Genomic DNA, 111,840 nt, shown 5'->3' with positions numbered 1-111,840 from the left:
TCTAAAGAGAATACAGTTTCAAACACACAAAATACAAACATAGAAAACCTACAGCACAATACAGGCCCTTCGACCCACAAAGCTGTGCCGAACATGTCCTTACCTTAGAGATTACCTAGGGTTACCCATAGCCCTCTATTTTTCTGGGCTCCATGTACCTGTCCAGGAGTCTCTTAAAAGACTCTATCGATTCCGCCTCCACCACCATCGCCGGCAGCCCATTCCACGCACTCACCACTCTCTGTGTAAAAAAACTTACCCCTGATATCTCCTCTGTACCTACTTCCAAGCACCTTAAAACTGTGCCCTTTCGTGCAAGCCATTTCAGCCCTGGGAAAAAGCCTCTGACTATCCACACGATCATCATCTTATACACCTCTATCTGGCCACCTCTCATCCGCTGTCGCTCCAAGGAAAAAAGACCGAGTTCACTCAACCTATTCTCATAAGGCATGCTCCCCAATCCAGGCAACATCCTTGTAAATTTCCTCTGCACCTTTCGATAGTTTCCACATCCTTCTTATAGCGAGGAGACCAGAACTGAGCAGAGTACTCCAAGTGGGGTCTGACCAGGGTCCTATATAGCTGCAACATTACCTCTTGGCTCCTGAACTCAATCCCACAATTGATGAAGGCCAATGCACCATATGTTTTTTTTAACCACAGAGTCAACCTGTGCAGCAGTTTTGAGTGTCCTATGGACTCGATCCCCAAGATCCCCCTGATCCTCCACACTGCCAAGAATCTTACCATTAATACTATATTCTGCCATCAAATTCGACCTACCAAAATGAACCACCTCATACTTATCTGGGTTGAACTCCATCTGCCACTTCCCAGCCCAGTTTTGCATCCTATCAATGTCCTGCTGTAAACTCTGACAGCCCTCCACATTATCCACAACACCCCTAACTTTTGTGTCATCAGCAAATTTACTAACCCATCCCTCCACTCCCTCATCCAGGTCATTTATAAATATCACAAAGAGTAGGGGGTCCAAGAACAGATCCCTGAGACACACCACTGGTAACTGACCTCCATGCAGAATATGACCCATCTACAATGGACCATAGGCTTCTTAGACTTTGGATTAAAAGAAATTGACAGTGAAATTAAATTAGATTAGATTATGAGGACACGCAGTCCTCTTTTATTGTCATTTAGTAATGCATGCATTAAGAAATGATACAATATTTCCTCCGGTGTGATATCACAGAAACACAGGACAGACCAAGACTGAAGAAACTAACAAAACCACATAATTATAACATATAGTTACAACAGTGCAACAATACCATAATTTGATGAAGAACAGTCCATAGCACAGTAAAAGAGTTCAAAGTTTCTCGAAAGTCCCACATCTCACACAGACAGGAGAAAGAAGAGAAACTCTCCCTGCCATTCCCGACCACAGTCCGACTCTGAGTCGTCCGAAAACTTCGATCAGCCCTCCAACACCGAGTACCGAGCACCATCTCTATCTGAACGATTCGACTTCAGTCTCGGTCGCCAGCAGCAGGCAAAGCCGGGGATTTTGAGGCCTTTCCTCCGGAAGATTCTCACTCACGCAGTAACAACGGCAGCGAACTGGCGTTTCAAAAATTTCTCCAGATGTTTCTCTATGCTTTCATGTCTGTCTCCATCAAATCAGAATTGTCCATGGCCCCTACTTAACAGATAGATATCATTTTCACCGGAGAGCTGCGCGCGCCTGCGCGCTGCTATCGCCTCCTCCCGCCATTACATAAATTTATATGTAATTGTTTAAAGACTAGAAAGCAAAGAGGTTCTGAATTACCCTTTCCCATACCTGGATTAGTATTGAACTATTACACATTCATACAATTTGCATTAGGAAGTAAGTTTGGAGATTATGGGGCACTTAAAAATGTGATAACTGGTGGGATGGAGAATTGCAAACAGTTTGATAAAATAGATAGACACATATCAGGAAAATTAGAGAGGTACAATGTAATGTGCTTTTCTAATACATCTGGAGGCAGATGAGGAGAGGTGACATAAAATATAATGTGAAAGGCAGAGAGAGCTGTGAGAGGGAGGTGTATGTGCACACAGCAATTTGAAGTCAGTTAAGGAAGGCTCCATGTAAACTTTGTTTTCATAAATCTTTATAATCGCTGGATGAATCTCAGTTGCGCAAGAGCATTTAATGTTATGCTTGGAAAAGAATGTCAAGGCCTTAGAGAGAGCACAAAGGGAGTTTACTCAATGGTCATCAGAGATAAGGAACTAAAATAATTTTGGGCAATTACAGAGGCTGGGATTAGTCATTTCATAAAAGGAAGAAAGGGGAAGGAAAGGAAGGGCAGATGTAAAAGTGGTAGTGGAGAACTACCAGGGCACATTGGAAGAAACTGCATCCTTTGACAGGTGGCAACTAGAGAAAGAGCCAGTGTAGGAATGAGGAGGAATTTCTAAATGCATTTCTGATAGTGTGGAGGAAGTATTCAATGATATTTTTCAAAAGGGAATCTGACAGTTACTTGCAAGATAAAAACTTAGTTATTGAAGAGTGAGGAAGAGACACCATTTAGCCAAATAGCAAGCCTGTGTATAATGAAGCCAATTCATCTCCTTCTAAGCTGTATCACTCAATGGCTTTCTGTAACCAGACGGTCTCAGAAAAAGAGGAATATTATTGTAAAACTGAATTAAAATACGTTTCTGTTTAGAAATACAACTAGGATTTTCCCAAGAACTTGTATATAAAAGAATTGGCATGGATTTCAAACAGAATTAATATCATTCATTTGTTATTGTTATTTGGATCTTGTACAGAAAAAAAACCTAGTAATTTGGCTTGGAAGAATGTCTTTGCTTTTGAAAAAGTTACTCATTCTATGACTTCTGATGTGTCTGAATGTTAAAGATGCTTATCATTCTAGCATACCTGAACTTTGACTTTAAACTTGGACTAGCAGGCAAAGCAGCTACATCACACCTCCAGTGTCCCAGGTTCAATTTGCTTTCCGTGTGGAGTTTGCACACTCTACCTTTGGCAAAGAAGTCTTCCCCCAGGTGAGAGAGAATAGGTGGCAGGAAGTCAGTGGAGGAATGGAATTGATGGAGTTGCTCTCAAATCTGGTAGAGACTTGAGAGGCTAAGTGGCCTCCAATATCATAAAGAAATAAGAACATTCTAATATATGACCATCAGCTTTAAACTATATTAACTGTTTCAAATGAAGAGGTGCAGTAAGTAGTATAGTAAAAAAAAGTGAAAATTCAATTCAACCGATGTCAGAAAACAAAATGCTCAATTCACCTGAATGGCTGAACCTGCAGCAATAATCTATTTTCCTTTCTCAGATGCAAGTAGACCCACTCTGCATCTCAAGTATGCTCCGTTAATATTACGCTTTGTACTTGAGGAATGTTTAAGGACAAGATTTGCACAAACAAGTAACAGTTTGCTCCCAGCTTCAGAGCGCAATCCTCTCTGAAGTTATACCATCTATGGAAGAAGTTAGGGCTCAAAGTATGGCTTGTTAAATATCATGACTGTTCACAGCTGCAGATGTTTAAAATAGTAGCACCAGAGCTGACTTTCAGTTCACAGCTCTTTGATAGGAACCAGAGTGGTTATCTCTAACGCAAAGAGAAGGTGTTGCAACAAATAAAGTATAACTAAAGGTGACGGAGAGTTTCAGGGAAGATGAATGGCGAGGGTTGGTGTGAGGTGGAGTTACTTGGTAACTTTAATCTAAATTGTCTATGGGAAAGGAGAGTGTTTGTATTTTACCTGAAATTACTTCAGGCTCCACCGACCCATCTCAGTTCCATCAAGTGATAGGTTAAAGTTCTCATATGACAGTGACCTCTAAATGAGCAGAATACAACTGTCCATCAGAAAGGCCATAGCCAAAATACTTGCTTAACTAGAGAGCTCATCACTTCGGCTAATGGCCAAAATTTGCTTGTACTATTATGTCACTATTCTGCCACTGCCATCCACTAACAACTCCAACTCTATATGTTTTATCATAAATCATTATCCTCTCAGTTAAGGTTTGTGTGTATTTAATACCTCAGTAATATTTGAGTAATCTGGTAAATCTATTGTTTGATTAAGCATTTTTTTATGTTCATACAATTTATTATGGCTACAGTATATGTAAAAATACATGAATTGCATACGTCATGACATTACCACATTGTTTGTGTGTGTCTCGCTGTAAGTAAAAATAAACATACACCAGTTATCTCCTGGCTCCCTAGTTTTCCTTTCAATTAGTTTTAATGTTACAAAACAAAACAGTGGCAAGGAGAAAGTTTTAATGAGAATCCGCCTGTTGAAGCACAGCAAGATGTTCGAGTTTTTTTTTAGAAGTGCAGCGAGAAATGGTTGAGTAAAAATAAAACAGGGTAACACATACATTTTAGAAAAGGAGTCACACATAGTCAAGTTCTTAAAAAAGGCGGAAAACAGACAAATTTACAGGACTATAAACAATGGTGACACTAATCATAAATTTCAAAAAGCAGAAATGGATGGGTATATCGGGAATTTTGATGTGTTCGATTACACAACAGATAACTGGATTTTGTATACTGAATGGATTGAGCAGAATTTTAAAGCCAATGGAATAGCCAATGAGAAACAAGTGCTAGTTTTGCTGAATGCATTGGATTTAAAGGTATTCGAAATGTAACTGCTCCAACCAAACCAGCTAAAATGAACTTTGCTGATACCATGAAAGTAATGCAGTGACATTTAGAACAAAACCATTGTTGACTGCAGAATGCTTTAGATTTCATAAGCAGAATCACAAGGAAGGAAAGTCCGTTTCAGCGTAAGTGGACAAATTGAAGAGATTGTCTAAGCATTGTTACTTCAATAATGGGCTTAATGATGCACTACAAGATCATTTAATTTGTGGAATCTTACAAGAAATCATTCAAAAAATAGCTCTTAACTGAAGTACAGCTTACGTTTAAAAGAGCAGTTGAAATTGCTGTATCCATGGAAACCGCAGACAGAGATGCAATTGAGTTGCAGTCAGGAATGAAATGTGCGTGAACAAAATTGCAACGTCTAAGCAAAAGCTGGCCTGGCTGAACAAATTGTGTTACCGTTGTGGCAGGGGTTCACATACACCAGACCAATGCAGGTTTAAAAGTGAAACTTCCAAAAAATGCCACAATGTAGGGCACATTAAAAGAGCATGTCGGGCGGGTCCAAAATAAATGGACTGCACATGGAAGAGATAAAGATGAAAGTCAAGTTGCTGTTTCAAAAAGAGCACTAATCTGCATGTTGTTGATGAAAAATCTGATATCGGTGAGAGTGAGACAGGATTGAAATTTACGATGTGAAAACTAATAATCAATAAGCAATGTGGACAGTAGTGAACAGCAAATTAATTAAAGTGGAATTTGCCACCAGCTCACCTGTTTCAGTTATTCCACAAGATTATTTTGAATGGCATTTCAAAGATAATGAACCAAAGCCTGTAGATGTCCAACTGTGAACTTATACTGGAGAAAAGGTCATTCCTGTGGGAATGACATTTGGAACAGTGAAATAGAAGAATCGATAGCCACATTGGACTTGTACATGGTAAAAACAGGAGGGCCAGCATTGTGGGGGCAGGAGTAGCTGAGACAACTGCAATTTGATTGCAGACTCATCCACTATTTACATGCCACATCCCCTGTAATAGACTCAATGGAAAATTAATTAAGAAAGGTACTGGATGATGCAAAACTGTCTCTATGCTGTACACCGTGAACCGTGGCCTAACAACGGGCAAACAATTGTTGCTTTCAACTTCTGTGCCTCTGGTTGGGAAGCACAGCAGACTAAGGAAGGGCCATGCTGCTCAGAGGAAGTGTTAAAGTGATGAAAGCCGTGGTCTGACTATAACAGTTTTTATAGGGAACATATCTAAGAAAGCTTCTAAAATGTTAATCAGGCAGTTACTTGCAAAACGTGATTTGGTTTTAAGTTGGAAGAGAGTTCAAAAAGCTTCAGGAAAGTTGCAAGCATTTGGCATTTGTGAGTATAAAGAGTCAGAATCTACTCTGTGTGCATTAAGGTTATTGCATGAACTTCAACTGGGAGACAAAAAGCTGCTTGTAAAAGTAGATGCAAAGACCAAAGCCCAGCTGGATCAAAAAGAAAGGAGTCAATGGAGACACAAAAACAGAGGATTCATTAGATGAGGCTGTGGATGCAGAAATCAAGAGAAAATATCCTAAGGTGGGAAGGTGAACAGCCAGAGGTCATGGTACATATTGGTACCAATGACATAGGTAGGAAAAGGGAGGAGGTCATGAAAACAGGCTACAGGGAGTTAGGAAGGAAGTTGAGAAGCAGGAATCTCGGAATTACTGCCTGTGCCACGTGACAGTCAGTATAGGAATAGAGTGAGGTGGAGGATAAATGAGTGGCTGAGGGATTGGAGCAGGGGGCAGGGATTCAGATTTCTGGATCATTGAGATCTCATTTGGGACAGGCTTGACCTGTACAAAAAGGATAGGTTGCACTTGAATCCACTGGGGACCAATATCCTGGCGGGGAGGTTGGCTAAGGCTATTGGGGAGAGCTTAAACTAGAATTGCTGGGGAGGTTGAGAACCGAACTGAAGAGATGGAGGAAGGGGCAGTTGGCTCACAAATAGAGAAAGCTCGTAGATGGAGGATAGGCAGGTGATAGAGTAGGGACGTGCTCAGACCGATGGTTTGAGATGAGTCTATTTTAATGCAAGGAGTATCATGAACAAAGCAGATAAACTTAAAGTGTGGATCAGTACTTGGAGCTATGATGTCGTGGCTATTACAGAGACTTGGATGGCTCGGGGGCAGGAATGGTTACTTCCAGTCCCAGGCTTCAGAAAGGGCAGAGAGGGAGGCAAAAGAGGTGGGGGTGTGGCACTGCTGATCAGAGATAGTGTCACGGCTGCAGAAAAGGAGGATGTAATGGAGGGATTGCCTACTGAGTCTCTGTGGGTGGACGATAGGAACAGGAAGGGGTTAATAACTCTACGTGGTGTTTTTTATAGACCACCCAATAGTAACAGGGACATCAAGGAGCAGATAGGGAGACAGATTCTGGAAAGTTGAAAGGGTTGTTATGGTGAGAGATTTTAATTTCCCAAATATTGATTGGCATCTCCCTAGAGCAAGGGGTTTAGATGGAGTGGAGTGTGTTAGGTGTGTTCAGGAAGGTTTCTTGACACAATATGTAGATAAGCCTACAAGAGGAGAGGCTGTTCTTGATCTGGTATTGGGAAATGAACCTGGTCAGGTGTCAGATCTCTCAATGGGAGAGCATTTTGGAGACAGTGAACACAATTCTATCTCATTTATCATAGCATTGGAGAGGGACAGGAACATACAAGTTAGGAAAGCTTTTAATTAGAGTAAGGGGAAATATGAAGCTATCAGTCAGGAACTTGGAAGCATAAATTGGGAACAGATGTTCTCAGGGAAATGTATGGCAGCAATGTGGCAAATGTTCAGGGGATATTTGCGTGGCATTCTGCATAGATACATTCCAATGAGACAGGGAAAGGGTGGTAGGGTACAGGAATCGTGGTGTACAAAAGCTGTTGAAAAATCTAGTGAAGAAGTAAAGAAAAGCTTACGAAAGGTTCAAAAAACTAGGTAATGATAGGAATCTAGAAGATTATAAAGCTAGCTGGAAGGAGCTTAAGAATGAAATTAGGAGAGCCAGAAGGGGCCATGAGACAGCCTTGGCGAGCAGGATTAAAGAAAACTCCAAGGCATTCTACAAGTATGTGAAGAGCCAAAGGATAGGACGTGAGAGAATAGGACCAATCAAGTGTGACAGTGGAAAAGTGTGTATGGAACCGGAGGAGATAACAGAGGTACTTAATGAGTACTTCTCTGCAGTATTCACTACGGAAAAGGATCTTGGTGCTTGTAGGGATGAATAGCGGATTGAAAAGCTTGAGCAAATAGACATTAAAAAAGAGGATGTGTTGGAGCTTTTGGAAAGCATCAAGTTGGATAAGACTCTGGGACCGGACGCGATGTACCCCAGGGTACTCTGGGAGGCGAGGGAGGAGATTGCTCAGCCTCTAGCAATGATCCTTGCATCATTAATGGGGACAAGAGAAGTTCCAGAGGATTGGAGGGTTGCAGATAGAAACATAGAAACCCTACAGCACAATACAGGCCCTTCAGCCCACAAGGCTGTGCAGAACATATTCTCACCTGAGAAATTACCCAGGGTTATCCATAGCCCTCTATTTTTCTGAGCTCCATATACCTGTCCAGGAGTCTCTTAAAACTGCCCTGTCATATGTGCCTCCACCATCGTCGCTGGCAGCCCATTCCATGCACTCACCACTCTCTGCATAAAAAACTTAGTCCTGATATCTCTTCTGTACCTTTTTCCAAGCACCTTAAAACTCTTGTGCTAGCCATTTCAGCCCTGGAAAAATCCTCTGACTATCCACGCGATCAATGCCTCTCATCATCTTATACACCTCTATCAGGTCACCTCTCATCCTCCGTCGCTCCAAGGAGAAAATGTCGGGTTCACTCAACCTATTCTCATAAGGCATGCTCCCCAATCCAGGCAACATCCTTGTATATCTCCTCTTCACCCTTTCTATGGTTTCCACATCCTTCCTATAGTGAGGTGACCAGAACTGAGCACAGTACTCCAAATGGGGCCTGACCAGGGTCCTGGTTCTTCCCTTATTCAAGAAAGGGAGTAGAGATAGCCCAAGAAATTATAGAACAATGAGTCTAACTTCAGTGGTTGGTAAGTTGATAGATAAGATCCTGAGAGGCAGGATTTATGAACATTTGCAGAGGCATAATATGTTCAGGAATAGTCAGCATGGCTTTGTCAAAGGCAAGGTCATGCCTTATGAGCCTGATTTAATTTTTTGAGGTTGTGACTAAACGCATTGATGAAGGTAGAGCCATAGATGTCGTGTATATGGATTTCAGCAAGGCATTTGATAAGGTAACCCATGCAAGGCTTATTGAGAAAGTAAGGTGGCATGGGATCCAAGGTGACATTGTTTTGTGGATCCAGAACTGGCTTTCACACAGAAGGCAGAGTGGTTGTAGACGGGTCATATTCTGCATGGAGGCTGGCGACCAGTGGTGTGCCTCAGGGATCTGTTCTGGGACCCCTTCTCGTCATGTTTTTTATAAAAGACCTGGATGAAGGAGTGGAGGGATGAGTTACTAAATTCACTGATAACACAAAGGTTGGGGGTGTTGTAGATAGTGTGGAGGGCTGTCAGAGGTTACAGTGGGACATCCATAAGATGCAAAACTGGGCTGAGAAGTAGCAGATGGAGTTTAACCCAGATAAATGTGAAGTGGTTCATTTTGGCAAACCATATATGATGGCAGAATACAGTATTAATGGTAAGACTCTTGGTAGTGTGGAGGATCAGAGGGAACTTGGGGTCTGAGTCCATAGGACACTCAAAGTTGCTGCACAAGTTGACTCTGTGGTTAAGAAGGCATACGGTGCATTGGCCTTCATCAACCGTGAGATTGAGTTCAAGAGCCGAGAGGTAATGTTGCAGCTATATAGGACCCTGGTCAGACCTCATTTGGAGTACTCTGCTCAATTCTGGCCAACTCACTACAGGACGGATGTAGAAACTATAGAAAGGGTGCAGAGGAGATTTACAAGGACGTTGCCTGGGTTAGGGAGCATGCCTTTTGAAAACAGGTTGAGTGAACTTGGTCTTTTTTCCTTGCAGTGACGGAGGATGAGAGGTGACCTGATAGAGGTGTATAAGATGATGAGAGGCATTGATCATGTGGATAGTCAGAGGCTTTTTCCCAGGGCTGAAGTGGCTAACACGAGAGGGGACAGTTTTAAGGCTGCTTGGAATTAGGTACCGAGAAGATGTCAGGGGTAAGTTTTTTTACGCAGAGAGTGGTGAGTGCGTAGAATGGGCTGCTGGCAACTGTGGTGGAGGTGGATACGATAGGGTCTTTTAAGAGACTCCTGGGCAGGTACATGGAGCTCAGAAAAATAGAGGGCTGTGGGTAACCCTAGGTCATTTCTAAAGTAAGTACATATTCAGCACAGCATTGTGGGCCAAAGGGCCTGTATTGTGCTGTAGGTTTTCTATGTTTCAATGTTTCTTAAGAGAACAGATCATAAAGGGAGCAAGAAAAAGATAAATAAGAGAATACTCCAGTGAACTAAGTGAACCTTTCCAAGTTCATGATACACATCCTATAAAGAAAAAAAAAAGAGAGAGAGGAGGATAACATAAGTTCTGTGGAAATGGAAGACAATAAACGAGACCTAATTTCTCAAGAAATTAGCAAATTGAGAGATACTCACAGGAAACTAGAAGAAGCAAAAAAGGAAGGTGAGAAAAAGTAAGATCGGAGTAGAAAAGGAGAAAAAAGATGGCCAGAACCTCTTTCTGCAGTCTCAGAGTCAACTCCTACAACCACTATTGAGGAGGCTCCAGGACCTGAGGTTGTCCTCTCAGCCACAAGTTTCACCTGCCAAACAGAGTGATTCCCCTTGTCAAGAAAGACATTATCCCATAAGAGTAAGAAATCCCCCACAGTGATTAAATCTTCAGGCCTGAATGGGACAATTTAAAATTTACTATGCTGTGGATGTCTATATAGTAGTTGTATTATATCATATCCAATGTATACATATGAGATGCACTCTATATTGAGTTGGAGTTTATAGCTAAGCAGGGAGGAGTTCTGTGAATTTAATATTTCAGTACTATTTGAGTAATCTTGTAACTGTATTGCTTGATTCATCATTCTTCATTGCTTATTTAATTCATTATGGTTATATGCAAAAATACATGAATTGCATACGTCTTGACTCTACCATGTTATACGTGTGCCCCTCGCTTAAAGTAAAAACAAACATACCCAAGTTATGTCCTTGTTTTCCTTTCAATTAGATTTTATGTTTTGGTGTTACAAAACATAATAAAAGATTTCACTATACCATATGTCTAAATTTAAGGACAGCTTCAACAAAACACTATGGTGTCTGACTTGGTCAGACAAATTAAGACAAGTCAAAACCTATGATCCAATTTTATTATTGATAATTTTTCCCTTCATGCTAAGAATGTTGTCAATAGATTACAGTTCTATCTAACCAAGGATGTGTAACAGAAATTAAGTGGGAAGCCATTCAATATCATTTAGAAACTTATCTGAAACATCCTTCTCCATTTCCATTGTTTGGAATTTTAGGTTGTTTATTGCAGCAGACAGCAAGAGCACTCACCTGAAGCAGCTGTATCCTTCTAGTTGGAGTCCAATCACACATTGATCCAGGATTGCAATTTTAACTGCTAGGTTGGTACAATAGCAGTAACTTCCTCATCAGCATGAGGAGAATGCAACACAAGAATAATTATCGTGATGTGAAGTCATTACATAAACATGTCTGAGATTCCTTTTCTGTTCCAGTACAATTTACAATGAAGGTCAATACCGGATGCTTTGAGTCTTCTGATTAGAATGAAAACTGCAGACAATTAGTGTTTAGAAGACATTTGGACTGGCTCATGTATAGAGGTTTAGAGAGACCTGGGTCAAATGCAGGCAAATAGGACTAGCAACACACATAAAAGTTGCTGGTGAACGCAGCAGGCCAGGCAGCATCTATAGGTAGAGGTACAGTTGACGTCTCGGGCCGAAACCCTTCTTCAGGACTAACTGAAAGAAGAGACAGTAAGAGATTTAAAAGTGTGAGGGGGAGGGGGAGATCAAAAATGATAGGAGAAGACAGGAGGAGGAGGGATGGAGCCAAGAGCTGGACAGTTGATTGGCAAAAGGGATATGAGAGGATCATGGGATGGGAGGCCTAGGGAGAGGGGGGAAGCCCAGAGGATGGGAAATAATTCATGGGGTACGATGGGGAGGTGGGGCATTAACGGAAGTTAGAAAAGTCAATGTTCATGCCATCAGGTTGGAGGCTACCCAGATGGAATATAAGGTGTTGTTCCTCCAACCTGAGTGTGGCTTCATCTTTACAGTAGAGGAGGCCATGGATAGACATATCAGAATGGGAATGGGATGTGGAATTAAAATGTGTGGCCAAAAGGACTAGCCCAGTAGGCACCTTGATGGGCATAGAAGAGCTGGCCAAGAGGCCTGCTTCCATGCCATTTAACTCTATGACTTTATTGGCAAGTTGGATAGCATAGGTGAAATATACTTCTTTTACTTAATTCCAGAATGAAAAGAAAATTATCATTTTTCTCTTCAAGCATTGTTCCAATTATTCTGACATTGACTACGCCTGGGTGACCATACAAACTCTCACCAGAAACTCAGATCTCTTAATATACTTAGCTATCACCTTTTTCTGCCAATAATTTCTGAAGTGTTTAATCCACATAAATGTCAAATCCATTCACTATTTTCCAAGTTACTGCACCTCTCAAAGTCTTGAGCTGCACTGAACATTGCTGTATTATACTTTTCAATCCCATCCCTCTCCACCCCACTTTCCCCAACTCCCTGCATACTGGCCCCTCAGTTTTCTGTCATCTTATTGTGAAGGTCCAAATTATTACTGGGAATAGGTTCCATTGAGCAATGATACATTGTAGGTTGCCATTCTTTATCTGCAGGTTGAGACAATGAATTCTTGCTCACTATTAGCTATGGGCTATCAAATTAAAACCCAGTGTTATCTTCAATTAACATCCAAACAAACATGTGCTCCAACAATTGGCACCCAGTAATGTGAGTCTGTTTATTTTTCCTCTCCCTTGCCCACTCTGATTGAGATCAGCTTGTATTATTCTACTGAGAGTTTGACCTTGTCTCCTTTAACTACTATAGTCAGGTTCCAATGACACATAGAATTAACTAATTTTTAATAAAGCTTTATATAATTATAAAAAGAACTTTAGTGTTCATTAGTTATAATAAATATGGTGATCTAAAATATTCCTCAAAATGTGTAACATTCAAGGTAGTTAATAGCTCAGATTAAAATAAATGCAATAGTTTAACATTTGCTTCAGCTCTATACACTATACAATTAATATTGTTCATGCAGGAACAAAGGGACAGCAATTTTTTTTCAAAATAAAAATTATCCACACCTTCTATGCCACTGAGAAATGGGTACCATTGTTAAAATGAAATCCAAATGGAAAACATGTAAAAGGAATGTACCAAAGTTTCGGGTTTGAGAGCCATACCCTCTCAGTCTCACTGCATAATCCGTATAAAGTCAGGCAAGAAACCAGAGAGGTAAGCAAATAAATATCCAATCTAATGGCATTCTCTGTTGTGTTTACAAGGACAACCAACTAGAATCATTAAACAGGCTTGTTTTTGCTCTTGCCTAATAGTCACGTGCACATACTGGATAAACAAGCCTTTAACACTGGCACATCTTAATCTCATGAGGAACCAATTATAATAGCCTCCCCCTCCCTCCTCTCGATTGAGGTCATCTGTAACAGACAGTGAATGGCACATCCTGGTGATTAGAGATTATGACTGTATTTATCAAACCCAGCAATCCGGTGAAGGCAATTGGTGGAATGGTCAATCAAACATTCCAGTAATCAAGAAAATCTATACATGTAGAATTTGTTTCCCCTTTAAATAGTGCAGATTTCTTCCCTGCAGGTAGATATCTGTTGGGTGACATGCTGGTACAGCACATAAACCTGCTGCCTCACAGACCCGGCTAGTAGCATTCAATTCTGACATCTGGTGCTATAGAATTTGCACCTTTTCTCTGTGACTGTGTGGCTTACTCCAGGTGCTACTGTTTCCTCTGCATTCCCTAAGATCTGGAGGTTAGTGAGTTAGTGGGCCACTGTAAATTGTTTTCAATGTGTGGGTGAGTGGGAGAAATTAAGGGGAAGTTAATGGAATGTGGGGAAACGAAACACGGTTGTGGAAAATGGATGCTTGACTTGATGGATATGGATTTGATGGGCAAATGTGTCTGTTTCTGGGCTGTGTGACTCTACGACCTCAATCACCAATATGCGCAGCACCTGATTTATAGGTGCCAATGTGCTTAGGGCTCTAACTGGACTTCAATCACATGCCTGAAACTTCATGGTAATCTTCCCAATGCCTGTTCAGTTAGTGCAATACTCTTTGTAACACAAAGGCAAATGGATTGCTCAATCACAAAGTTTGGATCAGACATCTTAGAGGAAAGCCATCAACATCAGCCAGACATCAAAGAAAAAATTCCCAAGGAAAAACTGGGTGTGCTTAAGCCAGAGGGAAACAAAATGAGAAAGGGGTTGTGAGAAACATTGTCATGATATAAATACAGAAAATGATTTCAATATTAGAAATATAAAAGTAAAAATTGTCCCTCTGTCCAGTACTTCAATAGGCTTTAAGCAGTTAGCTTTTCCATTAAAATAATGGATGGAGAACATCCTACAAACATGTAGAAGATTGCTAATGACTGAAACAAAATCCTCTAGGCCATGTTAATGCTGCCAGTGCTCAATATACATAAGTACCACCCATGTCGTCTTTTATGTAGGAACTGGTATATCAGTAACAAAATATGAAGAGCTGACCAGGTGTAATGAAAACATCTGATAGAATTTTTAGACATAAGATTCATCTGTGTAAACAATATTTTCGAAGTCTTCTAAATATGTCTTGGTGCACTGTCTCCTTTGCCATTCTTGCCTGCCGCTAACTAGCTCGCTCGCAACTGTTGTCGTGTCTCTGAAGCGGAGTTTAGCCTCATTATGGAGGAAGTAGTCCTTGACAGTACTTTTTACAGAGGGAGGCATGACAATGCGAAGGGCATGCCTTTTGTTACTTGTGCTATTGCTGCATTGCTGAGGACGGTGGGAAGGACTTGAGCAGTCCTTGTCGCTCTGTGAAAGAGAGTCTCTGGAAGGACTTCTGGGTAAAAAGTCCTTGGGTGTAATACCCTGCTCAGATGGTTTCGACCTTTCAACGATTTGCCTTCGGCCCACTGACTGAAGAACTAAAGGTGAATTCTGTCCATAAAACACAGATTGTGGGATGTGGAGCTTTATAGTCTGTGCCGACCGTCTTTGAGTTTCTTTTCTGGGTGATGAAACGGCATAGTGGCTGTTGTCATCTTGTTCAGCATCAGTAACTTCAGGGTTCTGCACATCTTGATCACCACGGTGCTGTATAGATAAGATCTTTCCTGGAGTCATGTAGAAGGTTATTTTTGTGCGTTTAATAGTACTACTAGTTGGGTCCTCTGGTGATTGTGTTGCATTAAGAACAGTCAAACTGTTTATTTCCTGGTGACTTTCTCCATTTAACATCTCTGTGTTATTTGGGACAATATTTTTCTCCGTGTGATCTTGTCCAATGCATGTTGCATTTGTAAAACATTCAACATCTTTCTCAGAATTTCCAATGTCCAAAGATGCTTGATTTTTGTGCCTCATTGATATTTGGGCAGAATCCTCTCCCTCATTTTCGTAATCCATGTTCCTTTCTTTCTCCATGCCATTGTACCAATGCACATCGTCAAGGCAGGAAGCCATTGAAGATGGCGATGCCCCAACTAATTTACCAGAAAGCCTATTGGAGGTATAAGATGAGGATACCTGGTTTCTTCCAGAATTCCCCAACATTGAGAGGAAAGAGTCATTATGACCAAACATTGAAGATTCAGAATAAGAGAAGGCACTATCTATTGAACTAAGTGATGATTCTGATGGGGAGGTTGTAGGAGAAGACAGACTAGATAAACTTGACCTTGTTGAGAAATTCAGTCTATGGGGGTTAGGCTGCTTCATTTTGGCATTTATCTGAGGAGATCTCCAAAATGCATATTTCATTTTATTAGAAACAAGTCCTCTCCCATCATCTAATAGCTTCTGGCTTTCAATCTGAAGCATTTTCAACTGCTGTAAGTAATCAATGTGGCCATGAGTCATGGTTGCATCACAGCTGGATTGGCGGGCCACTGGCTCATGCGACAAAGCAAGATGGTGCGACAGGCAAACGCTGGGCTCTGACGAACAGCGGTCTCGAGCAGACTCAATGCTTTGAATAGCTGCAAGCGAAGAGACAGAGGAACAAGAATACAAGGACTCATTTTCAGATTGCTCACAGAGGTCTCTGCTGTCACTTTTCTCTAGTAATGTCCTGGATGACACTCCTTCACTGAAGAATCTCTGCTGACTCCATATGTCCTTGGTTTGTTCAGTAGCATACTGCTTGGAATCATTCGAGGCGATGAAGACGGAGTTCCTTTGCTGCTCCTTTTGAAGATTTTGTTTATTTTGATCAGACGACACTGATTCTGTATCATCAGAAGAATAGTGTGGCTGTATCGAGTCCACATCTGTAAAAATGACATTGAAAGAAATATATTAAGTTCAAAGTTCAATGTACATTTATTATCAAACTACTATATGTATACTGTATATAACCTTAAAATTCAACTTCTTGCAGACAGCCACAAAACACACAATAGAACCCATTAAAAAAATTCACACAACAAAGTCCATCAAACATCCAATGTGTAAAAAAAAGACCAAATTGTGCAAATGATAAGAAAGTAAACAAATAACACTCAGAACGTTAACCATAGAGTCCCAGAAAGTGAATCCACAGCCATAGAGCCAGTTCAATGTTGCAGCTGGTCCAGGAGCTTCATGGTTACAGGCCATAGCTGCAGAGTCAGTTCAACGCTGAGGCGAGTGAACCTCACAGAGTAGTGAGTTGAACAGTGAGTCTGTCGGGATTCTGACCAGGATTTCAGCCCAGAATGCCGTCTGTACAATTTACCATAGATGCTGCCTGGCCTGCTGAGTTCCTCTGGCACTTTGTGTGTTGCTCGGATTTCCAGCATCTGCAGATTTCCTCTTGTTTGTGATTGGATTGCTACTCTGCCAAGTCTTGTCCGGGGATGCCTACCCTGAAGGAGTTTAAATCTTCCCTTCATTGGGACTTCAGTGAAACTATCTCTCACTGCCCCCCTGCTGTGATTCCTGCTGCTTTCCAACTCTTTGACCACAGTCATGCCGAAGGGTTTCAGCCCAAAACGTCAACTGTACTCTTTTCCTAGATGCTGCCTGACCTGCTGAGTTCCTCTAGCATTTTGTGTGTGTGGCGCAGATTTCCAGCATCTGCAGATTTTCTCTCGTTAGTGGTTCATCCTTGATGCCTTGATCTATTTAAGCTGGCTCAGCACTTAAACCAGCCAAATATCAGTTCGTTTTTTGCTCTCAGGGCCAGGCACCACTGCTCCGATCCAGCTCCAAGTGGCTGCTGTGGCTGTCTGCATTCTCGAAAGTCCAGTTCACTGAATCCATCAGGATACCATAAAAATGCCAGTTTGTACTGACGATTCAAAAGCACACTCCCAAGGTGAAATTACAGTCTGTGGATTGCAGTGATCATAGTCCAGAAAGAGTCTATTAATAGAATAATTAATACTTTGCTTGTTGCCTGTGTGGTGTCGCCGTGTCACACCTGAACCATCTTTCACAAGTTATATTGTTTCCACATGGATTTCGTGATCTTGTCTGAACATGCTGAACCTTGTTGCAGTGTTTTTCTATAAATGATCAAAGCTACTGTACATATTCATGTAGACACGATGGAAACTCTGTTCCAAGGGACGGTGTTCAATTAGTTATCATAGCCAACCCAAACCTAACTGCTATTGTGCACTGTGAGAAAAGCTGCTTATTAGATTATAAAACAGAAACTCTCGCAGATTTTGTCCCGTCTATATTAGAAGAGCATTCTAACTTTCTATCTGACATCAGCACATTTTGTCATAGATTAGTCTCTGTACTTCAGTTCTACACCAGGCAGTATATAATTAAATTCCTTAATCTAACTACGTGGATGTAATTAATGGAATAAACTGGTTTAAGTTATGTTTTAATGTAAAACGGAAGATAATTGGGTAAATTTAAGGCTGGCAGGGTGTAACTATTAGAGTAAGAAAAAGTTCAATGATCTGACAAGGTATGCCAGTGATTTAGACAAAGAGCTTAAGAGTTTCATAGCCAAATTTGCTAACAATATAAACATGGGTGAAACAACATGTTGTAACAAGGACAGAATGAGTCTACAAATGAACGTAAGCAGGTTAACTGTGGATAAAAATTTGAAAAGTGCATTATAATGTGGAGATTATTCTCTTTGGTAAAAGAGAGAGCACTTTTTAAATTGAAATAGACTTCAAAAAGCTGCTGTGCTCCATGCACTTGAAACTCAGAAAGTCAGCATGTAATAAGGAAAACCTTTATCACTGGGTGGGGTTTTGGGGGGTGGGGGTGGAAGGAGGGTATTAGTTTAGATGTTTCCCAGTATGGGGGAATCTAGAAATATGGAGCATGGTTTCAGAATAATGACTTGCTCATTTAAGACCAGACTCAGGAAGAATTTCTTCCCTGCAAGGGCCATGAATCCTTGGAATTCTCTGAGAGTCTTGGAGACTGAGTCACTGAATGTGTTCAATGCTAAGATAGCAGATTTTTGCACCATAGGGAAATAAGGTTTATTGGAAACAATGAGAAGTTGAGGCCAAGGTCAGTGGAAAAATGGAGCCAGCTTGAGGGGGTGTATGGCTTATTCCTGCTCCTATTTTTTTAAATTTTCTAATAACCTTAAAAATTTGCAGTTGCAGTATATCAAAACTAGAGAAAACATTCAATTTGGCACCACAACTAACTAAAAGGCAAATGTACCCCTACTATAGGCAATAAAGACTATAACACTATAATGTAGCATTAAATCAGAATGAATCCCAGGCAAGAGATTCCTCCATAACTTCAGGAAGTCCGAAATACCTTGTAGCTGGTAAAGTACTTTTTAAAGTTCATTCACCAATGCAATTTGATTAAAGATGACAGTCAGTTTGCATTCAACAAGTTTATATAAATAATAATGATCAAATAATCTGCTTAAGTGATGTAGGTTGGAACGTTTGATTTTGAAGTATTTGGGTTTAAACTGAATTCCCTTGTTCTTCTTCAAAATTTCCATCACTTCCTTCCATCCAGTTTAGTTTGACAGTCACTACCTCATAAATGTTACCCGTCCAGGATACCCGTCACCCTAGCCATTCCCTTTTCTCTCCTCTTAACTTCTGTGATACAGGAATCTGAAAGTCTGGCTGTCCAGACTCAAGAACAGCTTCTTTTCCACTACTATCACACTTCTGAACCAATCAGCTTTTTCACAACCCCTTCCTTGTTATGCAACCATGCATAATTCTACATTTCATAGCTAGTCTGCTATTGTCACTTCAGCATTTCTTTCTACACTACTCAGATTGCTCTAGTACCTTTGCACCATTCTGTTTCACTCTGCACCTTTTTGCTTGTTTTGAGTTTGTTGCTGTTTTTATTTAGAATAGAAAATGCTTCAGTTTAACACCACTTCTAAACAATTCATGGCTAGCTCAACCTGGACATTGCTTTCAAACCACGACAAAGAATCTTGACTGTGTGACCTGGCTGAAGAGATTTATACACTGAGTGAAGACTGATAAGAGCAGGCAATACACTGGTAGAAATTAATTCGCATTGTCACTGTGTCCACATTCCAGCCTTTGTAACCCGTAATCACCCAAAGCAGGATACTCAAGGACCGTATGAATCAGAACCTAGACCACACTAGAATATTCTTGTAACAATCATGTACCTAGAAAATTGGCATCTTGCTCCCCATTTTCCAACCTGCTACTTTAACTTGTGTCAGTGTTCAGTAGGAATGATGGCGACAGGTTAACACTTGCACAGAGATTTAATATCAGTGAGTATTACAGGTCTAAAATTCCACCTTGAAAGTTAAACATACGACTTACATGGTGAAATCAGCTAAATCACAACAGAGCTAATATGGGAACCCAGCACACGTCTAACTTTTTGTAAAAGGGCTCTTGACTAATAGATGTTCAGTCATGAAATAGTGACGATAAATCTGTTAAGATTTAAACACATATTTAGAAAACGCCTGCAGAGCTTCAGAGAAAGTTAAGAGAAACTGACAGAACGATTTAGACTGAGTACTGTACATGATCAACATACACAGCTCTGCGCACCTCTTTACCAAGTACGAACTATAATTTTAACTACTGAGCTTTAATAATCACTGCTCGTCCCAAGCAGATGTCAGATTTCTGTCACTTGGGCTTTTACGACTTACTATTTGTAGATATTTTATGGATAAGAATTCCATCTGCTAAAAGATTGTTTTAAATCTTGAGAAACAGTCAAACAAAGTCCATGGAAAAGCAATGAGCAAAACACCACAAACCTAACGAGTCCTCAGAATTGCCCCGCTGGACGGTCCGTGATCCCACAAAGAGAGTATTCAGTCCACTGCCAAAGATTTGGGAAGACTTTTCAATCATGAACTGTACAAGAATGGCCACCTGGAAGAAAGAAAACAGAATTTAATTCATCACTACATGCAATGTACACTCAGTGGCCACTTGATTAGGTGCAGAAGGTACCAAGTAAAGTAGCCACTGAGTATATCTTTCTGTAATAACCTTTGATGTAACAAAATGCTTTATTTTCTTTCCCATAGGTGTAATGTTTTAGGAATGAAGCAGAAGAACAAATAGATACTGATTAATTTGTGGAAGGCAATGATTACTTTACAATGAGAGACGGTATTTAAGTATACTGTTTTGATAAATGTATTATAGAAAACATTAAAAAGTCTGACTATGTTAGCAAACAGCAGCTATCACACAATATCAATGTTATAGTTGTGATTAAGTTGTTCCTTAACTAGTGAAATTATAACATTGTTTGCAACTTCTGTGTTAATGTCTGAAGCAAATAGTATTATTACAAAATACTGATTTCTCTTTCTTCGCCATCCATGGAAGTTTCCTGGACAGCTATCTCTTCTTGAAAGCCATAGGCAAACTGTCTGATATGAAATAGACAGCTTATAACTATTATCAGAAACTCTAGGAAAATTAATCAACTTAAATAACCATTTAAATTAAAATTGATGAATCAGTTCAAACGAAGGACAGTGAAAATCCTGCAGAAAATTTAAAATTCTACTTCAATTTTCAATCCAATTAATGTTTTTTGAAAGGAATGGCTGACAATATCTCTGCTGGGTTTGCAAGTTCAGGTCCTGTGACATAAATTTGAGTCTGCTGACTAACAACTGATGCATGCTTTGTGCACATTTACTGAGCAACACCACCAAGACGGATTAAAAATGGCAAGAGGGTGAAGAGTTAATGGGGGGGACAAGAGTGAATGTGGACAGCAGGGTAAAGAAACCAAGGAGGATATGGAAGGTGAGGTAGTTGTAGGAATGGGGAATGAGGCAGAAGAGAAGAAAAAAGTGCGTCATGATAATGCTGCAGCGCTTGGCAGTGTAGTATCTGAAGATAACCTTCAGTGACAGAAATGAAGTAATCAAAGTGCCAAGAATGGAAAGAGGCTGAAAGATCCAGTGGTAAGAATGGTGACACTGACAGAGCCTGTGTGGGTGAGAAAAGGTTTGTGTAACCTGAAATCTTTTGTTGAAAGGATAAATAATCAACAGCCCTAACCTGGATCTTTGTCTGTTTCAATGGGGAAACCATTGTTCATTAATCAATTTTTTGAAGATGCTAAGTGATGTAGGAGTTTCTGTGATGTTGAGTGTGCAAGAACTTTCTAGATTTGACAGTTGACCTTTCTCACGTGTCTACCTTGAGCCTAAAGGTAGGATGATGTCCCATTGAGAGGAAGCAGTGGGAATGCATGATCATATGTGTGCCAGAATTACTGAGTTATATTAAGGAGTTAAAGATGGATGGGTAGAGAAAGAATGCTTTGGCATTCACACTGAGCCACAGGGTAATTTTCTCCCATTTGAGTGTCAGGTTCTCTTAATGGCAATGTTCAAGTCCCACTATTGATCTGAAAATGTCATCCAAGCTGACGTTATGCATTGATACTTAATGCTAGCAGAGTATGAAGTTCTTATTGGCCGCATATGCCAAACGCATAACTGTGTCTGAAAATTACTGAAATTCCGTTCCATTGTAGTCACCAGAATTATATTTCAGAAGTAGGATACAATGCACAACAGCTGCTATCGCAAAAGCAACAAAGATGAATTTCAAGTGCAGATACTCATCACTACCTTGGCTGAATTTGATTGACGTTCAACAACAGAATTAGTAAGTAGTGACTCAGTGACACTAGTTTTCAAGGGTAACATTGACAGGAATTTATTCAATCTGTTTTCTCATCTGTACCCCAGGAACTATAGGAATGTGGAATCATACTACAGATCCAAGCAGTCCTCCGATTCAGAGTTCAGTCTGTGTCCAATAACATGAACTAACTTGTATTGAACTTTTATCAGACAGTTGAAAGAAAATCCGATTCTAATTATGATAAATGTTATCAAATAATAAATTACAAATTACAAACTAAATTGCAAATTATAAATTAATAAATTACAATTTACTCATGATTAGAGTCTGCAATTGTGTTTAAGGGTCAAAGATTACAGATGAGTGGACAGAGCAAATATAAACTAAATATTTGATTTAAGAATGACATTAATAAATGATCATTTCTTTTCAACTATTTGGCAAGAACCTGATTTAGAACAAGTTCATAATTTTCCTCTCTTCCTTCCCTTCTTTTTTTCATCTTACTCCTCTTTACTGACAGGGGAAGATAACAGTGATCGGTGAGATAGAGCTGACAAGTCGTAACAGTCCACTACTGCAGCTGATGCACCAAGCAATGAGCTTGAAGTCAATGCATTGTGTAATAGTATTGTACAGATTCTCCAATAGATATGGTAAACTTGTTGAAAGCTGAAACAAATCTTTGTGACAGATGCCCACGGATGCCCATAGCTACAAGGAATCCCAAGTATACGCACCACCCACAAAATAACTGTCATTGTGTCCTCAGCTGTCTCCACATTGGACCTTCCACACGTGTTATTATTGTGGCCTTTAATGAGATTTGAGAACATTGATATATACAGTATCTCCCTATTAACTTTACCAAATAATAGGTTATTGTAAATTCTGAACTGCTTGCAGAAGTAATTTTTTTTACCTTTCGTGTACATTTGCTCTCTTCCTCTGGGCTCATGGGACTCGGAAGCCACAGCATGTTTGGGGCAATGCAAAGAGCCAGGTTGAAAGCTGTCATCTGGTTCTCCTCTGAGTTTTTTTCGATGCGATTTAAAACACAAAATAGGTGACGAAGAAGAAGGACATTTGCTTCGGGAAGCTGCTCAATCAGACTGAAACACATCAAAATTATTGATGAGTTAGACCTAAAAGTCCATGGAGAAGATGCTGGCTCTCATAATGTGCTGAGCTATGTCCACCACGCAACACACTTTTTTTTTAACCATCACGTGCAGAGCAATCACCATTCCAAGCAAGGGCACATCGAGACAGAATGTTTTCTATGGCGCATCAATAAAATTAGGGAGTCTCAGAGGGGTCATGTTAGATTTTTTTTAGCCTCCTGACAAAGTAGAGGGGTTGGTGAGCTGGGTCCAGGACTGGCTATTGGTGATGCCCACTTGAAGTTCTCAACACCCTTGACCTCAGCATCACTGATGCAAACATGAGTATGTGCACTGCCCACCCCCACCCACCCACATGCCCACTCCTACAATCAATGACCAGCTCTTTCATTTGCTGACGTTGAGGGAAAGATTACCGTCATGACAACATGTCACTAGGCCTTCTCCCTCCCATACTCCGACATCGTTATTCGAAATACAGCCCACTATAGTGGTATCATCTGCAAATTTATGGATGGAGTTAGAGATGAATTTGACTCTGCAGCCATGAGTGTACAGGGAGTAAAGTAAGAATCTGAAGATGCAGTTTCGTGGTGCACTGGTGCTGAGAATAATCATGGTGGATTTGTTGCTGCTTATCCTTACTGATTACGGTCTGTTGTCAGGAAAACCAGTTCCAAATGGAGGTGTTGAATCACAGCTCTAGGAGTTTAGAGATAGTTTGCTTGGAATTATAGTATAGAAGGCAGAGCAGTAGTCAATAAACAATTGTCTACCATAGGAGCCTTTACTGTCCAGATGTTCCAGACATGAGCAATGGGTCAGAGACATGGCATCTGCCATTGCCCTGTTTCAGCGGTAACTGGGTCGAGATTGTCTGGGAGGCAAGACTTAATGCGTGCCATAACCAGCGTCTTGAACCACTTCATGATGGAAGATGTTATGTGCCCCTGGGCAATAGCAATTAAGGTACATTACCTTGTTTTTCTTAGGCACCAGTATGATAGTGGTCTTCTAAAAGTAAATGGGAACCTCAAATTGAGGCAAGGAGAATATCTGCTAATACCTCAAAATAACTAGACCCTTATATCCCCATAAAACAGTATACATTAAAGATGTTTTATCATCAGGTAATATAGTTATACTGATTTTCAAATCAGATCACATTTCCAAAATAGCTGATAAAAGTATCGAATCTATCCTAAAAACTCCAGGTTTGATTCCAATAAAAAAATTCTAGGCTGAGGTATTTATGTGTCTGGACCATTTAGCTTTGAAGTAATTTTCCATGCTTCCTTGTGACAAAGGTACATCGGCTAAGATCTCCACAGGCAGCTGAACCTGGGAACCACCCAGCTCATGTTTTAATGTGGCAATCAGACTGAAAACCACCCTAATGATAATTCACGATTTTTAAATTCACAGTCTTTTGAAAGAATCTTGATTAGGTTTTAGCTTAATGGGGACTCTGTGTACTGTATTGGATGAAATTTCTGACTTCTAGATACTTGGCTGGAAAGTAAGTCTTAATTTCCCCAAGGTCATTCATCAGCTAAAAGGCACAAGGTACAATTGTGTTGAAATTTCTCTGTTCGTCTGGATGAGCTTTTTCATTGAATGGATATACCACTGACAAAGTCAGGATTCAACTCTAAAGGGCCTCCAAAAAGAGGTCACTGTATTGCTGTACAAGGAGTCATAATAGGCCAAACTGGCCAAGGATGGCATACTTCCATTCTGTGGGATATTCATGAATCAGGTGGGTTGATACAGCCCACCTTTATAGCTCATGGCTGCCATTTACCAATAAACTATTGTATTGCCAGCACAGCTCTAGCAGCACTCAAGCAGCTCATCATCATCACCAGTAATGGTCTTCATCGCCAAGGCTGTATTATGAACCATCTCCTAAATGCTTTGCAGCAACTCACCAACGCTCCTTGTTTTCACAGCAACACCTCTAAAATCACTTCCCTCCATCAGCTAGAAAGACAAGGACAGCAGGTGCACGGGAATACTTCCTGCAAGTTTCTATCTAAGTCCCGCATTATCATCAGGTGACTATATCACCATTCTTCTTCATCACAGGAACTCCCTATGTGAGGAACCTTCACCGCAAGGACCGCCTCATAATCAGAGCAACTAAAGATGGCTAATAAAATCTGCAATCTGCAGCCCCTAAGTGAGCTATGATTTGCAAAGTGATTCTTCTGCTGAGATGGGTTCGTTCAATTTGAGTTAATTCACCAAAGACTGAACAATAAAATGATAATTGTGGAAAAAAAAGTTTCACTCACTTCCTTATGGACAGTATCTTTCCCTCTTCATTCTTAATTTCTATTCCTTCCATCCACTTTTCATACAATTCAGATGACAGAACACTGCCCGGGATATTGCGTAGAAAATCCTACACAAAAAAAAAAGTTTTCAAGTTCTTCTCAGTCTTTTGATCACTATTGTTAAAAGTTAAAATAAAGCATTTTTTTTACGCAAACACGGGGAAATCTGCAGATGCTGGAATTTCAAGCAACACACATAAAAGTTGCTGGTGAACACAGCAGGCCAGGCAGCATCTCTAGGAAGAGGTACAGTCGACGTTTCAAGCTGAGACCCTTCGTCAGGACTAACTGAAAGAAGAGCTGGTAAGAGATTTGAAAGAGAATTTTTTTAAAAATCTGATTTTGATTATCTTAAAGAGGGTGAAAAACTACAATACAATTGTCGGAATGAAACAGCTCTTACAAGCACAGAGTGGTACAAATATTTTTTAAAAATGTCAAAGCTATTCTCTAGACAGCTCCCATTACTTATGACTAGGTAATCACTGAAGTTTGATACAGTGCAGTTAGTTAGCAGTAATCCAGCAATAGTGCCTATGTTCCTCTTTAGGGTAGATGTTTGAAATCCTACCTCATGGGAACATCAGGTAAAGATGTGAAAAAACTATACTTTTGTTCCTTTTAAGAAATTTTCCTTAATTTTAATTTTCTTGCAAGTATGTCTATTGTTTCTGAAATATTTCATTCATATTTAATTCTCTTTCTTAAAGTCTTAGTTGCTGCTAAGGAAACAGACATGAGCTCTCACAAGTCAATATTTATTCTAAAATATTTTCTTCCACTGCGTATATTACTTGTAATCCTTAAGACACTTTTAATGAAAAGCTCTTCAGTAAGCATCATGCACAAGTGTGATTTGGTCTTCACACATTGTGTGCTAATAGAATGCCCTCAGCCCTTTCCTTTCGAATCCTTATGAAGGATCCGGCCCTGAAACACTGACTGTATATTTCCCTCCATGGCTGACCCGCCGAGTTCCTCCAGCATTTTGTGTGTGTTGCTCAAGATATGCTCAAGAGTGAGTTTTGGAGTGTTCCCATAAAACTTTGTGACACATAATATTTAGTATGCGATGGATACATGTTACATGTAAAGATTTAACTGGTGAGTGGCTTTGGTATTACCCACACTCTGTGTGCAATAATAAGGAGTTTTTATGTAGTGGATAGCAAAAAAGTTGATAATGAGGCCCCTTAGAGGTATTTCACAGCTAAGCTACATCTATACAGTCACGGATGACAAGGTAAAATTCAACTGGAGCTATTGAGCCATTATGAAAATATTAAAAACAGGAAGTTATTTTTGTGTCAAGGAACCAGTGCATGCTCACATAAAATTGTGGATAGATAATCTTCAAATAATTATTATGTTATTGCACAAAAGTATTTAAGAGCTATTCTACAAAAATAGCACAATGCTTGAAAATAATAGGAATAATTTATGTATTTGTACTTCTGCTTTTTTTTAAAATTTGGATGGGAGCTCTCTGAAATCCATGCTTGTTTCTGATCTGTGTTCCAAGAAGACAAAGTTCCATGTTGTAAACAGAAGTCTGTTAGATTTCCTCTAATAAAAGAATGCAATACAGCTAGCAAGATTCTATTGTAGTCTGTGCCAGCTTCTCCTTATCCTCTGTGCTCTCAAGACTAAAATCCAAGACAATATATTTCCATCTTTAAGGCCGAATGAAAATCTTTGTACTTTTGACTGGAAAGATATAAAAGCTCATACCGTGATGACAGCAGCTGCCACAAACACAGATTCACTATCCATATGCACCTCATTTCCAGAATTCAGTTTCTCCTTTAGTTCCTTGCAGGTCTTGGCATTTGCCGAACGTCTGAAAATACCTTTGGTGGAGGGGCCTTCATGGTACAACAGAACAAGCATATCCTGTAGGGGAAAAAAGCACCAGACTCTAACAAAACATCATTTGAAAATTAATTTGATTGATTGTTTACACAGACTGCAAGTTATGTCAATTTATTTTGGGGTTTAAACAGATTTGTAAAATCTATGAACTAAACTTAATTGCAACACTACCTATAACAAAAAGAAAATGAGTTACTTTAATGAAGATATTGTCATTAATTCTACCTTTAAAGTAAAGCATTAACTAAACCCAAGGAGAAGGTTAACCTTAGCCTTAATATTAAGAACACAAGAAGCAGAATGTTTGGCCCCTCACCTCTTCTCCACCTGTTTTTATTTGTGTATCATTTCCCTTATCCCATGATATACAATAATCTATTGATCTTAATGTTAAACATTGGCTTGGAACCCCAACAACAAAGAAAGGCATAAAACATGTTTCTATGAAGCTCTGTGGTACATAGGAATAAAAAAAAAGTTAAAAGAAAAGGATAGGAAAGAAGGAGAAAAACTAACAGAATGAAAAAGAAAAAAATATTATTTGATATTCTATCTCCATTACCATAGTATTGGAGAGGGATAGGAACAGACAAGTTAGGGAAACATTTAATTGAAGTAAGGGGAAATATGAGGCTATCAGGCAGTACTTGGAAGCATAAATTGAAAACAGATGTTCTCAGGGAAACGTATGGAAGAAATGTGGCAAATGTTCAGGGGATATTTGCATGGGGTTCTGAGTAGGTACGTTCCAATGAGACAGGGAAAGGATGGTAGGGTACAGGATCCATGGTGTACAAAGGCAGTTGTAAATCTAGTCAAGAAGAAAAGAAGAGCTTACAAAAGGTTCAAAAAACTAGGTAATGATAGGGATCTAGAAGATTATAAGGCTAGCAGGACAGAGCTTAAGAATGAAATTAGAAGAGCCAGAAGGGGCCATGAGAAGGCCTCGGCGGATAGGATTAAGGAAAACCCCAAGGCATTCTACAAGTATGTGAAGAGCAAGAGGATAAGACGTGAGAGAATAGGACCAATCAAGTGTGACAGTGGAAAAGTGTGTACGGAACCAGAGGAGATGGCAGAGGTACTTAATGAATACTTTGCTTCAGTATTCACTATGGAAAAGGATCCTGGCGATTGTAGGGATGACGTGCAGCGGACTGAAAAGCTTGAGAATGTAGATATTAAGAAAGAGGGTGTGCTGGAGCTTTTGGAAAGCATCAAGTTGGATAAGTCACCAGGACCAGACGGGATGTACCCCAGGCTACTGTGGGAAGCAAGGGAGGAGATTGCTGAGTCTCTGGCAATGATCTTTGCATCATCAATGAGGACGAGAGAGGTTCTGGAGGATTGGAGGGTTGCAGCTGTTGTTCCCTTATTCAAGAGAGGGAGTAGGGATAGCCCAGGAAATTATAGGCCAGTGAGTCTTACTTCAGTGGTTGGTAAGTTCATGGAGAAGATCCTGAGAGGCAGGATTTATGAACATTTGGAGAGACATAATATGATTAGGAATAGTCAGCATGGCTTTGTCAAAGGCAGGTCGTGTCTTACGAGCCTGATTGAATTTTTTGAGGATGTGACTAAACACATTGATGAAGGTAGAGTCGTAGATGTAGTGTATATGGATTTTAGCAAGGCATTTGATAAGGTACCCCATGCCAAGCTTATTGAGAAAGTAAGGAGGCATGGGATCCAAGGGGACATTGCTTTGTGGATCCAGAATTGGCTTGCCCACAGAAGTCAATGAGTGGTTGTAGATGGGTCATATTCTGCATGGAGGCCAGTGACCAGTGGTGTGCCTCAGGGATCTGTTCTGGGACCCCCTACTCTTTGTGATTTTTATAAATGACCTGGATGAGGAAGTGAAGGGATGGGTTAGTAAATTTGCTGATGACACAAAGGTTGGTGTTGTGGATAGTGTGGAAGGCTGTCAGAGGTTACAGCGGGACATTGATATAGGATGCAAAACTGGGCTGAGAAGTGGCAGATGGAGTTCAACCCAGATAAGTGTGAGGTGGTTCATTTTGGTAGGTCAAATATGATGGCAGAATATAGCATTAATGGTAAGACTCTTGGCAGTGTGGAGGATCAGAAGGATCTTGGGGTCTGAGTCCATAGGACACTCAAAATTGCTACGCAGGTTGACTCTGTGGTTAAGAAGGCATACGGTGCATTGGCCTTCATCAATCGTGGGATTGAGTTTAGGAGCCGAGAGGTAATGTTGCAGCTATATAGGACCCTGGTCAGACCCCACTTGAAGTACTGTGCTCAATTCTGGTTGCCTCACTATAGGAAGAACGTGGAAACCATAGAAAGGGTGCTGAGGAGACTTACAAGGATGTTGCCTGGATTGGGGAGCATGCCTTATGAGAATAGGCTGAGTGAACTCGGCCTTTTCTCCTTGGAACGACGGAGGATGAGAGGTGACCTGATAGAGGTGTACAAGATAATGAGAGGTATTGATCGTGTGGATAGTCAGAGGCTGTTCCCCAGGGCTGAAGTGGCTAGCATGAGAGGGCAGAGTTTTAAGGTGGTTGGAAGCAGGCACAGAGGAAATGTCAAGGGTAAGTTTCTTTACATAGAGAGTGGTGAATGCATGGAATGGGCTGCCGGCAGCGGTGATGGAGGCAGAAACGATAGACTCCTGGATGGCTATGTGGAGCTTAGAAAAATAGAGGGCTATGGGTAAAGCCAAGGTAGTTCTAAGGTAGGAACATGTTTGGCACAGCTTTGTGGGCCAAAGGGCCTGTATCGTGCTGTAGGTTTTCTATGTTTCTATACAGTACTTTTTGTCCACCAGATGTCTTTCAAGTTTTAAAAGTCAATAAATCACTTCTGGAGTGAGCCATTACCAACCGCATTCCTTACCATGATTGGCTTTGGAAGGTTACCATTCTTACAGATGGCGGGCAGCGACAGTCCAAAAAGCTTTCGTGGTGTTATTGGAGACTCTGAGGCAGGACTGCTTTCTGATTGGTTGCTGGAAGTGCGCCTTAGTGCCCAATCTATTATTGACTTCCTCTTTCTAAGAATTTTTGGAGTTGATTCTGGAAAAAAACAGGGTAACAAAAGTGGATTGTAGTGGTTTAAGCATTTAACAAGCCATAAAAGAAAGGACTTACTAAAGAAATAGTAACAGTAAACAGGAGTAGGAATTGGCAAATAGAATGCAATTAAAGTATTGCATTAGTTCATTATTGGTTCCTTGGTCCTCTTGGCTTCATGTAGTGAAATACTTAAACTTCTACGTTATACAACATAGGTAGAATTTAGCTGGTGCAAAGTGTAACATGGATGGGATTAACATGTCCAGTCTCTGTTAGCTGCATGAAGCCCCACATTTAACAGGTCTGATGGTGCTTCAATCTAATTCTATCTAGAAGTGGCGTCCAAGCAGAAATACACCACAATTTGACACAAGGTTGGTAATGTGAAAAGAGTTGTGTAGGAAATATAATTATTTAGAAAATGCTGGGAAATGTAATTATTTGGAAAATGTTCAGAATTTGTATTGTGGCATGTGATTAGGGTAGGTTATACACTTAACTCAGGTTAACCTGACCTGAGTGCTCTTGATGCTGATGTACAACCTGAATAAGGATCGTCACATATGCACTCTTCAATTTGATGACACCAGAGGGAAAAAATGTTCAGCGCAGTGAGGAACAAATTCTGCTGAAATGCTTTAAAGTATCATCCCTAACTTTGATGGAAGAATCAAGGGAACTCACAAGAAATAATGTAAATCAAGGTGAATAAAAGGACATTTTGACAGAGATTGAACCTCAGTTTTAATACAATAATCATATTTCTTAAGAAAAAGTAAATTAAAACACTGGATATTGTTCAACTCAAGCCAGGTGAGTACAGACTTCTGAGTTGCGAGCCTAAGTGTGGGAAAGCACAGGCGTAGCCCATCTGGAAATCATCGGTAAAAAAATGTATAACTTTGTATAACATAAGTTATAGGTCTGCATGCAGTTCTGGTCACCACATGGTTTGGAGGATGCATTTCCATTGGGAATGGCAATGAGAAGATCTGCCAGGTTGGAACTTCTTCGCAATAAAGAGAGACAAAATATATTTAGACTAGAGGTGGTTTGGTGGGGACAGGTGAAGGAGGAAGCTGATTGAGGTAATCAAAATTAGGAGAGGAATGAATAGTTTGGATTGTGATAAATTTTTCTCTTTAACATCCAGAGGATAGCTTGGAATCCGGGAGTCTACCTGAGATGATGGTAAATAGAAATACCCTCTCAAATTTTAAGAAACATTTAGAAGGACACATGGAAGAGATGGGACATTTTTACAGTGCAGGAAATTGGTATTAGTACAATGAGATACCTGCTGGCCTGTAGAGACACGATGGGCCAAAGGGTCTGTTAGCATGTTGAATGGAGTTTATGGGGCCATTCATATTTAATAGCACACCTTCTCCCCATGGTGTTACAGATACAAGCTCTCAATGTTAATACAGGTTGAGTACCTCTTATTCAAAATGCCTGGAGCCGAAGGCATTTCCGATTTCAGATTTTTTCGGATTTTGGAGTGTATAATAAGGTAGCTTGGGATCGTCATTATTTATGAATTTATGTGCTACTGGTAAGCAGTTTTTGTCTTACACTTGTTCATCATACATAAGGTACATACTGAAGCAGCCGTTCAGCGTGTTCGATTTTCATCAGCAAAGATCTTGGCAAACTCATCAATGAGTTACTCCACTGGTTCATGATCTGCAGATGCTTTATCACCACAAATCTTTACTAATTTAATGCTGTGCTTTTTCTTAAATTTCCGCAACCAACCTGCTGCATATTCACAATTATCTTCAATTTTCAGTTCATCATGATAGACCTTTGCTTGTTTCATGATCAGCATGCTGTTAAGCAGCATATGTTCACTCCAATGCTGATGAATCCGCTCTTTCAATACACAATCAACGTCTTCACTTTTCGCTCTATACAGTGTTTTTCTATTTCTTATTAACTTCTGTTCATTACATATGAGAGGCCACTTGTCAGGCCTGTCTGTGGTGTGCAGTAACCTATGCATTGCTTGCGAATCTTCTCAGCGCCTTGTGGAATTTTCCATTGGTGACATCAAGTCAACACTCAAAAAAAAATTGGATTTCGGAGGTTTTTGGATTTGGAACTTCAGATAAGGGGGTACTAAACCTGTGCACACGAACATAGCTGCAATGGAGCTATATACACGCAGGAGTAGTTTGCATGCCAACATGCCAAAGAAGCTTAACTTCACTGTAGACAACTACAAAGGAGCCTAAGGGACACTCGCAGACCACTTCAATTAAAACTGTTACAATGAGTAAACAATCTCTTCGACTAGAGCAACAGGAAGAAATTATCTCCAAACATGCATGTTCTGTTCCAACATTAAAATAGCAATCTTATCTCAAAGGATTTTTCAATTACATGATATTATAATTGTTTTATTTGAACTTAGACCTCTGCTCTAAGACCAGGCAGAACAGAAGGTTCCAGTTTTGATTCAGTGATCTTGGCTAACTTGGATGAAACTGTATTTGGAATACACACAAATGGTCCCTGGGGCAGGGTGGGAAAATCAGCCAGAATCCCCAAGTCTGCTTTACATTCTAAAAGGAAACTACCTAGTATTTGAATGCTGCAACATTCCACGATTATGGGAATTTCTAAACTGAGCTGAGAATTTCAAAGTAGGAATTGACCTTCTTTTATAACTTTATTTCCTTTTCAGAGCCCGAACTTCTATTTCTCCTGATGAGGCAAGGGTATTGGAACCTGCTGTAGCAGTTAACTGTTACAGTACCTAAGACTTTTGATTTTATACTCTACTACACATTGTGGCCATATTATTAGGGGTTCCTGCACCTAATAAAGTGGCCACTAAGTGTGTTCATGGTCTTCTGCCGCTGTCCCCCACCCATTTCGAGGTTCGTTGTGTTGTGCGTTCAGAGATGGCACTGTTGTAAAGGGCAGTTATTTGAGTGACTGCTGCTTTCCTGTTGGCTTCAACCAATCTGGCATTCCTCCTCTGACCTCTCTCATTACAAGGCACTTTTGCCCATAGTACTGCCACTCTCTGGATATTTTTAGCTTCTCGCACCATTCTCTGTAAACTCTAGAGACAGGTGTGTGTGAAAATCCCAGGAAATCAGCAGTTTCTAAGAAGCTCAAACCATCCTGCTGGCACCAATAATCATTCCATGGTCAAGGTCACTTAGAACACATTTCTTCACCCATTCTGATCTTTGGTCCGAACAACAATTGAATTTCTTGACCATGTCTGCATGCTTTTATGCATTGAGTTGCTACCACATAATTGGCTGATTAGATATTTGCATTAACGAGCAGGTGCACAGATATACATAATAAAGTTGCCTCTGCATGTATATTCCTTAACAATGCACTGAAAATAGTCCCAAGGCATTGCAGACCTCTGATTCCAATCATTATATCTGGAGTCAGCAACATCTCAGCAATTCACCATTCTTCCCATAAGATATTGGCAATGATTGACCACAGGTTTTTCAAACACTGAGCCATATCTGACCTTGCTCTCGTGAAGCTAAATATTGCATTCTTTGGCCCCAGATAATGAATATTGTCGATTACTCTCCTCGGAAAGAAAACTTAATTTTAACAGTCAAACTGCAGCAGCCATGGGTCTAGTCTATATTAACTGACAGCAGCAATATCTGTTTTAGATACTGGTAAAATTGGATACTACAGTCAACAGGCTTGTAACCAAAATTGTACATGCCCAATAATGGCAATAAACATCTCGATGCGGACCAAAGTCATTTTCTCAGATATTCTACCACAGTAGAGTATTTGAAAATTGATATTTATTCTTCATTTAAAAAAGCAGATTCCTCAGACTTTTGTCAATTTCGAGTTGTGCAATTGTTTGAAGAATCACCTTCTACCAAAGGGTCCATTTTGGAGTCCATTTTGTACAACCTCATACATGTCGTAAGTTGAGATATAAGAAAGAAATTGCAAAAGATTCGCAAGATGGGATGGTAATCGAGAAGATAGTGTTGGGTGTAATTTTAAATGGAACTGCTTGCCTACATGACCCTAGTTTGTTATCCGTCTGAAATATGATGGAAATGGCAGCTAACCAAATTATTTTCGGGTGATAGTTAGGCAGAACCTCAGGAACAGAAACCAACACCAGATGAGATAAAGAGGGGGGGAGGAATTAATAATAATATTGCAATTGGAAAGTTGTGCATTTGGATGGACAGTGCAGAGAAGGAAAAATTAAATCTACAGCATGAAAAACCCAAACTTTCCCTAACAGGCTCCACAAAGAATATTTTATACAATAAGAAGATAAAACTATTTGATCTCCATCCAACTAGACTCTTTTCCAACCATCTTCACCTAGTAGGAAAAACATTATGACTTATCCACTCCAGCCAGAAGTTAAAGCTGCAGTCTGGTTTCATAGAACATCACAAAATGACTCGCATACTTGAAGGGGCCCTATCACTGGCTCAGAATAAGTCGAAATAGCCGGAGATGTTTATTGGCAAGTAAGTGACCCATAACTTTTAACTCATTCCGTGTGTGGGCATGTTAAAATCGTCTTCAAGCTCAGAAAATATAGAAACATTAGAAAACTCTTTGTTTTAGGCAGTCTCTTCCATTGTCCAATTAACCTAACTGTCCATTTAACCGAATAATCAGCATCTCCTTGGGATGTGGAAGGAAACCACAGCATTATGAAGAAAACCACCAGTCACAGGGGAGAACATGTGGACTCCATTCAGACAGCAGACAAGAATCAGTGAAGCTGTGAGACCATGGCACTACCTGCAACACCCATGTTTCTATCTATCATAGCTGCTTCTCTGTGTCATTCTTAAATCGACAGTGTTGCTGTCTGTGCCTGACTCAAGCACCACTGCCTTTCAGAATGATCACTCATTCACCCATTTGCAGCTCCTAAACACTTTTCATATGATTCCAGCATTATGTCTTCACCATTCTTTTCATGAAGTCCTTTTTCTAAGTATTAAAAAGCATAAGCGAAAACTGCCTTCTGTCCTCTTCCTTTCCAGACCTGATGAGGGGTCTTAGCCCTAAACGCCTTTTGTTGATTTCCTCCATAGATGCTGCCTAATCTGCTGAATTCCTCCAGAATTTTTTGTGTGCTCAGGATTTCCAGCATCTGCAGAATCACCTGTGTCACTGACAGTGAAAATAAACTTCTTGACATCAATTCAAAGGTCGTCTTTCACTACAGAGGACCTTTTTCTCTTTATCCTATCCTCTATGTTCATGTTAATGTTTTTATTGTGAGTTATCTCTTTGTTTCATTTACTACCTGACGTACCTTGTCATCCTTTCTCAGCAAAAATGCCAAATTCTCACTCGTCTCCACTGATGACTCAGACAACACACGTGAGGGATCAGTCACATGGCTCATCGCTGTTTTGCCCCTGTGCTTCTTTTGTTCCTGGCTTCTTAATTGCCCACAATAAAGTTTGATCACAACTTTCATAGCAAACCTTCTACCAGCCTAGCTGATTTCATCTCCTGCCACTTTTTGCAAGAATCTACATTTTGTTACTACTATTTCCCTTTCCTGATCCATTGTCACACCTCCCTCAGACCCATCAATAACATCAGCACTGGAACTGTTTCCAGTCATCACATAATTGGGATTTTTATTCTCAAGAGAATTCTTGCCTAAACTAGGTGGAGAATGGAATAATTTCAGCTTGAAAACCTGATCTTAAAAAGCTTGATGGGCTGGTTATGTGTTGGTAATCATAATTGTTGTCGATGAATTCTATGCAAAGGTGAAGGGGTGCTGCATTGCTTGAACTGTATTAGTTATGAGAAGATGGTGAACCAAAAAGCATGAACGTGATCTAATTTGATGTCATTAATACTTAAAACAGAGAATTCACCTCCCGTCATCCATCAACTAAGAAAAGATTGCCTAGTCGTTATTGTAATAACTGCCATAAGTGTCCTCAAAATAACTACCACAATTGTCCTCAAAATAAATGCCTGTGAACTTGGACCATTTTTACAGGGATCCAAGCAGGGGCTCTTTAGTTGAAAACCGATCTCCATTACACAATAAATGTTGCTGATTATTTCATCCTTTACTCCACTCACCTCTGGTCATATGAATATCCGGTTGGGGTCTTGGCTTCAGAATAAACTGACATTGCTTAGACTTTGGGAGATCTTCAAGGAGGACAACCCTGTTACTATCCTGGGAGTAGGCATTACCATCAGATTGCTCCACATGTGCAGTGAAGTCTCTGAGACAGTTCATGATAACACTAAATGGTTGCTCGTGACCTGAAATACAAATTGGAAAGCTCAGTCTTTTTGTTTATTACAACATACTTCCTAAAATGAAACAGCCGTTGCCCTTAAATTTCTAAGCAACATCAATATTAAAATCTCCTAGGATAATGGATGTAAGATATTCCATGATACATGTCCAACAAATATTAACATAGTTCTCCAGGTATCCTAATCTGAACGAACCCTCGATGAACAAAATCTGAACAAATAACTGACCATGCATTTCGTTTTTGCTTGTGGAACAAATTATCAATGGTATCAACAGTAATGCATTACTACTACTTTGTTTAGAGATGTACCCCAGCATCCATTCTCATTTCAGAAACATATTGATAACCTATTCAAAGTACAGCTGGGCAAATCTAAAACTGAGCATTGGCAAGTTAGGCAATATTGCACTCAGCCTGACAATGAACATAAATCCCCCACCTCTGTGAGAAAAAAACAATAGCCATAATATCATTCTAAAGTTTTTATCTGGAATATCATTGGGTGAGAGACAGAGAGGAGCAACATTGGAACCAAAAGTGGTTAAGCACTAACTATAATTCTGGAAAAAAGTGACCTGGTACTGTGAATGGATGAATCCTCAATACCAAATTATGTTTTGGAATATTAATAATAATAATTGTTTTTGTTATCATCATTCTCTTCTTCCATTTCCTCTTCTTCCTTCATGGTAGTAATGCCAAGGAAGGACCTGGAGCCTCTTATCCAAATGAAGCAGGAAGTTGCTGACCAGACAAGCAGGTGATAAATTTGAGAGGTGATGCACAGAGGGCTCCTGTATGAACCCAATTCATGCTGTTGATGTTCTTGCTACTATCCCAAATACTCCTCCTCAACTTTGGGCTTCATGGTCCAGAGATTTCACGGATCAATAAAGATTTCAAACTTCTTTGACTAATTTGTGAGCGCATCCTTGAATTATTTTCTCTGCCTACTTGATATATCGTCCTATGAGAGAACTTGGAACAGAATGTTTAATTTAGGATTCTAGTTTCAGGCTTGTGAACAAAATGACCAGTCCAACACATCATCTGGTAGTAACTTTGTTCCAGTTGTCCTTCAAGTAAAGTTGGAGATTTACAGAGACAGTGTTTTGCCAGTTCCCTGTGATGTCTGCTGTAGGTAGTACAGATCTCAGGTGCACAGAGGAAGGCAGTGATTACTACTGCCTCTCTAATAATGAGGTTCATGCCAGGTTTAAGATCTTGATTTTCAAATCCGCATCACCTTGATAAACTAAAGATTGTGCTGGTGCATTGAAGGTGGTGATGATTTTCATTGTCATTTATGCTTTTAGGGACAGGCAGCTTCTGAAGTTTAGGAACTGGGCAACATTTTCCAGAGTCTTTTTGTGATCCTTTATTCTAAGAAGGTACATTGAGCATAAGGCCTGACCTGATGTGTGCATTGGTGAATGAGCTGACACTCACTGTCTCTTTGATTACTAAGGTCCAGGTGATCTTGCTTCTGGAGTGTAATTGCCATAAGTTGAACAGTATTCCATTAGTTGCAAAGATGATCTCTTCTCCAGAGGGAAGCTTGTTGGAAATGAGGTTCAACATTGAACTGAGAACATTGTGAAAAGTGTTTGGCAATGATGCAGCCTTTTTTGATATCAGTCTTCACTGTGACTGGTGCCTAATAGGTAGATGTCAGCAAGCAATCTAATTCAGGGGAATTCTCTGACTCTGATCAAGTTCAGGTTCAACTCCTACAGTAGCAGCTTTCCGACAATAATTGCAGGAAGCCCTGCTGATTTTTATCGTTCATGCTGCAAAAACAAATCACAACATCTCAGCTTCTGTTCTGATATTGTTAAGGTAACTCAATCCATCAGGATTGACCCTGGTGTGAATAACCCATTACCTCTCCAATTTTACCCAACTGGTCCCTGCTGCAATCAGGTGCCAAAGGAAATACTTCCACCTCCACGTGGAAGTAAAGCTTTTCCTTTTTAACATGCCTTTGCTTTGATAAACACATCACCTCAATACCTAAAAAGATGAAATCACTATTCGGTACAAGACTCACCAATCAGCGGGTAGGGTGCTGCCTCCTTTCCCGAAATCACCCAAAGCTGGTAATTACTTGCATTATCCTGTTTGTTTTCAAAAAGAAAATAAAACAACTTATTACATGTAAATTGTTGCCAGTCCACAGGAATGTAGATTGGCAAACAGTACCTTAAAATGATTGGGAAAAGCCCACAATCAACAAAGAAAATTAAACAAGTAACTTGAAGGAAGTTAGCTCATATCCTTCTTTAGGATGGAATTGCACAGGCGGGACTGGGGTTGGAGAGAGTATATACTGTACCCTTGAAATGTTAGAGGACAGGTTTCATTTTATTTCATAGGGCAGGGTGGCTCTCAGTTACTCGCATATGAGGGACTGAAAGAAAAGAGTGCTGGACACATGGTTTTTATTAACTGGGAGTTGAGCTTTTTCCTCACAGGGACAAGAATTGGCCTGTGTTTGTCCAACTGGGCATAAGTTACAGCTCAACAGGTAGTGGAAATGCATACTGTATTTTTTTAATTGGGAAAAGGAGATAATAAAGCTTGTTGTCAGTGTGGGGAAGAAGATGAGGAGGGTGCCAGGCAGATCTTTAACCTCGATGAACAAATGTTGGGAGGTCAAGTTCTGAGCTCACTGGGATCTGGGAGATTTAAAGGAACATCTGTCATGAAGGAAAGAGAATGATAGTTCAATGACCAGATTTTTGTTCCTTTAAGATAAAGTTCTTGAATTTTCTTACAAGACCAAAGCCTGACTGTTCTTGAAAGGGGCGTGTTTGTGCTATTGGCCTCTTAGTGCAGAGAATGAGGGGTGGGATGGGGAGTATAAAGAGTGATGAGTAGATAATCTTCCAGTTTGAATTGAATTGAATTGACTTTATTACTTACATTCTTATTTACATCAGGAGTAAAATATTTATGTTACGTCTCCATCTCAATGTGCAATTATTGTAATTTATAATAAATATTATGTGCACCAGGATAGTCAATACAACATAGAAATACAGTTGCGTCAGCATGAGTTAAACAGTCTGATGGCCTGGTGGAAGAAGCTGTCCTGGGGCCTGTTGGTCCTGGCTTTTATACTGTGGTACCGTTTCCCGGAGGGTAGCAGCTGGAACAGTTTGTGGTTGGGGTGACTCACGTCTCCAATGATCCTTTGGGCCCTTTTTACACATCTATCTTTGTAACTATCCTGAATAATGGGAAGTTCACGTCTACAGACGCGCTGGGTTGTCCACACCACTTTCTGCAGAGTCCTGCGATTTAGGGACATATAGTTAGATTATGAAGACACATAGTCCTCTTTTTTTATCTTACAGTACAGTTCCCATACCAGGCAGCGATACAGCAGTCAGGATGCTCTCAATTGTGCCCCCATAGAAAGTTCATAGAACTTGGGGGCCCGCAACAAACTTCTTCAACCGTCTGAGGTGAAAGGGGCGCTGTTGTGCTTTTTTCATGCCACAGCCGGTATGTATAGACCACGTGAGATCCTCGGTGATGTTTATGCCAAGGAGCTTAAAGCTGTTCACCCTCTCAACCCCAGATCCATTAATGTCAATAGGGGTTAGCGTGTCTCCATTCTTCCTGTAGTCCACAACCAGCTCCTTTGTTTTTGCGACATTGAGGGAGAGGTTGTTTTCTTGACACAACTGTGTCAGGGTTTCTTATATTTGCTGGTAGAAAATGATTTTATTTGATTATTACAGCCTGAATGAATTTACTTTTAACAGTTTGATACTGAGCCAGGTTTGGCCCTCTTTTCCTACGGGTGAAGCCCACATTATTTGGAGAATAGGTATAGTATTTAATTTAGAAAATTATGAGGGCCTTGTCAATTGTGAATCTCGCACCAAATGTCCCCATTTCACTTGCCTCAATACCGTACCATATCCTGTGAAGCCTACTACATCCCAATCATATTTAGTAATCAGGTTTTGAGTAATAAAATTCAATATATGCTAGAATATCTAGGCAATAAAGTACTTCATACAGAAACAGAAAGGGATGAGTCACTTTAATGATGGTATGTTATAGATCACCCAATATTCAGCAGGATTTGAGGAGCAAGTGTAGAGAAATTGTTCATAGTTGTAGGAATAAAAGAGAGATTTTAATTTTCCTAGTATTGACTAGGTCAACAGCAGTTTTAAAGAACCAGATGGGGTGAAATTTGTGAAATAGGTCCAGAAAAATTTCTTCAGTCAATATATAGAGGGTCCTGCTTGGGAGTATGCAATTCTGGACCTAGTCTTAAGTAACAAGGCCAGACAAGTAACTGAAGTGGTAGGCGGTGCATTTTGGCTTTAGTGACCGTAACTGTATTATATTTAATATTTGAAGGAAAAGTTTAAGTCAGCTTCACTGATCAGGGTTCTAAACTGGAGCAAGGCTGGGATAATTAGACGTAATCTAGCAAAGGTCAACTGGGTGAGAAAAGAACAAATGACAAGTGGGAGGCGTTTAAGAGTCTAATATGAAGAATCCAGAAGCAGCATATTCCTATTAGTAAAACAAATGAGTTTAGGGAACCAGAGTCTCAATATTGAGAGATATGGAGGCTCTGGTCAAGAACAAGAATGAAGCTTACACTGTGATTTGAAGGTCAAGAATGAGTGAATCCCTTAATGATTATAAAATGGTTAAGATTATTGTGAAGAGGTAAATCAGGAGGGGAAGGAGAGAATATGAGGTGGATCTGGTAAGTAGGTTAAAGAAAATCCCAAGAGGCTCTATGGAAAGATTACGAGTAAAAGGGAGGCTAAGGAAAAAGTACGTTTGCTCAGAAATCAACCAAACCACCTATGTCTTGAGCCGCAGAAGCTGGGTGGGATTTTCAACTAAAATTTCTCCACATTGTTACTGAGGTTTAAATCATGGTTGCTCAAGAAATAAGAGAAACAGGTGGAGATGTAGGACATTCATATTACCCGAGAGAAGGTAGTTGTGCCCTTATAGCACATTAAGGGCCTTTGCATCCTCAGCTGTCGTGGAAGGAGAGAGAGGAAATTGTGGAGGTCCCTGTGGAAGTAGCTCCTTCATTGCACAGAATGCAATAATTCCTTTTTTTCTTCTCAGAAGCCTCAACATTTCAGGAACAGCTTCCTCCCCTCTGCCATCAGATTTCTGAATTGACGATGAATTTATAACACTACCTCACTATCCTATTCCTCTTTTTCTGCACTACTCATTTAATTAAATTATATATAGATATACCTCTGATTATAATTTGTAGTTTTTTTATTATTATGTATGTTAATGTTCTGCTGCTGCAAAATAACAAATTTCATGACATATGCAGTGACAGTAAACCAGATTCTGAATCATTGTTCACCATTGGTGAAGTGAAATTCCTGAAGATTGGAAGGTGGCTAATGTAATGCTGCTGTTTAAAAAGCATAGCAAGCATAAACTAGGGAACTACAGGCTGGTCAACCTGACATCAGAAACTGGGAAATTTCCAGAGGGCACTCTGACGGATAGGATCAAACAGCATTTGGATAGACAGAGCCTGATTAGGAGGAGTCAGCATTGCTTTGCAAGTCGTGCTTGACGACACTTTTGAAGTTTTGTGAAGAAGTTATGAGGGGTATAGGTATGCAAGCAGGCTTTTTTCCTCTGAGGTTTGGTGAGACTACAACTAGGGGGTCACAGGTTAAAGGTGAAAGGGGAACATGAGGGGAAACATCCTCACTCAGAGGTTGCTGAGAGTGTGGAATGAGCTGCCAGAGTAAGTGGTGGATGCAATTTCAATGCTTAAAGAGAAGTTTGGATAGGTACATGGATGGGAAGGGTGTGGTGGGCTATGGTCCAGGTGATGTTTGGTGGATTTAGGCAATTTAAATGGTTTGGCATGGACTAGTTGGGCCAAATGGCCTGTTTTTGTGCTGTAGTTTTCTATGACTCTAAGTAACCAATATGGTAGATGAGGGTAGAGCAGTGGATATTGTCTATTTGGACTTAAGCAAGGCCTTTGACAAAGTCCTACATGGTACACTAGCCTGGAAGGTTAGGTCCCATAGAATCCAAGGAGAGCTGGTGAGACGGATTCAAAATTGGCTCAGAAGTAGGAAGCAGAGGGCGATGGCTGAAATGTGTTAATCAGAATGGAGGCCGGTGACTAGTGGTGCTATCCGGTGTCAGTGAGGTTGGACCCTTGTTATTCATTACTTACATAAATGATTTGGATGAGAATACGCAAGGCTTGATCAGCGAGTTGGCAGATGACATGAAATTAGGATGTGCTGTTGACAGTGAAACACATTATTGTAGTGGACCCATGAGTAGCAAATAGATTTCAATATCGATAATTGTGAGGTGATACAATTTGGAAATCCAAACCAATGTAGGACATACACTATGAATGGGAGGGCACAAGGGAATATAATGAGAGAGAAGGAGCTCAGAGTACATTGATCATCGAAAGCCATATCACTGGTAGATAGGGTGGTAAATAACGAATTTAATACACTGGCCTTAATCAGTCAGGGCAGTGAGTAAAAGAGTTGGGATATATGTACTTGGGAGTTGTAGAAGGTGCTGGTGAATCAGCACTTGGAGTACTATATACAGTTTTGGTCACCCTGTTATAGGAAAGATGTTGCTAAACTGGAAAGAATGCAGAGAAGATGTACAAGGATGTTTCCAGGATTACAGAGCATGACTTATAGGAAGAGGATGGCCAGGCTTGGTTTTTATTCAATAGACAATAGACAATAGGTGCAGGAGTAGGCCATTCAGCCCTTTGAGCCAGTACCGCCATTCACTGTGATCATGGCTGATCATCCACAATCAGTATCCACTTCCTGCCTTATCCCCATAACCTTTGATTCCACTATCTTTAAGAGCTCTATCCATCTCTTTCTTGAAAGCATCTAGAGACTTGGCCTCCACAGCCTTCTGGGGCAGAGCATTCCATATATCCACCACTCTCTGGGTGAAAAAGTTTTTCCTCAACTCCATTCTAAATGGCCTACCCCTTATTCTTAAACTGTGGCCTCTGGTTCTGGACTTACCCATCAACAGGAACATGCTTCCTGCCTCCAGCGTGTCCAATCCCTTAATAATCTTATATGTTTCAATAAGATCCCCTCTCAGCCTTCTAAATTCCAGAGTATACAAGCCCTGTCACTCCAATCTTTCGACATATGACAGTCCAGCCATCCCGGGAGTTAACCTCGTGAACCTACGCTGCACTCCCTCAATAGCAAGAATGTCCTTCCTCAAATTTGGAGACCAAAACTGCACACAGTACTCCAGGTGTGGTCTCACCAGGGCCCTGTACAGCTACAGAAGGACCCCTTTGCTCTTCCCCTTGTTATGAAGGCCAGCATGCCATTAGCTTTCTTCACAGCCTGCTGTACTTGCATGCTTGCTTTCAGTGACTGATGTACAAGAACACATAGATCTCGTTGTGCTTCCCCTTTTCCTAACTTGACTCCATTTAGATAATAATCTGCCTTCCTGTTCTTACCACCAAAGTGGATAACCTCACACTTATCCACATTAAATTGCATCTGCCATGTGTCTGCCCACTCACCCAGCCTGTCCAAGTCACCCTGCATTCTCATAACATCCTCCTCACATTTCACACTGCCACCCAGCTTTATGTCATTAGCAAATTTGCTATATATTTGCTAAATTTGCTAAATATTCCTCAGAATATAGGAGAATGAGGGGAAAATTATGAGAGGTATAGATAAGGTAGATGGTTTTTCCCTAAGGTAGGGAGTCCAAAACTAGTGATTTAGGGTGAGCGGTGGAACACTTAAAAAGGATTTGAGAGGCAACTTTTTTCACTCACTACATCTAACGGTTTGCCAGTTGAAGAGGTTGAGTCAGGTACATTAAGTATTATTAAAGACGCATTTAGATAAGTACACAAGGAGCAGGGTCGAACACAGGAATTTGGTTCTAGCAAGGCGGACACTGTGGTCTGCATTGACTCATTGCCTGAAGGTCCATGCTGTACTGCTCTATGACTTAATGACTATCTGTGGGTATGTTTTTTCAATGAAGTTAATATTTTGCAGTGAGATTTAGTTTGCTGTTGCAAGTGCAGATATTTCAGACTGATAAATAAAACTTTCCGAGCTTCAACCTAAACAACATCTAAACCCTTATCAGGCTCCCTTTACTTAAAGCCATAAAAGAACAGTTTAGAAAATACACCGTTACTACTGAAGTAAGTTAAAACATTCTGCATCGCATGCTATAAATTCGTATCAGCATAATCTTCAAGCATCAAATGGAAAGCAAATTTCCAAACATGAAGCACACTAAGTTTAAATCAAAATTGATCAGACAATAGGGGCTGACACTATCAAATCATACAGATCTACTATGTTGGAATCTGCTCTGTAAAAATATATATTATCTGAGTCACGTTTTTTGGTCTAAGCAACGCCAAACAGGATCTGCTAATTTATAGGCAATAACTTTGTATCCAGCACACACATCGTCACACATGCCTACAGGCGCAAAGTATTGCTCACAAAATAACTTCAATCGCTGAGCTGGCTCCTCAAATTTACAAGTTTACAAAGGCCCTTTGATAGTGCTCTGAGCATTTACAATTTGTTCAAGATTTAGTCCAGATTAGTGGCTGAACATCACCATTTTCAAAACCACCTGTGAGACGCATGCATGAGAAATTCAGATATACAATGTACAGATTATTAAGTGTATATTATATAAACATAAACGAACAGACATTAAACTTACTTTTTCATTGAGCTGTTGAGCTGCCATTTTAATGACCTTTCTGGCGGTATCTGTGTTACACACCTTGAGTGTTAATGCCTAATAAATCAAAAACAATTTCAAATGTAAGGTTTTAGCAAGCTTTATAATTTTCAGAACAGAAGAGTTTAATTTCAGGAAATTGAATCCTTTCCATTTCAAGCAATTCCAAATCACCCGTAAGACTTCCAGTCTGGTAAAAATCCCTCGACACTGCCCCAAACAGTATATTTATGCTCAGCCTCAAAAAAGTAACAGTTTGGCATTCCTATACACATCACCTCCAATGGAACGAACATTATTTGATGAAAATAGCCAATTTGAAGGGTAGTGTTATGAAATTCCAACGTAGGTTCTTCCTTGGAGACATAAGGGACTGCAGATGCTGGAGGAATTCAATGGGTCATCACAGATCATATGAGCAGGAAGCTACGGTCCTATTGATGCAGTGAGCAGATATCTAAGTATGATGATGAGATATAAGGTGAGACAGCCTGACTAGTACAGGCTCTGGAAGCCCAGAGTCTAAAAAATTGCCAAGTTTCGGTGCTCAGGACAGCCAAGGTATGCTTGTATAAAAATCACTGCAAGTTAATGCGCAGACACCACAAGCATTTCAGAAGACAAACTGCATATTGGTGTCTATTGCAAGAGGATATCAAACATAGACATAGAACATAGAAACATAGAAATCATACAGCACAATACAGGCCCTTCAGCCCACTAAGATGTGCTGAACATGTCCCTACCTTAGAACTACCTAGGCTTTACCCATAGCCCTCTATTTTTCTAAGCTCCATGTAAACGTCCAGGAGTCTCTTAAAAGACCCTATTATTTCCGCCTCCACCGCCGCCAGCGGCAGCCCATTCCACGCACTCGCCACTCTCTGTGTAAAAAAACCTACCCCTGACATCTCCGCTGTACCTACTTCCAATCACCTTAAAACTATGCCCTCTCATGCTAGCCATTTCAACCCTGGGAAAAAGCCTCTGACTATCCACACGATCAATGCCTCTCATTATCTTGTACTCCTCTATCAGGTCACGTCTCATCCTCCCTCGCTCCAAGGAGAAAAGGTCAAGTTCACTCAACCTATTCTCATAAGGCATGCTCCCCAATCCAGGCAACATCCTTGTAAATCTCCTTTGCATCCTTTCTATGGTTTCCACATCCTTCCTATAGTGAGACAACCAGAAATGAGCACGGTACTCCAAGTGGGATCTGACTAGGTTCCTATATAGCTGCAACATTATCTTTCGACACTTAAACTCAATCCCGCAATTGATGAAGGCCAATGCACCGTATGCCTTCTTAACCACACAGTCAACCTGCACAGCAGCTTTGAGTGTCCAATGGACTCAGACCCCAAGATCCCTCTGATCCTCCACACTGCCAAGAGCCTTACCATTAATACTATATTCTTCCATCATATTTGACCTACCAAAATGAACCACCTCACACTTATCTGGGTTGAACTCCATCTGCCACTTCTCAGCTCAGTTTTGCATCCTATCAATGTCCCGTTGTAATCTCTGACAGCCCTCCACACTATCCACAACACCCCCAACCTTTGTATCGTCAGCATATTTACTAACCCATCTCTCCACTTCCTCATCCAGGTCATTTATAAAAATCACAAAGAGTAGGGGGTCCCAGAACAGATCCCTGAGGCACACCACTTGTCACTGGCCTCCATGCAAGATATGACCCGTCTACAACCATTCTTTGCCTTCTGTGGGTAAGCCAGTCCTGGATCCACAAAGCAAGGTCCCCTTGGATCCCATGCCTCCTTACTTTCCCAATAAGCCTTGCATTGGGAACACAAGACTAAAGGTATTAGATTGCTGTTATAAGGTTAGGCATCCTCTCCCTGTCTAAAGCTGTAAATAACTATAAAGAAGAGGACCACAAAAGCTGACTGAACTGATTCCTGAGATGGCTATGGGGTGGGGGAAGTTGTCTATTTATGATGGATTGTGTGGACTAGTGGACCAGGCCTTTAAAGAATGAGAGTGTATCTGACTGAAATATATATCAATATTACAGAACTTGACGAGGTAGAAACAGGCATGATGTTTCACCCAGCTGGCTGCATGGAAGCCAAGGGTCAAAATCTCAAAATAAAGGATTAGCCATTTAGATTGAGATGACAAGCTGTGCCTTCACCCAGAGGACTGTGAAGCTTTGGAATTCTCTACCTAAGAGGGCTGTGGAGATAAAGACTGATACATCCTTGGATGTTAAGGAAATGAAGTGGTGTAAGGGTAATGCAGGAATTAATGCAGGATCTAAGTTTGAAGTTTGAATATGATGCTAAGTTTAAAAAAGGTCACTTATTCCATAACAAAGCAGAAAAGGGGGTTTAAATAGGTACTGCACCATTAATTTTTTTTTTATCCTTGTGTTGTTTACATAGACTTCCCCAGCTTGCCACACTATCCACATTTCTCCCTTTATTCTCTAAGTATTACACTCTATTTCTATTCCATCTGCAAGAGTCTACACACATTCAACAATAAGTGGAAAGTGGCTCCTCTTTAGTTTCACTGGATAAACACAGTGCCCAGTTAATTACTGTGAAACTTATTTCTCTGATGAGTTAGCTGATCTCAGCAGAGGCAGCTGTGAGAATGTTATAGGTGTTCCCCTCATTCTTGGTTAAGGAAATCTGAAAAAAATGAAGACACCTTCTGACTGTTAGACCATGTAAAGTTGGAGTGGGATCCATCCTAGTGTGATGTCACATGGCATCCCACCTCTAACTGTTTAGACCCAAGCATTGCCACTGGCTGCTTGGGGAAGTTGCTGATTGCTGTGGAACTGTGCTACATGAACCAATTCCTGAGACAAACAAGAGGTGACAATTGGCAAATAAAAAAGTCATATTCCTGGCACTTTCAAAGCTCTTCAGAGCATCACGCTACTGTTAGAGAAAAAAATTAAAGAAATTGATCTGTTTTTATTTAGTTGTATTTTAAAATAAGTAGCAGCTATACATACTGAGGCTCCGCTCTGCGTCGTCATCACTAACACTTTCATAGATATTTTCTTTGGATGTTCTTCTTGCTTTGTCTCTTTGATTTGCCTGTATACAAATCAAGCAATCATGATTGGTATCTTGTCACACAAGTTGAAGTTTTGAACAATTTCTTTTGATCTGTTACAACTACATTCCACAGGCAAATAACCTCCTTTTCATCTTGGCCACTATTTCTTCTGACTATTATACTTCACTTCCTTTAAAATTCCTCAGGGGATAGTTCCAATCCCTTAATGAAGTAACTATTCTTCATGTGTCAGTCTTGTTAGAGGATGCTAGCAGGCCAGCTGAGTGTGTAAGACACAATAAGAAGAGTTACATATTCTGATTATTGGATGTTCACAAAAATTTTCCAGTACAATCCTAGAATGCAATAATGAATATGCATCCTCTTTTTTTTCTGAGCTGAAGTCTCCTAACACAAGTGTTAAAATTATTGCACCAGGGATCTAAATGGATCTTCCTGGACCTGGGATTGATGGAATGTTAGAGCAATATGAAATGTAACCAGTGAAGAGTATCTCCATACTGTTACTTACAGCTCACCTTTTTGATTTTTATATTTGATTCTTTCATCTTCCATAACTTTACACCATAGCATTTATCAAAATGGGCTGAAATTAGCTGAGCATAATTTCATTCTTTTATGTAAATGGCATAAATAATTTGGATTTGAATTATTAGAAGCATTTATGATGCTGATGACTCTGGGCTGTAGTCCTTGCAGGTTATGGTGTACTGCATAAAACTATGATATGAATGAAACTTCAAAAGTAATTTGTTTTCTCTAATGAGCTTTGGAATACTCTGCGCTGTGGAAGCGGATTTCTTTCTTCAGCGGAGTTGACTGAGGTATTCAGGCTGCAGCAATAATTGACCGGATTGACTGGAAAGTATGCAATTTTAGATTTTTTTCCCCCCCAATACTTTAGATAGTTATCCAGAATGGCAAAGGCATTTTGCATTTTACAACATGGATTTTGAAAAGAAGGAAAGGTAACAATAAGGAGGTGCACACATAATACTAAATTGTATGAGCGGTGTGTTATATACTACCGCAGAATGTTTTTAATTGGGCAATAAATAACAAAAAGGAAATATAGTAGACAGCCATAACAGAAATATGCAATCGTTGGCAGGAAGGTTCCCACAGTATGAAGCATCTTCATAGTGTGAGCATTGAATGACAGCATGGCATTCAAAATATTTATCCAGGATTATTTTAAGGGCAACACTGAGGATATCATTAGTCATGGTCAGTTTTATGCCTACAGCTATATCAATGAAATCACAGAAATGCTTTTCAGAAGTAGAAAAACTTGATTACTTTGGCCACTGAACAATAAGGAGTGATGTAAAAACATCATATTGAAGCAAACTGACGGCTCTCCTAGGTGGACTTTGTTGAAGCCATTTTGCCAATCAGGCGAATCTATAGAATGAATTAAAGGGTACTTTCTCAGTAATGCATAGCGTGCAACATTTTATTACAGAACTACAGAGCCAACACCTGCTTCTTCTGAAGCTCCATTACACCTTCATTGTAAAGTAGTTAACTGCACTACCTAATTTCCAGAGTAATGAAGAGGGAAACCCAGACATCCTCACGTAACAAGAAAGCAGCAGAATTAAAGTGCAACAAATTGAGATACAATTGTATCTCAAATTTTTGTATGCCTGGTATTGCAGAGACCCCCAAACCCCAGATTACTAGACCTTGTCACCTTTATCTCACTCTAATGATCAGGCAGGGTATAATGGTGGAAATATCAATAATGTTTAAGTTGCATTAACAGCTGGTCTGCCAATTCTAAGTGGTTTCTGAATTTTGCCAACTCTGAAATATTCATGAACAGGGCAAATTTCACTTGTCAGGTTAGCATCGGAACTACTTTGACCTCTTCATGTATAACTCTTTTAGTGTATTTTGCTTTCCTCATATACTCAGGTCCTATGATAAACTGCAAATTAACGCAAACTGTTTTTTCCCACATGTAGTGGCACATGGGTGTTTCAACTGTTTCAGATGAGTGAAAAATAGACCACTGTTCTTTCCTTTTTTGGATGTTTTAAGCTTGTTGGCAGGCAACATGGGAAACGACGACCTCATGGGAAACAAGCAATGGTAAATTCTTGTGGGGACTGTGGCTGGGGCACCAGTGGAAGTGGAGAGGAACGGTGTACACATTGAAAACAGCCATGTTGGGAGCTATTGCTCTACATGTAACCATTACATTACTTCTGAATGTAACACTAAGAGTAATGCTCAATTCTTGATTACTTTTCAAGATGTATGGAATTAGAGTCACGTCAGGTCTGTGTCAGGTTATGATGTCCTCTGAAATTGAACATCCAGTAGATATTCACAGATTTGAGTCATAAAGAATGTAATCACAGCAAGTGGACAACACCAGTGAATCTATACCCCATTTCAAGAATATAATTAGAAATACTGTTGCCCACTTTGACTTACTAATAATCACACCTTGTGTAAAATATAAGATGTGCAATTGCTTAAATAAGATGTTAAACATCTTACCATTGCAGTGCTGAAAGCCATTTTTCCCTCACACTTGATGAACTGGAAGGTGTTTAGAAAAAAAAACAGTAGGTAAGTTTTAGCCAAGTTGCAGCTTTCCAAGAAACTTACACAGAAGGTGGCAAAGTGATGTTTTACCTGAAGGTGATCACACAATTAGTTGTTGGCCATCCGATTACAAATGAATTTTCTGGAGTTGTTTTCCTCTCACATACTTCATCAATGCAGAAGGCGGTCCACATCTCACACAATCTGACCTGGTTCTTCAGCTTTAGGCTTGTCGATGACCTGTGAGATATTAAAAGAGGGAAGAGAAAATTCAGAGCAAGTGATAAACCTCCAGTGTATATATGAAGGTCATGCAAGAGTTAGTCTTGGCTGTAAACCTTTCACTGGTGAACAGCAGGTGGAATATGTGTCTGAACTCATACGTGAAGAAATGCAACCTGTAAATTAAGGAAGTTTGCCAGGTCCCAAGAGATGCCTTGGGAACAAAAGACAAAATAATTTTGGACACAAATTGGAAGAGTTTTGTTTTCCAGTTTCCAAGACTGTATGCATGAATGTACTCCATTATTCTTGGCACCTTTAATCTTGGGAGACCCAAATTCTAGTTTTAGCATAATTCGTACAAACATGTGAAAAGCAAGTGTTTGCATCCAGTTTATAGTAGAAGTAGACAGCTTATCCTACTGTTGGGCTTGCATCCTCAGCAGTAATACACTTGCAAAAATACACTACCGTATTACAAGTTATAACTGTCAGACACAGCAAGACAGCTAGTGAGAGCATTGAGAGAAAAGGGAATAATCCAATATCCTGGATAGAAGAAAGCAGTAAAACCGTGTAACTCAATCTTTTCCTTAGTATTTCCATTTAGACAATGGAATTTCATCTTCCCAAAAATGATGTTGGTAGTAAGTCAGCTGACCAGCCGAGTGAAAAATGAAGTTACACTTTTAAATACTTTTCTATTTCACAACTCCAAGTTTGGAAACCACTGCACTAGAGGGTTAGGTGGGGAATTTAACTTGTGGCATAGTTTTAATACTTGGGTATTCTAATTGTTTCTTCTATGGCTTCAGTTACAAATGATACCATGGGTTTTGGGAAGGAAACAAAATCTATTTTACTTTTTAAAATTCTTCATTATGTTTTCCAGCCATGACTCAATGCCAATGGAACAATTAGATATATTAAAAAATTATAATTAATCTGATGCATCTGATGGTCTGATTGACCTCTTGTACAGGTAGTCCATTAACATGAAGTGCTAAACTCCTGAGCTCCATGCTGATGGCTCACCTACAGTTCATCTCAAAGAGGTTAGCACAAGTTAATGCTCAACAGCCTGGGAACGGCAAAGCACTTTGCAAATGTGAAAAATTCTTTGCCAAGGATGTACTAAACCAAAACTGTATGAGCATGGTTCCTATTCTGGCTTACTGCAATATGGAGCTGTAAATCCTCTATGCTTCCCACACAGTCCAAGTCACCTGCCCATTCAAATACACCAAAGAACATCAACGCAGCCAAAACCATTCAGTAATCATCCACATTGTTGCACACACACAGGACATCTAGAATCTAACTATTTGTCAGATCTCATCCCATAGCTTTTTTAAAGCTACTTTATTCACATCAATGTTGACTGAGTTTGAACGAGCTGTATGTACTGTATACTACAGAAACCCAGCTATTAGGACACGTGCTGGTCTATATTGCTACCCTTAATTGTTTCTCCAATGACTAAAAAATCTGCAAGAGGACAGTTTCCATTTGTTGAATTCATTCTTATACGGATAAATATGTTGGATTGGGATGTAGAATTCTTATTTTTCTTGTAGTATTACTTTCCTATGTTTGCTCATATTTTTATACAATCACATATATACATGTAATAGTTCGATGAATTTTCTAGTAATTACGCCACAGTTACTTTTGTATTTTTCTAGAAGCTTCTTAGTTTTCAATAGTAGGTGTCACACTACTCAACTTTGGCTATCTTTAGGTTAATTTAACTGAAATTTTTGTTATCTCTAAATCTGAAAATGAGATGACCATGACTGCTTTATTTCTTCTCTTTGTGCTTTCGGCACCTCTTTCTTGTTTGTTTTCATCTCTTGTAATACTTAATAAAAGAATAGTAAGCAATCAGTTTTCTGCCTTATTCTTGACTTCCGAAGAACCTTTGGATCAGAAAAGTATCAGGATCTAACATATTCCATGTACTTGAGAATAAATTTCAGAAATCAGGCATCAAAGATTAAGAAGATGCATGTGTTTTCTTGTTATGTGTATTCATTAACAATGTATGAACACGTGGCTTGTAATGGAAGGTTATCTAAACATGGTAACACAAGGATACATGTGCGATGTTCATTTACTTTCTGCTGCAAAGGAGTCATTTGAATTGTGGTGTTGTCAAATAGAAACAATATATATGAATCCCTTACTTTAACTTTGTGATCACCAGGACATCACTGAACAGGAAGAGGTGACGCTCCTGTGTCTGCAGTCCTGTTGTGAGCTGGACCCGTTCATCCATGATGAAAGCTGTGCTGGGGCTGCTGAAGGCTCGGACCAAGGATTTACTGTCAGGAGACGTGGGTGAAATTAGCTGTTCTCTGCAGAAAAGCACATTTTTTTTAATGGTCTGAAACTGGGAAAAGACAATCATATTGATTCTATGTAATAGGTTTTCATGATTTTTTGCCTTGTACATCAAGAATGTAAACACTTAAAATCATACATCATTTCCCTTAGTAAGATAACTTCAGCTGTATTATCAGATTGAAAACTTGTTTGAAATGTAAATTGTTATTCATTGACTGCTTCAGTGCTGCTACCTTACCTATGACTTTACCAAAGAGGAATGTTGCAACACAGAGCGATTGCCTGTACATGTGTTTCTTGATTTTTATCATGATTCGATAGACAGGAACCGTGGAGACTGCAGTTACTTTCCCGCAAGAATAGAAAAGAAAACTAATGGAAATAATAGAAAACCGAGAGAACAATATAACGGGAAAAATGTATTCTATGATACAGAGCAGCATATCCAAAATGCTGGAGGAACTCAGCAGATCTGGCAGCTTCTATGGAAAGGAGTAAACAGTCAACATTTTGGGCCAAAACCCTCCACCAAGTCAGGAAAGAAAGGGGAAGAAGCCAGAATAAGAGGTGGGGAAAAGGGAAGGAGTGCAAGATAGAAAATGATAGGTGAATTCAGGTGGGTGGAACAGGTAAAGGGCTGAATAAGAAGGAATTTGATAGAAGAGGAGTAGACTATGGGAGTAACAGAAGAAGGAGGGGCACCAGGGGTAGGTGATAGGCAGTTGAGGAGAAGAGAACAGGTAAGAAGGGAGCCAGAGTGGGGAGTGGAAGAAAAGAGAAAGAGAAGGGGTTACAAGATTACAGGAAGTTTGAGGAATCTTAAATAGGTTAGGAAAATGGGCAAAGAAGTGTCCAATGGAATACAGTTTCGGGAAGTGTATGGTCATGCACTGAGGTAGAAGAAATAAAAATGTAGACCATTTTCCAAATGGTGAGAAAATTCAAAGATCTGAGGTGCAAAGGGGTCCTGGGAGTTCTCAAGCAGGATTCCCTAAAGGTTAGTTTACAGGTTGAGTTGTTGGTGAGAAAGACAAATGCAATGTTAGCATTCATTTTGAGAGAATTAGAATATAAAAACATAATTGTAATGTTGAGGCTTTTTACAGTGCTGGTGAGGCCTCCTTTGGAGCATTGTGAGCAGTTTTGGGCACCTTACCTAGGAAAGGATGTGCTGAATTTAGAGAGAGTTCGAAGGCAGTTCATGGAAATGGTTCTGGAATTGAAAGACTTATATGAGGAGTGTTTGAAGGCTCTGGGCCTGTGCTCACTGCAATTCAGAAGACTGATGGAGGATCTCATTGAAACCTACTGAATGTTGAAAGGCCTTGATAGAGTAGATTACAGAGGATGTACGGGAGTCTAAAAACCAGAGGATACAGCCTCAGAATAGAGGAATGTCCTTTTAGAATGCAGATGAGGAGGAGTTTCTTTACCCAGAGAGTGGTGAATCTGTGGAATTCTTTGCCACAGCTGGCTCTGGAGGCCAGGTCATGGGGTATATTTAAGGCAGAGTTTGATAGATCCTTGTTTACTCAGGGCATAAAGAGAAACAAGGCGAAGGCAGGAGAATGGGGCTGAGAGGGAAATGGAACAGCCATAATGAAATGGCAGAGCAAACTCGATGGGCTGAACATCCAATTCTGCTCCGATATCTTATGGTGTTATGGTCTAAATTGATGCTCATGCCATCAGGTTGGCAGCTACCCAGATGGAATATGAGGTGTTGCTCCTCCAACCTGAGAGTGGCCTCATCATTGCAATAGAGGAAGCCATGGACCGACATGTTGGAATGGGAATGGGAATTGAAATCCTACTTCTCGCAGAAAGAATGACTTTCCAGTCCTGATGAAAGGTCTCAGCCCAAAATGTCGACTGTTTATTCCTTTCCATTGATGCTGTTTGATCTGCTGGGCTTCTCCAGCATTTTGAATGTGTTGCCCTGTATTTCAAGCATCTGCAAAATTTCTTGTGTTTATCTTCTATGATACAGACTAGATTAATGCTGATTAAGTAATAACTCAGTGTGTGAAATTAAGAAATTAAGAAAGATGTGTTGTCGGATGCATCGTTAAGGTTTGGAATGTGAATTGTTGAGATGGTTTATTCAAATTATATCTGACTCTTTTAAATGGGAGCTGAATGACATTCATTGAGAGGGGCATTGGAAGGTCATCAAGATATTAATAGCATTGATTGGGTTTTCTTTCAGGGAAAGTGGAAGCATTTAGCACTTCTGAAAATAGGCCATCAACAGATGTTAGTAGTAGAGAATGGGGGAGGGTGGAAGAATTTTTAATAGAATAATTATGTGCAGATTCTGAAAGGAAAAGTTTTAGCTAAGCCACACTTCCACTTTTACACATTCTCAGATCTGAAATTATTCTCCGTGCTTCTATGATCATGCTTGATCCAAAATTTTAAAAATTCTTTATTCCTCCTGCAGTGAATTCCTTTGCTTTGCAAAACATTTCACCTCATTTTCCTGATTTAGATTCCTGATCTTCAATGAGGCGCCATATCACAGGTGAAAGAACAGCTGGAGTGTTGCAATTTAACACAAGGCAGATAAACTTCATCTAATTCCTCACTCTTGAAAGTTCCCTAGTCGTACATCCTGTAAGCTGGATTTATTTTTTAAATATTGGATGACCTTGGATGTTTGAATATGACGGCCCAAGGGCTGAACTGTCTTTGATGAACTGTCTTTGATCTCATTTAATTGTATTTCAGAAATTAGGTGCAATTCTGTTTGGAGTGTTACTGTTTCCATCACTGTATTCGGTACTGCAGTTGGAATCCCAACAGTTCCTGCACAGTTGCCACCAGTTTTATTGCCAGTCATCCTAAGCAATGTCTTCTGCTCATGAACCCTTCAGCCATTAGAATCTGCACCTCCTTTAGGCACACACTTGGTTGTGCATAAGTAATTGAGCAAAGCACTGGAAAATCGCTAGTCTGTGGGGAACCATTTCCTATTGGAGTTAACAGCATCACTCCAGGAAAGCAGCGACAGCAAGTAAAGTACAGAGATTGAATAAATGAGCTGATGAGGCAAAATAAAACAAGATTCAAGTTACACAATGCATCGTCAGTTATATAAACAACTTCTGTTTCAGTTACATTGTCTGTGTGTAAAATTTGAATTAGTTTTGTTTTTCAGTTGAAGTACTTGGACAATATGCCAAATCTTGTAAAAGTTGGTGATTACCAATAATGGTTCTTGCAGTATCCCCGTGCGTCAGTACAGCATCAAGTCGTTGACAGGGAAAGGCTGAATCTGTTTTTAGGTTGCATAAATTCTGGTTTCTGTAAACAGGTCAGGAGCAAGAAAATTCCACTGATGCTCATAACTTCTAAGCCAAACTGACAACGGTTAATTAGAGAGCAATATATCAAAGCAGCTGTTTAGACTTTTCAGTCGTATTTTCCAGGATGGAGAGGTTGTTTGTGCTGCCATTTGCCAAATAAAGTCAAGAACTTTTGAGAGAAGAATGAAGGCTGAAATTCCACACTGTGTTTCATCTGGTGAGGATAATGCAGCTCACTGAGCATGTTGATGGGACTATGCAGATTAATAGTTCAGCACAGACTTGATGGGCTGAAGGGCCTGCTTTTGTTCTCTGGTGTTCTATGACTCCATGAGCATGTGCAGAACATTCCACAGGTTGCAGGGACCTAGAAATGATGCACCTTAAGGAGAGTCAATGGTTTAGTGTAAACTTCATCAGGGAGTTACAGCATTTAATTATCCTGCTTTTTATATGGATGGCGGGGTGGAGATATGTCTCTAGCAAAGGAGGTGGAGGGTACTCCTTCCTTCAACTAGCCAGCAGGTCAGGCAGGGGCTAGGTGTGGCTCCTTCTTAGCCCACCAGATCAGGGTCATATGAAGCCACGGGAGCAGGAGGCGGATGGTCGTATGAGCAGCTGATGCATGTCATAAGTCCTGTTTATGTGACCACTGACACCTGCAGACAATATCTGAAGAGTATTGAATATGGCTGGGGTCACGTGTCTTGTAAAGACACTGCCCAGAAGGCGTCGAAGGGCAAACTACTTCTGTAAAAAAATTGCCAAGAACAATCATGGTCAAAGACCATGATCGCCCATGTCATACAACAAGACACATAATGATGGTGATGATGCTTATATACAAGTCATGTTGATAGTGTGCAATGGAGGTGGTTTGCAAATATGTAACGGATATCGAATGACAAAAGAAAAAGTCATTTGGTTGCTAATAGTGAAAAATTTCTCTGAAAGGTAACAGGAGATGACGTAAGGTTAAGGCAGTTAAAAGAGCTACATGCTTTACCTCAAAGGATGATATAGCTCATATTCAAGAGGAATTTACAGCTACCTTTAAAAAAGCACGTGCTTACTTTTATCACAAATTGAATAATCAGAATCACAGTAAATAGCTTTTAAATGAATATCCATAAGACTTTTATTTTCCTTAATAATCAGGTGAGGATAGGGGGTGATGGGCAGATGGAGCTGGGTGGGGGTGGAGTTGTAATACAGCGACTGGTACATTATGGTAGAATCAGGTAATAAGAGATAAGAAAAAGCACAGAATGTTGCTAATGCTGATTTACCTGTTTAATATTCCAAGATCTTTGACTACACAAAGGAAAAGAAAAAAGGATGGCAGGCAAAAAATAGACAGTTCCCTATTCAATAGTTCTATTTAATATCAGAGAATGTATACGATACATCCTGAAGTTCTTGCTCTTCGCAGACATCCATGAAAAGAGAAAGGTACCTCAAAGAATGAGTGACAGTAAAAACATTAGAACCCCAAAGCTCCCTCCTACTCGCCCCTCCAGCACACAAGCGGCAGCAAAGAATCGACCCTGCCCCTCCTCCTCCCCTACTACAGCAAAAAGCATCGGCGCCCACCACTTGCCAAGCGAGGAACAGCAAAGGCACCAAGAGAGACCGCGACCTGAATCCAACAAAAACTAATTGTTCACCTGACATTTCGACATGCCGTGGGCTCTCTCCCTCCTTAATAAGGGACAGAGGAGTGTAATACAGCAAGAGAGGAGATAAACAAAACAAAAAAAAACTCATACTACAAAGTGAAAGAGCGGGTTATTTGAACTTGAAGAATTCAATGATAAGTCCTGCAAGCTACTTTGGAACTATAACACTCTCCTACAGCTGTTGACAGGGTTCTGCTTAATGTGTCATCAGAAAGTCATTATAATTAGAGCATTCAGGCCAGGGGTTCCCAAATTTTTTTATGCCATGGACCAATACCATTAAGCATGGCACACATGGACCCCAGGTTGGGAACCCCTGATAGACTCAGAATGTTAATATTCCAGTCTGCAACTGGTTTAAGCTATCTCCTCAAAATAAAGTGCTTATTTAATAAATAAAAAAGAAAATGCACTTCCTACTTCTGCATCTTTATCAATTTAACTTTTCTTTTATTCATCCTGTTAAACTTGTTATGTGTTTTATCTGGGTACCCTGTTCTCCTGTCTTTACAATCAGTCACAGTTCCACCAGTTGTAGATTAGTAAAGAATCTGAGTTCCTACCTGGATGGTAATCTAGATTTGCTGAGTGCTTTACTAAAGACCATGGTGGATGCAGAGCGTTTCCTCTCCAACACCGGTTTCATTTTCTGTGTAATAAAAGAGAAATCATATCATTTAATTTCTTCAACTTTGACCTAATGCTACATACTTGACAGCATTATAAAATCACAGTAAAATATTTCTTCTCTTTACTATATCGACTTGAAAATTTATAGAAATTATTGAATTAATAATGAGATATGCAGACAAATATAGAATTCAGAACAGACAAGAATATAGAATTGTTTGAAGACTAAATTGGTACAGCTCATTTCCTTTGAACATGTGATTATTAGATCTGAAGCATTACATTTGATTCAGTCTCAAGGTCTCTTTTCATTCCAAAAACAAACCATGGTGGTATTTCCCTTCTCTTAGTGTTTAGTCCTTTTATTGTTAATTAAGATGCGCAGTAAACGTTCAAAGTGAATTTATTATCAAAGTTCTTATATATCACTGTAAACTGGCCTGAGGTTCATTTGCTTGCAGACATTCACAGTAGAACAAAGAAATACAATAGAATCAATGAAAAACTACACACAAAGACTGGCAAACAATAAAGTGCAATAGAAGACAAACTGCAAACAAAAAACTAAGTAAATAAACACTGAACAAGAGTTGTAGGGTTCTTGAAAGTGAATCCATAGCTTGTTCATAGTAATGAGAAGTGCGATGATTTCTGTCTTCACTGCTCTTCAAACAGTGAATTCCAGACCCCTCTCACTCAGCAAGTTAAAATAGCTTTCTTCAGTTCCCCACAATCCTTCAACCAATTGACATAAATCCATGGTCTCCGGGCTTAGGATTCTCAATTGTGCATTCCCTCCTTGAATCTCCCCTCAGTGTCCTATATTCGAAGAAAACAACCCCAACTTAGTTTCTGCTCATTGCTATAATTGTCTTGTAAATATCGCTGTTATCAGAAGGAGTGCAGGTTTAAATCAGTTCCAACGAGCATTACATCGGTGGAAAAGAAATCAGTGGAGAAGGTCCCAAGGGTTGGGATGAAAAGGTAGGGTTTGAATAGGAATAATCAGCATGCTTTAGTGACACTTGCAACTGAACCTGTGGTCCTTCATATAACAACATTAGAATGATACGTTAAGCTGCTCTAATGCAAGTTTCCCAGCCCCTGTCTCAGTCTAGTAGCAGTCATCTTATCTCAGTCTGGCATTGCTGCTTGGGGTTTATTCACGTCCTGGTCCTATGTTATGCTGCCTCCACTGTCAACCTTTCAACTTGGCAAAGCACTTCCGCCAAACCAATCCAGCACCATCCCTGAATGTAGTTTGACAAGTTGTATGTTGATTCAGTAGGTTCTTTTGAGAGTATTTGAATAATTTTGTTGCTTTTATGCTCTTTGATCTGTTTTGACAAAATATTTAATAGCCATAAATGATGCAGTTGTTTGTTTAATGGATATTTGTGAGACTTTGCTGTGTACTAATGACCCCTCTGCACCCTTCATTACAAAAGTGGCTACATTTCAAAATTGCTTCATTGTATGTAAAGTTCTTTGGAATGTCCTTCCTTACTTTCACAATGCTACTTTTTTTTAAAAAATTGTATAATAAACGGAGTTCAAGTGGAATCTCACTACATATAATATTAACCTATTAGGTCACATACGTATATCCTTCATGTACACTTTGGTTAAGTGGAATGGACTTTATTGTAAATCATCTGTCTCATTCTACTTCAAAACTGTGAACATCTAACTCTAATTCTAGTAAATGATATACAATGTCTAAACAATAACCATTAGGCAAGAAGCACAAACCCAGAATCTGGATTGACTCTTCTGCAACCAGCCAGCCATACATATAAAGACATGATGTTCTAACTGTTGTTCCAGATCTCCCATCAACTTGGGCTCAAATATTCTGATTCTCCATTGCTTTCTCTCATTAGAATGAAAGATATTTATAGAACCCGACTGTACACAAATTGGCTGGCCTAAATTATTAGTGGTGTTTATCCATTTAATCATTGTATCTTTGGGGTCTGGTGGGTCACCTAATAATTCCCTGACTGGGTAAAGTGATTCCTTGCTTTTTCTCCCTCTGCTCTCTTCTGGGATATTGGAAAGCAACTGTCTACTTTGGCTTTTCATGTCTCCAAGTCAATCTGTTTATCTGGCACATAAATAAGATCTTGGTTTCTTTACACAAAGCTTCAGCTATACATATTGTTTATAAAACTGGAAGCAAACCTGTCCAAAAGTGACTTGATTTCAAAATTCCTTGGCTCAAAGTTCTGTGGTAGAGAACTACCCTTTTCTCTCATCTTCCTCCTGCCCTTTGGCACTGTCATCTCAAATCATCAAGACTTACACACACCCTGTCAACAACCAGCTCCAACTCATTACAACTGTCTCTGAATGGTCAGATTGCTTATCCACAATTTAACACTAGATGAGAAGAAATATTGTTCCAAAGTAAGAAATAGAAGCAGCATTAGGTAACACACACTACTTCATAGTTGCTCTGCCAATAAATAGATTTATGGCTGATTCCTTCCCTCGTGTACACTCTCTTGATTTAGTCCTGAATGAACACAAAGAAGGACCATCCAGACCATTCTATAGCAGAACAAGAAAGGTTTCAAAGATCACTTTCAGAAGCTAGTGAGTAAACTCTCCTCACTGGGTCTCATCACCTCTCTCTGTAACTGGATCCTGGACTCCTTACTAGAAAGGCCACTGTCTGTCGGTGTTGGCAGAAGCATCTCTAGCTCTGTCACACTGAGTGCCAGCACTCTCCAAGGCTGTGTGCTCATCCCACTGTTGGCACATGACTGCATTGCTCAAACCACATCATCAAGCTTGCAGATGACACAACAGTGGCTGGCCTCATCAACAATGACGATGAGACGGAGTACGGAGAGGAGGCAGAGCGGTTGGTAAAATGGAGTGAGTACAACAACTTAAGTCTCAATGTGGAGAAAGTTAAAGAGTTTATTCTGGGCTTCAGGAAGGTGCTGGCTGACCACTCCTCAATGCACACACACGGCTGCTCCCTGGACAGAGGACAGAGCACCTGGTTTCTGGGAGTGCACATAACAGGTAATTTTAGTTGGTCCCTGAACACCACCATTTTGGTTAAGAAAGCACAGCAGTGTCTCCACTTCCCCCCTCCCTCAGCACCATTTTAAACAATTTTGCAGGAGCAACATCGGGAGTGTCCTGACCAGCTGCATCACCGTCTGGTATGCGAACTGCAAGCTATCTGTCCACAGGTCCCTACAAAGAATTGTGAGGACAACTGAGAAATCATTGGGGTCTCTCTTCCACCCATTAGAGATATTTATCAGGAGCACACTGTACACAGGGCCCTTAGCATTGTCAATGTTCTCTCCCATCCATCCAACAATCTCTTTGACCCCCTACCATCAGGTAGGAGGTACCATAGCATTAGGACAAGAACTGTTAGGATGGGAAACAGCTTCTTCCACCAGACTGAAAGAGGACTGAATTCCCTACCACCACATATGAATCTCATTGTACGGTCTCATCACGTGAATAGCCAGTAGCATTATACTGTTTACTTTTCTAACTTGTATCATATAAACACCTGATATGATACTTGATTTACTAGAGGTAATATGACTTTATGTGTTATGCGTACTGTGTTGTGCACCCTGGTCTGGAGGAACGTTATTTTGTTTTATGATATACATGTATACAGTTGAATGACAATAAACTGAACTTGAACTAATTGGCTGATACTTTATGCAGAGACTATACACTTTAGTTCAAAAGAAAACGGTCACAGATTTACCTACAGAACTCCAGCAGTGGTCTTAATAAAGGAGGAGTGCCTTACCCTCCAATCCACTCGTAAATAATGACAACATACTGTATCTCCCAGTGACCACCCATTTAAATTCCACTTCCCATTCCCATTCTGTTATGTCAGTCCATGACCTCCTCTACTGTCACGATGAGGCCACCCCAGGTTGGAGGAGCAACACCTTATATTCTGTCTGGGTAGCCTCCAACCTGATGGCACGAACATTGACTTCTCAAACTTCCAGTAATTCACCCCCAGCCCCTCCACCATTGCCATTCCCTTTTCCCTCTCTCACCTGATCTCCTTTCTTGCCCATTCCTCTGGTGCTCCTCCTCCTTTTCTTTCTTCCATGGCCTCTGTCCTTTCCTATCAGATTCCCCCTTCTCCAGCTCTGTATCTCTTACACCAATCAACTTCCCAGTTCTTTACTTCATCACTCCCCACCCAGTTTCACCTTTCGCCTTGTTTCTCTTTCTCCCCTCCCCTGCCTTCTAACTCTGACTCCTCGTCTTTTTTTCTCCAGTCCTGATGAAGGATCACAGCCCAAAACTTTGACTGTACTCTTTTCCACAGATACTGCCTGACCTGCCGAATTCCTCCAGCGTTTTGTGCGTGCCGCTTGGATTTCCTCACCTGAGATTTTCTCTTGTTTGTTAACATACGGTACCATTTGTCTTCCTAAATTTTCACTGTACCTGTATGTTAATGTCCTGCATTTTACAAATCATTTTACTGATATCCTTCTTAAGTTATATTTTTAAAAGTTTTTCTTCTCTTTTCACCACTTCTTCTTTTAGAGTTATTGACACGTGTACCAAGATACAGTGAAAAGCTTGTCTTGCACACCGTCCATACAGATCAATTCATTACACGGTGCATCAAAGTAGTACAAGGTAAAACAATAAAAGGGCACAGAATAAAGTGCAATACCTACAGAGAAAGTACACTCACGAACTGTTTGTTAGTTCAAGCAGATGTAGGATTAATAATAAAATGTGATTCTACGTCATCTATTTATTTCCACCCCCCACCCCCACCCCCCCCCCATGTCTGGGGCATTCTTTGTCAAAGTATTCTTTTTGAGGGGCCATTGTAATAAACAGATGTTACAGGAAGCCCAGATAGTCAAGATTGGTGGATTCTGAGAGTATTGTACAAAACTGCGTTGAGTCCCTGGGGTGACGATGGTGCTGATTAAAAAGCCCCATGTTCAAAGAAGAATTTGTATAAACTGATGAGCCAAACATTTCAAAGTCATATGGAGTGAAAACACAGGAGAAACATTCAGTCATATGCTGACAACATCATAGAGGAAATGATAGCAAAATTACTTTTGAGGACAAAAAGGGAGCAATTCTTTCAGTGGAAAAGTAGCTAATTCAATGGCACCTCACAGCATTGCTAATGCCTTACTTAATGAAGTTAAGATATTACAAGGTCACTTTATTCCCTCACCAGTAGAGGTAATCAAACATTAGAAACACACCCCAGGGAGTCAATTAACAAATGACTATTGAAGGTCTATTGAGCACAATGTCTGCAAAACGTATTTATCCAGAAAGATTGACTCATTAACAAAGGTTTGCTTCATGCGTAGTTCAAAACACCAGAGCTGAATTTTGAGATTGCATGCAGATTGAAATTAAAGTTCTGTGGAGAGAGATGGAAAACATGAGAGAGTTTTAGGAAAGGCAGATGCAGAGGTGCATGCTATGTGTAAGTCAGTGGGTACAGTTTTTGTGTTGTGCAGACTGAGCAGGTGGGAGCACTGCTTTCGTTGGACAAGCAACAATGAAGCCCAATTGTGACGTCTTGCTGCTTCAGATATAATCAAATAGGCCACATAGTGTTGGTCTACAAATCCCAACAGCTGCAGATGTGAAAAGTCCACATGGGTCCTGATGGCAAGAAGGCAGGAACAGGAAGCAATCACAGCAAGATACTTTACATATACTGAACTAATAAGAGCAAGAGCCAGGCATTTTAAATAAGACAGAGTTTAAAAAAAGTGTTAGGTATTTTAAGACCAGTGTTAATGGCTAAGATGTAAAGATGAAAGTTGATAGTTCAGTTGCGGGTTGAGATCCATGTCAAAATATTCTGCAGGATCCCACTGACCAGTCGCGAAGTAGTACTGGAGAGTTTTGACAATACTGTATAAGGTGATATGATATGGTCCTCATAAGAATTAGGAAGTTGAATTAACAATGATAGCTTTTCACCTGCACATGTAGGTTTATGCCACTGGAGAGATATTGAATGAAATTCCCCAGAATTGACTAGAATCAGAAATTCTGTCTATTGTATCTAATTCCTATCCTATCAAAATCCTGGTAGTTACCACAGACCAGAAACTGATTTGAAGCTTCATTATGCACAATGTGGCACAAGAATAGCGCAGAAGCTGGAAAAGTTGTGGCAAGTTACTAAATTTTCAATTTCCTGAAGTCTATCCATCATATACCAGGCTCAAACCAGGAGTGCGATGGACTGCTCTCCACCTGCTCAGGTGAGTGCTTCTTCAGCACCTCTCACGAAGTTGACCACATACAGGGCATAGCAGCAACAGGCACCTTATCCAAGAATCCCAGGCAGCACTTTTCAATCCCACAACCCTCACCAGCATGAAGGATGAGGCAACAAAAGCATGGGGCCACCACCCCTGGAAGTTATCTCCCAAACCACAGACCATCCTGATTTGGAAATCTATTGCTGTTCATTAACCGTTACTGGATCAAACTCCTGGAACTCCAGCCCCAACAGCGTTGTGGCTACACCCAAACTTCAAGGAAGGCAGTGGTTAAAGAAGGCAGCTCACCATCGCCTCCTCAAGGGTAAAGTTAAAGATTAGCTTCATTTGTCACACGTGCATTAAAACTTCCAGGTATACAGTTAAGCGAGTCATTTCCATCAAATCAGATCAGTGAAGATTGTGCTGGGAACAGCCCGCAAGTGCCAATACACATTAGCACCAAAATATCATGGTCCACAATTTACTAATCCCAATCCTTTGGAATGTGGGAGGATACCAGAGTACTTGGACAAAAACCACATGGCCAAGGGGAGAACATACAAACTCCTTAAAGACAGCAGCAGGAATCGATCTCCAGTTGGTGCTGTTAAAGTGATTGCAACTATGCTACTGTGCTACCCAGTTAGGTATAGGCAATTATATGCTGGCTCAGCCTACAACGCCACAAATGAAAAACCATGCTCACTACTGATAGAGTACTAGTTTGGTACATAATGTCCATGGAGGATCTCAGTCATCCTGGTCATTGTCTATCAAGCAGTAGTAAATCAAGGCAACTGGACTTGCTGTGTTGCCTAGAAGACGTTTCACCACTCATCTGTGAGGTTTCTTCAGTTCTGATCCATGGTGGGTAGTTTTCTGGTTTATAAACTCTGTGAGGTGTTTAAAGGTATAGCAATCAATAAGGGTTGTTAAGAGTGGTGGAGGTAATGAGAGGGTCATTAGTTTTACCTTTGCATGAATGGAGATGTGAACTGTTGAGGAGACGCTGATAGTTGGTGTCGTAACTCACTCCCTCTGTTCAGGGATGGGTTTTCCAGTTTGACAAAGGTGACTTCTTTAACGCTCTTTCAAACCACCTGTCCTCCCTTTTCAAAATGCCCATCTTTATAAGCTGGAAAACAATGAATCAGAACTGAAGAGGCCTCTCGGATGAGTGGAGAAATGTCTTTTAGACAACACAGCAAGCCCAGTGGCCTTGATTTACTACTGCTAGATGTAGTTTAGTGCATTGCAGTTCTCCATCTGTTCTTTAGTCCTTTGCAGTGCTGGGAGAGGAAGAGGCAACTGACACACCACCAGAACCAAGACAAAAAGTGCAGTGGTGACCAAAGCCTTCTGCTGAAGGGAAGAGTCTGACAATTGTCCATTTTGCTGGAAATAAGTTTGGAGAACTGAAAAATGCATTGAGTAATCTTGTCACTGAGAAAGAACCTCCAGCTATTGACCTTCAGTTATATAGACTCTGCAAAGAGGGAACTGGAGTTCAATCGGAGCAAAATGCTGAGACAGGCAGTGAAAGCTAACAAGGTATCCAACAGAGGAAATGATTCAGGTAACAAAAGACAAAATTATTGCAGAACATTATTTGTCATGGGGTCCATGTGAGTGAGTCTCAAAGAAAATTTTGAAAATGAGCAGCATAATTTTTAACTCCTATGTTTGTTGAGGAATGTGTCTGTTGAATTTGACATAAAAGTCTGCAGCTTTGAAATGGACATAGAACACTGAGCTTGGGGGAGGGCAACCATCAGTGTTGATTTCACAAAATGAATTCAATGTAAAGTGGATTCAAGTGATGTAAGCCCCATATTTAGGTGTTAAATAAACAGGTACTTTCTACTACAAAAGTTAATCAAGGATAAATGTACAGTGTAACCCCTAACATTTGTGTCTGATACTGAATCTCTGGGCTGCCACACCATTACCATACTAACCACTGCCCAAGTGTGTCAGCATGTGAAGGTTTTGTTTTCATGGCAGCCACAGTCCAGTGTAGAAGAGGCTGCCATGGAGATGAAGGAAAATTTGATTCAAAGATTCATTTTATTATCAAAGTATGTATGCAGAATACATCTCTGAGATGCATCTTCTCTTGATAGCCAAGAAATATAGAAAAACCATGGAGTCATTGAAAGAAAGGACAACCACTGCCCCTTCCAGCTCTCTTGTCTATACTTGACTCTTGACTATACTTGTTCCCATTCTGTGACCTTTTTTCAGTTCCTTCATCACAAAGTTCAAAGTAAATTTATTATCAAAGTACATATATGTCACCATATACAACTCTGAGATTCATCTTTGTGTGGGAATACTCAATAAATCCAGTAACCATATTAGAATCAATGAAGACCGCAGCAAGAGGGCAGAGAACCAGGGTACAAAAAACAACAAACTGTGCAAATACAAAAAGAAAGAAAAAATAAATAATAAAAAAATAATAATAATAATAAATAGCTATACTTAGTAGACATAACTTTTCCAAACCCATATAACATACAGACATCAATCAGTGGAAAAACCCCAGAAATATGCTGAATTAAAAGGGGAAATTGAAAGACTGTCCCAATGGTAATATCTACAACTGGTACCATTCCGAAGTTACTACACAATAGAATTAAACAATCAGACCTACACGGCAATATTTATGTAAATCTTCAGAAAGTTCAGAAATCAAACACCACTAGAATAGTCCAAAAGTTCCTTGCAGTTGAGAAAAGAGCATGCTTGGCTATGCTTGCACCTCAGATTTTACCAGCTTGAGCTTAGAAAAATATAAATAATAATAATTATGCTGAATTAAAAGGGTAAATTGAAAGTCTTTGGAACATGAAAACAGTATACATTGTCTTGATAATCGTATCTTCAACCCAAAGGCACTACACAATAGCATTAAACAATTAGGGCTATACAGCAATATCTATGTAAATCTTCAGAAAGCCACAATAATAAACACCATGAGAATATTCTAGAAGTTCCTAGAAATTGAGAAATAAGCATGCTTGCCTATGCCCGTACCTCAGGTTTTACCAGCTTGAGCTGAGAAAAAGTAAATAGAAATAGTAAATAAATTGAAAAGGAATGAATACTGAGTTACTAACATGGTTAGAGCAATGACTGTTGGGTAGGAGGCAGTGAGTGGGAATAAAAGGCTCCTTTTCTAGTTGGCTGCCAGTGACTAGTGGTGTTCCGCATCAGTCGGTGTTGGGACTGCTTTTTTTTATGCTGTATATAAGTGATTTAGATGATGGAATAGATGGCTTTGTTGGCAAGTTTGCAGATGATATGAAGATTAGTGGAGGGGCAGGTAGTGTTGAGGAAACAGGTAGGATGCAGAAGGAGTCTGACAGATTAGGAGAATGGGCAAGAAAGTGGCAAATGAAATATAATGTTGGAAAATGCAGGGTCATGCACTTTGGTAGTAGAAATAAATGTGCGGGCTATTTTCTAAACAGGGAGAAAATCCAAAAATCTGAGATGCAAAGTCCTTGTGCAGAACACCCTAAAGGTTAACTTGCAGGTTGAGTCAGTGGTGAGGAAGGCAAATGCTGTGTCAGCATTCATTTCAAGAGGTCTAGAATACAAGAGCAGGGATGTGATGCTGAGGATTTATAAGGTATTGGTGAGGCCTCACCTTGAGTATTGTGAACAGTTTTGGAACCCCATCTTAGAAAAGATATGCTAACATTGGAGAGGGTCCAGAGGAGGTTCACAAGGATGATTCCAGGAATGAAAGGGTTATCATAACGTTTGATGGCTCTGGGTCTGTACTAGCTGGAATTCGGAAGGATGAGGGGGATCTCATTGAAACCTTTGAAATGTTGAAAGGCTTAGACAGAGTAGATGTAGAAAGGATGTTTCCCATGGTGGGAGAGTCTAGGACAAGAGGACACAGCCTCAGTATAGAGGGTCGCCCTTTCAAAACAGAGATGCAGAGAAATTTCTTTAGCGAAAGGGTGGTGAATTTGCGGAATTTGTTGCCACATGCAGCTGTGGAGGCCAGGCTGTTGGGTGTATTTAAGGCAGATCTTGATAGTCATAGTCATACTTTATTGATCCCAGGAGAAATTGGTTTTTGTTGCAGTTGCACCATAAATAATTAAATAGTAATAAAACCATAAATAGTTAAATAGTTATATGTAAATTATGCCAGGAAATAAGTCCAGGACCAGCCTATTGGCTCAGGTTGTCTGACCCTCCAAGGGAGGAGTTGTAAGGTTTGATGGCCACAGGCAGGAATGACTTCCTATGATGCTTTGTGTTGCATCTCGGTGGAATGAGTCTCTGGCTGAATGTACTCCTGTGCCCACCCAGTACATTATGTAGTGGATGGGAGACATTGTCCAAGATGGCATGCAACTTAGACAGCATCCTCTTTTCAGACACCACCGTAAGAGAGTCCAGTTCCATCCTCACAACATCACTGGCCTTACGAACGAGTTTGTACGAATGATAGGTTCTTGATTGGACATGGCATCAAAGGTTACGGGGAGAAGGCCGGGAACTGGGGTTGAGGAGGAGATAAAAAAAAAGTATCCACTTCTTTCTGTAGGATTTTCTATTCAACAGCATTCTTGTTGCATCTGTTCACAGGATGAGGCTTCTTCCTCTAGAATACCAGAGATGTCCTCTTTCTTCAAAAAATGCGATTTACCTTCCTCCACTGTTTGCCCTCACTCCATCTTTCTGCCACCTTAACAGGGATAAAGTTCCTTTTGTCCTTACCTAACACCCTATGAGCCTCCTCGTCCAACACTTCATTCTCTGCAACTTTTGCCTTCTTCAACAGGATACTGTCTTCCACCAAACACATCTTTACCTCACCCCCATTCTCTGCAAATGGAGAAAATTCTACACCCGCCCATTCACCTCCATTCAGAGCCCCAAACAGTCCTTCCAAGTGAGGCAACACTTCACATGCCTATCTCTTGGGGTAATCTACTGTATCCAGTGCTCCCGATGGGCCAACTCTATATTAGTCAGACCTGACATAGATTGGGGGACCACTTTGTCGGCACCTTCACTCCATAAGCAGGATTTCACCTTGGTCAAGCATTTTAATTCCAATCCCCATTCCCATACCAACATGTCCGTCCATGGCTTCTTCTACTGCCACAATGAGGCCACCCTCAGGTTGGAGGAGCGCACCTCATATTCCATCCAGGTAGTCTCTAACATGGTGGCAAGAACATCGATATCTCTAACTTCAGTCATTTTTCCTCTCCCAGTCCCCACTCTGGCTCCACTCTTACCTTTTCTCTTCTCCTCACCTGCCCATCACCTCCTCCTACTGTGTCTCCTCCTTCCCTTTCTCCCATCGTCCGCTCTCCTTTCCTATAGAATGCCTTCAGACCTTTACTTTCCACCTATCACCTCCCAGCCTCTCACTTCATCACCCCCCAATTCACTTATCACCTTCTAGCTTGTACTCCTTCCCCTCCTTCCGTCACCTTCATATTCTGACTTCTTCCCCATTCCTTTCCAGTCCTGATGAACGCCAACTGTTTATATATTTTTCAGATGCTGCCTGAACTGCTGAGTTCCTCCAGCATTTTGTATGTGTTATGTGCTATGTGCAGGAGTTTGGTATGAATGTGTTGACCTTAAACGTTTACATGCCATCCCATTCCCAAGCCCTATGAAATGTATTCCTGCTTTTTGATGTGCTTTCCCCACTAATATTTGCTGAAAGTACAAAAATGAAGCATAGCCTATAATATGCTGCAAACAAGATCAAGGCAAATGTCATCTGAACTAATGTGAACTGAACTTCATGATAATTGACTGAAAATGATGAGTATTACTAAATAACATGCAATTGAATAGGATTCTGAGGCATTAATGTTTGACTTACATGTGAATATTCAACATTTTGATGATGTATTTTGATAAAAACCAAGAATGGAGGTTGTATCAACAACCAGCATGTTCCAGAAAAGAGGAGAGTGAAAGTGAAGTCCATTATTTTCTTCAACATTTCTGAATTACATACACACCCAAACAGACACTTGCACGTAGGGAAAATAAGGTAGCAGAAGAAATGCTGTCAGAAAATTTGTAGTTGACAAGTAACCTGAGTACTACAATAAATAAAAAATATTTTTATTTTAGTTAATTCCAGGAATATTTCCCAAATCCACCTGCCCTGGTTTGATATAGTAGGGCCGTTTGCTAGGCCATATTAAAGGAGAACTAGGGGTTAATATATTGGGGTAGACTGGAGCCACACAAGCATCCCAAAACATTTTTCAGCCTGAGACTCCTTTGAAGTGTAGACATTGTTTTGTAAGCAAGTGTGGCAGCCAATTTTAAGCCTCAGTTGAGTTATATTTCAAAATGTGATTATCAAAGATTAAAATCATCTCTCAGACATAACTTTCCTTCTCCAATATCTCATATTTACTCTTAGAGAGAGGTGGCTGATTGTACATATATCATGCAAAAATCGAATTGTATTAAGCCTAGGAACAGGTAGAATAAAGGAAAACCCAAAATAAGTTGTCACACTAATATTGTTCTGAGTGACAATGAGCTACAAACTCAAGACTATCTTTAAAAGTGTCAGTATTATCATAACAGCAAAGTAAAGTCTGATTATTGAACAGGCCTATTTTGCAGCATCGGTTAGGTGGATAAAATATTCCAGCATAATTTGTGTTTGTTAGACAAACAGGAAACCAGGAAGAATTTCATCCATGGTGGGAAAAGTTGAGGAGGTGCTCTAAATAAAGTGTCTTGATATGGAAGAAAACATTTCTTTAGCCTTTGAAAAGTTTGCATTTCAGAATTTTCTAAAGCTATTTAAAGCAGAAAGAACTCAACGGGGAGCAAAGTAAGAATGAAGAAACACGGCTTGGGAAAAGTCAGTGAGAACCATCGCCCAGTCTTTCTGTTTACAGTCTGTTGAGGTGGAATCTATTTCAATATGTTGGTTCCAGGAAGGTAATGTATATGAAACCCTAATTAGTTCTCCTGAAGGTTAGAAATACAATATGCCTGTCAAGAAGATGATGGCCAGGCCAGCATTCGTCTGCACTCCCTTTAGGCCTTAGAACAGTTGCAAGAAACGTTAAAGTGAGGTTACCTAACAGCACCATATACCAAACATATACCCATTGCATTGCCATGGTGTTGTCCGCTCTACATCCACCCATGCCAAGTGCCTGCAAGACTTTAGAGCCCTTTCCCAACTTGTAAGCGCAGGAAATATGTAGAGGCAAATGAACCCATTACCCTCCCCTCACAATGAATGCAAAATGAATTCCCAAAGAAAAGTACGTAGGAAAACGAGATTCTGGTCTTGACAGTTATATTAGTCCTTATGCACTGTTGCTTATATTGGCTCCGTACAATGTCATTATCAACATCTTGAAAATGTTAACACTGTGCTGGGAAAAGAAAGAAGTGAAGAACTGAGTGGAAGTTAGTTCCACTAAATAGCCATTTCTCCGCCAGCTCCCTCCCTTAAAGAGGCCTTGAAGCTAGTTTCCTGACATCAGCAATGATGTCACAACTAAAATTACTTCCCACAAGTCTAACATCTCTTAATGTGGTTGTGCCAAGTACCGAAAAGACATCAAATGGAATCGTTTGTGCTAGTACCCAGATCAAACAGAATACCTGAATTATCTCACCATATTTTTTCACTATTTACAATCGATCTCTATAATCCTTGCCAAAGTCATAATGCTCTCAGTTATACGCACAGGTACTAAACTGGAAGGCTGCCATTGCCAATAGATGTATGGCCCACAAAAGGAGACTCTGTTGGAAATTTACTAAGGTAGTGTTCATGGCTTTGTTGTCCACTCCAAAATCTGATGGCAGAAGGGAAGAAGCTGCTCCTAAAATGTTGAATTTGTGTCTTCAGTCACCTGTACCTCCTCCTTGATGGTAGCAATGAGAAGAAGGCATGTCCTAGGTGATGGGGGTCCTTAGTGATGGATGATGCATTTTTGAGGCTGGCGAGGCTAATGCCCACAATGGAGCTGACAGAGTTTACATCTTTCTGTGGCTTATTCTAATCCTGTGCAGTTACCCTACATACCAGACGGTGATGCAACCAGTTAGAAAGCTCTCCATGGTATGTCTGTAGAAATTTACGAGTGTCTTTGGTGACATACCAACTATCCTCAAACTCCGAATAAAATATAGCCACATTGCCGATCCTTCTTTGTAGTTGCATCAGTCTGTCAGGCCCAAGATAGATCAAAGGTTCAAAGGTTCAAAAGTTCATTTGTTATCAAAGCAAGTATGAAGAATACAACTCTGAAATTTGTCTTCTCCAGATAGCCATAGAATACAGAAAACCATATAAGTAGTTGAAAGAAAGACATCAATCCCCCTGCACAAAAAGAAAAAGAAACAAGAACTCACAAACCCCAAACACCCCCAACCCCTCCCTCACACAAAAGCTAAGAGATCACCCCAACCCCCTGCCCGCCAATCCACAACAAGAAAGAATGGGCGAGATCTTCAGAGATGTTGACACTCAGGAACTTGAAACTGCTCACCCTTTCCATTTCTGATCCCTTCATGAGGATTGGTGTGTTTCCCTCGACCTCCCCTTCCTAAAGTCCACAATCAATTCCTTGGTCTTACTGGCATTGAGTGCAAGTTTGTTGCTTCGATAACATTCATCCAGCTGATCTATATCACTTCTGTAAACCTTCCCGTCACCATCTGAAATTCTGCCAACAATAGTTGTATTGCCAGTAAATTTATGGATGGCATTTGAGCCGTGCCTAGCCACACAGTCAGGGATGTAGAGAGAGTGGAGCAGTGGACTAAACACCGTCCTTGAGGTGCATCAGTGTTGATTGTCAGCGAGGAGGAGAGGTCATTTCCAATCCGCACAGACTGTGGCCTCCCAATGAGGAAGTTAAGGATCCAGTTGCAGACGGAGCTATAGAGGCCCAGGGATTGGTGCTTGTTTATTAGAACTGAAGGGTAAGATTGTGTTGAACACTGAGTTCTAATCAATAAGCAGCAGCCTGACGTAGCCATTACTACTGTCCAGGTGATCCAAGGCGGACTGGAGAGCCAGTGAGATTGCATCCACTGTAGACCTATTGTGGTAATAGGGAAATCGCAGCGAGTCCAGGTCCTTGCTTAGGCAGGAGTTGATTCTAGCCATAACTAACCTCTCAAAGCTCTTCATCACAGTAGACGTGAGTGCCACTGTGTAATAGTTGTTGAGACAGTTCACCCTGCTCTTATTGGCTACTGGTATGGTTGTCGCCCTTTTGAAGCAGCTGGGAACTGCAACTGCAGCAGTGAGAGATTGAAGGTGTTCTTGAACTCTCCCGCCACTTGGTTGGCACAGACTTGCAGAGCCCCACCAGCTTCACCAAGATGCCTTGTGAAGGTTCTCCTTCTTAAAAGATGTTCTGACGTTGGCCTCCAAGATAGAGATCATAGGATCACCAGATGCTCCCGGGACTCACACAGGTGTAGTTTTATTCTTCCTTTCAAAGCATGAATAAGAGGTGTTGAGCTCATCAGGGAGTGAAGCATCAGAACTATTCATGATGTTAGGTTTCTCTTTGTGGGAAGTAATGGCCTGCAAACCCTGCCAGGGCTGATGTGCTTTAGATTCTGTCTCTAACCTCAATCAGAATTGTTGTTGCACCCCCAAAATAGCCTTCTGTAGATTATACCTAAACTTCTTGTATAGCTCTGGAAGACTGATCTTGAATGCCATAGATCAAACCCTCAGCAGACTACAAATCTCCTGATTTACCCATGGCTTTTGATTTGGGAATGTCCAGTATGTTCTCAAAAGCACACTCTCATCCAAAAGGGTCTTGATGAAGTAGGTGACAACTGTCATATATTCATTCAGACTCATAGATGAATCCTTGAATATTGTCCAGTCCAGCAACTCAAAGCAGTCCTGCAAGCACTCCTCCGCCTCCTTGCCCATACCTTCTTACTGAGACCAATACTTATGGATTTCTACCACAAGATTGTGATGGCCATGGTAGTTCAGCCATTAATGAGTCTAAAGCAAACTGTTGCTAAAGTTGTAAAATATATATATATATATATAATCAAAAAATTCTGTCACTAAAGGAAGCTGATTGGCCTGTCATTTCCATGCCAGCCAAAGAAGGCTATGCAAACTAACTCCACGTTACAAGCCATGTATGTATGGACTTTGGAAGAAGCCTCTAGAGTAAGCAGTGTGATGTATGCAATGTAGCCAAGTTGAGACTCAGTTGACCAGCTATTACCCCATCTTAATCATCAACAGCTGGTTACATTGAGCAGCATAAATTACCCTCTTCCAATGCTATTTAAATGGATTACCAAATACTCCATAGAATGTTATACTTGATGCTGTTATAATTCCTCAAGGATTGGTGTTTTCTGAAATTCTTTAAAGTTGTTACAGTAAATCCAAAGAGTGTTTGCCTTGGCTTTATGCTTCTGCACAAGATATTTGCACTCAGCCATGGTTGCATCAGTAGCGTTACTTTGGAATACTGAATGGTTGAAAATATGGAGCCAACAAGCTGCTGAAGGAATCATGGGATCAAGAGGATAACAGCTTGGCTGGAGGGTATACCTGACCTGGGTCTTCAGGGGGCAACCTGGGCCTCAACAAGAACAGTGTGTGAGACATCTGCATTCCATAAGGTATTGAGTTCTGCCACTTGTTCTAGTTACAATTCCACCTCAGATCAGGTAAAGATTACCTTGACATTGGCTGTCAAGGTGACAGTGACCGTGCTTTGGGCTCTTTCCTGTGTGGAATTAGAAATCCGAAACGCACATTGCAGTCTTTCGTTCATTCTCACATATAAGAGTTTGTTAAACTCCTAATTGCAACACAGCTAAGGATACTTCATTCTTTCCTGGCAGAGAGTAATATTTGGAGCTGGCATATGGCTTTGCATGGACCACCCTGTGGTGGAACAACAAGCTAAGGGCAACAAGCTATGCACATTCTTCACTTTGCAGGCATTAAAAAGACAATTCAGGTTTTTTCTTGTTGTTTTGTAACTCCAGAAACTAATCGATAGAGAAAGACAGGAGCTGGAAATACTTGTGTAGTTAGTTTCTTTTCTTTAGTGAGTGGTGGCATGACATTCACTTACTTTCATGTTTACTCATTCAGTACCGTGCAAATGTCTTAGGCACATATATGTTGCTAGGGGGCCTAAGACTTTTACATGGTACCGTATTAGTCAACATGGAACGGAGAGCGAGTTTGTAAACCTGGCTGAAGCAAAGGGCGTTGGGAAGGATGAGGGCAAAGTTCCGCGGGAGGGGTGTGGGACTAATGGCAGAGAAAGGGTGCTAGTGGTGGTGGGTAGTGCGCGTGCAGACACACCCAGCCCAGAGGCAGTGGACAAAGTCATTTGTTTCGAAAGAATTGGTTTATTAATCATTACAGAATGACTCTCTGGTTCTTCCCGCTCCCTCCCCTCTCACTTACCCTTTTCCCAACCATGTTTCCCCACTTTCTGCCCCCTTGCTTGTATACTTGTGTGTGTGTATATATATTTAATTTGCTTTCAATTGACTCTTTTGCAGGGGATGTGGCACAGATCTCCAATCAAGTTGTGGTAGTCTCAGCCAGTCAAGACCCCACAATGCTGGTCCTCCTGTTTTCACCACATACAAGCCCCATGTGCGTTTTTGGTTGTTGTATTTCACTGTTACAAACGTCATTCTCATAGGAGTTACTTTTTTCTGTATAAATTCTTAGTTGGATACCTGCAGGCTTCAGTTCAGTATTTTTGAAATGCCATTTAAACTCATTTTGTAGGATGATTGAAACAGCCAAGTCAGTGTCCAATTCCATTTTAATTAATTTGCCATTCACTTCTGTTGTAAGCCATATTGCTTGCTCCCTGTTAATTTTCACATTGTAAATCTCAAGATTAGGCAGCCTTGTTTCACTCCCATCATGATCAGGATTTTCATCAACAGCATTCAGATTAATGCTCTTCTTGAAACTGCAACTTGACTTTTTATCTTTTTCTCTTCTCTGTGCAGTCCACTTATTTTTTGTCTGACCAACATGCTCTTTGTATGTGTCCTACTTTGTTGCATGTTCTGCAAGTTTTGCCTTTAAACCTGTTCTATGTGAGCCCCTGCCACAATGGTAACACAATTTGTTTGGCCGGGCCAATTTCTGTTTAGACGTTGCAATTTTGTTCACGCTCACTTTCATACAGCTATTTCAACTGATGTTTTAAATGTGAGTTGGGTTTCCGTTAGGAGCCATTTTTGAATGCTTTCTTGTAAGATTTGACAAACTAAACAATCTCACAGAGCATTGTTAAGCCCATCACTGAACTGGCAATGCTCAGACAGCTTCTTCAATTCAGCCACGTAAACTGAAACAGACCTACCTTCCTTTTGATTCCACTTATGAATCCTTTAGTGTTCTGCAATCAACAATGGTTTCAGTTCTAAGTGTTCCTGCATTATATTCACAATATCAACAAAGCTCATTTCAGCTGGTTTGGGTGGAGCAGTTCAACTTCTAAGCAAACTGTATGCTTTTCCACTTATTACACTTAGTAACACGAGCACTTGCTTTTCATTGAATATTTAATTTGCTTCAAAATACTGTTCAATTCATTCAGTGCACATCACCCAGTTATTTGTTGTCCAATAGAACATGCCTATCTTTCCAATGTAACTAGCCAATTATGCTTTCTTAGTTTATTATTATTATCACTCAGTACTCACTGTTCATGAACACGCCAATTCTGTCAGTTTTCTTCCTTGTTTTTTACTCGAACGTTTCTCTCCCCTTCCAAAGAAAAATATGTCCTGCACTTTTTATTTAACTTGAGCAATCTCTCTCTCTCTCCCCCACAGAAGTAAAAAACGTGCTGCACTTCAACAGGTAGGTAGTCATCTTGGGTTCATTTTAACAGTTGCCACTGTTATGTTTTTGTAACTCCAGAGACTATTTGAAAGAAAAACATAGGAGCCAAGGATATTTGTGTGTTTAGTTTCTTTTCTTTAGTGAGGTGCTCAAATATGACATGGTGGCATAATGATGTATTCCATTCACATACTTTTATGCATAACCCATAATGAATTGTGCAAACAAGGAATGCTTAATCAAACAGTATTACTCAAATATTACTAAAATATTAAATACGCTACATTCCAAACCAAAAGTATTCCACTTCCTCCATCTGGTGTGTGATTGTGCATGATTTATCTACCAAGTCAGGCATTGGGTATCATTCATATGACTTCGTTCTGTGGTAGTCTGCTGTGCCATTTGAGTTGAATACACAACTCAGCAAATGATGATGAAAGGGCAACAAAGATAGTGTGGCACATAGACCATCCACTCAGGAGAAAAATGCATCTGGAAGGAAAAAATGGTGTAAGGTTAAAGTTGTGGAGGGGGGGATGGTAAGAGATAAGTACACTTCTAATTTTCCAGTTTGTAAATAAGAAAAGATTAAAGGTAAAATGGGAGCAGACTATGAGAAGGATTGCTAGTTATGAGCATATTACCATCTTCAGTGGTGTCTGCCTTTGGCCACCAACTCTCCAGTGGTCTCTTCTATGATGGCAATGCTGTGTTCTAAATTGATGTAGAGTAACTTGCCCATGCTTCTCACTTGCTGGTTAGCTGATGTTACCTTCATTTGTGTACTATTTTATGCTACAGGAGAGAGAGAGAGGAGTGTTTGGATGTTATACCTATCGTGAGTAAATAATCAGTTCTATATGTCAGCTGTGAAGTGTGTCATGTAACCGTGAGTGAGCGTGCAGTAAAGTTTATTAAAAATTATGTGCTGTAGACTTGCAAGATAGAGATTGGTGCTGGGCAAGTGATGGTGCATTGGAGAACTGAACAATGACAGAGATTGGTGCTGGGCAAGTGATGGTGCGTTGGAGAACTGAACAATGACAGAGATTGGTGCTGGGCAAGTGATGGTGCGTTGGAGAATTGAACAATGTCTGAAGCTAATGAGTATCATTACCTCTTCCCTCTGGCCATGCACGTGAGGTCAATGCACTTCTTTGAGTGATGCATCCAAATCTTTAGCCATTGACTTCTGGAATTGATTTCCGTAACTGTCCCACTGTCTTTGTGAAGGTGTGTCTGAAGAAGCCTGCCTCTCCTCCCTTTCCACCAAAGTCCTTTCTCCTGCACTATGAACCATGGTGTCCTGATGCTGCTCCATTCTCTTATGGTCTTATAGAGGGATAATAACTCAGACATGTTGGAATGGCGGAGCAGATTGAATGGGCCAAATGGCCTAATTCAGCTTCTATGTCTTATGGTCTTAAAACATACTCCATCCTCATGCCATAGTGGGCCATCCCATCAAGAGGTGCAGGCTACCTTGACAAACAGTGCCTACTTAAACTGGTAGCAGATGCAGGCAAAATTGGGCCACCTGATGAGGAATTATGAAAATCAACAGTTGTGCTAGCACTGACTGAACGCTGAAGTCACTACTGTGAGCAGGCAGTCTGAATTCAGCAATCTCCATGCCACCAGTTGAAGGTTTGACTTCTTGCAAATTTTTTTTTGGGTGGGGGTGGTTGCTATCCAATCTAGTCCCCGGAGCTCCTCGTGGAAACTGTGCAAACTTTTTTTTTGAACTTCACTGAATTGGAACTGCAAAAAAATGAGTTTCAGTCACTTGTTATTGCTGCTGGCACAGAACACTGGTGATTTCAGGACTCAGCCCCATTCCATCTGGTCTACATTAACTAAAGCCATTAATTACTCGTGTCAAAAGAAGCAAATGAGTATTATAATTCTTCAGACTTGTTAAACAAAAAACCTTCAGCTTGCTGGAACTATTGATTTATCTGCTACAGTCTGCAATGTTTCCATTTCAGTGGCAGGTAGTTATAATGTCAGAACATAGCCAAATGAGTTGGATTAAATTATTTTTATTTCTTTGCTCCTTTGCAGTTTTGTGAGTTGACATTTAAATATACACTCTGTGGCCACTTTATTAGTTAACTCCTATACCTAATAAAGTGGCCACTGACTATATGTTTGATGCCATCTGTAGCTGTAGTACATCTACTTCAAGGTTCAACATATTGTACATTCAGAGATGCTGTTTTGCACACTGCCATTGTAATGCATGATTATTTGAATTATTGTCGGCTTGAACTAGTCTGGCCATTCTCCTCTGACCTCTCTCATTAACAAGGTGTTTTCAAACATAACTGTCGCTCACTGGATTTTTTCTTTGCTTTTTGCACTATTCTCTGCAAATTCTAGAGACTGTCATGAGTGAAAACCACCAGTTTCTGAGATACTCAAACTACCCCATTAGGCACCAATAATCATTTCTCAATCAAAGTCACTTAGATCACATTTCTTCCCCATTCTGATGTTGCGTCTGAACAACCTCTTGACCATGTCTGCACACACTGAGTTGCTGCCACATGATTGGTTGGTTAGACATTTGCATTAACAAGCAGGTGCACAGGTCTACCTAATAAGCTGGCCATTGAGTGTATGTAAAACCAAAGCAGAGAAATATCCAATCAGAGAGTGTAAGATGGGTGTAATTAGAAAGTGTGGTGAAAGGTGGGGAAGAGCAAAAAGTGTAGTTGGTAAGCTTAGTAGTAGGGCCTGGACCTGAATGGTCTGATAAAGCCATCACAAATATGGATAATGCAAACATGAGGAATTCTACAGATGCTGGAAATTCAAGCAACACACATCAAAGTTGCTGGTGAACGCAGCAGGCCAGGCAGCATCTCTAGGAAGAGGTACAGTTGACATTTCAGGCCGAGACCCTTCGTCAGGACTAACTGAAAGAAGAGCTAGTAAGAGATTTGAAAGTGGGAGGGGGAGGGGGAGATCCAAAATGATAGGAGAAGACAGGAGGGGGAGGGATGGAGCCAAGAGCTGGACAGTTGATTGGTAAAAGGGATATGAGAGGATCATGGGACAGGAGGTCCGGGGAGAAAGACAAGGGGGAGGGGGGTAAAAACCCAGAGGATGGGCAAGGGGTATAGTAAGAGGGATAGAGGGAGAAAAAGGAGAGAGAGAGAAAGAATGTGTGTACATAAATAAATAATGGATGGGGTACGAGGGGGAAGTGGGGCATTAGCAGAAGTTAGAGAAGTCAATGTTCATGCCATCAGGTTGGAGGCTACCCAGACGGAATATAAGGTGTTCCTCCAACCTGAGTTGGAGGAACAAATATGGATAATCTACTGCCCTGAATGATGGCTTTGATTTCCCTGAGGTTGAACTTGTGATTAGCACCAGTTTAGCCCATTACAATACAAAGTCACTCAAGAGGCCAAGTGAAGCATTTGAGGGCAAATATTGACCTGCTCATAGCAACAAACTGCCCTCATAAGTGAGCGATCAAATCAGTGTTTTTTTTTTCCTTATAGTGAAATCTCTTTCTACCAACTGCACCAAAACCGATGAGCCACACTAATGAACGACCTTCAGCTTGATGTCTTTTTCTCCTCGGGTAAGACGTAAATCCTACGTTACTCTGGACACCTAGCTAACACCTAGTTCACTTTTCGGAGGAATTCTGCAGGGTAAGTGGTCCACTTGCACAGAATGGAGGTGCATTTCCGACTGAGAAGTATGTTCATCTGAATTCTACAATAACACAAGTGACGGAAACAGTAACAGGAGGACGACGTTTGGCAACAGAATAGGAAGGTGTAGGGTGAACTGAAAAGAACATGATAAATTGAAGTAAGGATTAATGAAGTTAAATCCATCACCTTTTTAAAGATGATTTATTGGACAAGATGGAACACTGGTTATAGAACACTTTTCACCAGTATGCCTTGCATCTAAATCAAATACAGACAAATCGTGTGAAGGTCGCTTTCAAGCTGCTGACAGAGAAGATCCTATCTGAAATAAAATTGGAAAAGTCTTATCCAAGTCTCAGTTTGTGGCAAAGTGAACTAATAATAGATATTGGCTATGATAGAGCTGTATTTGGAACACTGGTGATTGACCAGAGATTTAATATAGACATATAATATTATGAGGGGCCTCAGCAGAGTGCATATAATGTCCCTTCTGGCTTGGCAGGGAAATTAATTTCCAGGGATTTAACTAAGAACTGGGATTAGAGTACATAATTCCTTTGTGGTCAGCATAGATATGAGGGGATAAATAGTCTTCATTCCTGTTATTCATGGACTCAGTAGGTGGTGACAATTTCATTCTGACAGGACAGTGGTTTTGTGACAGACTTGGAGAGGGATATAATGAAAGAGGAGAAGAATTTACAATTCATCCAACTTCAGGATAATGTTTGTTCCAAAACTGATGTTTGAAATAGAAAGCTATTCCATTTCTCTCTCATTTTGATTAGCACAAAATTCACAGAAGTAATTTTGGAAATAGTTTTGCTGTACTGTAAACAAGAACAGCCATTTTTTCAAGGAAGGCAGATCTTTTTAATACACTTCCTATTAATATGAAAATAGTATTGTAAAATAAAGCTGTAGTATCCTGAGTGACAGAGGTTAATTTTTGTTTGTTTGCCTGATTCTTCGTAAAGATCTAAAGAAACATGATATTCCTGATATTGAACAAGAAACTGGAGACAGAGTATGTGGATGAGTTCAAAAGGTTCTGAAACATCCATGAGATGTTGAGGAAGAAAGAACATATGTTTCAATTTTGATTTATAACAAGATCTTCATGTATGACATAAAAACAAAGAAAATGAAAGAAAGAAACATGAGAATAGTTTGGACACACTGCAATCTATTAACTTTTGGTGGCCATGCACAGTGCTTTACACCACTAAATCATCTAGTTAAGTGTTAAGTAACAAGAAATACTTCCTTTCCTCCTAGAAGTTTGTGTCAATGCCTGCTTAGTACCAAGTTGTGTGGTTGAAATCTTTAATTTGAAGTAAGTAACAGGTCATAGGCAAACGCACAGTGGAGGTTAAGTTAGGGTAAAAGCTTTGTCAGTTTTAAGTTTGAGAGGGAAGGAAAACAGAAAGACATTGCTGCCCCATCCCCCACAAACGCCCATTCCTTCCCCCAACAGTCCTCATTTGGCGAGCTCGACTAGAAACAATCAGGTTATGACTATCCAGCCAGGCCAAACTAGACCCAGCTGTGCATAGGTTGAGCACGCTCATAGACCGAAGTTGCTGGTGAACGCAGCAGGCCAGGCAGCATCTCTAGGAAGAGGTACAGTCGACGGTTCGGGCCGAGACCCTTCGTCAGGACTCATCTGCAGAGTTCCTCGTGCACACTCATAGATTTAGATTTACCCATGAAGAATGAAAATGGCTGAGAAGTATATTGGCAGTGGTCTAACTATCACATGAAGAAATCAGCATTTAAATTCGAGGAACGGAAAGGTTAGTCAGTCTATTAAAACTCATAATTCCAATACCCCAAATCTTCCAAGCAACATTCAACTATATTACTGTATTGGCACTACTAAAATGTCAAGCAGACTATTTAAAACATTTATCACTCTATAAATAAAGATCTTCTTCCTAAACTGAAATTTACATACTCCAGGTCTAGATGCCGGGCTTAACATGTCATATAAGTTTCAATTTACTTTATCCGTTTGAGTTTATTTTTAATACATGGATGAAACTTCACTTATGGTATTTTCTACAGAGAATGAGATCTCAAATAGCTTTCTCATAATTCCACTTTCTATCTGGGATAAGTCTCCTTGCTTTCTAATGCATAAAAGGTTTTCTATGTGGTTGCATACAGAACCGATCCAATATTCTATTAAAACTATATGGTTTTATAAATATCTTGGAATAACATTTGTAGAGTCAGCTGTCCTGGCTATATATTTTTAATTGTTTCCTCACATTATGTTATTATTAGTAACATCTTATTCAAATAGAACTGTTGCAGAAGTGCACTTGTCTCTCATCTCTAGTGATCCAAACTGGATTCTGACCTGAGATGTTACTTGTGTGGAGTTCGTCCATTCTCCCTGTGACCACATGCTACAATTTTCTCTCATGTGTTGGTTGGGAGGTTGCTTGGCCACTGTATGTTGTTGATAGTGTAGATGGATTACAGGGGATTTGAGCTGAAGTCGATGGGAGGGTGAGAGGAAAACTGAGATGAGTATAGATGAATTCCTTTTTGTTGTAGATGCTGTGGGCCAAAAGATATGTTTCTGTGCTGTAATGACTGATAGAAAATAGAAGAGGTAATCAAAAGTGAAGGGGAAGGGAAAAGGAGTGTAAGTAAGAAAATGTTATTGATATCAAAGGGAAAAATTGATTTGAAGTGAATTATCCTGCAAGAATTACTATAATATACAACATGCAACTTCATTGCATTGTCTCTCTGAAAGTTGTCCTCAATTCATAAATTTTACTCCATTTTTTCTCTCTAATGTGCCCCCATTAACCCATCTATCAGATGACCTCTACAGCTGATTCCCATAACCACCCTGGTTCAACACTAACAGAGGTGTCTTCTTTGTCCTACATACTCTTCCCCCAGCTTCCCTGCAACTGAAAGGTAATTGCTCTTTCCCAGTTCTGAGAGAGACTTGTTGACCTGAATCTCTTTCCATAGATGCTGCTAAGTATTTCCAGCATTTTCTGTTTCTATGTTATATCAAAGCTTATAGAAGCTGGAGGCTGTATGCCAGCAAGTAAACAACTGGAGAAATAGAACAAACACGTGACTAAAGATTCCAATTGCAGAGGAGCTTCAGTCAGGACGGAGAGAGAGAGAGAGAAAGAGAGAGAAGCTCTATTTTAACTTCATCAGTCCACAGGACTTGTATCCAAAATGCATCAGGCTTGTTTAGATGTTCCTTTGAACCTTTTGAATAGAGCTTTTTGGCCGCAATGAGCAAAGGTATGTTTGGAGAAAAAAGTTGCAGAATTTCATGAAAAGAACCCCTCCCAACTGTTAAGCACAGGGGTGGATTGATCATGCTTTGGGATTTTGTTGTAGCCAGTGGCATGAGGAACATTTACTGGGAGAGGGAAGAATGAATTCAATTAAATACCAGCAAATTTCTGTAAAAAAGCCAAAGATGAAAAGAGGATTGCTTCTACAACAGGATAATGAACCTAAACACACCTCAAAATTCACAATGGACTACCTTAAGAGGTGCAAGCTTAAGGTTTTGCCATGGCCCTCACAGTCCCCTGACCTAAACATCATCGAGAATCTGTGGATAGACCTCAAAAGAGCAGTGCATGCAAGACAGCCCAAGAATCTCACAGAACTAGAAGCCTTTTGCAAGGAGGAATGGGCAAAAATCCCCCAAACAAGAATTGAAAGACTCTTGGCTGGCTCTTGGAAGTGTTTACAAGTTGTGATACTTGCCAAAGGGGGTGTTACTAAGTGCTGACCATGCAGGGTGTCCAAACCTTTGCTTTGGGCCCTTTTCCTTTTTTGTTATTTTGAAACTGTAAAAGATGGAAATAAGAAAGTTTTCTTGCTTAAAATATTAAAGAAATGTGTCATCTTTAACTTTATGCCTCTTGGAAATCAGTTCATCTTTTACTTGCTTAGCTATTCACGGTAACAGAAATTTTGACCAGAGTGCCCAAACTTTTGCATGCCAGTGTAGAATGGCAAATTGCTTTATTATTGTCACAAGTACCAAGGTACAGTGAAAAACCTGTCTTGCATACAGCACATACAGATCAATTCATTACAACAGTGTGTAGAGGTAGTACAAGTTAAAACAATAACAAAATGTAGATAAAGGGCTACAATTACTGAGAAATTGGAGGTAAGCTGTTCAGGTAGACAGTACAGTGCAAGAACGAAACAAGGTAGATTGTGAGGTCTTATTGTACTAGGGAACCATACAATAGTCTTATAACAACAGGATAGAAGACGTACTTGCCTGGTGGTATGTGCTTTCACGCTTTTCTATCTTCTGCCCAATAGGAGAGGAGAAAAGATCTGGATGGAGTCGGTGAGGTCTTTTTTTACACAGGCTGCTTTACTGAGGCAGCAAATGGTGTAGATGCTGCTTTCTGTGGTGTGCTGAGCAGTGTGTACGACAATTCACAGCTTCTTACAGTCGCAGACCGAGCAGTTACCATACCAAGCTGTGATGCATCTACGGTGCATCTATAAAAATTGGTAAGGAACAAAGGGAATATGCCACATTTCTTTAGACTCCCAAGGAACTAGAGGTGCTTTCCTAGCCATGGTGTCTACGTGTTTAGACCAGGACAAACTGCGGTGATATTCTCCACTAGGAAGTAGAATAGAGGGCTGAAGACCACAGCTTTGTGAGGCACCAGTGTTGAGAACAACCTTGGCAGTAGAGCAGCTGCCTATCCTTACTGACTGGGAAGGAAGTCAAGGATCCAGTCCAAAGCTGAGTCCCAATGAAGCACCTGGAACAAACCCATGAAGCCATATAGAGAGAACATGCAAACTCCACACAGACAATACCCAGGGTAAGGGTCAAACTCAGATGCATAGAGCTCTAACAAAATATTGTACCCTCATACTACAATTATTCACCCTGCCACCAGTGTGTGAAGGACTTCTCTAACCTCCGCTAAGGCCCCATCTCCCCCTCGTACCCCATCTGTTACTTATTTTTATACACACATTCTTTCTCTCACTCTCCTTTTTCTCCCTCTGTCCCTCTGAATATACCCCTTGCCCATCCTCTAGGTCCCCCCCCTCACCTCCTTGTCTTTCTTCCCGGACCTCCTGTCCCATGATCCTCTCGTATCCCTTTTGCCAATCACCTGTCCAGCTCTTGGCTCCATCCCTCCCCCTCCTGTCTTCTCCTATCATTTTGGATCTCCCCCTGCCCCTCCAACTTTCAAATCCCTTACTCACTCTTCCTTCAGTTAGTCCTGACGAAGGGTCTCAGCCTGAAACGTCGACTGCACCTCTTCCTAGAGATGCTGCCTGGCCTGCTGCGTTCATCAGCAACTTTTATGTGTGTTGCTTGAATTTCCAGCATCTGCAGAATTCCTGTTGTCTTAGTGTGTGAAGGACTTGTGTGTGTGTGTGTGTGTGTGTGTGTGTGTGTGTGTGTGTGTCTGTGTGTGTGTGTGTGTGTGTGTGTTAGTACAAGATCCAAAGAGAGCACTAGTTTAGTGAAACTTCCCACACAGGCTGAATTCTACTGCATAATTCAACTGTTCATCAATGAGATGGATAGTCTGTCTCATATTCATCATCATCATCATCATGTGCCATGTCGATATTTTATTAACATATTTATAAAAGAGACTTTGATGGGCCAAGATTTCTTCACTGCATCCAAGAACAGGAGTATTTGAAACAGTCTGCAAGGAGACAACTAGAGGAGAAAACATATTGAATCTGGTTTTAGGCACTGAGCTAGACTATATGACAGACCTGAGAGTGGGTGAACATTTTAGGAATAGTGACCACGCCTCATTATGTTTTTAAGGTTGAGAACAGTGACCACGCATCATTATGTTTTAAGGTTGGGAACAGCGACCACGCATCATTATGGTTTAAGGTAGCTATGAGTAAGGATGAAGACCAGATCTGGTGGGAAGGTGTTAAATAGGGGCTGGGCAAGATGTAGCCGGAGGTAAGAGGCATTGATTATGAGCAGCTGCCGTCAGACAAGACCACATCTGCCACCTGGCAGTTGTTTAAAGATGAGCTGAGAAGAGCTCAGGATTGGCATGCTCCAGTAAGGGGCAAGGACAAGGATGACAAGGTAAGGGAACTTTGGATGACCTGAGAGCTCTAAATTCAATCAGGAAGAAAAGAGAAACGTACTGTACATGAGGTTTAATAAAAACTAGAATCAGACCGTGAGACCTTGTAGAATATATCAACAGCAGAACGTGCTCAAGCAGACAGTTAGGAAGGCCAGGCAAGGCCGTGAAATGTCCTTGTTGAGCAAGATCAAAGAAAACCCCAAGGCAATTCTTCCCCAGGGAGGAAATGTCAAACACTGTAGAACATTTTTGAAGGTTGGTGGCATTTAAAAATTATGTGAGGGGCAAGCTATTAAACATTCAATGGGAAGTTCCTGGAATCAGACAGTTTGTGGAATCAGCCAGTTTGGTGGCGATTAAAGGCTTTTAGGTGTATGAATATTGAAGGGAATGGAGGGATATGGATGATACTCAGGTGAAGGACATTTAATGTAAGTTGGCATCAACATTGTGGGCCGACTGGCCTGCCCGGCACTGACCTGTTCTATGATCTAGGCACAAAACGTAAGTAGCTTTAGTTTACTTAGTCTAGTTAGATTCAGGAGTCACAGTTCCATATCTAGTATAGCTGCTATCTCATGATGCCAGAGTACTGAGATTAATTTGATCCTGCGTGTCATCTGTGTGGAGTTTAAAAGTACTCCCTTTGGCTCTGTGGGTTTCCTTCAGTTGGTCTGGTTTCCTCCAACATCCCAAAGGTATGCAGGTTTGTAATCTAAATGGGCACTGCGAATTGCCCTCGTGAGTGAGCAATCAAATCTGGGGGAAGATGATGAGAATGGGGAGTATAACATTTGGAGTCAATGTGGTGATAAATGGGGATTGGTGGTCAATGTAGACTTGTTGGGGTGAAGAGCAAGTTTCCATGCTGTACTCTCTGTGACTTGGACATCAAAAGAAGAATAGGGCTGGCAAAAGAAACCTTTACGAGAATGAACAGTATACTGACCAATACTAAACTAGGCATGACAGCCTGCCTCAGAGTACTAAAATGTTACGTTTATCTAATTATGTTATATGGCTCAGAATGTTGGACAATATCTAGTAACATAAGGAAATGAATTGAAGCAGCAGAGATGTGGTTTCTGAGGAGGATGCAAAGAATATCATGAACAAAACAAATATCTAATAAGGATGTCATGAACAGAGCAAGCACAAGAAGAGAAATAATGTATGAGATCATGAAAAGGCAACGTAACTTCAGTGGACATGTGATTAGGAAAGAGGAGTTAGAATGCATGGTAATTATGGGAAAGATTGAAGGGAAGAAAGCAAGAGGAAGACAAAGACAAATGACGATGGAGACAGCAGCCAAAGAACTGGAAATGAATACCATTGAATTGATCCACATGACCTGAAACAGGAGTGTTTGGGTCATGGCAGTCAAAGCTCAAACTGGGCACGGCACCTGATGATGATGATGACTCTCTGTGACTCTAGAACTCCATATCATGAGATGCTGCAGACAGGTGAGAGCAGATGCAGAAAGCTACAATACATTCAGGTAAATTATGATGGCAATTGATTTTAATGTAGAACAATATTGTATTAACAAATGTAATCATGGGATATTTCTAATGTGTCTACAAACTTAATCACATAATGTTCATTTTTTTCAACATTACCAAGCTAATATTTCTGGAATGAAGTGAGGTATCACACATTTCTAGGTCATTTTAGGTCACTTCCAAAAAAATAAAAATCCAGATACTTTCAGGCTTGAACCACCGTGTGCTCTGGCACAATTTCTGCATTGGTGTGCGTGGGTGATGTTCTTCCCTGTGTAAATATCATTTGTTGTCATTCTCAATGGGCTTGTCTGGAAAAGTCTTGTCTTCTCAGTGAAGTGCTGAACTATCAGTTAAATCTACCTGCAAAACCAAACACTTCAGTAGCATCCACCATCCATCAACCCAGCCCATTAAGGCTCTGATCTCCAGAACTTGACACCTTCAGTTCTCTCGACCAACCGAGATTATGATTCGCTGATCTACTTTCCAAACTCCAATCCTGTGATCTGCCAAGGCCTTTCCCTCTTGGAGCACCTGTGTACAAATCTTCTTTCTATCTGCCAGCTGACAAAGCACAGTCTGATATCCCTCCCCTTTATTCATATTATAGGCTCTTGGTCTGTCACTCACCACACAAGCAACTCTGCACATACTCCTCCATCACTGTCTAAAACTTTCCCCACTAAGCCACAGTCAGAGAACAAACCTAAACAGACATACACTCACAGGCCATCCAGACCATCCTGAACTCAGCCCCACAGACTTCTCTACAACTTTATAATTAAGAAGAAGTGCAGTAGCTGTTCGTCATGTGTCTAAAGTTTGCAGGGAAGCAAAGTCTGAGCCAATAGTTGGCAGCCGACTGTGATGTACACCCAGTTCAATCTTTGAGCGGAATGGGCAGTTAATATTTTGGGTCAAAACCCTTCATCTGGGCACTTATAAACCAGGTGAAGGCACTTGACCTGAAACTTTGATTTTCCATTTCCCTCCACAGATGTTGGCTGTCCTGCCAAGTTCCTACAGCAATTTTTTTTTTGCTTCAGATTCCAGTGCCTGCAGTGCCTTATCTTTCCAGTTCACATTTTTTTATGTACTAGAAACAGAGTAACGGCTTCAGTTCACATATTACTTGTATCTTGTGTCAAAAAAACTAATTTTGAGTGAAATTTGGAGAATTTATTCTACTTACACTTTTGCTCCTGAAGTTATGAACTTTGATCTCCTTTGATGCTTTACTTCTCAGTAAATCACCATTTGTGTGCTACTTAATGTCAGCCTTATCTATTAGGTAAGTTTTAAAACTACATACCTGAGACATTTTACATTCTGATGGACATCTTGCTTCATTTTATGTAATTCCAACCCTTATCCTCTTCAATAAAAAGTTAGAGCTTTACAGCAGGCCTTCCCCTCAGTTATATTTTTGCTGCATGTGCCTCTGGAAATAACAATGGATAAAAATCACAGGACAAATTTTAAGATGAACCACTGGCTCTTTTAGGCTTTATTTCTGTAATAAACAGCCCTCAGGAAATTTTCATTTTTGACTTCTAAAAGTTTGCTCAACAAAACAAGTAAACAAAAGGTCAAGTGTTTGATGGAAATTGGAGCACTTTTGTCACTGTTCATTCTCAGTGAATTTGCTGCCATTTTTCTCATGCTGTTAAGGAAGTAACTGATTAGGAACGAGAATTGACAGGAAGCAGCATTCAAGCTGGAAAGGAAGCACGAGCTTTTGAAAAGATGGAATCCACATCTGTAGTTCTACACAAAGGTGAACAATAGAATAAAAATGACTCAAGGATGAAAAAAACAAATAAAGGTAAAATTAATGAAACAAATATCTGAGATGAAATATAAACACAATTTTCAATTAACATCAATAAAGGTCAACAATGTGTTCCTCATGTGTATATTTTAATCTATGTGCTATATTTCCACATATGGCCATACTGAATTCTGATTGGGTGAGGGAGTAATGCTTAATACCTAATCTGTAACAATAGAAGTAACGGAAACAGGAAGTTTAAAGTCAGAATCATAGGAATAGTATGCCTGTTTTTAGGTGCTAAGGGTTCAGCCTCGTTAAAAAACAGTTATTATTCTTTGATAGCCATTTCATCCACTTGCATTTGCAGGCATCTCATGAGGAAAGCATTACAATAACCTTACCTCAGATGTAAGAAGAATACAAAGGCAACGTAAAATTTAAAACTATAAGTGAAAATGAAATTCACAGCATGCCCTTTGCAACCCCAAAAGATAACAGATAAATTAATATTTTTACTGGAAGTATCCAGTGATATTTTGCTTTTATTTTGCATTTCTATCCTGATACAGAAATGAGGTAACAGAAGCTCCTTCTTTATACTTATTTATGGAAATAGTTTCAGCTTGCTTCTTTTGACACTGCCATTGGCTCCTGGCCAAAATATTGTGGCTTCAAATCCTATCATTATGCAGGCTGAAACGCCAGTATAATTCTACCTTATTAGAGTCAATTCCCTTTCAGTTTTCTGTTAAGCCAAGGTCTTATTCAGCAGCAGATGTTTTGCTATTCTTTTAATTCAGTATCCAGAAGTTACTGTCCAGAGCTTAATCTATTAATCTATTTTTTATGGCCCAGTGATTGACTTGCAGAACCAAATAAAGTAACCTCTGTAAATTTTCCTCTTCCCATTATGGGAAACAGATTGAAGAGTATAAGTGTTGGAAGCAGAATAATAGATTCCAAATCCCTGGAAATCAAATTACAAGGACAACAATATAAAAGTAGATAGGGAGCTTTGCTGGAACTTTTTCCAACATTTTTCCCCTCAAAGTGTACTTTCAAAAGCAAATTCCTACTGATTCTTGACGTTATTACTTTTGGTGAGGTGTTGGTATTTTTGGCTCCATAACTACCATTGTGTGAAGCATTTTGAGTTTATTTGAAGTGCATACACTTAAAAACATCGTTTATGCTTGAGTACATAGTCACTGCTGAATTAATAGTTGGGAATTTATTAATAGGATTGTTTATGTTACAAGATATGAATTTAAAGAAAAATAAATAATGCAAATCCAAATGTCCACTACCCTGTCTCACAGCCACAATTCATCCCAGTAATGTGGTGAAAATCAGACCTATGATCAGCCTATTTAAGTATATAAAATGCCCCTTTGCTAACTGCCGGCAAGGAGGAAAGGAGGGAGTAAATAAAATTCTCTACTTGCATGCCAACAGAATCAGTCAGGAGTTCACTTCATATCAAAGGCAGAAGTATGATTGAGTATGATGAGGCCCGCAGTCAAACTGGTTACCAACACAATACACTGGATTTCCAACTGTTCAATGTCCATCACTGATTTTAGAAGAGTATTGCAAGTTTTTATAAATGATTACTTAGCAACAGAAAATAATATGTTAGATGAGGGAAGGTAAATGAAAATGAACAACAATAAGAATTTTCACTCTAAAACAGGGTTATTTTTCAGGGTTATACTTTTGTGCCAATGTGAACTTGATTTAAAAATATATGCTTAAACTATGAGAAATTGGCTCATATCCACTTACAGTTCAGTTATACTCCAGTGATTTTAATCTGTATGGTGAAATAATTGCACGTTTATTTTGATGTAGAAGTTACTTCTTGCGATATGTTTATCATTTTTTAAATCCTTATTTATATATTCTTGGAAGGAGACAAGCACATCAAACCTTCTGATATCTAGGTGCATATACTGCAGATCTGAAATCTGATAGCAGCCAATGAATTGTCTGTTAAACAATCTGCCTGTTTCACCTTTTCATTTTCATCAATTTGCCATTGGTAGTAAATGCAGAAATCTACCCAATCAAGTTCAATTTCCCCTGCAACAACGAGCTCAGGTGGACTAATAGATCATTGCTCTCAGTTCAGAAGACAGGATGAACTATCAAGATCCATGTCACAGTACACCATCCAGAGTGAAAGAAAGCAAAGGGAGGCAATCATAAATTAACTAGGGAAGCAAATTGTTTGGGACTTTAATCATCCACAATCTACTCTGATCCAGATCAATGAGAGTGCTGCGCCAACTCTGTTTGGGAATGGTTGTAGTGAATGTGAGGTACAGGTTTCACATTCTCCTACCTACTCCTCTCCAGCCCTTCAACCTATGTGTGTCCTGATCCCAATAACCCAGGAATGTCTAAAAAAACAGCAACTGAGTTAGAACAGCTTTTAATTTTCCACCTTTAAGGACAGATAAGACATCACAAAAAATTTTACATAATTTCTTAGACAAAGTTTCCCAGTTTTTTATGTATTATGTGTCTATGTCTATAAGACATTGGAGAAGAAATAGGCCATTTGGCCCATCAAGTCTGCTCCACCATGTCATCGTGGCTAATTTATTTGTTGGAGTATCAGGTGATCCTGTAATTCTACCTTATTGTCTTTGGACATGTGTAGGGTGGAAAAGAAAGAAATACTTTTATTTATTTAGGACCTTTCATGATCTCAATATATCCCAAAGAAGTATGTGCCTATTTACTACGTTTTTAAATGTAGCCTCTATTGTAATACAGACTATAAGGTTTCACAAACAATCGTGGAACTTCAGTTTCAGTTGTTGATTCAGAGATAAAAATTATTCAGAACATCAAGGACAAATAACTGCCTCCTTCAAAAAACCATGATTTTTTAAAATTTCTCTCAGGCTTTTTGTTTATCATCTCACCAAAAAAACATCACAGCATCTACTTCTCTCAGCAATGAGCTTAGATTTCACAATCTAGTGACTGTGGAAACGTTGATTTAAGCTAGTACGCTGTTGGCCAATACTGACATGAAAGCTAGGAAAGAAACAGGAATTCTCCAGGGAAAGGACACTCACTACCACCTACCGCCTGCCTTGCCCAACACACTGGTGTCAAAAGTTCTAACTTTGACACTGATCCTTAGTGCCCTCCTTTCAACAGTGGCTGCAATTATTCATTCATTAAAAGTGAATAGTTGTCCAGCAAGTAGTAAATACATGGTAAGTGGAAGAAAGTGAGAGTGAGTATGTGTGTGTGAGAGAGAGAGAGAGAGAGATATTAAGGTTCAGACAGAGTGAGAAAGACAGAGGTAAAGAAAGATGTCCAATCACATAGTAAACATTAAAAATAGGTTACAATTACAAGTGAAATCTTGTTTCTTCCAAAGTTTTAACAGTCTTGATTAATACTGCTGAAAGCCACAATCGTGAACAGTGACTTCATTGAGAAATTCTTGCAATAAAGCAGCATAGAAATATTTTATTTTTATTTATATTTATTTGTTTTTATCTGATTAAAACTTTGTTCTTCTGTCTGTCCTCTCATTTTTCTTTTTCTGTCCTTCTTCATCTTTCTTATCTATCACCTTCTTTGTACCTCTACCTCCCCACAACTCCCAGTTCCAGCAACATTCCAGAGCTGGCCAGTAGCCAGGAACTAACAAATAAGAGACCAACAGATGTGCTGATGACCACCGGAAAATGGAAAGTGGCCTTAAACCAGCACATGGAAGTTCATTGGTTATCAAATGTTAACAGTTAGGATATCTAGAGCAGAAATTATTTTCTTTAGAGCCTGTGCATTTCTCTGTGCATTAGAACATTCCTGGGTACAATTCCAAGAGAACAACTCACTCTGTAATAGTTTACTCTTCCTTCCTTTACAAATTTGGATAGAAATTGCTAGCTGGCTATTTCACAATCAGAGGAAATCTCATCCCTACTCAACACAGTCATGAGTTGAGGGGTTGGGGAGGGTGGGAAGACATTGTATATCACTCATGAATAGCAACCAGCTCTAAACCAGAGATTTGAGTTAATTTCTCACATTTCTGCCCTAAGTGAGATCAGTAAACTCAGCACAGACTGAGAATAGAACCTGAATCGCTGGGGTACCCACTGGAAGAACTGACTAATGATTAGAAAGACAGCAGTACATTTAAATTTGTATTTAAACTTATGCCAACATCAAAAATTCTACTGAAGAGCTGTCACATCAGAAGCTTTACACTTCATGAACCATTACCGTTAAAAGCGGTTCTTGGTGTTAGTTAACCAGTTAGAATTAAGTCTTTTTTAAGAGAAGAAATTATTATTGCCACTGAAAATCAAAGTAACGTTAGAAGCTTTGGCATTTTGAAAGACCTTTTTATAAATTAAATAACAAAATGTGGATATGTCACTTGCAATACCATAGCATTTCAATGCTTATTTTTCACAATCTCCTTTTTAATACACAAGTAGCAAAATGTCTTGCATATTCTTTCAGCATGGAGAATGCTTGACCTTTTAAGAAAATATTGCAGCAGAGAGAATATGCTCTTCCCAGCCATCGGGTGAATGGGGCAAATTTATTAGCACTTCCTGCCAGAGGAGTTAAGGAAAGAAACTGGGTTTCCTGCTAACATTTAAAGGGACAGATACACAAACAGAGCGAGAGCAAGCAAGGTAAATTGATTTATTCATTTTAATTTGTCAACAGAAATATAAACATGTCAAACAGGCCAGAGCTCTTCTAATAAAAAGCTGATTCCAGCATCCTCTTTCTCTGTCTCTCTGAATGGGTTCACTTAAACTGGGGTATCATTTCACTAAGCAATAACGTCTCCGTGGTTTCTCTCCCAAGTGCCTCATGCAAGAGCCGAAACAAGTTCTAACAAGGCTTTTGGAACATGGAGTGCTTCAAGAATGAGCTTGATCCTATCCTTAACTGATGCCTATCCATGCATATTTTTAAGCAACTGATTATCAGCAGAGAGAACCTTGTCAGACCATCACCTTACAAAATATGATGGCAGCTGATTTGGACCAATTCAACTGTTAACTCAGCTACTCCCCAAGCAGAGTAAGGATTAATAATGGTGGATGTGGTTCAATTGATATGTTTGACTGTGGTGAATATTAATAAAGAAATGTTCCATATTTTGTATATCAAGATTCACACTTTCCTTGAGTACACCATTCCCCAATTCCTCGTAGCTTTCCCCTGCACCTTACAGTGTAAATCTTCTGGTAAAGGAGTCTTTGGACTGATCACAGGACTATCATAATACTGACGAACTAGAGCAACTTTCCAATGTGTCCTTTTCCTGCATCAGTTCCATAGGTTCAGATGCCTCAGCAAAAGCATTTAACTCACCATATGATTAGTTACAAACGCAAGTTTATCTTTCCATTCCACATAACAATGCTGATGTAGTGAAGCACATTAATGTCAAAGAAGTAAAACATAACTCATGTTGCACTGAGCCAAGTAGACCAGCTGGGTAGCAAGTTTAATTCCTGGCCTGTTTTGAATTAGATGATTTAGACGTTCGGACTGGGATGTTACAGTTGGTCTCTAGGCCCTGGAAAATCCACAGATATTACCAGCACTAATCTCTGATCAGTGGCTTCCACTAGGAAAGTGTCGACATTGATTAAGAGTGTGATCTTTCTTAGTTCTGATATCTTCCCTTAAACTGGTCTCAATGTATTGATGCCCACCCTAGAATCCCAACTGTTTTCACATGTGAATTCAACCAAGCCAAAAAATGAAATCTGGATTTTCTAGTCTTTTAACACATAGGGTTTCTACCTATTAAAATTTCAAGAAAGCCCTAACTTTTTAAGCTTTTAATAAATGAAGATAGAATTATAGAGTAATACAGCTTGGAAACAAGCCCTTTGGCCCCAGTTGGCTGGCCAATCAAGATGCCCATCTAGACTAATCTCATTTCCCTGGAATTGGCTGATATCCGTCTAAACCTTTCCCATCCATGTACCTGTCCAAATGTTCTAAAGTGTTGTTAATGTATCTGCCTCGATCACATCCTCTGAAAACTCATTCCATATAGGCACCACCTTCTGCACGAGGAAGTTGTCCCTCGGGTCCCCTTTAAGTCTTCCTCCCCCCACCCCTTCACCTTAAACCATTTAGTTTTTGATTCCCTTTTCCTGGGGGAAAAGAGACTATCTATCCCCTTCATCATTTTTAATTAATATGTTTAAAAGCACATAGTTCAAAATAGCTTTGTTGTTGCACAGAGCTGGGATTGATGTCACAGATGATATCCAAATGAAATGTTGAATATATTTCAGTCTCTATTTACAATGTATAGAAATGATTTGGCAGCATTGTTGATGTGTTGCCAGTAGTGGTAGCTGCACAACAATCTCACCACTGATACTGTTTGCAGAAGAGAAAGGTGACTATGTGCCTTCAAAAGAACTGTTTTAGGTTCTGAGAGCTGCTGTCTAAGGAAACAGAAGCTTCCAGCCCCACCCCCTTGCAAAACCACAACAAAATCTGGGTTTCACATGAGTAGCCATTTCCCTAGCTATCAACACAGCTCTGTGCCTAGCAGTGTTTTGACCCACTGTACCAACCAGTACTCCCAGAGAAGGAAAGGCATTTTTAAATAAAATGATTCATCCCATCTGCTCTCACCACTCACTCTAGAATTCAGTGTTATTACAATGAAAACATTTGTCCCTCCCTTGGCACACAACTGAGAAAACAATGATTTGATGAGCTTTGATTTAGAGCAACAATATTTTACCAAACATTTTCCAGACTCAAAAATCAAATCCAACACATTAATAAAAAGATTATGTTAATATTTTTCCAGTAATGGCCATTGTTAACTCATTCACTATGTACAGCTGGTATTTGATGTAACTTTATGCACACTGCACTATTCCAATAATAGTGCCTGTACACACTCTATTCTTCTGACATACCATGAATATGGTAATGGTTTAGTAAATTAATAGTTGCATATATAACATGGTCCCTAGCCTAATAATCCAGACATATGAGCACAAAATCCAGCCTTGTGGCTGTGGAATTTAATTGTAATGCTCTGATTTAGAATCATCTTTGCTTACATTCTCATAACTACTCCAATCCACAAAGCTAATCAATTGCAGTAAAACCTATCTGACTCACCATTGCCCTTCAAGGATGAGTCTGACTAAAGCTCCAGACCCCAGGTAGTGTGGTTGACTCTAAGCTGACCAAGTAGGACATTACTAAGAGCCACATTAAATAAAAGGGTAAAGGATTCATCTGACACTGAATGTATGCATCGTATCATTGCTCCCAGTCCAGTAGACCTGGCAAAATTCTCCCCACAAACAGATGAGTTCTGGTGTCTAGATCAGAAAAGTTTCCCACAGATTATCCAAGCTAAAACTTGATGTATTCAAGCAGAGAATGTGCTGGACTTGACCAACACAGCCCCTGAGTATATCCTGTCACACTGGCAGAGCTGGCTGTCTAATGGTATGTGCAAAGTAATAGTTCTAGGAATACTTAACTTCAGCCCCTATAGTCTCGATGTTTAGGATGTTGGATGCGGAAAGGTGGCTCACTACCATTTTCACAACAGCATTAGTGGTGGACAATTAATGATGGGCAATAGATTAAGGTCATGTGCCTGTAAATCACCCCCTGATTATCACTGTCCTCTCTCAGTTAATTAATAAGTATTCCTCCATGTTGAATGACATGGGAAGTGGTACTCCAAGTAGCGAGAGCACGGATACTCTGAGCAGGGACTGCTCAGGGATGGTTCACTTGTATCATCACTGACTAATTGACCAATGAGCTGAATTTCAGAGATGAGGTGAGCGTCAATGCCCTTGCCTTCAAGGCCCCTGAATATGACACCAGGGCACCCTGGTAAAACTGAAATCCACGGACATCGAAGGAGAAACATTCTGATGGTTGAGCTAGTACTCACACAAAGGAAAATGATTGTACTTGATGAAGCCCAGTGATGCCAGCCTCAGGACATCACTGCAAGTGTTCACCAGGACAATATTCAAGGGCTAACATCCATTTATGATCATCCTACCTTTACAAAGTAGGAAGTAACAATGTTTGCTAATGGCTGCACCGCATTCAAGTCCATTTGTAACTGCTCAGGAAATGAATAAAGCATTCAGAAAGACTCAGATAACATTCAGACAAATGACATTCAGGTCTATGACATAAAAGGAAATCCGAACGCCCACCCTTTGCATTCTATAGTATTCCCATTACCAAGACCCTGATCATCAATGCCTTGTGGATTACTATTGACATACAACCAATTGGAGAAACTAGATACATACAGGCTGGATATCCTGTGGTGAATGACTCAACTCCAGAAGCTGAGAAGACTTTCTACCATCCACGAGTTGGAAGTGTGAAGGACTACACTCTACTTGCCAAAACAAATGCAGTTTCAACTCAATGTAATTGAGGAAAAATCATGCCCCTTGATCGAATCCCAATCCAACATCCCAAACTGTCCACTGCAGGTAAACCTGGACTGTGGTGTGTTCCAGCTACAAAATGCAATGTAGTTATTCATCAAGACTCCCAAAACCTTGAACTGTACACCAAGAAGAACAACATAGTAGGTGCATGGGAAATCCATGACCTGCTGTTTCCTCAAAGTTGTGCACCACTCTGACTTGGAACTATGCTGAAGGACGTTTGTTGCCACTGAGTCTAAGTCCTGGAACTCCCGATCAAAGAACATTGTGGAAATGCCTTCACCAGCAATAGTACTGTGGTTTATAAAGGTGGTTTGCCATGACTTTCTCAAGGGAAGTTAGGAATGGACAACAAATATTGGACTTGCTCAATAAATAAATAACAATAACATTGAACACTTTTCACATCCAGGCTTGAAGTGAGAGCAACAGTTACAGTGACAATCATATCTTGTACACATTGACGGTTTTGTTTAGTTTGTGCTACCTTCGAGCAATTGTGAGCTAATTCTTCAATCCAGGATTAAAAGTTACAGGCCCACATTTTCTTCAACATTAAGGTAACAGTGGTGGGACAGGAGCTGACTTGAAAAATCCCCAGTCACTTAATGACAAAACTATAAGCTCATTTGGTAGATCAAATTAAGCATTTCATGGTGCTACTTGAAGAGCAGAGGATTCTGCCAGTCTCCTTAATATCTCCCTCAAATAAAGTGACTATTAAATGACATGGCCTGTCTTGATAATCTCTATCATGATTGACTGCATAACAACTGCTAGATTTCAAAGTCATTTATGATTTTCCTTCATGTTGGAAAGCTTCTCATACATGAACAAGAAGAATGTAATTATAAAAGCAAAAGTACCTTTCAATCCTGTTATGTCACTTATTAAGATCTTGCATTGCATTTCCAGTCTACAGATCCTTCGATTCTGCTACTGTCTAAAAAATGATTGGAGTCTGCCTTGAGTATATTCAATTAATGAGTATTCAGAAATCTTTGATAGAACTAAAATACAAACATGTAGTTTTCAAGCTCTGAGTGAAGAAATTTGTCCTCACCACAGCCCGAATTGGTCGACAACTTATTTTGAGACCTTGGCCCCTCTGTGTGGTCCCTACAGCCCCTTAGCCTGACAAGCCATTTACTATGTTATATCCAACATGCTGTTGCTCTTTTTTCCTTCACAGTCTTTCTTATGACATACATCTTTCCTCGTGGCTCCTTCCAACCTGCAAATATGCTACTAGCGATAGATAGGTAGATAGAAAGATGAATATTTTATTGATCCCAAGGGAAATTACAGTGTCACAATAGCATTACAAGGGCACAGATATAAATATTAGAAGAAAAGTAGAAAGAATAAAAAAAAAGTTACCACAGTTTAATTGTGGTGGTGGGGGGGGGGTCACTACTTTCCTGGCTATAGGTTGACTCACTATAGAGCCTAATGGCCGAGGATAAGAATCACTTCATATAGTGCTCTTACTATAAGTGCTCCTCTGTTCAACCTAGGTATCATGCAGAAGGTGAAAATCATTGTCCAGAACTGCCAGGATTTTCCATAGGGTCTTTTGTTCTACCACAGGCTCCAGTGTGTCTATTTTGACTCCTATAACAGAGCCAGCCTTTCTAATCAGTTTATTGAGCCTGTTAGCATCACCATGTTAATGTCATTGCCCCAGCACACCTCCACATAGAAGATTATACTGGCAACAACAGACTGGTAGAACATGTGAAGGAGAGGCCTGCATACTCCAAAGAACCTCAGTCTGCTCAGGATATAGAGGCCCTTCTTGTACACAGCCTCTGTATTGGTGCTCCACTCACATCTGTCATCCAGGTATGTCTTCTTCTTCTTCTTCCTCACATTTTCATTGTATTGAATTCAGGACTTTTTCACTTCAACTTATAGACGAGTATCAATTATTCACTATGATGGATCATATATCTTATTTCAAGGTTTTTAAATATAACAATAATTTCCAAAAATGTTCTGTTGCTGGAAGGAGACAATTAAACATAGATTGAAATGCATCATCGTTAATATACTCAGTGTTTTACCAGCCAGTAAAAACTGGAGCCTTGGCAAAATCCAAGGAATATGATTGCAAACATTGCCATCTAAACACAGCTATAGTTGCTGACACTTTAATTGCAGTTGTGCCTCAATTGTAAAATTATAAGATAAATATTGGATTTGGTACAATTGTACATATTGGATCTAGCCCATATATTACATTTCCAAACAAGCAAATGTAATATCAATTTTAGCAATGCTCCTATGACCTTTGTAAATTGATTTTTCCATCGCTCCAATTGCTGAAAATGTTAACTACTTAGGAGCAAAATTGAAGGGCTATTGCCATCAGTAGGTTTATAAAGTCATGACGGCTTTAACAAGCAAAGAATCTATTTACACCAACTTGGCTACTATTCTCAGATTGTAATGATGAATGTGAAATTTAAATGTGTTGTTATAAATTTCTTTTTCCAAACATTTGGACTCTAAACCTGGAACTACAAATATATCTACAGTATGGTTGTGACTACTTTCTTTCTTAGCAGAGTGAAAGATTTTACAAGAGAGAAATCAGACCCTTTTTCCTGTTTAATGAAGGTCACTGCACTGACTGCATGAGGTGTTCAGTGATGTTTTCAGTGAGGTCGGAGAACAGGTTTCTTTGCTTTGTTCTTTCCATGTCTGGCACCCTGGGCCAGTATTAAACACTTTCTCTAAGTGTTGCAGAGTTTGCTTTGGACTAAATGTTCTGTTGATTGTGTCTTAGTCACAACTTCAAAGGGATGTCCCTTCTGTAATGTCTTTTTTCATCCTGACAGAAATCAGTCTGTGGTAGCTCTTTAGGACTGCTAAATGTTTTCTTTTAAACTGGTAGACTATGTGCACAGGGAACTGAATTGACACTGTTCAAATTTAATTCATTTAAGATACCTACAGCAAACTAGTGGGGAAAATTATCCTTTATTTCATCATTTAGACTAGAAATCAACTTGGATCCCAAAAGCTGATGTAGCCATTATTTTGCCATTGGTTTAATTTAAATTTAAATTCAAGCTCCAAACATGCTTATGCTCTTTATTTTTGCAAATATTTGTCACTGAACAATCTTTCACCACAGCAAGTGCATGTAAAACATTTTTGCACTGTTTAGAAGTCTCCCTTGTTGGATACAGTTATACATGATGGACATTCATGAAGTTAGAGTATATAGTATAGCTATAGCTGGAAATATACATTAGTTGCCAATAGGTTTAATTAAACAGATACAATCTCCTTTTCTGAAGAAATTAAACATCATCTGGAGAAATACGTTCAATTTGAAAAGGTATGGCTGTTACAATAAATAAAAGAGATTTCTTTGCATTAATCAATTAACAGTGAATTATTTCACCTTCACAAACAATCTGCCCACACAATCTATTAGTTTTTGGCATTAATACACATGGCTTAGAAGGAATCCTATCTCAAGTTACTACTTTTAATTCTGATAATATAACTGAATAATATTTTATAACTTATTTGCAAAATCAGTCTTTCCAATGATATATTAAATTGAGGCACTATCTGCCAGCTTAAGTTGGTATAAAAGATTTCATGTTAGTACTCAAATAATAGTTCATCTGCTGTCCTATCCAATACCAGTACTACAAGAACAGGATATGTTGGATCAACCTGTTGCTACATTATTATTTGCAATTTGGTTGATGAGTTTGCTTATGATTACATTTCAAATATAATTAATTATGCTTGAAACACTTGATGAAATCCTGAAGACATGAAAATTGCCTAAGTATCCAATTATCCTTCTTTCACATACATACCAATTATTGCTATATTCAGTCCCCAAACAAACAGGGATCTCCAATGCCTCCTTAAATGACAATTTGTCTTTTGCACAGTGGTGTTAGAAAGTTTGTGAACCCTGCAGAATTTTCCCTATTTCTGCATAAATATGACTGAAAATGTGATCAGATCTTCATGTAAATCCTAAAACTGGATAAAGAGAACTCAATTAAATAAATAATACAAAATACATTACACTTGTTCATCCATTTATTGAGAAAAATGATCTGATATTACATGTATTTGTTGGAAAAAGTATGTAAACCTCTGGGGTATTGCTTTCGATAAAAGGTAGTTGGAGTCAAGTGCTCCGTCAGTGAGATAAGATTGGAGGTGTGGGTTGTAGAGGTGCCCTGCCCTATAAAAAAGTCACACAAAGTCAGGTTACTGACAGAACCTATTCTTCTCAAGAAAGGTCTGTTTATGTGCACTGTGCCTCAATCAAAACAACTTTCAGAGGACTTTAGAAGAAGAATTGTAGAGATGCTTAAGCTGGAAAAGGTTACAAAAGCACTTCTAAAGACCTGAGTATTCATCAGTCCACAGTAAGAGAAATTGTCTACAAATGGAGGAAATTCTGTTGCTACTCTCCCTAGGAGTGGGCATCCTGCAAAGATCACACCAAGAACACAACGTGCAATGCTGAAGGAGGAGAAAAAGAACCCAAGGGCAACAGCAAAAGACCTGCAGAAATCTCTAGAACGTGCTAAAGTCTCTGTTTGTGTTCCACTATAATAAAAACACTGAACCAGAATGGTGTCCACTGTAAGAAAAACACTGAACAAGAATGGTGGACACCACAGAGGAAATCAGTGCTCTCAAAAAAAAAAAATTGCTGCACATCTCAAGTTTGCAGAAGACCACCTGGATGTTGTACAATGCTTCGGGGACAATGATCTGTGGACAGATGAGACAAAGACCTTTTTGGAGGAAGTGAACATTGCTATGTTTGCAGGAAAAATGGCATTGCACACCAGCGTCAAAACCTCATCCCAACTATGAACATGGAGTGTTTTCAATCTGCTTAACCCCCACTCAGGATAACAGAAGTAAAGGCTTATGAAAGCTTACAGTGATGAGTTTCCTTCAATCTCCATAGACACTAAAGCATTGACACCTAAGTAATTGCTTTCTTTTGAAGTTATTTTTAAACAAATGCAACACCCAATTCATGTTCAATATGACTCTGGATACGTCAATGGGATTAATGGTCAAGAATTCTGATCTATTGATATTGTGTGGGTTCTTCTTAACAAAGTAGACAGGCCCTTGGGTTAGCAGTTCATCAAAGATTAAAGTTTATCCAGAAGTATAACATGGTGATATTTCATCAATAACATGCTGGATTTTGTGTTTATAGCTTGCACTGAATCTCAAAGCCAGTAACTAAGAGTTACGCATGGCACACAATGCAAAGAGAATGTAAAACTTAAAATTAAGAATCAACCTCCTCACAAAGTGAACAATAGTCCTAAGTGCCTCTTATAAAATTGACAAAGTCTTGCAGTTTGAGTGAAAATTTAAGAGCAAAGGAATTTGAAGACCAAGTTGGGTCTAGCTTCTTCATCTATCTGTTGCATTCCTGCATGGAGAAGCCCAACAATGCATAGTAGCATTCAGTAGAGAGCAAGGCACAAGAAGTATCATATTCTGGGACTCTTCTCTGTGACTGTAAAGCCTGCAGATGGCAAGGGCAACAAGGAAATAAGGCTTTACAAACATTGAGCAATCTACTTCAGTGTTCCTTACAAGACTGAGCAGGTCGCAGCCCACGAGTCCAGTGCTGGTTAGTCTCCTTTATGTATTTTTCCAGCTCTTCTTCATACTCCTACCACTCCAGGGTTACAACTTCTATGACCTAGACCTCAGTTCTGAAACCTTTCCCAACCTCTGATAACCCCCAGTCCTCAGTCATTAGCAGCACAACTGTAATCCCTCCTCACTCTTCCAGTTGACCCAATCATTGGCCTTGTCTCCCTGCCAATCTCCCAGGGTGAGCTCCCTATAAAACTCCCAGCTGGGTCACTTCCCAAACTGACCCGTTCACTCCTGTAACCTCCAAGTATCAACTGACCTCACTAGCCATTTCCCAGCCTAATACTCCTATCAGTCTCTGTCAATCAACTGTCTCTTATCAGTCTCTATGGCCGATCTGTCAACAGCCTCCTGACTCAACCACCTCACTAGATTCCTCCACTCACCAACCTCCATGCCTGACCCCCACCAATATTCCAGCATGATCCTGCCACCATTTTCCTGGTTCAACTTGATTTCCTTATTAGTCACCATCTGATCCCAATTGTTCGCTACTCATTGATCCACAGCCTGAACATCACATGCCCCCCAACAATCCCCTACTCATTCCAGAACCACCTGGGGCAAAGATACAGTATTTGGTTCTCTTTGTGTTCTTCATAATGGCAGATTGATAAATTAGTAAATTAATTGGTAAAGTGGTTTATTATAGTCACATGTTCGAGGTACAGTGAAAAACTTCTCTTGCTTACCATTCACACAGATACATATATTCATTACAACAGTGCATTGAGGTAGTGGAAGGTAAAACAATAACAGAATCCACAATACAGTTGCAGAGAAAGTGCAAGGCAGTAGGGTAATAAACTGCAAGGGCAGAACAAGGTAGATTGTGAGGCCAAAGCTCCACCTTCTTGTACAGGGAACTGGGAATCATGCAATAGTCTTAAAACAGTGGGAAACAAGCTGTCCTTCAGCCTGGTGATGTGTGCTTTCAGACTGCTGTATCTTCTGCCTGGTGGGGGCTTGTGCAGGGGGAGGACAGAGAATATCTGGAATGAGTGGGGTCTTTGATTATGCTGGCTGATTTACTGAGGTAGTGAGAAGCATAAATAGAATCCACAGCTTCTGTGATGTGCTGAGCTGTGTCCACAACTCTCTGCAGTTTCTTGCGGTCATAGGTAAAGCATTTGCCATACCAAGCCACAGTGTATCTGGTAAGGATGCTTCCGATGATGCATTGTTAAAAACTGGTGAGGGTCAAAGGGGACACATCTAATTTCTTTAGCGTCCTGAGAAATTAGAGGGACTGGTGAGCTTTCTTGGCAGTTACAGACAAAGTGCAATGCAGATAGACAATAAGGTATAAGGTCGTAACGAGGCAGATTGTCCGAAGTTCTGACCTTCCACAAAACCATTCAACTTGTGCACAATACCTGGGCTTCTGACTTTTCCAGCACAAGATCATCAAACAAATATTTGTTGTTCCTCCACACATCAAAAGCAAGCTTAAAGTACCAAAAACAGACTCCGGTAAATTTTTGAGCAACATTTTCAACTTGACTGTAGGATTACGACAAAGAAAATTGTAACCTGAAACAAATGGGCCACAAGATGGTTTCACATTCTCCCCACAAAGATCCCAAAGATCCTGGGAAAGTTTCCTGGTTATAACTGGAGCCTCTTTCCCACACCAGATGGTAAAATTATTCATTAAATATATATATATTCTGAAAATACAGTAGTGGACAATATACAGCAACAATAACTACAGTAAACCACTCTCTGTAGAATGAAATGTCACAGAGGATGTTTGCAAATGCGGTTTAAAATAATGAATACCATAAGTTACTCATGGGTCAGCCACACAAATAAAACAGTCCATAAGTCAACAGTGGGTTAACCACATTAACTGACGAATCTACAAATAGTTTGTAGACTAATGAAGTTACCAGTAAATTATCAATGAGTTGAGCATTTGAAAAGTTTCAGTACTATCATCACACTGGAAATAGTTCATAAAATATTCATTACTGCCATTTATTTTCCTGTAATTTCGTTAGTTTAACCTGACTGAACATATTAAAAGCACTGTCCAAAAAATTCAAATGGGTTCTTCCTGCATTTCAATTTAACTTGCTGTTGATAGACAACTGTAGCAGTTTAGGCTTCTTAAAACTGATATTCTACATCATTTATATTAAAAAGAATATTTCATGGGATATATAAATATATAAAGGATAAAAACTCATGCTACTTCAAACTCTAACTTAATTCCTTATCTAAAAAACTACCTTGACACTTGATCTTCTTGAAAGTTTACCTCTGTGGCTGGGAATTATCTTTTCAAACCAACCTTTTCCATCTCTGATTTTCCAAACATGTCACTTCCACGTTCTTTTTGTTTCCTCTGGTCTCCGTTACTCTGTTGAGGAGTCATGATGCTGCCTCGATCCTTAACTGCACATGTTTCTTGCTTCCCATGTCCAACAGGAGGAATGATTTGTGCACTGTATTTGCTCTTGCAATCTGCATAAATCCCCTGATAATGATCTGACTGGACTTGCTGTTTGATCTCTGAATGAGAGTTGCACAGTTTTTCTTTCCTCTGAGCTGGGACAGAGTCCTATTCTGATCCATGGGCTGTTCCTCCTCACTGACTAAATAAGGGCATCCTCATCTAGCTGTGCCTCATTTACTGTAACCCTTTAGTGCTGAAGGCACAGTACAGAAGCTACTTTTAAACAGGGAGACTCTGACGAGAGGTTCCTTTTGATTTTCAGTATTAACTATCTTACCCCATTGTATTTTAACACTGAAATGAATTAATAAATTAAATCAGATTCTAGTTAATAAATTCTGATCACAGTGCTAGAATACAAAAGTGTTAAACTTCTGAAGCATGGTCTCTGTTGCCTCAGTAGCTCCCAGCTCTATGCTTGTGAGTTGCTTGCAAAAGGCGTAACAGAAAGACTCCATGGTGAAAAATCGAACTATTGCTTTTGCTATCAGTACAAATGAAGGTATTAGTTGTGTCAGGATCAGGCTGCCGTGCTTTGTCCTCCATGGATAAACAGCCTATTGACACTTCAGCTCTATCCTATAGCCATAACCAAGACTCTGGCTGGCTGGTATTGGTCAGCTGGTTTATCTGCTGATGCACATACCAGTCCTACTTTCTTGAATTTTAAACTGCTCCTCCGAGGGAGCAATGGGCAGCAGGGGCAGCCAGCTAAAGAGAGCAGGAAGCAAATTAATTGTGCTTTAAACATAGCTTCTGGTGCTTCAGCTCCAGATCTGAATCATAACCAGCCACCAAAGTAAACAATCTACAGGTCGAAAGAAGGCTGATGGTGACGAGTTTTAAACTGCTGAGTAAAATGAATATTCAAACATTCTGCATTTTTGGGGAAGCTGTTATATTATAGAAAACAGGAGCGTATTTACATTGTGCCTTGCATGATGTCACTGAGATAGTGCAAAAATTGCAAAACTCACTATGCATGTAGCAAGTTTCGCAAAACATCAATGAGATAAATGCCAGATTATGTTTGTCAGATGTTGTTTGTGGGATAATTACTGTGTTAGGGCAACTGGGACCTGCCAGGCTGCCTGGAAATCCTGACTGCCCAGACGTAATATTCTGGTTATTGAAGGTGGGACAAGCTAAGCTTCTGTACCTGTAAGATATCCTGCAGAGACACGAGGGTTGGGTCTAAGGCCCTGCAGCTTCCCCAGGAAGCTTTTAAACATGTTGTAGATGTTTCTAATAGTTAAGTAGTTAAAAATATGAAAACAAATTGAAATGCTGACAACTAATTAAAACATTAAATAAAACTAAAATAGAATACTATTCTCCACGGGAAAATGAATTCCACACTGGCTCGCCCTGCGTTACAGCTCGAATAGTTCCCCTATCCACTTTCTCCATCACATCAGAAAGGGGTTAAGCAGTGAGCCCAGCACCAAAGGAGGAGGTCAGATGCACCTGCACCTGAAGTCCAACACCTGGCTAAACACTCTGCAAAATCCAAGACTTGCTGAGGTCTGAATGGCTGCTGGTTTAACCCACTGGTCCCAATAGCAGAATATACAAGTGTTAAATTACTATTGCAAATATTCTGTGCCCAGCTCTGTGCTTAGTGATTTGATTGGAAAATGCATAGAGAAGGATTCCATGGTGATCAATGAAACTATTCCTCTTGATATCAACACAGTTATGGCAGAATGGGAATATCTGATGAGGTCAAGGTAAGGCCTGTGTGCTATGTTTCCCAGTGGATGGACACCCTATTGACACATTAAGGCCAGCATTATCCTATCCCCACGGCCTAGAGTCTGGATCATTGAAACCAGTGAGCTGGTTTATCCCCTGATGCACACCCTTTCCGGAATGTTAAACTCCTCCTCTGAGTGGGTAATGGGCAACAAGACAGCCAGCAGAACACAGCTTCTTTGCAGAGGCTGCTTCGTATTAGTAACACTCACTTGTGATCAGACAAAATCTATAGTGTTGCAGCACTCCCGCAGTTCAGACCTGACCTTTGTGCTCCCATATATGAGGCCGGAGTGAGCCCACAAAGTAATCTAAGTATTGAGTACAGGGGTTATGTTGAAGTTGTCTTAGGTGTTGGTGAGGCCTTATTTGTAGTATTGTACGCAGTCCTGGTCACCTGCCTACAGGAAATTTATCAATAAGATTGAAGATTTACAAGGATATTTGCCAGGACATGAAGACACGAGATATAGTGAAAGGTTGAATAGGTTAGTGCTTAGTTCCCTAGAGCACAGGAAAACTAGAGAAGATTTGATAGAGATATACAAGATTGAGAAGTATAGATTGGGTATATGAAAGCAGGCTTGTTGCACTGAGGTTGGGAGAGACTAGAACTAGAGGTTATACGTTAAAGATGAAGGGTAAAATATTTAAGGGAGAACTTCTTCACGCAGAGGTTGGTGCTAGTGTGGAATGGGAGTCTATGGTTGAGGTGCGTTTTGATGTGACCAGGCTTCGTAACAGTTCGGCATTGCTGAAAGATCTGTTTCTGTTATGACTCCAACTAAATAATGAGAGCACTACAAACTGAGTCACCACCTACTCCACCACTTACCACTAGTGAGTGGTAACATTTTAGTTTCATGTGACACTGGAATATTAATGTTCCTGTAGCATCGAGAGTTACTCCAGTTATCCAGCTTGTAAAAGAGACAGTCACATGGAAAACCCAGGAATGTGAAGACTGACCTTTGAGCCCCACGGTGAACAGGAAAGCTGAACTGGATGACTGGCGTGTTTGGATTTGGCTGTGACTTTTATACCAGAGTATTTAATTACATCTTTCTGAGGCAGTGTGGAAAAGAGTGTCACATTTCAGTTCAAGCTGTTTTGGTTTATTCACATTTCATTATAAAGTTCTGTATCACAATATCTACTTCGAATAGCAATCTGGGGCAGTATTGAAAGTATAATCAGCGATCATTGTGTTGGAATGAAGCGTGCTTCTTACATTTTTAATTGTACATACCGCTTTACAAATATCGAGTACAGTATTGCTTCAGCCAGGTTTGTGGGTTTTATTTCTTCTTTCTATCCCGGAATCAAAGTTTCACAGTGCAGGACAGCACCTGGGGGCAAAGTTTATAATGAGGTGATGCCAAGCCTATCTCTTATCTTTACTGTATGAAGGAGGACAGACTTATGAGAAGTATAGTATTGTTCCAATGCACTTAGTGAATAGTAATCTTCATGTGCATTGCCGGCATCATAGGTAAATACTGTTAGAATACTGAACTTGACCAAGCAATTGGAGATCTATAGTCTGGGATATGTTTTTGCCTTAGCTGAATCGTAACAGTAATCTTTAGTTAAGAAAAATGAGGAGGCATCTCATTGAAACCTATTCAGTATTGGAAGCCCTAGGTAGAATGAATGAGGATGGTTCCTTTACCAGGGAAGTCTAGGACCAAAGGGCACACCCTCAGAATAGAAGGATGTCCCTTTAGAACAGAAATAAGGATGAAATTCTTTAGCAGAGGGTGGTGAATCCATGGAATCCATTGCCACAAACATTGTGTATGCCAAACCTTTGGGTATATTCAAAGCAGGGATTGATAGGTTTTTAATTAGTTAGGATGTTAAAGGTCACTGGAAGATGG

At 40.1% G+C, this 111,840-nt stretch overlaps 1 protein-coding gene across 7 annotated transcripts; it reads right to left on the bottom strand.

Moving 5' to 3' along the window:
• Nucleotides 1-12,623: 12,623 nt before the first annotated feature.
• arhgap20b (Rho GTPase activating protein 20b) lies at nucleotides 12,624-108,340 on the bottom strand. Of its 7 annotated transcripts, none has more exons than XM_072270808.1 (16): nucleotides 108,041-108,129; nucleotides 91,124-91,252; nucleotides 59,289-59,374; nucleotides 53,579-53,749; nucleotides 51,261-51,410; nucleotides 51,123-51,164; nucleotides 48,544-48,628; nucleotides 45,525-45,602; nucleotides 38,812-38,878; nucleotides 36,574-36,762; nucleotides 30,302-30,480; nucleotides 27,296-27,457; nucleotides 25,523-25,632; nucleotides 23,024-23,213; nucleotides 20,238-20,355; nucleotides 12,625-16,302 (listed from the first exon to the last, which is right to left on the bottom strand). In XM_072270808.1, exons 2-16 carry the CDS (start codon nucleotides 91,130-91,132, stop codon nucleotides 14,567-14,569), a joined length of 3,372 nt encoding a protein of 1,123 aa, XP_072126909.1. In that variant the 5' UTR covers nucleotides 91,133-91,252; nucleotides 108,041-108,129; the 3' UTR covers nucleotides 12,625-14,566. The 7 variants fall into 7 exon arrangements, with proteins under 7 accessions (XP_072126907.1, XP_072126911.1, XP_072126906.1 ...); XM_072270809.1 differs by having other exon boundaries at nucleotides 107,979-108,049; XM_072270806.1 differs by lacking the exon at nucleotides 91,124-91,252 and having other exon boundaries at nucleotides 12,624-16,302; nucleotides 27,344-27,457; nucleotides 108,041-108,340.
• Between the last annotated feature and the right edge of the window lie 3,500 nt (nucleotides 108,341-111,840).

Source organism: Mobula birostris, chromosome 10 (genome assembly GCF_030028105.1).
Source record: "Mobula birostris isolate sMobBir1 chromosome 10, sMobBir1.hap1, whole genome shotgun sequence".
In the NCBI taxonomy this organism is placed as follows: domain Eukaryota; kingdom Metazoa; phylum Chordata; class Chondrichthyes; order Myliobatiformes; family Myliobatidae; genus Mobula; species Mobula birostris.
The sequence above is the reverse complement of the archived record's forward strand: the minus strand, read 5'-3'. Positions and strand labels throughout refer to the sequence as shown.

Bases quoted from the DNA above. Each gene is read 5' to 3' on its own strand.
- arhgap20b (XM_072270804.1), bottom strand. From the start codon at position 108,124: ATGACTCCTCAACAGAGTAACGGAGACCAGAGGAAACAAAAAGAACGT. The intron at 51,411-53,578 runs GTAAGGGATTCA...AATATCTCACAG, and splicing joins CTGGTGATCACAAAGTTAAA to GTCATCGACAAGCCTAAAGC. The intron at 27,458-30,301 runs GTAAGGAATGCG...TTTCCCCTACAG, and splicing joins ACCTTCCAAAGCCAATCATG to GATATGCTTGTTCTGTTGTA.